At 51.2% G+C, this 119,680-nt stretch overlaps 1 protein-coding gene and 1 pseudogene across 6 annotated transcripts; one reads left to right on the top strand and one right to left on the bottom strand.

Moving 5' to 3' along the window:
• Positions 1 to 8,337: 8,337 nt before the first annotated feature.
• Positions 8,338 to 114,723, bottom strand: Ttc7a (tetratricopeptide repeat domain 7A). 6 transcript variants are annotated; one of them, XM_075955596.1, is made up of 21 exons: positions 114,191 to 114,723; positions 106,058 to 106,221; positions 102,993 to 103,161; positions 101,527 to 101,584; positions 89,785 to 89,915; positions 88,045 to 88,160; positions 72,003 to 72,081; positions 71,258 to 71,415; positions 70,665 to 70,728; positions 64,276 to 64,413; positions 63,715 to 63,798; positions 59,293 to 59,397; positions 53,530 to 53,647; positions 52,269 to 52,326; positions 50,945 to 51,017; positions 46,082 to 46,242; positions 33,448 to 33,564; positions 30,245 to 30,339; positions 28,987 to 29,124; positions 21,883 to 22,085; positions 8,338 to 10,270 (listed from the first exon to the last, which is right to left on the bottom strand). In XM_075955596.1, exons 3-21 carry the CDS (start codon positions 103,077 to 103,079, stop codon positions 10,049 to 10,051), a joined length of 2,205 nt encoding a protein of 734 aa, XP_075811711.1. In that variant the 5' UTR covers positions 103,080 to 103,161; positions 106,058 to 106,221; positions 114,191 to 114,723; the 3' UTR covers positions 8,338 to 10,048. The 6 variants fall into 6 exon arrangements, with proteins under 6 accessions (XP_075811711.1, XP_075811712.1, XP_075811710.1 ...); XM_075955597.1 differs by having other exon boundaries at positions 28,987 to 29,121; XM_075955598.1 differs by having other exon boundaries at positions 9,543 to 10,270; positions 28,987 to 29,121; positions 101,527 to 101,634; positions 102,987 to 103,161; positions 114,191 to 114,515.
• LOC142839550 (TNF receptor-associated factor 3 pseudogene) lies at positions 72,963 to 74,207 on the top strand (annotated as a pseudogene).
• Positions 114,724 to 119,680: the final 4,957 nt, after the last annotated feature.

Raw genomic sequence — 119,680 nt, 5'->3', positions numbered from 1 at the left:
TGCACGGTAGTACAAAGTTTGTGTGCTGTGTTTAGTACACAGTTTAATCATCAGTATAAACCAAGCCATTGGCCTGTCTGTTGGGACTGTGCAAGTATGGTACTTCTGGGACTGTCCTCTCAGGCACCGTCGTCACTGTCTGCCTGTTGACACGGATGTTCCCTCAGGAGGAGGGGCCTGATCATGGGTCCCCTGAGTATTCACCATGCCACCCGGCCACTTATGTGCAATTCTGTCCTAGTCAGACATGGCCTTAGTGGGGAGTGTCAAGGGGTGTAGATGGGAGAGACTAGGCAGGGAGTCGTTATCTACACAGCCACGCGGGTGCTAGCAGCCACACTGATTGCAGACCCTCCAGTGTGGCTGCCTTAAGGCCACCCATGTTTTTTTTTCTGTCTGTGAATCCTCATCCACTACGGTAAGCAAGCCTAATAAACTGGTTGGTTTCCCAGAGTGAACTTTAGAATTTTACCTTAGTTTGTCATCGGAACCTTAGGAGGGGTGGGGTAGATATTATTTGTATCTTCCTCAGGAAGGAATTTTAGTCATAGATACATTATAGCTATTGTACAGAGAAAATGCCTCATAGTGGATGGCTATGTTACTGGTTTAATTATCGTAATATGGATTTACCCCCTTCTCTTGCCTTGTATCATTTTCTGTATGTTAAACCTGTGTGTGCACGTGTGTATGTGCGTACATGCATGTGCACATGCATGTGTGTGCATGTATGTCTGTATGTTGTGTGTGCGTGTGTGTATGTGGGTGTGTGCATGCATGTGTGTATGTGTTATGCATATATGTGTATATGTGTGCATGCATGTGTGTGTGTGTTGGGAGTCACACACAGGACCTTGTGTATGATAAGCATGGGGATTATTACCAAGCCTCAGCCCAGCTCATTTATCGTTAGTTTAGAGTGTAAGCCTTTTACCTATTAAAAAAACAAGCAAGTTCACAGTAAAACAGTATATTATGGGATAGGGAGATGGCTCTAAGTAGGTTCCAGTGCTGGAACCCACATAAAAGCTGAGCATGACCAAATACATAGAACCCTAGCGTTGGGGTAGGGGGGCAAGATGCAGCAGGAAGATCCCAGAATTCACTGACTGGTCAGTCTAGCTGAAATGGCAACCTCCAGACTCAGTGAGAAACACGGTCTCAAAAAATACTATGGAGAACGATAGAGGAAGACACTCAAAGTTCTCTCCCATGCAGGCATGGGCCTGTGTGTCCATGCACACCAGTGTACACACACGCACAACTATCACACACATACACAAACACCCCAGTATACTATGTTGTACCCATAGCAACTCAGGCATCTCGTGTTCACTCTTGATTGCATCATTTTCATGTACTTGATTTAATCTTATGTTTTGTTCATTACGGCTTTAGAAGCATAAGCTATTCCAACATCATAGGTGTTGCGTATATATGCATATATATCATATCATATTACATATGATATCTAGGTTTCCTTTTGCATACAGTAGCAAAATCAATCAGTGAGTGTGCATGATCCCATTAAGTGCCCATGACTATGTTTCTGATTCCAAGGCAATGAAAATCTTGAGTATCTACTATGTGCTGGGTGCTGTGCCCAGGTTGAGGGGCTTGGGACAGAGGTGAAGGGTCATGGGATTGAACTTGGCAGGGCAGTAAGGGAAACCAGGCCTGAGAGGGAGTCTAGGAGCTATGCTGAGCAGCTCCAGAGAATCCCTGGGTTCAGAGGCTTCAAGAATGTCCTCATGTGAGTGACAGCTCTCATGCAAAGACCAACTCTAGTCTTTGAAAGATGCCAGACCACTGCCCGTGCCCAGAGGAGGACTATGACCTGCCACATGTGTGCAGTGGAGGCAGAAGGCAGCAGAACCAAGCCCCAACACATGCAGACGGGGAGCCTGGCCAGTGCCCCAGAGACCCAGGAGATGAACAGGGAGAAAAGAGGAAGCTGATCGGGCCAAGGACCACCATCTGGGCAACGTTTGCTGAGGGAAGCAGCAAGGGAAGCGTGGCTCTGCAAAAGTGACGGGGGAGGGGCACGGGAGGGAGCACAGCCGTGGGTGGGCAGAATGGCAGAAAGTCCTTTCCTAGGTCCAGGAGGATCACCAGATTGGCCCTACGGAGGACAGCAGGACTCAGATCCTACTGCTGGGTGGCTCTGTTAGGTTTTGGTGGGAGCGTGCTTTATGTTTCTGTGGTTGTAATAAAATGCACCTTGAAAAGCAACTTAAGGAAGAAGGGCTCATAGTTCAAGTACAGTTTAACTCAGTGAATGAAGTCAAGGTGGCAGCTTGTAGTCACATCCACAGTCAAGAGCAGTGTTGTGGTTTGAAGGGAAAGGGCCACATAGGCCCATACGGATGGCACTATTAGGGTATGTGGCATTGTTGGGGTAGATGTGGCCTTTTTGGAGGAAGTATGTCAGTGGGGGCGGGTTTTGAGGTCTCAGATACTCAAGCCAGGCCCAGTGTCACTTTCTCTTCCTGCTGCCTGAGGATCTGGATGTAGAACTCGGCTGTTCCCCCAGCACCCTGTTTGCCTGCAATCTGCCATGCTTCCTGCCTTGACAATAAATGGATTAATCCTATTAACTGTAAGTCAGCCCCAGTGAAATGTTTTCCTTTATAAAGTTGCCATGGTCATGGTGTCTCTTCACAGCAATAAAACCCTAAGACAAGCAGAGACAATGAGGTAATCTATGCTTATTTGGTGGGGGAAAATGGTCTGTATTCTGTCAACTATATTTTAAATAAATGCTAATTGGCCCATAGCCAGGCAGAAAGTATAGACAGGACAACCAGACAGAAAGTAGATGCGGGTCAATGAGAATAGAAGCATTCTGGGAAGAAGGAAGCCCATTCTGCAGTCCTGTCCCAGCCACAGAAGAAACAAGATGTGACTGCCCCACCAAATAAGGTACCAAGCCACATGGCCAACACAGCTAAGAATAATGGGCTAATATACGTTGTAAGAGTTAATAAGAAGCCTGAGCTAATGGGCCAATCAGTTTATAGTTAATGTAAACCTCTGTGTGATTTCTTTGGGACTTAACGATTGCGGGGACCAGGCAGGACAGAAACCCCCGACAACACTTGTTCATGCTCAACTTGCTCCCACCATTTGTGCAACCCAGGTCCTAATCAACACAGGTCTGTCTTCATCAATTAACACAAGATAATCCTCCACAGGCACGCTCGGAGATTAATTTCTCAGGTGATTCTAGGTTTTTTTTCAAGTTGAAAACACCAGCCATCACACTGGATAATGTCTTAGTCACTGTTCTATTGCTGTGAAGAGACACCATGATCAAGGCAGTTTTTAAAAGAAAGCATTTAATTGGGGGCTTGCTTATAGTTTCAGAGGCTCGGTCCATTCGGTCCATGGTAGGGAGCACAGTGCCAGCTTGTAACTGTTTGCTTGATTCAGGAAATAACTGGGCCAGCTTAAAGATAAACAATTATATTTTTAATTGTTATAAAGGGAAACTCATGCCACAAGAATGGGAAGTCTGAGTTCCGCTGTGTCCCGCGGTAATCACCCAGAGAGCGCGCGCACCTAGTCTATCCCAGTTTTCTTCCTGGGCTCCAGGTAGCCATGCCTTAACTAGGTTCCACTTCTTAAAGGTGATTGGTTAACAGAGCTTCCCCCACTCCCCGCATTATTCAAGGGTTTTAATAGTATACCGAGAACAACTTGGTTGAGCATAAAAATAAAGGATCTGTCATTGTCAGATGGTCCAAGTGTCCCAGAGTCTTATTGATGAAGATCATGGTGTTGACGGTGCTGAGGGGGGTCCTGGTGTTGACGGTGCTGATGGATTTTTTGTTTGGCACAGGCCTGTAGTCTCATCCACTCAGGAGGCTGAGACAGGATATTTACAAGTTCAAGACTAGCCTGGGAAAGTTAAGACCTTGTAACAGAATAAAATATAAGAGGGGCTGAGGGTAGTCCAGTGGTAGAGCACCTGTCTAGCATGTGCAAAGTCCTAGATTGATTTTTTAGTTTAATTTTTTTATTAAAAAATTTTTAATTTAATTTTAATTTTTTAAAAGGTACAAGCCCTGTATTCTTAGTACTGTCACAAACTAAGTAATAGTAGGTAAGACATAATGATCTCTTTCTTGGGGACAGAGCCTCCCAATACTCCCCACAAGTTTGTGGACTACCAAAGAGGTGATTAGCAATTGATTAGAAACAGACACATGTAACATGAGGATCTGTTTGTTGGGGTTTCTGTTCTGCCCTATTTCCACAGCCAATAAGATCCCAAAGAAATTACAGAGGTGGCCATAATTTATAAACTGATTGACCCATTAGCTCAAGCTTCTTATTAACTCTTGTAACTTGTATTAACCCATTATTCTTATTTATGTTAGCCATATGGCTCAGTACCTTTTTCAGCGGGACAGGTCACATTCTGCTTCTTTGGTGTCTGGACAGGACTATGGAGAAAGTTTCCTTCTTCCCAGAATTCTCCTGTTCTCATTGTCCCGCCTCTACTTCCTATCTGGTTATCCCGCCTATACTTCCTGACTGGCTCCTGGCCAATCAGCATTTATTTAAAATGTAATTGACAGAATACAGAATTGTCCCCACCAGACACGCAGGAACTTTCCAGGCTCATGTGTCACTGTAAGGATTCTGAGAAGTCGGTTCAGTTGCTGGAATTGGAGAGGCACAGGAATGAAATGGAGCCTGAGCTCCTGCCTTCCTGGTGCCGTTGAGAGCACAAGACCTGCCTATCTCCAGACCCAAGAGTTCCCCCTTGTAGATATCCATCTGCTCCTCACTCTGCTCCTGTCCCCCAGGTCTTCTCTTCTGTCCTCTCTGCCATGACTTCTGCTGCTCTTTAGCTTCTTCTTCCACCAGGAGCAGCATCCCTCTGTGTCCTCTGGTTATATGAAAGTCAGACCTGCTGCCTCCTCTCGTGATGGTAATGGCCAGAGGAGGTAGAGAGGGAGAGACTAGAGAGAGCAGCTAAAGGGGTTCTGGGATCCTGGCCACCAGAAGTACTACTGTAAAGAACACTAGTGCGAAGTGGGAGGATGGACAGAGGACCAGCTGGGAGTGTTAGGTCAAAGGTAAGACAGCAAACTTGGGTTTGAAAGGCACCCCAAAGTGTAGAAGACTACAAGGGCATGGTTTCTATGCATACTTACCTCGAAGGGTTCAAAATCAAATAGTGGTTTAGAAGATACTGAGTGACAGCTCCCCAAAGTCTAAAGACATATTTGAAAGTGGGAAGAGTCATGATGGAGAACAAGGGGATGATGACAATCTGTACCTGGATTGGTTCCCTGTGTGTGTGTATGCCCAGTCCGTCTGCCAGCCTGTGGACCAGCATATGGACCCACACCGGTCCATCCAGTCAACTGGACATCAGGGTTCTGGAGTTCCACAGCCCGACACACAGTTCCCATACCTCCAGCTGCCTGGCATCTTCTGAACCCCATCAGTGTTTGGGGAGTCCACACTCCTTGAGTGACATTTGCTTAAGGAACTACTGCCCTGGCTTCAGAGGGGCTAGGTGATGAGTGGTATGGAGCTCTGTCTTGTCCCCTTCTTGCCAGACATCCTGGTGACACTGGAAGTGGTAGTGGGGAGGGCGCTTCCAGGTGCACAAGGTCCCTGGACTGATGTGACCTTCTCAGGACACTGTCAGAGAAGACTCCTATGGTGCCAGCGTCCAGGAGCCCATTTCCCTTCTACTGTGGCAGTGAGAAACTTCTTGTCTCTGTTCCCAGAGCCCTTGAGCTCTTTGTGTCTTTAGAGATGGCAGATGACAGAGTACAGACCCTGGATTCTCAGGCAAGGGTGGATAAGACATGATAATCTCTTTCTTTGGGACAGAGCCTCACTCCTACCAAGGCTGTGAACTACCAAGGGGGTGATTAGCAGTTGACTGTGAGTCCAGTGTCATGTAAGTGGCCAAGTGCTGGGCATGGATGTGTATTACGGTCGTCATCACCGCCTTCATCCCAAGAGAGGACCTAGGAGGAGAGGCACCCACCAGTGCTCCACAGGTAATGAGGACAAAGACGCAGCTGGGTGTGTTCTCTGTGTGCCCCTCCAGAGGGATCCTTGCTGTACCCATTAAACAGAAGGCCTTGCATAGGAAGGACTTAGCTGGTGGAACATCTCAGAAGGGAATAGAATTTTAATTACATAAGCTGCTATATTTTGTGTCCTGGGGGTTGTGTCACAATTGACTGGATCAGGGCAATACACACCCCCTAGTGAAGCCAGTCTATAGGATGCCAAGTGACCCGTACAACAAATGACCAAATGGATTTTCTTGCTCAAGAACAGACTGCTCTGTGGCTTGGTGCTGTAGGAGCAAGGCAGGAGACAGTAGGACTAAGGGCCAGTGTGGTGGTGTCCAGCCCAGAGTCCTCAAAAATGTTTTTTATATAATCATAATCCACAAAGCAGGTGCTATTCCTTTGCTATTTTGCAGATGAGAAAGCAGGTACAGAGAGGTTAAGCATCTTGCTCAAGGCCACCCACCCAGTGGAGGACAAAGAGAGGTTCCAACTCAGTTGGTAACTACGGTGTCACTGTCCTGTCTCTGTCAGGATAGGATGGAGGCCATGGCTGCGTTAGTCCCAGGTCTCTTGTTTCCAAGTGCTTGACCTACGGCTCCTTGGAGCAACTGTTGCCTGGCGCATTACCTTCAGGGAACCCATTGTCTTTACAACCAAAAGCACTTGGTGACAGTTCCAGAGGATCTCTGGCAGGGCACAGCGGAGACTTTCCAGGCATCTCCCTAGACCCCTAGGCTCAGCACTGTGGGGTGGGCAAGTGGGAGGCTTGTTTAGTGGGAGGATTCCCAAGGCCAAGAGACATTTGCATGGTGATGATATTTGAGTCCCGGGTCAGGGTACGGTACAACAATGAACACTTTGGTACCCAAAAAAAGAGTTGGAGTGATGGTAGCTGAAATTCCATTCATATTCGTGTCTACAGATTGGCACTGTTAATTCAGACACCCACATGTGTGTCGGGGGGGGTATGCCTTAGAAAGTGGTGGGTGGGCTTGAGGCCCAGAGCGAAGCAGTGCAAGGCACGTCTCAAGCCTTGTCCTCAGACTTAGGCAGACTTATGTCCCCTTCTGCAGGCACAATGGGCTTGCATACAAAACTGACGTTCTCCAGTGAGGGCTGTCAGCACAGGGTCTGTGCACTGAATGGGGTAGGGCGGGGGTGTCAGGAAATGCCCAGATTCTGTGAGTCTCCACTGCCTGACCCTCCAACATTTCCTGAGTTCCAGGTCAGCAGGGCAACACTTTCTCAAACGGAAGGCTGAGCCTCCGCTCTTCCCTCTAGCCTTTCTCCAGACTGGCAGACACCACCACTGTGTCTATGGCAGCCCTTAGGGCCGAACATTGAAGGCTCAGGCATGTAACAAGTGACATGAAATCCACTGTCAGTCACTAGAGTGTGTGTGCTGCCCAAGGAAGAGCTACGGAAGGTGGTCCGTGGTCTGCAGAGCTGGCCACAGCCCTGCATACCTGCAATCCTAGCACCTGGGAGAGACAAGGGGATCCAGAGTTCAAGGTCATCTTGGCTATATCCTGACTTCAGGCCAGCATAGGCTACATGAGATCCTGCCTCTGAAGGAAAGTTGGGGGAGGGCTGGGGATGTCGTTCAGTGGTAGCGGTCACATGCATGCTTGCCACGCTTAAGGGCCTGGGTTCAATGTGCAACCCCACTACTGAATGGGGGAAATCTCAGAAACAGTTGGGCTCCCCCAAAAGCCCTTCTTCTCTAGGCTACCAATGCCATGTTACAAGGTCACGGTAGAGGTAGGGAGGGAGGGTAACTGCAGTGAGAGCCTGGGACAGCAGAGGGCACTGGGAAAGTCACATAATGGCTGTCCTTGAAGTATGGGGTGGCGGGGTGCAGTGTTGGGGGTGTCTGCCACTCTAGGGTGCAGGAGGCAATCCCTCGGGGTCATGATAACGCAGAGCCTCCCTGAGAACTCACATCATTCTTTGAACAATTTTGGTGCACGTTTTGTAGTAGATTAACTTGTACTTTTATAATTATATAATGGCTGAGGTATAATTACTTCAGATGCATTATTGTGAGCTTCTCAGCCACAGGTCCATCTGGATGTGGCCCAATCACCCCCAATCCTAGAGGTTCACAGCTCACCCGGCAAGGCTCTCCTATTGGAGATCCAGACCTTGGAGGCTGGCCTTCTTTTTCTCTGCCTCACCTCTCCTCCACCACCTTCCCAGGTTCCAAGTGCAGCCTTCAGAGCCTCTCCTCTGATGCCACCCTCCTCTCCACTATACTGCATGCCAGAAGAATGAACACACTGCTCCAGACAGTCCAGTTTCCCCTTCAAGGGTCATTTATTCAGTTTCCAAGGTTACTGGGCCCTGTCCCCCATGGCCTCCAAAGAGGGAATACTTAAGTCAGGATGCATTTGGTGTCTTTCCCACTGCTAAGACTAACCATCTCTTCAAGATATACCAATAGTATCTGCTTAGTTTTTACTCTTTTTCTAACAGAATTCCATAAAAATATACATGTTTAGCATATATATCTATCCATATTTATATACACACATACACATAGAGACCTTCAACCAAGAGACCAAGTACCGAATATCTTCCCTCTGGCCTGGGGCTGTGACCAGGGGATACCAGCTCCCTGGGGACAAGAGGGGACATGCAGTGCTAAGGCAGTAAAGGATAGAGCCAGGCTCCAATGGTCTGCTCCATCCAGGAAGCTGTGCTGGCCATGGTAAACCAGGCAGCTCTCAACACCCTACGTTCTCAAGCGAGAGCAAGGTGAAACTGAGGGAGACCCAGCCAGAGTGCAGGGGAGAGGGGGACTCTCTGCCACGCCATGGCAAAGTTCCGGAGGCAAAGTGGCCGGCTGACAAGTCAGCGAGGGACATCTGCCCGGCCCCTGGCCCTGTCCCGATCCTCCTCCATCCACCCAAGCACGGCCTCTGTGGGGCTCTGGAAAAGGGGAGCTTAAAGACCAAGCTGGGGTATGGGCCACTCAACAAAGCCCAGCATGAAAACTGGGCTGGGAATGAGGATGTGTATTGGGGGGAATCCTAGAAACTGTCACTTCCATGTCCCTCACCCCAGAGGGACCTGCACTGCAGGGAAAGCCTTGAAGAAATGTGCACTCAAGGCGCTAGAAATGGCTAGGTCAGAACCCTGCTTTGTATTTCAAGGCCTACCCTAGAGGCCATTGGTATAAGGCCCATGGAGCCTGCTGGCTGGGGCATGTTTCCAGGGAGATGGGAGTGGTGAAAATGGAAGCCTTTGGGAGGCCTGGCCTGATATGAGCCCCAAAGGCACTTGGTGGCACACAGAAAGTACCCGTAGCTCTCAGGAAACCTCCCCACAGAGGCAACACTGGGCATCAACGGTGCTAATTCAGTCTCACAGGAACCCAGGAGCCCACTTTCCTCCCTGTATCTGGGACCTCAAGCTGTGGCTGTCCTGGGCAAGGCCCAAGAACAATCTCCAAGCTTGCACTGCCCTGGGATTGGATGGGGGAAGTGTGTCCAAGGTTCTCGGCATGCCACAGCTCTGGAAAGTCAGATTTAAGCCAGTTTGTCTCCCAAGGTACCAAGAAAGGCCAGGAAAAGCCTGGCTCAGCCAGAGGGCAGCTGGCAGATTCATCTCTATGGGAAACCAACTCAAGATCAAAACCAGGAAATCCGGGGAGGGGGTATCGGGGATCTGACGGTGGGGCTTGGGTCCAAACACACCTTTTATCTAAAGGTCCCGTCCCCCCGCCCCGCCCCGTGCTCAGCAACACCACAATGTTGGCCTCCAGGGAGCAATGCATTTGCTTTGGATGCAAATCTTGTCCACCCAGCTTCAGATGGCATCTCAGGCCTAGTTGGCCCTGCAGTGGGGGGGGGGAGGTGGAGAACTGGCATCGGAGCCTGTGGAAGCGTTCACTAATCATCTATTCCCTGAGGCCCACACCTGAGTGCAGCCGTCCTTCCCTGCCCCCTGCCTATGTCTGCTGTGCGCACTGGACGGCCGGCAGCCTCTGCAGAGGCTCACAGCTCTCTGGGGATGATGGAGAAGGGGAGCACGGGGTTGCTGGCCTCCAGCTCCAGGGCAGTGAGAAAGCAATCGACGGCAGCCTCATTCTGGCCCTGGTCCTGCAGCACCTCACCCAGGCCCTGCCAGGCTTCGTGGCAGGTGCTCTGTCTCTCCACAGCATCCCGCAGCACCTTCTGAGCCAGGCTCTTGTGGCCCAGTTGACTCAGCATCAGACCCTAGAAATGAAGCAAAGGGCAGGGTTAACAAGACCTGGACAGAGGGAGCCTAGCAACCAGAGAGGGCAGCAGCCACTTGCTCCTGGCCACCAGCCAGAGAGGCCCTAGGTCTGGCTTGGCCACAGACAAATGACCATGTCCTTTATTCATGCAAAACCTCTCTGTCCCTGACCAAACCCTGCTTTAGCCCTGGAGGAATTAGGTTCCTTCAAGAGACAGGCCTGCAAGTCTAGACCTGATTTTGAGTGGCTCCATGTGGGAGATTCTGGGCCCTCAGTTCACTCTTCAACAAATGGGGAAGAAAGTTAACGAAAAATATCCCAGCACGGCTATTTCGGATGACGCAGCTCAAATGAGTCAGTGGAGGCAAAGCTGTCCAAGAAATGCGGCCAGGAGCATGCCTCCTGCAGCAGGGAGCTGCCCCTCACCCCAGAAGCACCAAGAGCGAAGGCACATCTAGTTTGTGACAAGGAGGGGAAGCTTCTCTGCTTGCATCAGAGCCAAGCACCCAGCAGAGCCCACGCTGGCAGCTGAGGGTCACGGGAGGGAGAGGGTTTAGGGACAGCAGCTGCTGAGGGGATGGATGAGTTAGAAGAGGCTCAGGGATGTAGAACCTGGAAGTCCAGGTCAGGAGGCGGGAAGCGCGGCCTTGCAGTTTAGCTCAACCGACTATTACCAGAACTAGGGGAAGTGCCAGAAATTGTCGCAAAGTGGGGGGGAGGGGGAGAAGTGAAACTGGCAGCCTTGAACACTCTCCCCCCACCCCCAAACACACACTGGGTACAAGGGACAGGGTGGAGGGGCATGAGGAAGGCTCAGGTCCCAGAAAGGCTATTCACTGATATCTGGCCAGGCTCTGAAGGCATCCCAAGATACCCAGAAGTAGGAGTGGAGGTAAATCTCCAGCTCTGACTTCCTGGGTAGGCAAGGGACCAGGGTGAGTGTGGGGAGCTGACTCTGTGCTTGAAGCCCCCTCTCTGCAGCCCGCCCACTGACGGCCATGTACATTTTTAGCTGGATTATTTTCCTCCTCCCTAAGCTCCAGAGAGTTAGGCCTTTGGTTGCTATGGAGATGCACCAGGAAAGATGTACATGGCTGACTTCATAAAGTCCTAAGAGAGCTTGGAACATGACCAATTAGGCAAGAAAGATGGTACTCAGGAAAACTGGGAAAAGGCTAGAGGTGCCGGCTGGAGGTCCTGGGGCCAGAAAGCAGGGAGGCAGAACTGACTTCCAGCATGGCACCTTCCTTTGACCCTAGCATAGACACGCCCAAGGAAGGACTTAGCAACCTCAAGCTGTAAAGAGCAGGTGGGGGCAGGGCGTAGCCTCCAAGGACTCTGCAACTAACCAGATACACACAGCTTGCTGACTCAGGGTTGCCAGAACCAGGGCAGTGCCTGGCTGGCCAGCAGTGCTCCAGGCCACACTGTTCCGTCCACAGGGCCCGGCCCGGGGCAGGACCTTGAGTAGCTCACGATGGAACAGGGCCCATAGGGTGGAGGAGGAAGGTTCTAGCAGATGGCTGCCAGACACCAAAATGGGAGGCCTGATGAGGCCTGTGAATGCTGACCACAGAGGCCGGAGGTGGCCAGCAGGGCCTACCAGAGAGGGCACTCTGAGCTTGCTTGATGGCACTCTTTTGCACAGCATGTTTTACTGGCAAGAAGAGTTCCATCGCAGAGGAGTTTGAAGCCCCCTGAATTTCTAGCTGAGCCTGGTGGTACAAGCCTGTCATCCCAGCCAACTTGGAGGCCGAGGCAGGAGCATAACAAGTTCAAAGCCTGCCTGGGCAGCAGAGTTCTAGGCTACCCTGGGGAACTTAGTGAGACCATATCAAAACAGAGGGAGCTGGGGGTGTAGCTCAGTGGTGTAGCACTTGCCCAGTGTGTGAGAGGCCTTATATTCAATCCCAGGACAACAGAGAGGAAAAGAACAAAAAACAAAAGCATGTTGGGAGGTGGCAGCGCACGCCTTTAATCCCAGCACTCAGGTGGCAGAGGCAGGCGGATCTCTGTGAGTTCGAGGCCAGCCTGGTCTACAAGAGCTAGTTCCAGGACAGGAACCAAAAGCTACAGAGAAACCCTGTCCTAAAAAACAAAACAACAACAACAACAAAAAAAACCCAAACCCAAACCCCAAACCAAACCAAAACAAAGGAAAGGTATGGGTGTATGGGAAGGAGCCAGAGTGTCTGCTGGCTGAACGTGAGTCTCAGAAGAGGTCAGAGGCCAGGGCTCAGCAGCCAGAAAGCCTGGCTGGGTTGAATCCCAGCTCTGCCATTGATGTCCTGTGACCCCCAGCAAGCATTCATCAACCTTCTCCTTATCTGTGAACTGGGGGATGGGACAGTCCTTCCTCACAGGGCCCTTGAGAATTCTGGAAGGAGGGATTTGGAGAAGGCACAGCCAGCTTCTCTGGAGGGGTACCGTGGGTGTGGGGCAGGGAAAGGCCAGCACTGCCCATGTCTTTAGAGGCGGGGAGACGCCAGGATCCTCTCTGTGAGGAAGGGCTGCGCAGTGGATCTGGCTCCTGCCCTCCTGCCCCAACATGCTGACCTTAGAACCTGAAAGAAGACACCAGGCCAGGCTGGGGTCAGGCGAAGGCTGGAGGCCCAAGGCCTGTAACAGAATCTGTGGCCACCTGCCCCTGACACCAGCAGCACTTGTGTTTGGTAGCAACTCAGCACTGTTTGCCGCCTGACAACTGGGTGGGACCCAACCACAGGAAGATGCAAGGTCTCACCTGCTGTCCCCAGCCTGGCTCTGTCCCCAGGGTCCATCAGCACCCTCCCGGCACTTTACTGGCTGTGAGAACAGGTCTCCAGGGAGATGGTGGGAACACAGAGCTGGTGTCTCAGTTCCGTCCCATCCACACACGTCCCCAGTGGAGTTGTGTGTCATCCCCTCCGCCCCCGCCTGTCCTTCATCTGCTGAGAGCCATCTAGTCCTGTAAGGAGGCCCTTAGCTTCTGACCCTTCACTGTGGTGCCATGACTGGGATTTGGTAGCCATGTACAAGTTATCTGTGACCATGGGATACTACAGTTGCAAGGCACACTTAGGCTAGAAACAGCCACCACTGGTGAGGGACAGGCCTAGGCTCAGTCTCCAGAAATCCCTGTCTCTAGTCCCTCTTTCCCCAGCTCTCAGGGTGGGTACCTCTGCTCTCATCCACATTTCAGGTCTCTGCTATCCTAGGAAGCCTTTCCTGAGATTAGCAAGCCTTAAGAGACACCACCTGTAATGGTAAAAATAAAACACTGCAGGTCCCTGAGTGGCGACAGTGGGCAGAGGGCACAAGACTGACGGAAAGGCACACCATGCAGAGTGAAGCCGGATTATTTATTTAGTGGGTTATGGAGGGGAAAGGGAAGGCGGGGGGGGGGGTAGAAGGGGAGAAGAGGAGAGAGAGAGAGAGAGGGGGCGGGGGAGGAGAGAAGTGGGGAGAAGGGAGTAAGGCAGAAGCTGCCTTTTGGGAGAGAGACGGAAGGGAAGGGGCTCAGACTGCAAGCAAAAGGTCAAGACCTCCCCACCCCAGCTTTTATCTTTCCTACCTTCTACTTTTCCTATCTTTCTAAATCCCTGGCACTTCCTCCTCCGGGCCCTGCCACTGAAGAATGACCTGCTGCATCTGGTCACTGGTGTACTTCAGAAATAGTTCTGATGATATCTTTGCTGTAAGTCTCCCATCTGCCTACGCGGCTAAATTGCAGTCTCCCGTCCCTATTTAAATTGTTCAAAGTTTAATGTGGCACCTCTCGAAGAGGCAGCTTCTGCCTCGCTCCCTTCTCCCCGCTTCCCTCTTCTCTCTCTCTCTCTCTCTCTCTCTCTCTCTCTCCCCCTCTCTCTGTTCTTTCCCCTTCCCCCTTCTTCCTTTTCCCTTCCCTTCCATAACCCACCAAATAAACACTCACTTCCTCTGCCCACCCATCTCAGTCTCTCACCCACCAGGCAGCTTCCTGCCTGGGATCCAGCTGCCTTCGTGGCCCACTGTGGTCTCGGGACCCGCTGCCCGCCACCACTCGGGAACCTGCGGCATGGTCTCATGGCCCACTGCCCACTGCTGCCACTCAGGGACCTGCAGCGTTTCTGCTGCTGCACCCCGCAGGGAACCTGCAGCATTTTACTTAAACCATAACACCACCTCCATACCACGTTAGGTCACTGTGGGACTCTTGTGTGCCTCTCCTGGCCTGTACTCTAGGGTGAGAGGAAGCGACATTTTCCTGCCAGCCTTTCTGCTCTAAGCGGGATAGCAGCTCAACAGAAGCCAGGTAGGAGGGACCTGGACACAGAGCCAGAGACACCTGGCTCAACCTTAAGGGCATCCTGAGGGACCTGTGCCTTGCTGAGGTCTGCTCAAGAGAGTCTGGAGACTGAGAGTCTAAGGGCATTTCCCTGTTAGGAGCCATGCTTTCTGTTGAGCTACAGATTAGAATTGAGGCTACAGTTTGGTGTAGAGAGTATCTTACTAGCCTTTCTAAGCTCTGTCACTTAACACTGTCTCATCCCCATTGATCCAGTGCCCTACCATGAGGTCTCCTAAAGTAGGGGCACAGCAGGAAGACCAGGCAGGGTTGGGCATGGCTCTATCATTTCTTAGGGAGCCTACCCTGGGAAGCAGTACTTAGTTCTAGGCCAGCTGTGGGACAAGCAAACTGTTCCTCCCCACCCATGCCCTAAAGTATTTATAGAAGCTATTTTGGGAATTTTCTTTCTGAGCTCCAGGCACATTCTTGGAATTCTGTAACAGCCTTTCCAGCTGGGAAGCTGGGAATCAGCTGGGAGGCTGCTGGAGACAGCAGCTCCCCGGTGGCCCTGTGTGAAGACGCTTCAGCAAGGAGGAGCCATTGCACTGGAAGGCGCCTCTTCAGGAGACTTGGGGAGGCTGCCTGCTTCCAGGTCAGTCCTGGCTCCAGGTTTGATCAGGGGTGTCACCTTCAGCCTGCCCAACCAGACTGGGGACACGCCCTTCTGTCCCACACCCCTTCCAGAACTAGAGTCCTAGGCCAGTTCCACTTCCCTGTTGGAAGCAAAGGACACAACTCTTCCCAGGTCCACCTTGTGTCCAAGTGATATACTAACCCCATGTCTCTTGAAGAGGCCCTTGCTGAGAAAGTGCCCAGATCCACTGGGAGCCCAGCCTAGGAGGGGTCTTCTAGGGTAGCTGGTGGCTGCTGCCCTTGTGTTGCCAAGCCCATGCCCATTCCTTTCTCTTTGTGGGTCTCTGGGGTGCAGTGTCCTAGTCTAGAGACCCAGCTGGCCTCTCTGACTGAATGGGGCTGTCTTCAGAGAAGCCTCTAGGCTAAGAGGCCAAAAGCACTGGACTGCCCAGAGGCAGGTCATATCTTGTGACTCTGGCTTACAGCAAACCAGGAAATGGAAGCCTTTGCCAGGCTCACCTCTGGTCAAGACTGGCCTTGACTCATTTCGAAGTCCCCAGGGGTAGAGTAGGAGGCTGCGTTTTCAGTGGAGTGAGAAATAGCCATTTGAGGACAGGGTGGCTTATTGGACAAGGGGGTTAATTAGCGGTTACCCTCTGTCGTAACCCCAGACAGTCTTTCCCATTCCTTTGTTGATAAAACGGATTCTGGAGCTAAATCGAGTCAACTGTGCCCAACTGTCATCATGATCTGAACCTGTGCCCAGCCAGGCAAGCTGGGCAGGAGGGGTGGGGGTGGAGGAGATTCTAAACCCTGGCCTGTCTGATGCTGGGGAGGTAGCACCTTGGACTAGCACCTCGCCCTCCGCTTCTGCTTGCTACAAGGAGCATGCCTCCAGGGAGACGTGGAGAGGAACTTCCAATGAAATCACCTCATCTGGGGATCAAACGGCCAAGACGGTCCTACTGAATGAACTTGTCTGCCAGACAGAAGCTTCAATCGATGGTTCCCCAAGCGCAGCCTCCACAGCCCCCCACCCCACCCCCATTCTCCCCAAAGACAAAATTTCTGGTCTTCCCATTTCCTCAGTTGCCTGTACTCCTCAAGCCATCCACTACCGCTCCCCTGAAGAGCCATTAGCACCCCGCTTTGGCCCCTGTGACCCAGGACACATGCAACCGAGGCAGATGGGTCTGGGGGCCCTGAGGTCTGGCAGATGGGTCTGGGGGCCCTGAGGTCTGGCAGATGGGTCTGGGGGCCCTGAGGTCTGTGTCATGTGTCATTGCTCTGTCCAACTTTAGGGGACCTTTACAAATGGCAGGGCACCAAGATTGACTTCTCAGCCTCTCAGCCACTCTTCCTCTGTAATGTCAACAGATGCTGAACCAGCCTGGCAGGGTGACAGCCCAGAGCGCAGGGCCAGGAGAACCAGCAGAGAGCCTCGCCAAAGCCTGCCACCACGGCACCTCTTCAACTACCTCAGATCAGCCAAGGTAAGAGACTGCAAGGCAAGGTCACAATCCCCACCTTCCCCCGGCTTGGGGCCTCTTGGGAGGCATCCACTCCACTCCTCTCCTTAGCTAAGGTCTGCATGGCCTTGCATTCTGTTCATTCGGCCCCATTCACAGGGTACGTGGGACCTGTGTCCTGAACACCTGTGCCTCGGCCACCTCTCTCTGAGGTACTTGGTGAGGAGCAGATTTGGTGCAACATGCCTCTGAGCTTGGCTCAACTGAGAGCAGCTGGACATGGCCCAGGAACTCCACTTCAGAGTGAGAAAGACCTTACGTGATGACTTATGCTCATTCTAACAGCAGCCTATATACTAGGCAGAGCCATCCCCATTTCACAGACAGGAACATTGAACCTCTGGAGAGGCAGGAACCTTGGCCAAGGTTAAACAGTGAGCAAGGCAAGGTGAACCTCAAGTGCAGGTCAGGTGGGCTTGAAAGCCACATTCAAAACTGGAGCCAGCTGCTGTACTGGGATCTTAGCTAACCAGCGCTAGAAGCAGTTCCAAAGGGAATTCTGACCTCTGTCTCGGCCTTCCTCTTCCTCCTTCCCTCCTCAGCTCCCAACTGATCATCAGTTTCCCCTGAAACTACAAGGCAATTTGCACCGAAGACCCTTACCCCACACTGATATGATGAAGTCCAACAGAAGCAAAGGCAGGACTAGCTCAGGCTGCTACCACTGTGGGACCCCATGCTGTCTGCACAGCTTCCAGCTCCTCTGAGCCCTAAAACATGCTTTGAAGTCACAAGGGCCAAAATTATATTCCCTTTGATATAAGAAAGAAAAAAGAAAAGCCTAGCAACATAATACCTAAGTTTTCTCATAACTTATGGTTGGACAAGGCTGGCCATCTCTGGTTTATCACTCTGAGAATCTGGTACCACCCCCCTCCAGGACTGGGAGAGCTTGGTGGGGATGCTCTACAGGCTTTTACAACCAGAGTCCACCTCTCTGGCCTCAGAACCCTGTTCTCAGTGCGACAGGGCGGGGGAAAATGTGCAAAGACGTCTCTGGGGCCACAGCCACTCCCGAGCCTGTCACGCGGCTGATACACACTGAGGAGTAGATCAATGAAGGAGAATAGTTTACGTCACTGTGCCATCAAGGAGGAGAGAGGTGGCCACACTGCTATCTCCCTGCCTTCCCAGGGCAGATGGAAGAAAACATCTGCATCCCTGGGCATTAGACTATGAGCCAAAGCTGGTACGGAAGGGTTTCCCACTATGACTGTGGTGCCCAAGGAGGAAAGGTTCTGGGAGAACCTGCAGCTAGTCCCCAATAAGAGAGCAAGAATCTGTGTCTCTGAAGTCCGTCCCTGGGAGAGCAAAGCAGGAGCTACCCACAACACCTTGCGTGCCCCCTCAGGGCTGAGTGCCTTGAGTTGTCTCCAGAGCAGAGAAGCACCTTACAATCCAAGGCAAGCCAAGGGTGGAGGGAGTGGGCCCACCTGTGGCCAGAGCTTGAGTCTTTAGTGGAGCTGAGACTGCAGAACGGACTAACATATGCCGCTTTGGCGAGGAGGCTATTCTGAGCTAATAGCAGCTGAAAAGAAGCAGACACAGGAGAAAGGTATTTACAAAGTCCCCTTCACCGCTACAGAGGGACAAAGGTTGGTTACAGAACTCAACATCAGGTCCACCATTAGCGTCCCATCTGGCCTCCCCAAACCTGCTGTCCCCAGAGTGTCAAGGTCCTACTCCTTTGCCTTGGCACCTCTCTAAGACTGTGGGTTTTCTGCTGAAGACTGTCTAGGAGAGCGTTCCAGACAACCTCGGAGACTGTCACTTCCCCCAGCCCCCAATCATTTACTACTGTCTGCTTCTTCTGTTCCTTTGACTTCTGTATGGTGGGGTGGGGAGTGAATGCGGCAACTCAGAAAGACGGAGGAAAATGATGTTCTCCTTCATTGTATTGGGAAATGGAGTCAAACGTCAACCTCAGCCTCAGGAACTATCGATGACCCTCCCTGTTAAGGTGTCAACGTAGGAACACCCTCCTGAGAGGGCTCTCACTGGCTTGGTCGGACCATTAGCCACTGTCTAGGCTCCTGTATCCCACTTTGTTGGAAGTGTCCAGTGCTACCGAGGAGTTCTGTGAGAGAGATGAAGGGTAAGAGCTTGGGGTTCCTTCCTGCCCTCTCTGAAGACCAACCCTCCTTCTCCGTGGACACTGACAAAGACTCTGCTTCTGTACTCATACTACATGGGGCACACAACGTCAACTACAGCCTTCCGCCAACACACGGAGTGCAAGTACTCTAGCCGAGGAGGGTTTCGGGTGGTGGAGGAAGGTGGAGACTGCCTGGCAGACACTCCTACTACCTGTGACAGCCTCTAGGACTAGACGGATCAGGGATCCTCTTGCTCTGGATTCTGCTGTGGGCACAGTACAGCGTTATGTCCCTGTCATTCCTCTCCCCCACCACCTCAGACGTAGAACTGCCAAGGAGGCAATGCCTTCATGCGAGCTCCCCCATCGCATCTTGGGAGGAAGACGGCAGACAGGGCAGCAAAACACCTGTCCCTGTCTTAGACACCTTCGCAGGTGTCTTCCCTTCTCCTGGTGTTTGCCAGCCCTGCCCTATGATGTGGGTTCAAACCTGGCCCCTAAACAGTACCCTAGGAATATCCCCACCCTCCTCTTTCCACACTCTGGGCAAGGGGGACTTCCCCATGACTTCAGAAGAATTTTCCAGCCCAGGCTTGTATGTGGCTGAAATCCCACGGGAAAGGATAGCTCTCCTGCTTGCACCCACGATAGGCAGTGTTTCTGTAAAGGCTCAGTGGTGTTGTACAGCTACAATGTCTTCCCTAGGAACCTGCCTTGGCAGTGACTTCATGGTGGGGGACCAATACCCTTCTTTGTACTTGTCTTTGGATAATTCTCTAAGGATGCATCTATCCCAGAATACACAAAACAATGTCTCTCTCATTCTCTGAAGATGGTTTTACAATCAATTCTTGGTCGAAATATCAAACTGGCCTAACCCACTAGAAATACTTTCCACTGTGTTATATCATATTTTAAAGATCCCAGGCTCCACTGATGTTTCAAAGCAGAGCTATGCTGTGATTGATTACCAATGTCTGTCAGTGAAGGGGCCTGGAGAATAGTGGTCTGTATGCTGTCTAAACCTCCTTTCCTATTTCACTGCAGACTTTCATGTGCATGATCTCATTTGATTAGAAGAACACTATAGTCTAGGGACCATTATTATCCATTTACAAAAGGGGGCATCGGGGACATGGAAGTTAAGTCTCCTTAAGTCCCCCAAGTAAACCAAGGCCAGACCCAGGATGAGAGCCCTGATGTCCCGAGTCTCGGGTCAGCACAAGGAAGACATTTAGATGAGGGGAACACTCGAATCAACATGCTAAAAGCATTCACACGTCTTTAGGAAAATATGCTTAGTAAATCTTCTCCAGGCTTGCAATTTGCTATTCTTTATGCATATGTGTGGGATGCTGGCAGGAACAAAGCCTGTGGAAAGGGGATGGGCTGCCCACGCAGGAGCCGACTGCCCCTCTGCTTGCTGGAAACTGAGGGTGGGCAGGCCTGGCTCCGACTTGCTCCAATTTCATTAAATCAGCAAGGCACCCCAGGAAGAGAAAAGGGACCATTTCAGTAACATCTGCAGGGAGCTACTCTGGACAGCTATTCAGTTACCATGGAAACCCATGGTTGGCAACTGCTTCAGTTTCAAGAAAATAGCTACAAACAATAATAAGCATAAATGAAAAATGGTACGCTGTTACTTCCAAATTGTTCTTGTTATTGGATTTTGCTGGGCTTGAGGGTTGAGACTGCAGGCTCATATCCGTGAATCATGCCAGCCCGGTCTTCCTCAGTAATCAGGTTTTCTGGACATGACCCCTAGTGAGGCATTAACCAGCTAAGCTGATGTCTGAAACGCAGGAGAAGGGGGATGTGCCTTGTAAAAACACCAAATGCCAGCTGGGCTGTCCACAGGATGGGAGGAAGCTATGAGAAGAGACAGGGCTGTGTGATGTGGCCTGCGATTTCTTTATCTGGGGCTCAAAATTCAAACAACCCAAGAGGAAAGCTGACAACAGGAGCGAGGGCTGAGCAGGGGATGTTTGCTTGGTTCTGTTTTCAAGGGCTACTGGGTAGAAATAATAGAAGATGCTTTGGTCTCTCAAGTGATTTCTTTAGTATACGCCTAAACTCTTTAAACCCAATTTGAAACCCAACCCTTCTGGCTTCTTGTCGGGGCTGCGTCCCCTTCTGGCAGTGGGAACCCTCTGACCACAGGAAACTATTCCCATCCTTGTGATCTCCCTGTGCCGGAAGTCAGGGGCACTGCAAGAACCATCCTCAAGGTGAGAGGGCAACCAACTGGAACCCAGACCTCAACAGGACCTAGATAACCATGGGCTCCGAAATGGTCCTTCCAAGACCACTCGTGCCTCTGCAGGTGGGCTTGCTTCCTGCTACTCCATCTGTCCTGATTTCCGTTCTCCAGAAGCAGCTACAGAAAGCAAGGGGAAGGTCATCTTTGGAGTCTAATTCTACAGGGTAAGAATCACAATGATGCTTCCCAGGCCGTAGAATCGTCACTGTATGGATAAGCAAAATCAAGGTTCAGAGACAGTGACTACCCATGATCACCTAAGGTAAAAGGTAGCTAAGACAGGCTACCAAACCTCCCTACCCGCGGGTGTTGTAGGTGTGCCACTGTGCCCTTGGTACCCGGGTCCGGAATCCACGTTCTAGAACTGGCGTCTGATGACCCAGGGCCATTTGCAGTATACACTCATGCTAGAACTGACGTGGCTCACCCTTGAGCACCCTAAGGAGACAGAGCTCCTATGGAATGGAAGAGGCAGCTCAAAGGTTGGGGAGAGTCTGAGGACCCTCATACAAGGCATTTGGGGAAATGTCTAGAGTCTGGGTTAGCTCCCAGGGTCAGGTTCTAACAAGTGTCCATGGAATCTTTGGATGTAGATCACATAGAGAATTACACAACAACATGGAAGCCACAAAAAATGCCAACCACAACCCTTCTAGATTTTTTTTCATCAATGTAGACTCTGATAGGAGGGAAATAGCTCACACCTATAAGACATATAAGATGCCTCTCACAGCAGAGCTGGCAGGAAGTCACTTTCTAGAGACGCCCAGTGGCAGCGGCGGTAGCAGCAAGGTGCTAGTCTGAAGGGTGAAGCGACGGGCAAGGAGGGAGGGTGACTCACCAGGCTGCACATGATGCACACGCCGTCCGGGTTCACTGTGAGCGCCTCCTTGTACAGCTGCTTTGCCTCTTCCAAGTTGCCCTTCACCTCAGCCAGCCGGCCCCGCATGTAGAGCACCGAGTGAGAGGTGGGGAAGAGGCCAGCAGCCTCCTGGATGCAGAAACCTGCTTCCTTGAGGTGTCTCTGCTCCATGAACAGCTCAGCTGTGAAAACAGAAGCCGAGGGAAGTGTGAGTGGGGGTTTAGTCAAAGGGAGCGGCCCCAGCCCACATCCCTGAGCCCAGAAAGCTGAGGCTGAGCCAAGGAGTCACGACCCAGGGCTGCCTTGCTGTGAAGTGCTCTAAGTGTCCACTCTGTCTGTCACCATGCGGGGTACAAACTGCCTCAGCCAAGGCCACAGAAACCCTAGAGAAAGTACTTTCACCATCCCACTTTAGAAACCCAGAACCACAGAGAGAGCATAAGGGATGGAGTTCATGTCAGGCTGCCTGACTTTAGACCCAGCACTGGGGAACAGTGTGGCCCAGGGTTAAATGCGTGCTTGCTTGCACGTCTTTGACACAGGTCTCAGTCTGTCCTCGCTTTTGTTCATTGCTTCTCTGGGCAGAGGGCAGGATGGGAAGAGACCTGGTGACAATCCTGGAGGCCTCTCAGTCTCGAAGCAGAGTAACTGAGGGCGTATACTGGGCCCTGGCGTGCTCAGGATGAGGTGGGAGCGTGCTTGGAGCCCAGGAGAACCAAATGCTGTGGAGGACGGGGACAGAGCGATCGGGGGGCCTCTGCTGAGGACACGAAGCTCACGTCAAGTGGCACAGGGGCAAGGCTACCTCCTGGTCTGAAGGAGGCAGACTGGGGCTTGCCAAGCCCCAACCTCACAAGCTATTCTGTCTCATTAACCCTCACAGGCAGGCTCAGAGGGAGGCGTGCGTCATTAGGGTTTTCACCATAAACAGCGAAGCTGAGGTGAGGAGGGCCTTGCTCCAGTTCCTCACAGAGGAAGGACAATTGCAGAACCGGCTTCCCCTCCCCCCACAGCCTCTCTCTCTCTCTCTCTCTCTCTCTCTCTCTCTCTCTCACACACACACACACACACACACACACACACACACGCACACACACGGCCAGCAGTCAGCATCAGATCTTCATGAAGGGCTAGGGGAAGAGGTGCGGTTTCTCCTGTCTCCAGGCAGACCACAGAATTGTGCATTCAGCCCCGCACCGCACAGGCGTTCGCCCACTCCAGACGCTTTTAGACACGCTGCTTGCTGGCCCACTTTGTCTTCTTTCCAAGCGGCCCCCAGGGCTCGGCTGCCCCCTCCCGGAGCCGGTGCCCATGCGGAAGTCACAGAAGGATGGCAACACAGATGGGGAGCGCGGGAGGCCAGCAGAGTCTGCCTTGCGGCTCTGCCAAGAGCTTTTCCTAGCACAGGCTGAATGCTGAGGTTACACCAGTTCAGAGCATGTCTGGGGGTAGGGACGGAACTCCCAGGAAGAGGTGGACAGACCTGGCTCTGTCAGGAAGACAGCCTAATGAACTGCAGTATACAGTGGGAGGGGTTCTCAGGCAGGAAGGCTACCTCAAGTTCATTGTATAATCCAATCAGCTTGCCTCATCTCAAAATATTACAGAGAGCATTTGGAGCACTTTATTTTTTTCCCCAATGATGGTAAGGAGCTGTGATAATCTGAGAAAGAAAAATCAGAGGAAACAAACTCTCATGCTGTGGTTAGAGGGACGGGTAGACATTCAAGGCCCCTATCCTCAGAGGGAGTGGCGAGCCAGGATCGGGCGGGGCTGGTCAGTGGACAGGGATCTGGCCGTCTCCCTATCATTCCCCTTTTCTACTCTCCTATTGAGCCGCTACCGGGGCCTTGGCACAGGCTCTATTTATAATGGAGTATATAATGCACAGCTCTATCAAACACAGACTACATGTCCAGTCCACCCATAAGGAAGAAAACAGGGGAGTGGCAGTGGCAACTGAGTCCAGGACAGTGAAATGACAGGGACAGGCTGGGCCAGGTCAGTGCCACAGGGGTGTGGTCAGGAAGCTTTTTCTAGAGGAGTTCACATTTGAGCAGGTAGAGAGAAGGGAGGACTGTGTTAGAAGCCCCAGGGTACAGTGGAAACGGGTGCGGTATAAGGCTTGGTGCGGGTGGATGCCTACGTCACACACACACCAGCAGCTGTGGGTGAGTTCTCCGGGAGGCGCTCTGAGAATCTAGGGTCAGACTCTTCATGCCCACATCTCGCTCAGCAGCCAGCCAGGCTGGGCCCACTTGGCTCTGTCGTGTCTCATTAAGCTGTTTACAACTTGCTGCTCTGCCTCCAAGTGCCCAGGAGACCGTCCCTGGTCCTCGCCTTGGGTACTCCTCAGTGTGTTCACATCAACAGATTTCAATTAGTGCTGGGGGCCCTGGGGCTTTCTGAGGCCCTGGGCCCTGCCGAAAAGCCATATACCAAGGACCCCTCCCTGAGAAGTGGGCTCCTCTGCCCTCTGATGGGTCTCTTTGGCACTCAGGCAGGTCTCCTGAGGGCTCTGGCCACAAGGCCTCACACAGGTTCTGGGGGCTTCAGTGTACCTAGCATGTCTTCATAACCTCCGTGTCCCTGGGCAGGTGCTCCTAGCTACTGCTTGCTGTTTTACCAAACATGGTGCTCTTAGCCAGTCAGCCGGCCAGCCGGCCAGCCAGCCAACCACGACTGCAGCAGGAGCCTGGTGGCATGGTGCCCACCACTGCCCGGATCCTCTACCTCAGACGGCTGTCAGGCCTGCCACGCCCACACCCATGTGCTCCCCTGGCCAGGGCTGGGTTAGCACTCAGTGCTTAGCCTTATCTATGGCAGTGCGCAAGCCTTTGTTCCTGCCTGTCAAAGTACATTCCGCCCCCAGCTCCTTTTCTCTCTTCCTCCCTTCTTTTCCCTCCCTGCCACCGGCTCAGGCTCAGCCTCCTCTTCAGTCTTGGCTCTTGGTTCCCTCACTACCCTCCTCTGGGTACAAGTGGAAAACAGCTGCTCCCTGGAGCTTTGCAAGTCCCTCTTATTGTTCTCAGAGGCAGCCTGGCTTAACCCTGCACCCAGAGCTGGTTCAAGTAGCCCCGCCACTCCTGCCAAAATGAGGGCTCTAGGCCCCAGGCTGGGGGCTCATTTCACTCTCTAAGGCCTTTCCCGTACTCTTGTGCAACAGGGAGGGTCTTGTCCTCAGGCTGGCCCTATGCTGGGAAGCAGGGGACCCTTCCGGGACCTCAGGGCCTTTTCAGGTGAGAACCTGTCAAGACCTCCTCCGAAAATGGAGGGAGCTGTGCATGGCCTGGGACAAGAGCGAAATAGATAAGGCTCTAAAACAGTGCTTCTTGAGCCGGGCGGTGGTGGCGCACGCCTTTAATCCCAGCACTCAGGAGGCAGAGGCAGGCGGATCTCTGTGAGTTCGAGACCAGCCTGGTCTACAGAGCTAGTTCCAGGACAGGCTCCAAAGCCACAGAAAAACCCTGTCTGGAAAAACCAAAAAATAAATAAATAAAATAAAACAGTGCTTCTTAACCTGTGGGCCATGACCCCCGTGGGTCCAACGGCCCTTTCATGTGTCAGATATTTATATTACAATTCATAACAGCAGCAAAATCACAGCTATGAGGTAGCAATGAAATAATTTTATGGTTTGGGTCACTGCAGCAGGAGGAGCTGTAGTAAAGGATGTAGGTAGCATCAGGAAGGTGAGAACCACTGGTCTAAAAGGAATCTCCCCTGCCTGGCCTTGACCTCCAACGGTGAGGACATATTCATCCATCTCAAAGAAGGTAAGCATGGCTCCCCATGAAGCAGGAGGTGTGGACACTCAGGACAGAACAAAGGACTGTGGGAATGGGGCAGAGAAAAATCAGAGGGTCACAGAGGATCCCAAAGAAGAACACGCCCCCTCCCAGCACTGAGCCCCCCCAGCACTGAGCCCCAGGCAGCACAGGTGTGACAGTCAGGGCCCAGGACCCCACTGTTCTGAATGTGGGAAGGAGGGGAGAATAAATGTTAGAGGAGCCCTCCACAGCACCAAAGCAGGAGGAGCAAGAAGGGTAGGAGCCAGGCAAAGAGTCAAGGAAGACAGGAAATGAATGAGGAGCAAAGATGGATAAGGGGAGGGAAGGTTGAAGCCAGGCAGCTTTTGCGGCCCTTTTTCTACCCCATGCTCTCAGCCTGGCTCTGCCCTGAAGGTCAGGGTCCCTCCTAAGAGCTGATGTAACTATAGTGAACATCAACTCTCTCTCTCTCTCTCTCTCTCTCTCTCTCTCTCTCACACACACACACACACACACACACACACACACACCCGCAGTGGCTTACACGTGCAGGATGAGGTCCTTAAAGCTCTCAGATAATATGACTTACTGGGGTTTGGAGGCTAGGTCAGCTTCCTACAAATGCAGAGAGCCTAGAGCTGTCTGGGAGTCCTTGGATCTTCAGGGCAGGGGAAGTCCCTGTGTGTGTCCTTACCCTTCTCTCTGGTACACTGTAAGCTGACAGAGATGCTCTCAGTAGTGAGTGTGTGTGTGTGTGTGTGTGTGTGTGTGTGTGTGTTGCTCTTACGGAAAGGACCTCTGCACACTGAAGATTCTGGAACACACAAGGGTCTGGCAGCAGCTTTCTCATTCTAACAGACCCATAGCCCAGGAAGCAGGACCCCTACTGCTAGCCTCAGTGCAAACCCTCCTGGAATCTGGGGAGCCTGAGGGAGTGGAAGAAGAAAGGAAGTGTGGGAGAGAAAGGGCGTGACGTTCCCAGTCAGTTTTCACAGTGGACCTGATTTGACAGATTCGGCTGCAGTTTATCCCAAACCAAACTTAGCTCATTCAGAAGTGATGGAGAATCCCCCCCCCACACACAATATAGTATCTGTGAGCATTAGTGTGTGGAGGGTGGGAGTGGAGGGGAGAGTATGTATGGGGGGTGCTGACCACAATACGCTTAGCCTGGGCCAGGTGGGGCAGTGTGGGGACCTGGTCCTGGCAGCTTCCTCCAGCAGGTATTCAGGACATGCTGGTGAAGATGGCAGCCCAGGGTCAGAGGGTACAAGTGGGTCCTGACATGATGAGGTGCCGAGGACACATTCTCTCACTCCCATTGAAGCTGTACGGCTGTCTATTTCCTGCTTCCGGAAGAACGGATCTCATGATTCATAGCGAGGCTTGGGGACATGCGGAATAATGTCAGAGTCCTTTGCAGTTAGGGACAGTCAAATAACGGAGCCCCGGCCAGTGACTCATAGGGTGAAGGGATACATGGAGATTCTACGGTGTGTCCTTATGAGAAGAGGGAGGGGACTTTTCCTCCATGTTTATCTCTTGCCTCAGAATGTGAGTGTGGCGAGGAGCCGCTGTGAACCGCAGGGATGTGAGCAGTGCCCTAGAGAAGGCAGAGTGTCACTCAAGGTTGCCCTTTCTGTATTGTTGAAGCAGGCTTCTCCCTTGCAGAAGGCACCAGAGTTTTGGATCTGTGACCACACCCGCTCAATCCGCTGTGACTATGCTTTCTTCTGTGTCCAGAGGCTGCTCTCAGACGTCTCTGTGCAGTGACATCAGGATAATGTCCAGAGCAGAAAGGCTGACCCGTGACTCACTGAAGGGCATGTGTCCGTAGTGACACACCACGTTTTGCTCCAGGTTCCGACAGGCCTTTCACCTTTCCCTTTTCTTGGAGTTAACAGGCAATACACCTGGAAACCCAAGGTGGCTTCAGATGCACCCAAGTGCAAATCCCAAACACACCAGGAAAACAAAAGGCCTAGAGAGCTACCGTCAGAGGGCCATGTGGCAGTCCGTGGAGCTCCCATGACCATGCTGACCCGGCAGCAAGGGCTCTGTTCCACCTCTCAGAGGCTGGGATGGCTTCACTGTTAATCGCACCTCTCCCTCCCTCGACATTCCCTTTCCGAGTGCCGCCCAACCCAGAGCAACCCTGAGATGCGAAGTGGGGCAGTATTTGCATTACATTACAGTCACAATGCTGTTCTGTCTAGGCTTTCTATGAATCCAGGTCCATTCTTCTTCTCTCCAGATTCAGAGTCCAGGACCAGAGTGGGGACAGGCTGCACACTGATGTGTCCACATGTGGAAAGCATGCCACGGGTAGCACTGGGTCCTCATCAGTGAGCATTCTGACTGACTGCCATCACCACCTATCCAGGGAACTGCCTATTGCTTCCTCTTGCTTTCTCCTCCATCCCCCTCCTTGGGGACGATTAGCCCACTCCTGTGAGAACAGGAAGGAGGATAAGATGAACCCAGAGAAAACAGGGCCTGGGGGCCCAGTCTTCGGCAGTTTGGGAGCCTGGTAGGCTTAGGTCTCCTCTCATCTTCTTGTACTGTGTGGGAGACATATTAGTCTCCTATTCGGCCTTATTCTTTTCCCTGTAACCCTTCACACCACGGTCAGGTTAAGTTGCCAAACACCCTACAATGTGCCACTCCTTGGCATTTCTGGGCCAAACACACACTCGGTAGGTGCCTCACAGCCACACCGTGAACCGGAAGGAGGCTACCGAAGCCATGTCCTAGCTGCCGAGCGCCCATGATGTGCCGTGCTGACTGCTCTAACTTGTGAGTCATTTCAGACCAGGGCTAGCCGGTTGTCAGCCGGCACAGGATCTGATCTGGGTGACCTGAGCCAGGGCTTCCGGAATCCTATCCCTCTAGCACTCATTTGCCTGTGGGAACAGTGCTGGCCGGAGCCCGAGAGGTATGTCACCTGGACAGCAGTCTCCGTGCATTAGCCCTCTCCTGACCTCAAACCTCGCCTATCAGGGGGCTTCACCCCACTGGGCAAAGAAGAAAATCCACAGCCAGCCAGACAAGAGACAAGCAGAAACCTCAGAGGAGGAACATTCTTCTCCTGGGGCCCTAGACAAGATGCTAGGATCTGAATTCTGAGTGCAAACATTCTCTGAGGTTAGGAGGGGGAGGCTAAAGCGGGGAGGGAGGAAAGAAAGTGAGTTGGGAAACAGAACTATAGAACTAAGAGTCTAACTTCATAAGCCTCCTCGGAAATCTCATTCTCCCCATCATCCTCAAGGACAAGGCCAGGTCTCTGGGCATCGGTGGCTCAGGGGACACTCACCGGCCTGGAGCCAGATCTGTTCCAGTGTGGTCCATAGCTGCATGGGGCCCTGCTTCAGGACTGAGGTTGTTATGGTCAGCTCCGACATGGCCTCCTCCAGCCTCGAGGCTGCAATAGATGATGCCCTCCGAGAGCCTGCTGAACAAGAGGGCAAGGGCTGAACGGAACTCAGGATAGGACAGCTGCCACACACCAGCTCACAGACCCTAGGGAGGGTCTTCTTCTGCCTGTTCCTCTCCCCAGGGAGCAGCGTGCATCTGAAGAGGTAATTTGGCAAAAATCCCACTGAGAATTTATCCCGGGGAAAACAATCCTAAGTGTCCGCAAAGATGCTCACTTGACTCCTGCCTTTAATATGGAACACAGAAACCCCCACATGTTCAACAACAGGGAATGGGTAAAGCAAGTGAAAGTGTAATCACGCAAGGCTCTGAAGACACACAACCAACACGCCGGTATGGCACAGTTATGTAAGGGCCTTCACGTTCTCCAGGTGAGTGGAGACCACTTGTCACAACACAGTCACCCTGAAACAACTAACTGTAGGCGTGCCTCAAAAGAGTTCCAGAGATTTTCCAAGTAGATGGCAGGTAAGAGGAGGGATGATTTTTCTCTTCTTTGGTGATCTTGACTTCCTGTCTTTGAAGTACACACTTTTCGCATATGTTAAGACCCTATCCATCTGAAGCTGGGAAGCCAAAGATCCTTGGGCACTGGCTCGCGGCTAACCTAGGCCCTCAGAGAACCTTTCTTGCTGTGGCCGTAGGTGGTGCAGGCCCTGCTCGGGATTTATAAGCTGTTGACATTTGAAATTCCCATGCAGGTGAAACAAGAGCATGTTCTCTTCCTCAGAGGCAATAAAGGCTCCAATAAACCCAGGAGGCCTCAAAACAAACCACAGATGACTGGTTTACGAGACAAGAGCATGGGAAGCCCTGATAACTGGACGTGATTCTCTTTAATTATAAGGACCCCCACCCCCACACCATGCCCTTCCTTGGGGACAGTGGGTCCCCAAGCAGCCAGGCACTGTGGTGGTGTTTCTGGCGTCAAGCCCTGGGCTTGCTTAGTGAGATCTACTCCATCTGTCTTAACAACAAAGCCTAGCTTAACTCACATCCAAGGATCTGTCCCATTCTCCCAATTCACTCTGCTGAGGAGGCACGGGCTTTCTTCTGTTGCCCACGATGGGTGGCCACCACCCATCTTTGGGCCAATTGCCAGCCCCACCCAGAGCCAAGATCAACCCCGACCTTACCGGATTCTGCATCATGCGCATCTGGCAGGGTCAGGTGAATGCCGTTCTGCTTTTTCACTGTGAGGCCCTCAAAGCTGCCATCCCTTTCCAGGCCTCTGGAAGGCAAAGGAGGGCAGAATTCCATGACGCAGACGACCGGCACCCCCAGGTCCAGCAGGGAGCAAGAGGGAACCCCATCTCAGCAGACTCTGAGGCCAAAAGTTCAAGCTCAAGAAATAGAGCAAAGCCAGAATGGTAGGGAATGACAGAGACAAGCAGGACAGACAGACCAGCATGGGTCCAGGACACACAGGTCGACGTGTACACACCACAGTGTCCATGCCCTCTTTTAAGGTGAGGCCTCTACCCCTGGGCACAGGGACTGCTTGCTGGCTTCTGTCTGAGGACGGCCTGGGTGAAAGTCCAGGAGCCACCCGCTGCAATGGAATCCTCAGACTGCCCAGTAGCCCCAGAGGAGCTCCGACTGGCAGGCAAACAAACCTGGTGGTCTCATTTTGGTTTCCATCCATTTCTCTAAGCTCCTGCACCTCCCACCCCATAGGGGGGGCTTTCATTTTCTCAGGGTGGGAGGTGTGGGGAGCCAGTGAGGTAACTTTGCTCAGAAAGGTAGCTGCTGTTGCATTCTTGGTCAGGCCCCCCCCACCCCCACCCATGGCCAAGGAAGCCAATGGCACTTGGCATGGGTTGAGGAAACTTCAGGAAAGCCACTACAGAAAAGGTTCCAGAAGGTGTCTTCCCGCTGGAGGTACACTAAGATGCTGCCTCCAAAGATGATGGAGCCACAGTCCAGGGGATCTTTGTTGTCCTACCTCGGGTTCACACTGGTCCTGACATGGTTTGTAGATGCTCAGCCATCTTAAATAGGCTTCGGAGGAAACCATCTCTCCAACATAGCAGATCAGGGATGGTTCCTTTCCTTTGCCACTGTGGTGGTTTGAATAAGACTGGCTCCCATAGGCTCTTATATTTGAATGCTAGTAGCCGGGGAGGGGCATTATTTGAAAGAATTAGGATTAGGAGGTGAGGCCTTCTTGGAGGAAATGTGTCACTGAGGGAGGGCTCTGAGGTTTCAAGCCCAGTCAGTCAGTCTGTCTCCTGCAAGCACTAGCTCTCTCTCCCTCTCTCCCTGAAGGTCAAGATGCAGCTCTCAGCTACTGCTTCCGCACCATGCCTGCTTGCCTGCCTGCCTGCCTGCCTGCCAGTATGCCTCCTGCTCTAATGAAAATGGACAAAGCCCCTGAAACTGTAAACCAGCCCCCAACAAATGGTTTCTTTTTCAAAGTTGCCTTGGGTATGGTGTCCCTTCACAGCAACAGAACAGTGACCAAGACTTTCTTTTCCTAATTCTGGAAGCACCTGAGTGGGGAGATCAATGAGCCAGGGACGTGAGGCCAAAATGATGTCCTGCTCCTCCTCGCCTGACTTTTCTCATGGTCCTTTTCTTCTGTAACGCGCAGAATGTGTGGCTCACAAGCTAAGAACGGACACCTGGACAGGAGCCTCGTTTAGAGCTCAATTCCATAAGTGCTCATCATACTTCTTCTCTTCTCCCACAAGCGATCCTCTCCTAAGGCATCGAAACACTGCATTCTGGGGCACTCTGCTGCACAGTTTAAGGCTAACATGGCACGTGTTACTTCAAGTACCCTATACCAGGGGGCTGGAGAGATTGGCTTAGCAGTTAAGAGCATTGCCTGCTCTTCCAAAGGTCCTGAGTTCAGTTCCCAGCAACCACATGGTGGCTCACAACCATCTGTAATGAGGTCTGGTGCCCTCTTCTGGCCTGCAGGCATACAAGCGGACAGAATATTGTATACATAATAAATAAATAAATAAATAATTTTTTTTTAAAAAAAAAGAAGTACTCTATACCAGATAGGGAGATGTGCCAAGCTAAGCAAGCCATCAAGACTATTACAGATAGGGCTGAGCGGCTGCTGAGAGGCAGTAGCTTCACGAAGGAGGGACTGGGGGTGATGAGAACATCGGGCCAGCAGCATGGTGTGTGCAGAACACAGGGGTGCTGGGTGGGAGTGGTGTAGGCTGGCAAGGTCCATGGGTGTGTAGATCAGACCCTCGCACTGCGCATTTTGGTCTTGGTTTATGATTGCCCAAAATTAGATTTTCCAAGCACTGGCTTCTGGTTTATGGCTCTAGGTATCATAGAAACCCTCCTCCCTGTCTCCTGGGGCAGCCAGGAAGGGACTGGATCCAGATTTGTCCTGCTATATGTTGGAGTGAGAGTTGTGGCAGCTTCCTGAGGAGGTGCTCTGCACTGTGAGCTCCACCAGCCTCCCGGGACAGAATGGAGTATGTGCCCCTAGGAGAACACCTGGCATCTGCACAGCCTGCTTTCTGAGTCAAAGCTACCAGTCTCTGGGTCCTTGTCTAGACTGGCCACTTGGATGTGCAGCCTACCCGCCAGCCAGATAAGGAGCAGCCAGCTCCAGGGCCACTCCTCTGCGAACTGAGTCAGGCTTTGCTGTTCCAGCAAAGGCATTTGAATGCAAATCCACCTATACCGGAGAACAGTGCATGGGCTTACGGTGCTCATCGCCAGGGAGGAAGGTTTCTACTCCTTACGTGAAAAATCCATCACCCACAGCTCTCTGGAAGTTTCTACCCATTCGTTCTGCCCTGCTCCAGAATCTCCCAGGCCTGGGAGCTTGCAAAGGTAGGGCTGTCTGAGGTTTTTTAACTCCATGCTATTTCCCTGGTCCTCCTCTGACTTCACGAGGAGAATGGAGGACTTCTAGGTCCCAGAGTCCTGTGCACATGCTCCATGGTCTGGAACTCAGGGTTTGCCTCCCAGTACTGTCATCTGACAGGTAAGTGGCAAATTAGACAAAGGCTCTGAATCTCAGCCTCGGACAACACAGAAGACATAAGTGGCTGATATGTCACATAAAGCAAGAAGCCCAGGACCTGACTCAGGGGCTCAATGATGGCTTTTCTACTTTCTCACCACCCTGAGCTCTATCTTCTAACCAGGGCTTTGTGTGTGGTACAGAGGATTGTCAAGGGATTAAAACTGAGCCATGAATATAAAAATCCCTGAACACTGAGTTTGACATCTCCACCCAAACCAACAACCATGTTTTGTAGGTACCGTGGCCTTCCAGACAACTGTTAGCCTGGCAGCCACCACCTGCCAACCCTGCCCTCTAACCTGGAGCAACCCAAGGGGCAATGACAGCACTTACCCCAGCTGAGAGAAGTTGTAGAGGGTCTGCCACAGCCTCAGCATTTGCCTGCAGGTCACGAGGGCTTCCTCCGGCCCTTTCAGAACCTGCTCCAGCTTCACCTTGGTGAACATCAGGCTATGGGGAAGGAGAGGCACAGTCAGCAGGCCCTGGTGAGGCTTGCCTCCAACGATGGGGCTGACGGAGGGGGTGGTGACCCCATTGCTCACTTCTCCAGCCCACAGCAGGCATAACCTCTGTCCCACCCATCAGACATTTTCTCCATGCCTCCATTTCTTCCCATCTTTACAGCATTTGCCGGTGCCCCCCCTGGTCACCCTAGCACCTGCCCTTGATCAGACACTATCATCTCTCAAATCTGTGACTCCCAGCCCCAGCCTGGTGTGTTCTGCCCCTTTACAAGCTGAGCTAAGCAACACCTTGAGTCCTACCAACACATGGCTAGGATTTCTACTTCTGTGCCCAACGAGGCAGAGGATGGACCCTCAATAAGAGCCACACTTAGAAAGCAGGCTTTTAGCTTGGGTGTTTTGCCTTGCATGTGTGTCTGGGTCACACTCCTGCAGTCAGAAAGCAACTTTGCATCACTACCCCGAGCACATCAGAGAAGGTCGAAGCATTCAACCCAGATCATTAGCACAGTTGCTCACTAAGGACAAGGAAGGGCCGGAAGCTCTGCTGTGTCAAGTGCTAGCCCTTTCTTGTTAGGGAGGTCCGCCTGCGCCGGAAGCATGGCCAGGCAGCATGGGAAGTATTGCAGTGTGTTGGTATTCTGAGATCAGTACACTGGCAATACTATTATACAGCAGCTACCAGGGCAGCCTTTGCAGAATGGCTGAGTCGCTGAGACCAGTACAAGACTGCGGCCTAGTTCCCAGAGTGGTCAGCAAGCAGTGAGGCCACCTCTGCTGAGAATCACATGACCATAGACTTGGTCACCCATGTGGCTACACCTGCCTGCTCCAGGAAAGGTGAGCTGTGTTGGGAACCCCACTTGAGGTGTCTGAGCCGCGACCTGATCCAAGGATGGCGAGCCTTACTCTTCTCTGCACAGAGACCTGGGTCTCCACATCTCCCCCCAGCCCCAGCTTTTCACCTCTTTTTAGACTGTGACTGGAGATGGTGGAATTCACCCTCCTGTGCATTTCAGAAGAGGGCTCTGGGCTCACATTTGTTCCCACTTTCCCTCGAAAATGCCTTTTGTGCTGCTGCATACAGCAGCTGCCCTCTCCCTACCCGCGCTCACCTCTCCAGTTTCTTTTCTTTCCTTTCTTTTCTTCTTTCTTTTCCTTCCTTCCTTCCCTCCTTCCTTCCTTCCTTCCTTCCTTCCTTCCTTCCTTCCTTCCTTCCTTCCTTCCTTCCTTCCTTCCTTCCCCCAGCTTGTCCCTGCCTCTTTGATATAACCACCAGTATATTTTAAACTTGCTCCAATTCATGACTTTCTCTGCTTTGTAAAACTCTAAAACCTTTTAAAATGGCTTCCATGTTGGAACATGGAATTTGGGGTAACCTAATGTGTTCCTGAAACCATGGTCACTCAGAATGGTTTCAGAATAAACTAGCTCTTGACCCCTTTAATATGAGAACTATGGTTTTCATGTCAATACTGTTTTGTGAGGTGTTAGGGATTTACCCCGAGCCTCTTTTTTTTGTGTGTGTGTGGTTTTTCGAGACAGGGTTTCTCTGTAGCTTTGGTGCCTGTCCCGGAACTAGCTCTTGTAGACCAGGCTGGCCTCGAACTCCCAGAGATCCGCCTGCCTCTGCCTCCCGAGTGCTGGGATTTAAAGGCGTAAGCCACCACCGCCCGGCCTACCCTGAGCCTCTTGCATGTTATAAAAATCTCCTACCAGTCTTTTGTTTGGTTTGTTTCTTGAGAGAGGGTCTTACTATGAAGTCCTGGCACACCTGGGATTCTCGATGTGGACTAGGTTGGTCTTGAAGTTGTGGGTGAACCACTTGCCTCTGGGATTACAGGCATGGACCACCATGTCCAGCTCAACCTAGACTTCAAACCCCACTTTCCCCAAATCTTCTGCAACCTTTCTCGACCCATCTTCTGCTTATGAGGTCCTGAGGGCCCCAAACTAGGCAGAACACAGGGCCCAGCTGGGGGGGGGGGGAGCTGCAGGGAGAATGGGTGCTGTCCCATCTGTCCTTCACAGATCCCCACAGAGCACAGTATGCCAATATTTGGAGGTGCCTCTGCTTTCAGGAATACGAAACAGAAGAGACAATTGCTGCCTTAAGGTAACAATTACAGTGCTATAAATGTCAAATTGCCCAGAGAATCAAATGTTGTGTTTTTGGATCTGACTCCAATGCAAGGAAAGGAACGTGGAAGGGGGCTCTTGCTGGAAGAACGAGTGTGGGAGAGTGACGGAAACTGTGCTGGGCCGGAAGACAACAGCTCTTAGAGCAAGGGTGTTGTTGGGAAGGGGCGGGGGTCAGTCTAAGCCAACCTTCGCTTAGGGAGCCAAAACAGCAGCGTTCTAGGGCTGGTCAGCCCCCAGCTTTCTGGGGCTCTCCATAGACAGCCCTCTAGCCCACTGCTGTTAAGGAGTCACACCAAAGCCCCAGAGTCAGAGCCAGAGGTACCATGTGCCTGGGATAGCGAAAGCTGAGCTGGATGAATAGCCTCCACAACACAGGCTGTGTCCTCCTGGTGGCTGACATTCCACTCGCCTGAGTAACCTGGAGTGGAATTTCTCAACCCAACCACATCCTCTCTGGGTTGAGCAAGAGCTCCAACGATCACCCTTGGGTGTGAGCCTAAGGCTGAGGGTCCCGACGAGGCTCCAGATCAGCTCCTGAGGAGACTTCCTGGGTGGGTAGTAGAACACTGCCGGAGGGAGGGATCTTACAACAGAACTTGTCCTGCCTGACGTCCACACCACCAGTTTGGCCTCCTGTGACCTTGGGCTGGTGACATCGGTGTCAGCAAATCCTTGACACTTTTTCCTGCTTTGTTCCACATTGTGGTCTCTGCTGGGGCTCACCCCTCCCCGTCACATCTGGCCAATTCCTACACAGATACCACCCTCCAACTCTTTCAGTATCTCGTGGGGCTGTGTCTTAGGATTTCTACTGCTGTGAACAGACACCATGACCACAGCAACTCTTATAAATGAAAACACTGCAATGAGGTGGCGGCTTACACACAGTTCAGGGGTTCAGTCCACTATTATCATGGAGCAATATGGTGGCTGGGAGTACGGTGGCATGCAGGCAGACATGGTACTGGGGAGTTCTACATCTTCATCCAAACTCAGACACTGGCGGAGTTCTACATCTTCATCCAAACTCAGACACTGGCTGGTATCTTGAGCATATATCAGACCGCAAAGCCTACTTCCACAGTGTCACACTTCCTCCAACAAGACCACACCCACTCCAATAAGGCCACACCTCCTAATAAGTGCCACGCCCTTTGGCGGCCATTTTCTTTCAAACCAACTGTAACGGGTGCTATGTGCACCCCTTTCCCGTATAAGGTTTCACAATGTCTGGAAGTGTGCACTGTTGGCCTGGTCTTGAACTCAGGGGGTCTACAAATTCAGGTCTGTAAAAAAACTTGGATCCAGTTCTCACTACGACATTTGTATCTAGCCCAGGAAATGCACTGATTCTTTCCCTACCCAGCTATTAAGACAGAGCCCTTGGCAAACCACTGTGACTGGCTGGAGTTTTTATGGCCATGAGTTCATCAGAATCCTGTGTCATATAGATGAGTCTAAAATGGCTTTGCGTAAGTAACTATAAGACTTTAGTAAAAAGTTCCAAGGCCCAGGACCTCTTGCAAGAAGTCCCTGTGGGACTGTGTGTCCAGCTGGCACCTAATATCATGTTGTGTCTCTATTGCTCAAAAGTTTAATAATGAAGATAAGTTCGCGTAAAGTATTTTTTACCGGCTATTCCAGGAACAAGTGTGCGGCCAGTCCTGGCGTAGGTGGGAAAGTCACCATTTATCTTTGTGTCCCCTCAGTTTGTGCCCCACCTGCTCAAGAGGTTCCGTCAGTTTGCTAATGTCCCTCAGCAGCAGTGTGCCTTGCTTCCCCTGTTCCCGGGTGGGTACTTAGCATGTAGTGTGTGCCTAGCACGGGAGTCTGGTCACTTGAGTCCTTATAGCTGCAGTGGGGGGGGGGGACACGCGACACTAGGCAGGCAACACACTGGTCAATTCCATTCCAGCCTGCTCACAAACAGGGTCTGACCTCATAGGACAGGCTCTGAGGAGGAGTCACATGTTCTAGGTGTGCTATGTGGGTTCTAGGTGTGGTGTGCGGGTGTCTGGCTCTTTCTGACTGGGGCTGGGGGTGGAGGGTCATCCTCTCTGGGGCCAAAGGTAAAAATGTCTAACTGAAACATGTCTCTAAGACTGGAATATCACAATCTACTGGGTACCCTGACCAAAGCTATTCCAGGGGAAGGATGGTCAACTTCGACATTATTGTTCTTAAACTGCACCATGAATCCGGGCTTGGGAGACAGAAACTTGAACCAAAGTCTCACCTCTGCTGAGCGTGTCACAAGTTCCACATCTGTAAACCAGGAGGGAAATCACCTCCTCACATATTCCCCGTGAGGCTGAGCCCTGATGAGCTTGGAGCAACAGCTGAGAAACCCCAGGGAGGCACCCAGCTGACCGCAGCTCAGCTGCCCTGATGCTCAGGGCAGGCTCCTGCTTTGAGGCGGAAATCCTACGTGGTTCAGAAGACATTTCTAGGCCAGCTGCCTCTGAAGGCTCTGCAAAGTGCCTGAGCTCCCTGGCATGTTCAGTAAGGTCTGTAGTGTCTGCGATAAACGGGAACAATCCTTGGTTGCAATAACTCTCTTGCAATGTCTGCTCCCAGCAGAGAGCTGGGGTGCAGACAGAAGCCCACTGTCCAGCTCAGATCTCATGAGCATGTCCCAGGCCCCCTCATGCACATCTTAATTCTTCACCTCATGTACTGCGATGAGGTAAGGGAGTCACCCTGGCTGGCCCTGGCTCACTTCCTGCCAAATGGGACCCAGGGATACTTCATCCTTTCCAGCTCATTTTGTGTGCCCCAGCCTCTCCAAAACAGCCTATGTAGCCGCAAAGCAGAGATGGCAAGACCGAGGCTGTCCAGTGCCTGCACACGGTTCTCCTTGAGAACTGTTAGCTGTCGTCCTCGGACCTGTCTTCTTGCCAGGCCTGGGTTTATCTAGGCTGGGGTCAAGCAAGCTCTTATCTTCCAGTGCTTTTCCTTTAAACTCAACATACAAACCTAGGTCAAAGCACAGAAGAATGTAGTCTGGAAGGATTCCTCAAGGCCTAGAAGACATGGACGTCCCCAGGGCCCGGAGCAATTTGAAGGAAGCGAGGCTTCAAGGAAGCTTCCAGAACATTCCATTCTCACTGGTCCCACTGGTTTCCGCTATGCTCCTGAGGTCTTGGGAGGCTTTTCTTGCTCTCCCGGGCTCCTTGAAGGGTGGCAGCAGGTGTGGCAAGTGTAAGGAAGGGAACATTATCTCTTTAAAGGACAGTAATTAGTAATTCTAGCTGGGCCTGCTGCGCTGTTTTAATGAAGAGTTCTATTTTTACAGAAAACATATAATTGAGTGAAAAAGCAGGCTATTCTCTGAGTGAGGTGGCCCGCACTCTGTAGAGTCTGACTCCTCAGGCCCCACGTGAAGGGTTTTCCCTGATTTCCCCAGCTCAGACACAGAACGCTGAGCCGACTGATGGACGACTCGAGCATCTCTGCTTCTAGCCATGGAGCCTGAGGTAAGACACCAGGATTCGGCGCCTCATCCATGTCCCTGTGTGTAAAGTAGAAACAGCAACAGTTTCTATCACTCTTAGGGTTGCTGGGAGGGGAACAGGAACAGTGGAGCCGGGCGGTGGTGGGGCACACCTTTAATCCCAGCACTTGGGAGGCAGAGGCAGGTGAATCTCAATGAGTTTGAGGCCATTCTGGTCTACAAAGTGAGTTCTAGGAGATCCAGGACTGTTACACAGAGAAATCAACAAACAAACCAAAAAAAGATGGTGCTGTCCCACGGGTTTCTAGCATGTCATGGTATCTAGCTATTGCTGGAATATGGAGTAGATTCTAGACCCTACACTGGCCCTCACAGCTAATTAATCTTGATTGATGTATTATCTAATCTTTCCATCAACTTCTTCATATAAGAGTTATAAAGTCAAATCCTGGTGGGTGTGGTGGTACACGCCTGTAGTCCATGCACTTAGGAGGTAGAGGCAGGATGATCAGTAGACAAGGCTAGTCTAGGCTACGTGAGAGCTCATTTTACTAAAACACCACCAAACAGAAAGTCAAACCAAAATAGTTAAGCAGGACCAGGGCTGTGAGATGCCCAAATCCTCCATATGTCCTCCCCTTCTCTTCCTTCTGCCCCACGAGTTCCCTGTCCTGCCAGTCTGAGGGTCTCTTGAGGTATATGAGTGCCTTGCACCCATTGTCCACCCTCCACTGGGGTAGCAGACAGAGGAGAGGCCACAGTCTCTGCCACAGAGAAGCTCTCAAACCCAAATAAAGCAAGGGGAAAAGTCAGCATCCAGTCTTCAGTGGGGGTAGTTTTGCTCCAAGAACAGGGAGTCTCTGGGGACCAGCAAACTTGAATGCCCGAGAAGTCAGAAGGGTAACCAGGAGAGCCGAAACGCAGGAATAAAGGTGCTGGAGTAGGCACAGAGGCCCCTGTCTCATTCAGGATGATAGGGTGGGCACAAGGATGGAGGAGCTATATTCCCTACCCACAGCACTAGGCCATCCTCTTGGTCCTCAGTCAGCCTGTAATTACCCGGCTCATTGAGACCTGGTCTGGGATGCCAGGTCAGACTAAGCCATGCAGGGCTCACTGGATCCTCTGAACCCACTGCTCTGGGAAAGTCACGAGGGCAAGGACTGATCACACATGCTCACGTTCTTGGAGGGTGTGATTTTTATAGGGACTGTAGCAGAAGTGGCCTCCCTGAAAGGAGGCGGGGCCATCCCTAGTCCTAGTTTTATTACTCCCCCCCCCCCAGATGAATCGTTAACACTCAAGGGATCCTCTCTAGTAATTCTTAACCCCAAAGCTAGTGATTTTTCTCCTGGTGTGGAGGGTTATTGTGACCCCTGTTCCCTAACCCTTGAAGGCCCATGGTGATCCTCCGCTTCTTAATGAATTTAATTCTGAAGCTTTAAAAAGGAGTGGCCCCAAAGTCCCAGCTTCCTGGAGTAGCTCCTGTCCTTCAAAGGCCCCTGCTCCACCTGTGAGGAACCTCAGCCTGCAGATCTGGCACACCGCGCCCTGTACTGGCTATTCCCATCTGTGTGCAGTGCCAACTGCTGCCTGACCCTACCAGTCCAATGTCCCCACCTCGACTTCCTTCTGCCACAGGCCACCTCCAGACAAATTCCTAATAATCTTGCCAGACATGAACATAATAATCTCGCCAGACATGAACATAAAAGCACACAACACAGGGCCTTGCCATTTCAGGGAGACTGTCCGAGAAGCTCTTAGACAGGACAAGGGTAGGTTCCGGGCTGATAGAGCCTTGGTTCCTATCTATCATCTTTGTCCAGGGAGTTAACCCTCAAAGACCTGATGACTTCCCATTAAAGAGACAGGCCAGCCCTGCTCTTGCGGGCAGGGTCCTCTCAAATCGCATAGAGTAGGACCACAGAGGTGCTCATGGGATGGAGGAGGGGAAACGCTGAGCCAAGGAGGGGCTGACCTTTGAGAAGGATCTTACAGTGCCAGTGATTATGCCTGGCTTAGCACTTCCTCGGCCACATAGCCAGCGAGTCCTGGCCGCTGTCCCCACGCGCTGTGGCAGCCAAGCATGTTTAATGAACCCAGCAAAGTGATAAACTATGTTTGTGCTAATACCTTTGATTCCAACCCCCCTCCATGAGTGCTGGTATTTTAAGCATCCTTTTGATGTGCCACGAGCCCTTAACAAGAACAATCAAATAAACACACTGGGTTTAAGGCAGAAATGCTAACAGGAGTCCCAGGACTCTGGATCCCTTTGACTTGGTGGACTGTACCTCCAGAAATATGTCACATGTAACTTGAAAAATAGGTGAAGGGGGCCAGGTAGCTCAGAGAAATGCCCTGGAGGGTCAACTTTAGCCTCGACTGGATCTACCCACAGTCTGGCTCCAGCGGATACCTAGTTATTTCATCTCAAACATTTTCCAAAACAGCCCTGGTTTCCTGGGGCAGATGGCTGTAGTGATGCATTTGTTTATCTGGGGCGAGAAGAAGCTTGTGGAGAGGGCTATGTTGTTCCTACCCTGGCAAGTGCCTTTGGGACGCCAGCACACCTTCCCTAGGGGCTGGGCCAGCAGGGGCTCTCAGGAATGCCTACTCTGAGATAAGAGGTAGGTAGGCAGCCCTGCCCACTGTGGAACAGGGAAGAGAACACATTTACTCCTGTGTCACCTTAGGTATGCCCAGGGCCCTCAAAGTCAGCCTGGCAGGCTGCCAGGGCTGGGCAAGGGAAATGACTGACAGCCCGGTTATTGGAATGCTCCCATCATTAGCCTAGGAGCTTTGTTTGGTTTCTATGGTGACCTTTACTACAAGAGCCTGACTAAAGCTGAAGGAATGTGTTACCTAAAACCATCGCCCCAAAGTGCTCATGGCTTCAAGGAAGTATACTCATCAGCGATCTATTCTCTCCACCCCATATTCCTGTCCCTCCTGGTCAGGCTTCCCAGCTGCCTCTTTCATGAGAAGGAAGGACCCGCAAAGACAACTCTAGGCCTGCTTCAAATTCTCACATTCCCCACAGGAAGCCTGTGGCCCGCCTGGCCTTGGGCCCCCTGGCCAGCTGGCACATGTGTTTCGGGCTTAGTTGGAAGCCTGTGGGATTTCAGGAAACTGCTGGGGGTATCTGGTTCCCACCATACCAGGTTCACGCTGTCCCTGACGAGGCATCGTGTCTGCCTCATCACGTTTCTGCCTTTTTGAACCTGAGCTGCACTAACCAAAGGTCCTCTCCAGTCTGCTTCCTAATCTCTGAGTCAGAAGGGTTCTCAGAAGCTGGACTCCACGAGATTGGGTTCTGCTCTGCATGCCTAGATGGTGCCTGGTGTCCATGGGGAAATAGTAATCTCTCTACAATGAGATCCACAAAAGCTTGGTTCTGCTCTGCAAGCCTAGACGGTGCCTGGTGCCCATGGAGGAGCGGTGGCCTCTCCATAAAGCTTTTGACCTGCTCCCCCGAGCTGTGTCACTACTTAACCCAGCCGCATCCCCTTCCTTCAGTCCCAGGTGTCAATGAGACTGTGGCATTCCCTCCACACTCTGACCTTAGACATAGTTGTCCATCAGCCTTCTTTAGCCTGTGTCTCATGGTACACTTCAGAAGCAGAAGAGGCAGGGCAGATGTTCATTTTAAGGAGGCACAAGTTGATGTGGTTGGCATGGGTAAGAGTCAGAAGTTACTTACAAGGGCAAGTCACCTGACTGGCTCTCACACTAGGATAAAACTCATTAAGATGGGGGTTCACTCGCCTGTCAGCTTCCTCCTTTGCTTAGGCTGCTCCCAGGCGGTGCCGAAGCAGGTACCCCTACACAGGACCTGCTGGCTTTCCTCCCTGGGGGACAGTTCTTGAATCCCCTGCACTGGTAACTTTGCAGAAGGGAAAAGCCTTTAGAAGGCGTGGCCACCAGGATAATGGCTGCGCAGTGCTTGGCGGGAGACAACCTATACCATGGTCCTCTAAGTATCCCTGGAGAATAGACTTTGCTAAGAACAATGAGGTCAGGCCAAGGGGGGTCGGTCTGGGTTGTTTTGCTGAGTGGTATTTACTGGACTGGTTGTCTAACTGCTAGCAACAGCTGGAGCCACACATGGCTTGTTCCCAGCTCAGGGAGCAGCTGGAGAAGCAGGGGCACACAGTCAGTCGATGAGCAATGGTATTTGTCAGTGATCCCTGGCCCGTAATGGACTCAGTGACATTTCCTGCTAATCCATGGGTTTTTGTACTCCAAGGTTTCATCTGTGGGGAATAGTATTGACTTATTTGCAAAGGGATAGGGTCTCTCAATAGAGCCAGGAATATATATGTGTATAATTTCTTCTCCTTTAAGAAAAATTTATTTTTTCTCACACTCTGATGGCCTGAATCCCACAAATTCCTGTTCTGGTTAGTTTTGTAGCCTTCTAGGGCCAGATCAGATCACAGCGGAGCTCCTAAGTCTGAGAACTGATGGACTCATGATAAAGAATGACTTTACCTCATCTGACCCTCCCCCGAGCAGAGCAGGCTGAGTGGGGGATGTCTCTTCGGGGTAGAATACACTTATTTCCTGCCACTCTGCAGAACACTCTGTAGCGACAAGGACCAAGAATGTGCAGGATCTCACACCCTAGAGCTCCTGCTATCCCTCAGTGCAGCATGATGTCTCTGGAGATGAGCAGATCCCATGGCATACGCTGCCCCCTGAAGGCTCTGCCTGCAGAAGCAGACACACCATTTTTCTAGGCAGCTCCACACCAACATGAGGGAGGGAGTAGAAGGAAACACCAGGGAGCAGGCACGGTTAGGCTGCACAGCAGCAAACGGCGCGGTCTATATCCCATCCCCACCACCTCTGCGGCCCATCTAAGAACCTGCTGAAAACTATCTCCTTACCTGCAAGTAGAGAAAGTTCTCATTCATGGATACCCATGGGGGCTCCTCTTGAAGGGGTGGGGTAGATGTGGTGTGAGCTTGAATTGGCACCAAGCTCAAAGCCAAAACCTCTCTATCTTATTGTAAGGACTCTCAGGGGAATAGGGAACACCTAGGTGAGGTGAAAGGAAGGTAGAGAGGGCACAGCTGGGTAGAGCAGTGGGGCTCACTCACACCTCAAGGGAGCCAGGGGGGCTGCCCGAGCAGCCCCAGAGTAGGAAGATGGGAAGGAAGCCACTGGGTGGAAGCATCTTACTGGAGTGGCTCAGGGAACCAAAGGAATGGATCCCATTATACCCTAGTACACTTCCCACTGCTTGGGGTTCTGTCAGACTTTCAGCCAAGGTGCTAGCCTTCCACAGCACGCCAGGGAAGTGCACAGGGCTAGAAGGACATGTGAGGCCATGAAGAGATGCTGAGGAGCAAAATGGGAGACCCAGGAGCAGAAGGGCATTGCCCTGCTCCTCTCTGCTTCACATTATGGTTTCCATGGAAGATCTCATGGACTTGGGGCTAAAACATTTAGCACTGTGGCCCTCCTGGTACCTTGTCTCTTCAATACTCAGCCCTGGCAGTGGGCAGGACGTTCCTTCTCTCCTTACCCAAGGGCTCTAAGCTTTTCTCTTTGAGAATTTCTTTTTCTACTTCATGCCAACTGCTAGAGTAAATACACATGTGTGCACAGGCACATACCGATACATGTGCAGGCATGTAGAAAACACACATGCCAGCAGCAGAGAGTCAGGACCTGCTGGGCAGGTAAGGATGGAGCTTGGAAAAAGCAAGATACCACTGCAAAAAGTAGAGGCCTTTTTTTTTTCTGGACTTTTACTATATATAAAAATCATAAGACTGGGAAGCTGACTGAGTGGGTGAAGGCACTCGCTGCCAAGCCTAAAGATCCGACTGAGTTCTGTCCCCAGGACTCAAAAGATAGGAGAGAACTGATAACCTCAAGTTATCCTCAGACCTCCGCACATGCCCCATTGCATACCCTCTGTGCACCATTGCATGTGTGTACCATCCCATATAAATGTAATTTTTTAAATCTAAAGATAAAATAAAACATTGCCACCGGTACTGCTGCATTATACTTGGGATTCCTGTTGTCCACACCCGATTAATTTGTGTTTTATAAATTCCTGGATGGTGCGTCTTATAAAATGAATAATTATTTCTCCAAGGCTGGAGCAAGGTTCAAAACTGTATTCTTCAATACAAGGATGGACTTGTCCAAGTGGACACACACTTTAGTTATACCTGGCTATGAACAGCTGGGACCCACTGGGGCAGGATAACGGGGTATGCGTGAGGAGGATCAGATAGGATCAGGAATTGGGCTGGGATAGTTTAGACTGCAGACAGCAGTCTTGGCAAGGAGAAACAGGAAAAGGCTCAGAGGTCATCAAAACATGACCTCCCCCTCGATCCCGGCATAGCCACAATGGCATTTGCCTTGATTAGCCCTGATGTGCCTTTGTGATCTGAGGGGAAGGAGATCTAATCCTGCTCCCCCTGCTGCTGCCCTCCCACTGCAGTGTGAACCCTGCTCTAAGAGGCACGGCAAGTGATTGGTGTGATAAACATGAAGGGTCAGGACCACCTTGGAGGAAGATCACTGTTTCCCCAGCTTCCAGGAAAGGATGCAGTTGGGCAGGTTCCTCTGTTCTTTAGCCAGCGTTAGAATTTCATCCTCGGCCGGCTGTGTCAGGATCATGATCATGTCACATGCCTTCCTTACCAAGTGGCCTACCTGAGGGCAGGAGCACTCTGGGCTCCCTGGTCCCCACCAAGGCCCCTCTGTGCATACCGCCACAGCCCTTGCCATTCCTACACGACCTTGTCCCTCTACCCGGGAAGTGTCTAAGCAACGGACACTTATTCCCTGTGTACTGACTGCAATGTGACAAGCTGAGGTGTGCACAGGCGACTATGCACAGCCCTTCACCCAGCAGTGAACCCAGGAGACTCACTTGAAGTTCTCGGGGTACTCGGTGACGGCCATATTGATGACATCCAGGGCGTGCTGGTAGTGCTTCTGGGCAGAGAAGAGCAGCGCTAGCAAGTGGAGGGCATTGGCATCATCCCTGCTCACCGTCAGGGCCTCCTGGAGATGCTCCATGGCGCTGGAGATCTGCCAGGAGAGAACGCCAGTTTAGGGACCTTACCCCAGGACTCAGATTCCAGCCACGGCTCAGCTCAGCCCAAGTGTGCCTGGAGCAGCGGAAGCAAGGGCATTAATAAAACATTTCCTGTCAGACAGCCTGGCAAGGGATTTGGGGAGACGAAGGTAAGCATTTTGAATGGGAGGAGTTGGAAGCCTCAGGCAAAGGCTGCCTGTCACATGTGGAAGGCCCTTCTCAGAGTTTTGCTGACAGGGGTCAGAGTCCCACTCAAGAAAGGTATGGGAAAGGGAGTGCTCTAGGAAGGTGGGGACCGAAGGCAGGAAGGCAGCAGGGATGAATGGCAGAAAGGAAGGAGTGTCCTCAGAAAGAGCAGTGTGGGGCTTAGCTAGAACGGAGGCTTGGTTTTTGTATTGGGTGTTTTTCAACTCAATAATTATTGAGAGTAGTTCTATAGGAAGATTAGATAGGAAGATGAGGCCAGCTCACACAGGGCCAAGAAAGCCACTGAGAAGCCACAGGTGGTTCTAGAGTGAAGCAAAGCCTTCCCCTCAGGTGCAGCAGACCGCTGCCACATAGAGCCCTGGAGTTCACAGCTCAGGTTTGCCTCCCTTCCTGGTGCTGAGTGGAGGAGGGCAGGTCCCCACTGCTCTGGGAGTCCTGCAGACTGGCAAGGAAGACAACACACCTCTGGCCCTGCTATCTTGCCAAACCCTTGCTCCTAGCAGGACCTGGGAAAACTCTGATGGTCTCTTCTGTTGAAAAAGGTGGGTGGGGGGAAGCACGGTTCAGGGGAGAACAAGAGATCACCCTGGATGCGTCTCTCTCTGTCCTGTTCTCCTCCAGTGCCTCCACACGCCCTTGGCTCGGCCACACAGGCCAGTAAGCACAACGGACTCTCCTCACATGGCCTAGGGACGCTTGGCAGAGTCTGGGAAGTTTCCACAAGTGTTTAAGAGTGAAAGAAACTCTGGTTGTCACTAATGGGAACACACTCCTTCAAAGGAGGTTGGGCTGTGCTAGTATGTGCAGCGACTCCTTAGCTGTCCAGCGTGACCTGCTAGGTGGCCCTGCATCGCCTCCACTACCTCCTCCTCCTCCAGCAAAGGCATGCAAGATGGTCTCTTGTTCCCAGCCCACCTGCCACTTGCTATCTAAATCTAAAGAGCATGCTCTTTGGAGGACTATTTGGGTGTTAGAAAAAGCAATACCTTATTTGTGAATTTGAAAGACCCGGGTCTCTTGTCCCTGGGAGCTCTTGCCTTTCGGAATTCTATGTCCTACACGTTAGGCATATGGCTTACCTTAGATGGATTAAACTGGTAGGGTATGTACAATTGGACATGCTCGGACACCTTCTAACCCTTTGTCTGCTCAAGCATCTCCAGCCTGAGAGGCTGGCATTTCAGCACTGGTTGGCATAGGCTAAGCCCACACAGCCTGCTGATGCTACACTAGGTGAGTGAGGGGCTCAGTATAGGCTGGTGGTTCTCAACCTTCCTAATGCTGTGACCCTTTAATACAGTTCCTCACGTTGTGGTGATACCCCCCACCATAAAATTATTTTTGTTACTACTTCATAACTGTAAGTTTGATATTGTTATGAATCATAACATAAAATATCTGATATGCAGGATAGCTAATATGTGACCCACAGGTTGAGAACTACTGATGTAGGCCAATTCTTAAGCTGCAGATTTAGAGTGCAGTACGGTAATGTCCAGCCCATAATCTCCATCCTCAGGACTTCTGGCATTCATTCCAACTTGGCTCAGTGGCTCAGAATGCATGAGGCTTCTTCTCCCTGCAGCCTAGTAAATGGCACTGTCATCGCAAGGCTCTGCTTCTGTCGAAATGCCCACCCATTCCCCTGCCTTCCCCTTAGCTACCTACCCATTGTGTGTGTGGAGGCTGTGACCAGAGGAAGGACTGGGAGAGACACAGCACCAGGCAGGAGGGAGGGGGGTGAGGATGGCCTGTTTGGACAACACACTAGCTATGAGCTCAGCAAGGCCGGGCTCTACTGTTACTCTTGTCATGCGTGCCACAGTGTGGTAAACACCTTCCAGAACACTGATGGAGAAACACCCCCTCCTACCCACATCCTCACAGAGTCAAAAGCTTTGACTCCTGAGAAGGATGGAATGTATGGACCTCAGCTCCTCCACTGCTCTGCTGGTACCCAGGGCAAGGTAGCAACACCTCTCTGGCCTGCTTTTCCTTTGTAATAGGATGCGGCCAGGCTCCCGTGGAAGCTCCAAGGCTTAGGTTTGAGATGGCTCGGTGCATTTCCCAAAGCCTGTGTTCCCAGTGAGTCCTCAGGAGACCCCACAACGACAGAACTGTAGGATTCCTCCCCCCAGTCCGAGGGCATGTGCTTGAGGCGGCTGTATCCATTCTGGCCACTCTGGCCACACCAGGGTCCTCTGGTCTGTCCAGGGACGAACCCAGGGTGTCTCACTTGCCAATCTGCGCTCTGTCACTGACCTGTGCAGGCCTTTGTCTTTCTCCTTAGCAGACCTAAGACCCCAGCCTCTCACGTTCCCTTTGGGGCTTTGCACTCTCAGTGTGCCAGGCCTGTCACAGTGTCCCCTTCTAGCCACTAAGTGCATAGGTCAAGGAGAGCATGAAGCACCAGCTAGGGGCTACCACTGAGTGGATGTGACTCTCCGAAGCTGGCCCTGCCCAGTGACTCACCAGAACAGACCCCACTACCCTGGGAGGGGTGTCCAAACACCCCAATATCATAGCTCAGAGCAGCCAGCCATGCTCTAGGCAGAAAGACCCAGAAGGAAGGTCACAGAGACCCAAACAGGTCTAGCTTAAGAGTCTATTCAAGGTCCTCAGCCCTCTGGAACTTTCTAGACATCATGTCCCCAAGGAAACTGAGTGCCAGACTCCATTGATCTCACAAGCATTGTTTTCAGAAGATGGGTGCTATTTATCAAAGACGGATGAATAACTGAAGAGATTAAAAAATGCATCACCGAAGGCTTATCATCAACGTGACTGGCAAGGGAAGCACCGGGCTCCTTTACAGAGAGCTAAAAATAGAGTGGTCTCAGGTTAACTTTCCGTCTGTTCCTAGAGGCTGAGTGATTTTCCAAGAGGAGCGGCACACAGAGAGCAGGCCTATCGCTAGGATAGCAGCCCCGGGCCAGGGCCCAGGGGTCAGGATCGCAGCCCCGGGCCAGGGCCCAGGGGTCAGGATCGCAGCTATGGGCCAGGGCCCAGGGGTCAGGATCGCAGCTATGGGCCAGGGCCCAGGGGTCAGGATCGCAGCTATTGGCCAGGGCCTAGGGGTCAGGATAGCAGCCCCGTGCCAGGGCCCAGGGGTCAGGATCGCGGCGGCTATAAGGCCGAGGTGGCAGAGTGATGAATGAGTCACGGGGAGGAGGTGGTGTGAGGGAAACAAACAGAGGAGCAGGAAGCAGGAGGAAGGACAGCGGGACCACTGGATAGAAAACAGCTGAGACGGAGGTGGTGGAGACGGAGGACCTGGACTGGCAAATCAGGCTGCACAGGCACCGCTAAGAATCCCGGTGTGAGGCAAGAAGGAGCTTCCAGTAGTGGGGCTACCACTCAGTGAGAAGTCAAGAGGCCGGAGTCCCACTACTCCTGGGTCAGAGGAAACAGCTAGCGTGGCTGCTCTAAGGTCAGGTGTGATAATGGGACCAGCCTCCTGGCAGGGGTCCAGGTTACCCAAGGTCCTATCTCCAAATGGGCCAGAGCCTCTTTGCTGGGGCAGAGTGAACTTCTGGCCACAGTGTGAAATGAGGTCATGTTGACCCTGCAAGGGAAATGAACAGGACTGCCTCACTTGTCCATGTATGAACGTGGACTTCCTTTTTCTCGGTTGCTTAGTTTCTTGAGACAGTGTCCTGTTGTGTACCCCAAACTGACTCACTCTGTAGCCTAGGCCGACCTCAAACTCAAGAATTCTGCCTTAGCCTCCTATGTGTATCAGGACTGCAGGAGCGCGCCACCACGGGTCTGGCTGTACACAGCGCCTACGAGGCTTCTCCCAGCCAGTGGTTTTGAGCTTAACACGTTTCCCAGTGGCAGGAGAGGAAAGCTGTCCTGGGGCCTCAGGCCACCTATAGTCCCCCAGCGTCAGCATGTGCTGGGTCAAGGCCACCAAAGACGCCCAGGGTGCTAGCCTGAGGGATGCAGGATGCATGGGATCAGAGGAGATTCTGAAAGGCATGATTTAGGGCAGTTATAATAGCTGGGATCCCCTGTCCCTACCTCATGGGTCACTATCAGGAAAAGGTGGCTCTACCTGGAGAGATATAAGTGGTCATGGTGGTGATGGTCTTGGTAGGGCAAGGATGGCTACCCCACTGAACCCCCCCAAGATCAGGAGCCAGCAGTGGTGTCTTTGGGGTCACACAGAAACCCATCCAGAAATAGCTCCCCATGCCAATCACACTTTCCCCAAGTTGAGGGTAGGGGGCAGGACACGAGCAAATGATGCTGTGGTCACTTACCCATGTCTCAGGAAACTGCAATATTCTAAGGAAAGTCAGGACATTGAATAGCCCTTCCTGTGTGCCCATCACCAGTGGGCTGAGGTAACCACATTAACCAAATCCTCACTAGACTCCTCACACAGATGCTCACATGAAAGACAAGGGCACCAAGAGACAGTCGGTCCCACAGGGGAGATCAGAAGCCCCACAGATCTGAGGGTTAGGAACCGTGACAACACACCTGTCGGACGAGGGCAAGCTGCAGGGAGACATAGAAGATAATCTGGGGGTCATCGGGTGCCAGTTCCTGGGCTCTGCAGGGGAGAGGAGCCAAGAGTCAGTTACTGTCAGTTGAGCAGCCTGCCAACCTTGTGCTGGGGGCTGGGGGCAAACAGCCCTTCTCAGATGGCGGCTGATGGCTCAGTCAGGTCCACAGGCAGCTCACGGCACAGAACAGTGGCTCAAGGAGGGCTGGGACAAACTGAGGTAGGGTATCTCCAAGGTGACAGACCTCAGATGAAGGGTAGGACGGGGACGGGGAAAGACAGCGTCACATCTGTGACTGACACCCTGGCTGTTTCTCTGTGGACAGCAGTTACCCTGACTGTGTCTCTCTCAAAGCACACTCACACTGCCCCGAGAAGGAGGCAGGGCCTCTCAACTGCCAGTCTGAGCAAGGAGTCCCGGGCGCGCAGCACTGGTGGAGAGGTGGGCAAGACTGAAGGCCGGAATAGCTTGCTTTTTTGGTTGGGGAACAGCCTGACCCAGAGGGAAGCTGGTGTGTCACACACTCCAGTGGTACAAGGAGTCCTAGCCAGGTCCTCCCTAGTAACATCCCTCTGTCACTTCAATGTGGGGGATGGGGCTTAGTGGGTCAGGCCAGGGGAGGGAGGCTCAGAGGGGCTGGGTCTGAGCAAGGCACTGGCTCCCCCCCCCCCCCCCCGCCCTCCCGACTCCAGGAAATCTCTGAAGTTGTGGGTGGGAAGTTCCTGCAGCTCTGGTGTGGTCAGGCTAGAGGGCACCGACATCACTCTGGAGGCCCTGCTATCTGAAGGATACCACGTAGCAGCGGCTCTCAACCTTCCTGATGCTGCAACCCTTCACTACAGCTCCTCATGTTGTGCTGACCCCAACCATAAAATGATTTCATTGCTACTTCATAACTGTAATTGATGCTGTTATGAATTGTAATGTAAATATCTGATTCGTAAGATACCTTGTATGTGACTCCCAAAGGGGTCATGACCCACAAGCCTGAGAACCACTGATGTACAGGCTGCATTTCCTGTTTTCTGTCCAGTATCAGAACACCAGCAGAAGCGTGGGAGTCCCAGGAACAAGGGTTGGGCCTGGCAGCAGGGGCCCCCAGTGCCCAGCGCTGAGGGCAAGGTTACCCAAAACAACAACCTACTCCTGCCTGCTGGGTGGCCATCTGGCATTATGATTTCCTTATCCATGAGAGGGAAGACAGAGACATCCATTTCAGAGAGTGGGACTTCATTGTGGGACCCTCCACTTTATCGCCCTGCATGCGAAGAAGCAAAAGATTATAGGCGTCTCCTCACCGCTCAAGTGTCTGCAGCGCCTTGCGGTGCAATTCATCTTGCTTGGACTTCAGGGTGGCTGCAGGAGACACAATGGATTGTGTGTGGGTCACAGAAGAAGTGCATCTCTCCAGTCCATCCCCAGGGCACAGGAACTTAGCCAGAAGGAGCCAACCAGGGTCCTGTTTACAACCCTCAAGGTCCAGTACCTGGGTTCAAGGCACTGAAGACCGCTGTGAGAGCAATAGCAGACTATAACTAAGGGACTGGTGGCCACTTCCTGAGCCCAAGCAAGGATGATGGTGCCTGAAGTCCCATGACCTTGGGTCTGAGAGGTAGAAGGGCATTCAGTACTGGACTGTCCTATATGGCTTCAAGGGTTCCTTGAACCTACACATAGGGGCGGGCACTAGGGGGCATGGGTGAAGTCTGGGTGGGGGTCATTGCTCCCTCCCTCCCAGACTTCAAGGACACAAAAGCAGGTGTCTCTCTAGTCAATGAGGAGGCACTGGGCTGAACTGGGAAGGCTAGGAACAGAACACCAGGCCTGAGGCGGGAAGGGTGAGAATCTTATGAAACTCCTGTAGGTACTTGATACTGTGACATTCTCGAGGAGGGATTTCAAGGACCCCAGAGGGCTGCTGCAGAGCTGAGGGTAAAGGCAGGTCTGTGAGAAGTGGAAGGAAGCCATGGTGGGGTGGAGGGCTGATGACACTGCAGATAAGAGTACCAGGATATCACAGAGGGCAGTGAGGACTGGGCAGGGCCTACATGGGTCAGTGAGGAGGAATGGCACATTGGTGGGTGTCTGAGTGAGAGTGGAAACTCTTGGAACTGAGGGAGGGGTGTGTGTGTGTGTGTTTGTGTATGGGGGGGGTGTGATAGCGGGGGTGTGTGTTAGGGTGTGTGTGTGTGGTGGTGTGTGTGAGTGTGGTAGGGTGTGTGTGTATGTGTGTGTATGCGTGTGTGTGAGTGTGGTAGGGTGTGTGGGTATGGTAGGTGTGTGTGTATATGCGTGTGGGGGGTAGGGTGTATGTTTGTGTGGTAGGATGTGTGTGTGTATATGTCGTAGAGTGTGTGTATATGTGTGTGTATGTGCGTGGGGGGTAGGGTGTGGGTCTATGTGTGTCTATGTGTGTGTTAGGGTGTATTGGTGGGGTATACACATGCATATATCCCAGAGGAGGGCTGTTATCTGTGGGGAGTACCAAGGGCTCACTAGTAGAATGAGACACCTTGGAAACATCCCACCCTCAGGCAGATTCTCTGGCCTGACACTCACCGTCAGTGGCCTGCAGACTGTAGGTGAGACCCAGGGCCAAGTAGCCTTTAGGCAGGAACTCTCCTGCTTCCTCTCCAAGGCCGATCACCACCGTGGCAAAGTGTTCTGCCTCTTCTAGCTGCAAAAAGGAAAGGTAGTGGTCACTGGGGTGGGCTTGGCGGTCCTGAGCAGGAAAGGGAGGATAGTAACCAACCTGGGGCAGTGTCAGCCCCAAGTATAAACAGAACAGTTCCCAACACTGGAACTGTAGGTAACGTGACTTATCCAGGCCCTACAACTATTGAGGAGGAAGTATCTCCCTGTATGTAGGAGCCAGTGTTCAAGGTCGCAGGTGCCAGCTCTTCCGGACAAACAGACAGACAGACTCCCTGCCTGGGAGAGCCAGCTCCCACAGCCTTCTGTGCTGAGAGCATGAACTCCAAACAGGCCACGTGTGGCTCCTCTTCACGTGGTCCCTGCAAGCAGGGCCTGCTCAGCAGACAGAGGGGAGCCACGGCTGGCTGGGCCTTGTTGAACATGGCCAACCCTGCAGAGTAGGCAGGCTGCCACACAGGCTAGTCTGGAGCTCACTCCCTCCCTTCCTGAGCAGGAGCCAGTGAGCTTGAACATTCAGGGGAAAAAGGCCCTGGGCTGTTTTTGTCCTGGGAGCAGGGGGACTGTTCCAGTTGGAAAAGGTCCAACTGGCATGGGCCATGTGAACACACATCCTCACACACAACACGGGACACAGGGAGAAGGCACATGAGGGGGAATTTATGGATACTTTGCGGCACACATAACAGTGAGGCTGGCTGGGGTGTAGGGCTGGGGCTAAGGCTGTGTCCATTCTCATGTGTCTCCACCAACTCTTTCCCACGTGTCCCTAACCTGCTATGTAATGCATAGCAATATGTCTATGTTTTATCCAGAATATTGACTCCCAGGGCCGCTTCCTTCAACATCTCCCTCCCACTCACACACCACTTCCGACAGACAATGGATGGGCAGGCAGACAGACAGACAGACAGACAGACAGACAGACTACAACTATGCCCCAAGCTCAGGTATCCCATCCAGCTAGAGAATCACAAAAGCAATCCAGTGGAGGCCAGAGCACACTCTGGCTGGCTTCCAGCCACGCCCAACCCTACTGATATCCTGACTTAAGCTGGTTTGCCCAGGAGGAGTTGGGTAGCTCTGACTGTTGGCCACAGCTGTGGAGAGTGTGCAGGTAAAATCTTTCTCCCTGAAGTGTGGCGGGATTGCCTGAGACAGAGGCCATGGAGAAATGAATGGGCCGAGTCCCCAGTTTGGACCCAGCTATGAGGAGCCAGGTGAAAATAAAAAAAGAAAAAGAAAAGAAAAGAAAAAGAAAAAAAGAAAAGAAACCCCTCCAAACCTGAAGGAGTAGAGCAACACTGTGGTGCAAAGAACAGGACTCCTGAATGTACCATGTTCCCTACAGGGCCAACACTATTTTGAGTTCTGTTGCCCCCCCCCCCACAAAGCAGCCCTTCTGCATGTGGATTCACTGCAGTAATTATAAAGGAAAAATAGTATTAATTCCAAGTAAGTTAATGTACAATACAATAATTACACATGGTATTAATAGACACGGGCGCTTTAGCTAGCAAATGGGGAGGGTGCTGTCATGGCAAAAATGAAAACCAAAGAAAAACAAAACCTTTTACTAGGCACACTGTCCCTCTTCGTCGAAAGCAGGTGTGCCACACGGAGAGCCTTAGAATTCGGCTCTGAAGGGCTAGGACCCAGCCAGGCTCCGAACCAGCCCGACCCCCAGGTCAGTTCTCGTCACAGAGACAGAGCACCGTGGGGGTGACAGCAAAGATGAGCACCTTGCTTGGACTCCATTCCTTTGAGGTTATCTTGTGGGCCTCAGTTCCCTCTTCTGTAAAATGGGGACAGCAGTGTCACCCTCAGAGGGCGGCTGGGAGATGAAGACCAGCGATTACATGTAATATACACACATGCCACAATTACTGCACATATATGTGTATATAGGTATATATTAATCACGCATCATCACGCTGGAAAATCTGCAAGTGGCATCAACGGAATCCAAAGGAGATGCTAGTCCTGCCTGCCTTTTGTCTGTGGGCCTGGCTGTTCTTAGAAAAGTGTGATTGCACCGGACAGGCAGGCGCCGGCCAGAACTGCCAGTCAGCTGCTCAGGTTCATGTCACCAACCAGATCTGAGGTTGAGGGTACACCTCAACCACCCCTCACTCACCCCTTGCATAGGTGATACTACATCAGAATATTTTCCACTCTATTATCTTATGATATATTCCCTTTTTTTTCTTCCTACGTGTTCTATTCTACAACCTTTGATCCACAATCTGAAAATGCTGTTTTAATCTGACTGTTCTCAGCCGCCCAACACTATTTCTACCAAGTTCCCTTGCCAGCTTTTCCTGCTGGGGACGTCAGGTCCTCCTGGAGGCTGTTGTCTCTGCCACCAGCTCAGACTGTGGCATGAGGTCCTCTTTCTTACCAAATACACCTAGATGAGGAGTTCCCAGTGTCTCCTCCCTCACCCCACTATGGTACTGTCTTGAAATGCCCTCACTCAGAGCATCCAGGTGAGCTTGCCTTGGCCACCTAGGGAAGGTCCTCCCTCCCTGCCCCTGTTTCTGAACAGCCTGAGGCCTGACAACCACATCATAGCACCACGGCAGGTTAGGAGGCATGGGGAGTTTGTGTGATATCCCCACCTCCACGGTCAGCCATTCAGCCAGCAGTACATCTGTGACCCTTGCCCTCAGGCTGGCTGAGGGCTTCATGGCTGCCCTCTGCACTTTCTTGGTTTTCTCCTCCCTGACGCTTGGGAAGCGCACTACACTAGTAGTACAGGGAACTTTCCTTCGTAAGTAAGAAAACACTCTGTGCCTTCCCAAGTCCCTTGGTATCCGAGGCTTTCCTAATTTGGTCCCTGCACAGCAGACTCAGCTGAGTTGGCACACTTGCTGGGGCTCGGGGCCGCCTGCCATCGCGGAATGAGGGACAGCCTCGTTCACCTGCACTCAGCAAAGAGGGTGCCACCTCTGGCCCTCCATCCACTCTCTTCCCAATGACTGGAGAGAGCCCTCTATTCAGAGACTGCAGGATTCTGCTGACAGACCTCCAGTTCTCCTGAGCCCCTTCCTGTGGGCCTGGAACTACTTTGTGGAAATGTGCTTTTTCCCTCCTTTTCTTCAAGGAGTAACAGGTACTTTCTAACTTCTGTAAGCTGGTGGCGAGAGAGCTGGCGTTCTTCCTTGCTTTGTGAGCAATCCATCTTCCTGGATTTGGAAGAATGAAAGCAAAAGCACCCTTCCTAAGTGCTCACTACTGTGAAGGTACTGAGAAGAATAACGGCATCCATTTGTCATATAGCTGCAAAGGGCCATGCAGACACACACCATTTCCTAAGGCTCACCCCCTTTTAGGGAACATGCCAGCTCCCAGATTATAGATGAGGAAACTGAGGCACAAGGAGAGTGAATCACTCCCTCAAAGTCACACAAGCTAGTGAGTAAGGTAGACCACAGGACTTGAACCCTATCTGTTCTCCAAGCTGATGCTCTTTCCAGTACCATGCTGCCCCGTTGGGTGATATGAAGCCCGAGACACACAATACAAGTCTCTGCAAGATGAGTTCACCTACGTCTGATTTCCCCTTTTCACACCAGCTGTCTGTGTGGCATACAATATACAAGCATGCCCTGCCCTCTGTGACTCCTGAAGGGGTTCCAACTTTCTAAAATAAATCAGTTTCAAATAACTGTGTTTGGAGGGATCCAAGAAAATACCTACATTGTCTTTTCTATCTGCTCCCCAGATTTGCCTTGTGGCTAGAGTGCAAGGCAAAGGAAGTGAGGAAGCACTTAATCGGAAACAAAGCCCACACCAGGCAAGGTCACAGTGAAGGACAGAGTTCCTGGAGGGCAGGGGCACTCACCAGCATTGCCCACTGGCCTCAGGAAAAGACAGAGCTATGCCTTGGAGAAGCACAGAGGGTCATACCACAGTTCAATCCACATCCAGGGTGAGTACAAACCAGACTTTATGAGCTCCAAGAATGGGTCTGGGAAGATGGCTCAGCAGTTAAGAGCACTGGCTGCGCTTCTAGAGGGTCTTGGTTAGATTCCCAGAGCCTACAAGGTGGCTCAAACCTTCTGTAACTCCAATCCCAGAGGATCTGATCCCCTCTTCTGACTTTTGTGGGCATTACACACACATGGTGCACAGACACACATGCAGGGGAAAACATTTAGTCACTTAAAATAAAAACAAAGGAAAACTAATTTTAGGAAAAGAGGAGGGGGTCCAGGGGAGGCATCTAAGTCTCCAGCAGCTCGCCCTCATCCCCGTTTACCTGCAGAGCCTTGTTCCCACCTGCGTCTGACTCCCCATCAAAGTTTGACCAGGTCAATACTCAGACTATTCTCAGCCCCGGGTACCAGCCCGCCTCTCTCCCCTCTTCTGATGACAAGTCTGCATGTTTAAGCTTCCTTTTGGGCTTTTCTATTTATGTTGTCATTGATTACTTTGCTCCTAACTCATCTGATTTCAATTTGGACTGATTTGATCCTAATTTTATTACCATGTAATCTGAATGCACATAATCACTGTAATTATGCTACAGAGGGAAACAGCTCCTCCATGGTGGGAAGATCTAAATTTAGGGCTTCCTGGCAAGGGCACCAGTGGCTGGGTGGACTCTCAGCTCCTTGGAGCTGGCAGCTTGGGGGAGCACATATGCCCTCCCCAGCCCTGCTTCCAGAGACATGGGGTATTTTAGGCTTCAGCTAAGGGATAAGCCCAAGGCTTCCTCTCAGAAGTCTTGGAATAAGAAGGAGTCTGATCTGGGGATTGGGTAAGCGCCCTCTGCACCTTTAGCTCCCAGCACTCTTTGCTGCAGAGGTTTGGCTTGGTACTCTACAGGCTGCAGCTGCATGCCACCTACAACAGAGTGGGTGCTTGCTGTGGATCCAGAATGCAGAGGAAGGAATGGGGGCTACTTTGCCTGTTGGAGAGGATATGTGGGGTACAAGATGACAAGTGAGAGGGACAAGGAACTCGTTCTGTGTCACTCAGAACATAGGAGGAGGACTCTCCCTTTCATCGGGAAGCTGATCTGGATAGTTACCAGTAGAGATAATATTACAGCAGTACTCCCTAGGAGCCAGTGCCCTGGGTCTGAGCTCACCAGAGACCTGGGGCTCAGGGCTCAGGGCTCGTTTTTCTCACCGTTTCAAGCTACTGGTCTTCCGAAGGCACCTTCATGAGCCCCTAGTAAAGACTATCAGCTCAGAAGTTACCAGTTGAGGTGCAGTCCCCTAAAAGCCGCCTCGGTAGAGTGTGGGGAGCAGACGGCAGGACCGGGGAAAGAAGCCTCAGGGTGCAACAGAACAAAGAAGGGACTGCAAGGAGGCCATCTTTGTTTGTCTCAGGTTAGGGCTGAGTTTGACCCCTCCCCTTCTCTATTAACTATGACGTCATCTGAAGTCCCTTTTCTAATAGGCTGGTCTAGGTAACGGAGGTCTTGCCTACCACCCCGACCACTTTCCATTTGTTGGACTCTCTGGAGACCCCATTTCCAAGGGCCATGCTGTCAAGATCAAGGTTGGTGGGTCCTCAGAAACTCTCCTCCTGGTCCTACACGAAGGTGGCACCCTTTCTTCTATTGCAAACATTCCCCACCTTATCCCCCTTGCTGGGGTCCTCCCCAGGAGGTTTTGAATCTGGGCCCTGCTTGCTCTACCCCCACAGCTCACTCACCCAGTGCAGGGACCCAATGCAGACCTTGGCAGCCATCAGGGGCACTGTGGGGTTCGAGGGCTGCAGCTTCATGCATTCCCGGAGCAGCGACACGGCGTAGGCTGACTGCGGAAGCAAGAGCAGGGAACACCATCACTTGACCACCCTAGGTGCCCATGCCCTCATGGGCAGTTCTCCCAGCAGACCTTTCCTTCTGAGAACCAGGAGGAGAACCCAGTGGGAGGAGTCCAGGTCACAGTCTCTGCAGGCAAGTCCTTCTCTGAGTTTCGTTTCCCTCCTTTGGAGAATAGAGGCCATGAACCTCACCCTCTGGAGATGTGACAAGCGCTAACATTAATACTGAACAGAGCCTTTCCAAAAAGAATTCAGATCAGAACCAGAAAGATTTGAGAACTAGACAGGGGCTCCCTAAACCTGTACTCAGAGGGGAAAGCTGGTGACAGGACTGGACAGGTGTATAAAGGCTGGGAAGAAGGCGAGGAGGTGGGAGGGCCAGAGAGAACCTTCAGACAAAAGCCCACGGGGCTTCAGGACTCAACCAGAATTTGCTGAGGACAGGTGGGGAAAGGCCAGAAGGGAAGGGCATCCAGGGCCAGACAGGTGAGCCATCTATACCAAGAGGAATGCCAGCTAATACCCCAGATCTTATAAACGTCCCAGGCAGTCTTTCCTAAGTCAGGGGCTGCCAAGAGAACCTGCAGGCTGAACCTAGCCCACTGTTTGTTTCTGTGAATAAGGTCTACTTGGAACTCACGCCTGTTTATATGCTATCTGTGCCTGCTGCAAGATACCACACTGGTGGAAAGGCTGAGAGAGACCGGCTATTAATAGTCAGAACTGACTGCCCGACCCTGCGGAAAGTCTGCTAACTTCTCTATGAGAGCGTTGGGTTTTCACAGCATCCCCACCAGATGGGCAGCTTTACAGCCGAGAAAAGAGAGAGGCTGGCAGGCAGACAGTTTGTTCAAAGTCACATAGCCCGAGAATGACCAGGCAAGGGTCTGAACACAGCCTGGACCTAACTCTTCACCACCACCCTGTGTGGCCTCCATGGTGATGACCTTGGCCAGAGGAAGCTGGTTTCCTGGAGAGAGGTAGGGGGTGTTTGTGCGTGTGTGCTTGTGTGAGCATGTGCGTGTGTGAATGGGTAGTCTGGAACCTTCTGCTTTCTGAACCCAACACTTTCTGAGGGAACCCCAGCATTCACTGTCCTGGCACGTAAGGTGATCCTCAGGTGTGTGTCACAGGTCAATCACCAAGTCCTGGGTCCTACTGTGAGCTGAGCTCCTCCCTTTAACTTAGCCTCCTCCTTCCCTAGCAACTCTGGGGGTGCCACTAAGGAACAGAGGGTGCTGGCAGGCTCCTCTGCCTGCAGAAAGATATGATTGGAATGTATGCATCCCCCGCCTCCAGCTCACCTCTCCGTTTCCCACCATCTATGGAAGAACGTTCTTCCACCCAGTCTCACAGTCTCCGTGGGCTCTCATGGAGCTATGGCTTGCACACATTCTGAGTGTGTTCTCCAAGAATCCGTATGTCGGAACTTGAACCTGAGTGGTTATCCCTGAGAAGTGATGGTGTCTAGTGGAACCTGGTTAGGCCATTGTGTGCACTAAAAGGACTGGCCATCTTTCTCATCAGTTCTTACAGGGGTTGGTATAAAGTGAGCATGACTCGCTCTTCTCCGCCTGGCTCTGTGTCTTGCTCTACAGTGTCTCCCACTTGCACACACTCCTGCCACGTCACCCACCTTGAGGTCTTCACCAGAACCAAGCCAGTGTGGGTACCCTGTCCTTGAGCTGCAAAACTATGAGGCCAATAAGCTTCTTAGCATTATAAATTCTTCTACCTCGGCTGCTTTATTAAACGTAACAGAAAATAGACCAATGAGGTTAATGAAGGTATCTTCATTCAGGGCCTGTACTGGCCTCAGTACTGGGCTGGGGTGATAGAGTCAGATGAGAAGGTAGATGAGACCCTTAAGGAGGTCACAGAAAGCAGGGAAACAGGAGGGACAGATGCCCAAATCCCTATCATTCTAACAGTAAGAGAGGACAGGACAAGCACAAGAAAGGGCCAGAAAATGACAGGCCCACAGCGAGCACCCAGCTTCGTGAGAGCTGCCAGGCCCCACCTCCTCCTCAGAGTCCCTCTCCTGGAAATGCCACACTGTGTCCCTTACCACTGTCCCTCCACCCGCACACCCCAGGAAGCCTCAGGCTTCTCCTCAGCTTTCCTTAGGCTGCTGACCTTTGCATCCCGGATTCTCTAGTCCTGACCCTCCATAGTCCACCCACTCCTTCCCACCCCACCCCTTCCCACCCCACCCCCATGCAGACCAAAAAACACTGCTATTTAAGGAGCCGTCTGAGGACCCAGCAGTAGGAGCAGCCGGCTTCTTTTTTTCCCCCTGTCATGCTGGTTACCTAGCAACACAGCCACTGCAACTGCCGCATGGAGACTGAGAGAGGGAACGACCTAAATCACGCTACAGAACTGTGGTTCCTGTGGGGTGAAACACCAGGCATATTTCTATCTCCCCAACCGCACCTTCTGGAAGGTACAGAACCTGGATTCCCATTTTGGGGCTCAGCAAAGGCAAGCTCTGGTCACTCCTCTGAAGTCTGCCAGGGCAGTCAGGCAAATGGTTTTGGCATGCAGGATTCCCAGGGGGCAGTTGGAGAATGCCTTCCTTACACAACAATCTCACAGTGCACCAAGTGCATGGATGGGTGGAGCCTCACATATATGGAACTCACTGACCACTCCAGCGCCCTATGCCTACCTTGTGGGAGCACGAAGGGACCAGAGTAGGGAATGACTTCCCAAAGGCCAGATGCCAAGCTGCCTAAACCACTTAGGGTCCAGCTTCTCCATAAGGAGGTGGAAGACTCCTCAAGTCCCAGACAATCATGATGCCTTTTCCTGAGGCTGGAGCCTCCAGGAACTCCCTCAAAATTCAAGCTAACTTCCATGGATAGTTTTGTTTTTGGTTTTATTTGTTTGTTTTTGATTTTTAAAGGGGGTAGCTTTAAAATAAAACCCACAGAACAGTGTGCATTGCTCTAGGCCTTTCTTCTTCTCCTCTGCTATTCTAAGGCTAATGGTGTTTCCTGTTTGGGGGAGGCAGGAAGAAGTTGCTTAATGCTGCTGTGTGTGGAGGATCCGCCTAAGTTCCAGCCACACCTTCCCAGCCTCCCGTCAGTAACCTAGTTAGTCACCTAGGTATTAACAGGCTGCTGCCTTCAAGTCCTACACACCTACTCCCCTTGGTTCACGCTGCCCCCTCTGCCTGGAGTTCTGCTCTTCTCCTGCCTGGTGCTCGGGAGTGCCTCTAATCCTGCTGGGCCAGCCCTGTCTATATTCTCAATTCTCCTTAAAATCTGATAGCACTCGCTGGGCAGAGCCAGTAGGTCATGCTGTGACTTCAAGGTGCTCTGGGAGGTGGCCCACGTGATAACCAGCAAAGGATGCTCAAGGAGACTCCCCACTGGTTCTGCTGTGCTCCCAGCCTGCCCTGGCAGTCTGACTGCGGCACCTGGTTCTCCCCCCTCCCCCTCCCCGCCAGGCCCTGGCCTGTCTCACTGCAGAGACCCAGGGCTGCCTGGCACTCCTTCATCTGTGGAGGCGGCACTGGCACACTAGAAGGGCCCTCCTCAGAGACGGCTGTGGGGCTAGAAATGGAATATGGCACAGATGGGCCAGGGGACGAGGGATTCCCTCAGCCCCATGCAAGGGCCCTGGGTATTTACAGCTCTTGGAACCATCTGCAAGCTCATGGCACCTTATTTCCTGCATTCATAGCATCCTCAGCCCCATCTCCCTCGGCCCCCAGCTCCGGAAAGGTTTTCCTTTCGTGTCGCTGCTTAAAATAGAGGCTTACATAAGTGTAGTTCTGATCTGAGAGAAAATCAGGGGTGCTGGAGCAGGGGCCCGGCAGATGGAGGGCGAATGCCTACCTTGGTGCCGTGTGCTCTGGGCAGTGCTGGCCTTTTCTGCTGTTCCCACCCAGGTACTGCTAACCACCACACAGTCTCCCCTACAGGTTCCCGTGTGTGTCGTTGCTACTCCACTCCACCGCATATCTCTCCTTCCACCTCACAGGCAGGGCTCTCTGGGGCAGGAACAGCTTTCCTCTCTCCCAGAGCCACACCAGATGGGCTACGATGACCTCGTGGTGGACCGTAAGAAGAGAGAAGCATCTAAACTCATACCTGCATGCGGGCAAACTGGTCATCACTAGCACGCATTACTTAGGGCCTTCCCCATCCATGCTCATAGACAGTCATAGCAATACCGGGTCAGTTCCCAGTCAACACAAATCTCTCCAACATCTAGCTCTGAGAAGCCCCTGGGAGGGACCAGAGGTTTCTCAGAACCCATAGAAGGCGTAACCCCCACCCCCACAGCCCTGGGCCTTACCTTCCCACAAGCTACCATGGAGAGGGCCACTTGGTACCAAAGGTGAAATTCTCCAAATGCATACTTCATGGCTCGCTCTAGGCACTGAGGAGGAAGAAGTGGTCAGCACTGGCCCCCTCCTTGACAGGGTAACCATTCCCCTCACTGCCTTCAGAGAGCTGCAGGAAACACAGGGGTGATCCAGTCCCTGCCACGGCATGCTGAGTTGTACCTAGTCCTCTCTTCCCACCTCATAACGCAGGAATGATTTCAGAGGGCCATTTTGATAGGCAAATGAAACCAGATTTGTGAAAATGTTTTGAAAGAACACAACCCAACAAAAATAACAAGTAGTGTTGATTATCATGGGTAGTGGTAGGGCTCTCCACTTTTTGCGTGTATCAACTCATCTATTCTTCCTAACCTCACGGAGGTGAGGTCTCTAATAACTCCCATTCCACAGATAATGGATCTGTGACTGAGGCTAGGGGGACATGCCATGGTCACTAGCCAAAGCCAGTAAAAGGCAGGCCAGCCTGAGCAGAGAGTGGGAAGTGAGGAAGGCTGGGCAGCTGACCCTACCTCAGAAAGCATGGCGTACTGGCCCCGCCTGCCCAGGGTGATGCTCAGGAGGTCATAGATGGCTGAAGCATTCTGCAAGCTCACTCTCCGGTCCTCCTCCTGCTCTGGTGCCCGACTCAGTACCACGTCCCGAGTAGCCTGCGGGTGGAATGCAGGTGAGGACCTAGCATCACGGGGCCCATATTGCAAAGCCACTCACTGTCCCATTTCACTGCTCTTACAAGCCAAGTAACTGACCACACTCTCAGAAATGCCCTCTCCTAACCCCACAAAGCTCTCTCCAAAGACAGAAAACCCACGGTCCAGGTGTGTGTGCGGGGTGTCATCCTAAGGCTCAGGGTCCTGAAGTTGCAAGGACAGTGCCATGGCCTCCTGCCTTTCATCTGAATGTGACACCTGCTGACACTCAGAACCCCCCACCCCACTTCACTTCAAACATACATCATCAATGCTCTCTCTCATTAACACTCAGTCTTCCTTCTTCCAAAACCTAAGAGTCACTACTCAGTGACCAGCAGAGCACCAAGCGGTGGTGGCACATGCCTTTAATCCCAGCACTCTGGGAGGCAGAGGCAGGCGGATCTCTGTGAATTTGAGGCCAGCCTGGTCTACAGAGTGAGTTCCAGGACAGCCAGGGCTACACAGAGAAACCCTGTCTCAAAAAAAAAAAACAAAGATAGATAGATAGATAGATAGATAGATAGATAGATAGATAGATAGATAGATAGAGCTACACAAAGAAACCCTCAAAAACCCAAAAAGAAAAACATAAATAAATAAATAAATAGCTGCCAAGCAGGAACATCTACAAAGCAGGGGTCTGAAATGACTCTCATACATTCTCGGGACTGTGCTTGGCAAAGCTGGGCTCTGGCCCCACATGCTTGCTGATGACCCCAGCATGCTCCTCTCTGACCCCTCTCCTTCTGCCAAAGGAGTCCTAGTCTAGCATCCTCCCTCCCTGAGACTGCTCTGCTCCCAACTGGCTGTCAGCCAAGGACTGGCCTGCTAGATAGAAAAAAAGGAGCTATTGGCCCTGAAACCTACATATACTACCAACTCCAAGGTCCCATCCTGCTCACCAGTGCTCCTCACTGCCTCCTGCACAGAGCCCCACCCTCCCTCCTGTAGGGAAGGCGCAGGAGCTACCCTGGGCCAGAGGGTGAGGAGACACAAGCCCCATTGCTTGTAGGCTCTGGGCTAAAATGGGCTCCTTTAGAGGCTCCTATTAGCTAACAGGTCTGCTAGCCCCAAAGAACAATCCACTTAGGGGCATCTGAGGCAGGGAGACAAAGTGGGGGCAATGGATCTGGACAGCTGCCTCTTCAGCCACGATTGTGATAGGTGTTCCTCCTCCTCAAGAAACACAGATGGCCAAGGAGGGGATGCCTGGGCTAGAATGCCAGGAACGGCAGGAAATCCTCACAAAGATCAATGCTAGAGCCAACCTGATAAACGGAGCCAGGAACTGCAAGCAGCGAAGGCAGGGAAAGCGCCAAGAAATCCCTCTCCCTCCCAGAGAGTTCCACCCACACAGCCACGTGGGAACACAGCCACGCTCCGTCCCTCACACTATACCTCCCCACTCCTCCACCTCCAGCAGCAGCTCTTGGCTCCAGGCACCCAATGGGGACCGTGGGTGAGTAGGCTTCTCCAGGCAGCAGAGGGAAAGGAAGGAGGGGACAAGACCGGAGATGCAGAAGGGGGCTACGGGACGCATCTGTGCATTCCTACGACTTTTGGTAGGAGGAAGAAATCAGGATGGAAGGGATAGACCAGGTATTCTGTAGGGGTGGCTTCTCTTGAGGTAGAGGGAGCCTTGCTGGACACATTCCGAGGACTGAGAAACCTTCCCTGCACAGAAGCCATGTTGGGAGAGGGATAGTGAGAACGAACCATCACCGCTTCCCTCAGGGTTACACTTAAACTCCTTTCTCTGGCTGCCTCCTACCTGACTCTTCAGCAGCCACCCAGCATGCCCTGCTGTTTCCCATCTTCAAGGCTCGCCTGAGTTTGGTCACTTTGCAGTTCTCCATATCAGCCTGCTGGCAACTCCCAACTCAGAGGGCTGTAGCCAACCTACCCCTCTGCTTCACGGGCATAACCTGGGCCCCAGCAGTCCTGGCTGGCTCATCACCCCTTGTAGCGGGGCATGCCATTTCTAGACTGAGCTCCTTGAACCCAGAGCTTCATAAATCCACCATTGTGGAATGAGCAATACCCCAGGAAGACGGCTCTGGGCTGGCACAAAAACCCCTTCTTTGTCTACCCTAGACCTTGCCCTCCAAGAGGACAGGCCTCTGGGTGTGTCTGGTGGAAAGGAGGGGTGGATTTTCAGAACTGAGTGTCATTAGAGCAAATGAAACCTAAGACGGGGCAAGTCCTCCACATGACCTGGCCACTTAAGAGCGTGCTCTTACGGGTCCTTGGTGCTTTTGTACGAGGGGCGAACATGGTTCCCACTGGACAGCCTGAAGTAGATGTCTGCCCAGCTTTTGGCATGGCTTTGTGGGCAGGGTTACAAGAAAAAAAAAAGTTGGGCTAGTGTTGGTTGCTGGGCAGTGCCTGTGTATGTAACCATGGTAATGGGTTAGGGTGGGGAAACTGGAGCAGAAAAAAAAAAAGGAAGTCTTAGGGCTGGCTAGTTAGCCACAAAAGAGCATGGATTCGTGTGTGGCTCAGGAGCCAGAACAAACCTCAGAGGCAGGGGGCACCACCACTAGGTTTACCAGCTCTCCCCAGAGGCGCCCCAGCCTTCCCATCCCTCTTCCCTGGGCTCACACAGGCCCACAGGCTTCCCAGGGAGCCCGTCCACTCAGTCCTAACCACACTCTTTCCTTTTCCTGTGCGCACCGACGGCCTCAGACGCCCGCTTTCATCAGACAACCCCAGACCAGTGCAGTGTGGTGAACGCACTTGTTAGAGTAAATACAAGCCCCTGAGCTGGCTCTAGGCTCTCCCCACTGCCCCCAACTGTCCCCTGTGCTGTTCGTGGGATAAAGGTGAGTATTCTCCCTGGGTTTTCTCCCTACCCATCCTGCCTACTTTGGGCACTGCTTTGGGCTGTCCTGTGAGAGCGAACCATGCTCCCCTCTGTACCAAAGCCCTAAGGACCCACAGGAGTGCACCCTCACTGCTGTGACCTTGACCTTGCCCTTGGTTCCCACTGTGGGATGATCTGCCCTCAGAAGCCAGATAGGACTCCCAGGGGCTTTCCTACTCCTCCCCTTTGTCCCTCTGGTGCCTCTCCCAGAAGAACCTGATTCAGACTAGATCTTTCGGATTGTCAAGAGACTAGCCACACTCTCTCAGGACTCACCACTGCTCTTTGGACAAATGTCCTCCCTGAGACAAAAATGGGAATCCTCCTTTCCTTCAGCAGGCACAACCCTTGCTGAGGCACCCTCCCTAGGTGCATGACCTTCTCGGAAAGAGAATTCTCACACCATCAACTTATCTGGCCCATGAACCCTAAGGGCAGCGAAAGAAGTATAACCTTCCGAGGGGGGGGGGCTCTGAGTCTCCAGAGATGGACATCCAGAGCCAGTCCAGACTTGAGGCTTTCCTGAGCACCAGGTCAATTATCCTGGCAGTACCCAATCTCTGCCAGATGTGGCGCAGCTGGCATCTCTGCAGAGCCCCATCCTCCACTTAATCCTGGACCTAGATAGAGTCCCCGTCTAAGTGGGGGAAATGGAACACTTTCTAAGTGGCATCTGATTGTCCTCGTGCCCTCCTGCCCGGTCTCATCCTACTTTACGGAAGACCAAGGAAGGCGGAGGAAGACTAGGGGAGACTGGGGGAAACTGGGGGAGACTGTGGGAGGAGGCCAACACAGCTTTCTTCAGAGGGCAGAGACCCCACTGAAATCTGGACATCCTGGTGTCACCCTGGCTGCTTCCCTGGTTTCAGATTTCTCTCGGAACGTGCCTAGTCGTCTTGATCAATACTATCAGAGGCCTTGGGCTGGCTTTGCTGAAGAAGGAACCAAAGCAAAATGTGGACAGGGTCTCCCTGGTGAAGTCTTGGGTGCTGTCTCTTTGCAAGGAACAGGTTCCTGAAGGAAGATGCCCAGAGCCCTGCTCAGAGGTTTCACAGAGACAGCAGCCTCTCATCAAGCAAGCGAACCCGCCCCAAAAGTCACACCAGAAAGAAGGACCTAGGAAGCATCTGTGCCCAGTGATGCTCCCCTTCCCCGGAGGACACTGTCCTGGGCAGCTCCTGCTGGTTTCCCTGCTGGCAGACATGATTACCACCAGCTCTTGAGTTCACAGAGCCAAGAGCTTCCGTGCTCTGTGACAGGCTTCATCTACCCAGCGACACAGTCTTCCTATCACGGGTACTGAACCACCAGCTCTGAGCTGGCAGCCTTCTGCAGAGCAAGGCCTTGCATCACAGCAAAGCTGGTGCCAAAAGCTAGGACGCCGTGTGTCTCATCCGCCAGTCCCAAATGGAACCATGCCTAGGAAGCCCTTTTCTTTAAAATAGCAGACTAATGCCCTCAATCTCTCAACTAGATTAAAGCCTACACGTTTTCAAAGGCAACTGAGTCGGAATCAAAGCCTTTCCCGCCCCCAGGACAAAAACAAGCACTGAACAACCCAACGAGATAGCTTTGTATTTATTTTCTTATTTAATTCACCCAAACTCCTTCCGCAGAGGCCTTGGTAACTCCATCTTACAGATGAGCAAACAGGTTCACAGAGAGAGACTTTCGCTCAGCTATGAGTAACAAATACAAGAACCATGCTGCCAGGTGCCTGGTACCGAGTATAGTGCAGAACTAGTTTCTTAAGGTGCAGGGTCCCAGTCCCAAAGACACCCCCAACCTCCCACACAGGTTCCCTATCTAGTACCTTCCTGAGGCCACACCAACAATGAATTCTTTCCCGGCTAAACAGAAAAAGGATCGGATTTTGCTGGCTTCCCTGCACTACGTGGGAGTGCACTGGAGATAAGGGCTTCAGGCTGTTTCGTTGTTTTATGTATGGTGTTGAACATGTGGTCCAGCACAGTTCAGCTGCTCTGTAAGGAACAGTGTTGAGAATGGTCCAGCTCAGGACATCTCGCTTTCTTAACCTATACTTCTCAGATGCATCGTCTAAGAAACCCGGTTCTCAGCTGGCAGTCCCAGCTCGGCAGCACCGATGGACTCCAGAGTTGAAGAACTTGGATCCAGTTGTGTGGATCCAGCTGTGTGGACATACCTGCTTACCCCTGGCTTCTGTAATCCACATTTTTGAGCTTCCCTTGGTGCAAGAGGTCCATCCTTCATCTCACACCTCTACCGCCAGCGGACCATGCCATGCCCTCCTTCCCTTGGTGCAAGAGGTCCATCCTTCATCTCACACCTCTACCGCCAGCGGACCATGCCATGCCCTCCTTCGAGGAGCCTCCAAAGTACTCTGAAGACACGGCCTAACGCTGTGGTCACCACGGGCATGTACGCATGCACACTATCACATATGCATTGCCCAGGGTATGGGAGATGGGTCCCCATGGCCTTATTTTTCCGTAGTAAGCAAACAGGGATGACAGGGATAGCCCGGACACTGGGATCATCATTCACTACTACTTTACCACCCCTGACCAAAATGTGAACTCCACGAGGTCAGGGGCCTGTCTGCATTCTGCTTATTGCTACATCTCTGGCTTCTAGAATAGGCCCAGGCCCAGGACAGATAATCAAGAGTTGTTGCAAGAACATGAATTCTATCCAAACTTACTTCTGAGTTACCATCATCATATGAGGAGGAAACTGAGGCTCAGAATGTCTGAATGCTTTGTGCCCGACCCTCAGCTAATCAGCAGAGCCCTGGAGCCCCAATTCAGGTCTTGTGCCTCAAAAATGCATACTCCTTCCTTTCCTTGTCTGTTTTTATATCAGTCACAGCACCTAGCTGCTCAGTGCACACTGCTGCCTAGTGATAATCAAGTTTTGTAACCCAGAAAAGAATTTCACATACACTCAGTCTCTACCTACTTGGGACAGACATTGGGTCTCTCATCATAGCCCAGCATAGCTAGCATGGCCAAACCCAAGTGCGCCAGACTTGCAAATGTGTGTGTGTATCTGTGTATGTGTATGTGTGAGTGTGTGTGTGTGTGTGTGAGAGAGAGAGAGACAGAGAGACAGAGAGACAGAGAGAATGAGAGAGAGAGAGACAGAGAGAGAGAGAGACAGAGAGACAGAGAGAATGAGAGAGAGAGAGAGAGAGAGACAGAGACAGAGAGAGAGAGAGAGAGAGAGAGACAGAGGCAGGCAGGGCCAAGAAGCTTGCACCTTCCTGGGAGGCAGAGCTTGACTAGGCCATGGGTAGCCTGCATCTACCTATGCCAACACTCTCCACAAACCCGGTTCCCTGGGGTCAGTGGTGCCTGGGGCTTACCATGGACTCACTGATAAGCAGCAGCAAGAGCGCCTCCTCTATGTTGTCTTTGGGGCAGTAGAGGCTGGAAAACACAACAGCATTCCTGGTTGCAGCCCAGCCCACATCAACAGTACCTCTGCCTCCCCCCTCCCCAAGCAGCCCTTGTGCCCCAAGTCAACATCGACCTGGTAAGTTGACCCTTCTCCTGCATAATTCACAGGCACTGAATACCTAGAACAGCTCTTAACTAGCCCCAGAGTTCTGAACCTGAAAGGCTGCTACCATCCTGCAGAAGAAATGGCCCATTCACCCACAGCCTGAGGTGAGGCATGGGGAGAAGCCGCTGGTGACTACAGACTCCACCTTCAACTGGCACCTCAAAGGGGTGTGTCAGGAAGACAGGCAATCTCTGAACGTGTGGCTTTGGGGAGCCATGAAGCATTCTCCCCCAACCCCATCAGAGACCATCTTTTCTTAGCCTCTAAAATGTCTGTCTGGCATTGGGGCAGGGCTGGGAAAGCAGGGTACCGTGAAGAGACACCAGAAGGTATCAGAACCTGTATTCATGGCAAAGCCAGAGCGGGACACCAGGGCAGGCGGCAGGCACTCACTTGTCTCCTTCATAGAGGTGAGGTTTCCGAAGGGTCTGGGTGATGAAAGAATTCTCCTCCTTGCTCATGAACTCAGGCAGAGGGTGGGACAAGGGGCTCCAGTAACATTCCTCACTCAAGGAATGCAGCAGGACCCCTGCCAGGTGCTTGGCTGCCACCTGGCAAAGAGGGAGAGACTCAGGCTGGGGTAAAACGTCTGCAGCTTGCCTATGCAGCCCTGGTTCCCAACTAGATCTGCCCACTGCATGATGAGCTGCGCCTCTGGGGGCCTCACATTCCATTCCCAAGTCCCTAGGTCCTCGGTCCCTCCGGCACAGTAGCTACCACCTCTCCCACGGATGACATAGCTCTACCCCATCTGATTTTGGAAGAACAAAGGTACAAAGGCCTGAGTTGGGGCACGAGAGGAGAGTCAATGACATCTATTAAGATCATGAAGAAACGAGCCATACCACATATTAGGATAGTTTTGCTCATGCAAGGGATGGCAGTAGATTTCAACTCTATTCTAATGCTAGGAGTCATCTTCAGTGCCCTGATGAAGAAGATGAGATGAACAGGGTGCTTCCCAGGCTTGGTGGGAAAGCATTCTGGGATGGATTAACAATGTCTGCTGAGAGCAGAGGAAGGTGAGCATAGGCATGCATGCGACATCTCTAGGTCAGGGGCCTCTTGCTAGGGCTTGTGTTGTCTCCCACCCTAAGTGGCCTTTGCGTAAGCCAGCCCCAGCCAATAGTCACATTACCACTTTGAAGTTTTGCGTTGCTTTGGTCTCCACAGTCCTCAGAATCTCCCGGAGCTCCCTCATGCCTTTCACGATGTTCCTGGAAGAGGACAGCCAAAGTGGGACCATTGCTCACCGAGCTCCACAGATCCCCTCCTAAGCCAGCACCTGCCGGGTGGTCTGTATGGTGCGGGTATGCTTTGGATACCTTCAGTCAGTGGAATGAAAGCCAGAACTGTGACTCCAGGACACTCCAGACCCAGGGCTGACTGTGCTGCAGCTGACAGCCAGGAAGCCCACTGCTGCCCACCCCCAACTCCTCAGCCCCCAGGGGCTTGGTAGTCTGGGAACTACAATAGGACAGTATTGTGCAGGTCAAGTCCCTTGCCTCCAAGGAAGCTCAGGAAGCTACAAGCTTCCAGGGTTACAAATGCAGGCCTTTCTCTGTAAGCCTGAGAATGCAGACAAAGACACCTGGAGTAAGGTCAATCGGGACTTTCCCTGACCAGCCCAGGTCGCAGAAGAAACCGCCATATAGAAGGCAGGGAACCTCAGCCTCCAGATCCCTCGGTCCTGTGTCAGGGAAGCAATCTCACCTCTGTGGCCTACAGTCTCCCCTAGTGTCTCCAGATTCCCTGTGGGCATGCTCCTTTCTCCAGTGTCCCTACTAGCCCATGGCCATCATTATTCTTTATGTAATATTTCTGCTTCTATCTCCTTGTCACTTACTAGCTATCTCGCTTTAATAAAAAAATACTTGAAATCACAGGTTTGTTGTGCTAGTAGGTTTTTGTTTTTGTGGATTTTTTTTTGCAAAATATAGTAAGTGCCAAAGTATTTTTAAGCACAGAAGTAATTTTTACAAGCTCGTGTGTGTACTACTTAATTCCACTGCACTTATCACTAAAAGTTCTCAGCCTACACGCAAGGAAATGATGACTCAGAACAGAGCTCTTCAGAGTACAGTCAGTTCCTGGACCAATGGCAACACTATCCCAAGAACTTGCTAGAAATGAAAGTTCAGAGATACGGGAGCATGTGGGAAAGGCCTGTAAACACCGAGAGGCCACACGCGATCACAGCAAGAGTCAAGTCCCCATGATCACACTGCAGAAGCCCGAAGACACTGACTGTCCCTGTGTGGTGGTGTCCTGCCCTCCTAAGTGCAGCGTCCAGACTCTTCTGAGAAGCGAATTGAGTGCCCACTTACTTGTCAGAGCGTCTACGCCCCCAGCACCTGTAGTTTTAAGCGCTATGGCTGCGTTTTTTTCAGGGTACAAACCAGCGGATCAAGGCCCAGGAGGCCAGCTCCACAGTGCAGCATATGAAGCTGCTGGAAGCAGTGGAGCAGCTCCCTGGAGAAGAAGCTTTCCTTGCGGCAGAAGGAAAGCGTTGAAAAAAAACAAGAGCATACAAAGTTTGCACAATCAGATATGTAGCTTTGAAACTGAAATTGAGAGACAAAAGGAGATGCTTCGAAACAATGAATCCAAAATCCTTCATTTGCAGCAAGGAAAAGACAGCCAAGCAGAGAATCTGAGAGAACTCAAGGAGATCCGCCCCTTCCGGCAGAAGTGGGAGGAAGCAGACAGAGTGAAGAGCAGTGTGGAGACCCCCAGAACCGTGTGACTGAGCTGGAAAGTGGGCACAAGAGTGCAGGGTAGGCGGCTCGCAACACAGGCTTACAGGGATCTCAGCTGAGCCGGCAGGAACAGATGCTGATATGGACCTGCGGTTCCAGGTCCTCGAGACCACCAGCTACAACGGTGTGCTGATCTGGAAGATCCATGACTACAAGTGCCGGAAGCAGGAGGCTGTCACGGGGAAGACCCCGTCCTTCTACAGCCAGCCTTTCTACACAGGCTATTTTGGCTGTAAGATGTGTGCCAGGGTCTACCTGAACGGGGACGGAATAGGGAAAGGGACACGTTTGTCTCTGCTCTTTGTCATTATGCGTAGAGAATATGATGCTTTGTCGGCACGGCCATTCAAGCAGAAAGTGACATTCCTGCTGATGGACCAGGGGTCCTCCCGATGTCATCTGGGAGATGCATTCAAGCCTGATCCCAAGAGCAGCAGCTTCAAGAAACCCACTGGAGAGATGACTATTGCCTCTGGCTGACCACTCTTTGTCGTCCAAACTGTTCTAGAGAATGGGACGTATATTAAAATGATAAAATTCTTATTAAAGTCATACTGGATACTTGGGATCTGCCTGACCCCTGACAAGTAACTGGGGAGGTGGATTCAGCAGGAGGTAACTCTGAGGTCCTCGCCCTCAGAAAGGACCGTGTGGAACAGGGTAAGCACCCGGAGGAGGAGGATGCGTGGCTGGCAGGAGAAGCCACACGTGAAAACAGACCCCAATGGATTTCCTAATAGACTAGCCATACTCACTCTGAAGAATTATTTATCCTTCAAGAGATAAATATTGCTGTCAGAGAAGGTTGTCATTTTTAAAGATCTAGTTAATTAAGGTGGAAACATATATGCTAAAAAGAAACATGGTTCTTCTTCCTTAACTTGAACACCAGAAAAGAAAACACACGTGGAGGTAGCAGGACGTGTCAGCATGTTAATTTAAAAGGAGAACTTTTGAAATAATAATACAATTCTGATATATTCTTCAAAATAAAAAAAATGAAAGTTCAGAGTTTGGAGAGAGGGCTCAGTGGTAAGAACATTTGCTCTTGCAGAGGACCCAGGTTTGGTTCCCAGCACCCACAGGTGACTCACAACCATCCATAACTCCAGTTCCAAGGTATCTGAATCGCCTCTTATGACCTCCATAGGTTAACAGAGTAGATATACATGCAGGCAAAACACTCATAACATAAAAATAAATGAATCTAAAGAAATTAGGAAGAAATAAAGGAAGGAAGGAAGGAAGGAAGGAAGGAAGGAAGGAAGGAAGGCAAGTCCTATGCCATTACACCCCACCCTACCCCACAAGGAAACTCAGGAACCATTGCCAAAGAGAAGACAGAAAGATAGTAGGAGCCAGAGGTCAGGGAGGACCAGGACGAAGCAGTATTTTCTAGATATGACAGGACCTCACACTCATGATATCACAGTGGCAGTGGTTGCCGGCAGATCAAACCAGTCAACATTCTATTGTGGATGGGGAGGAGCCCATGAGCCCCACTTCTGAGGACTTACTGACAGCTGGTGATTCTGGAGAAGGGAGAGTCAGTTTTCTTTAAGGGTGTGGCTCCTGGTTTGGCCCACACCCAGGAGTATACATTCAATACAAATTGGACTCGGTGGATTGTAAAAGAAAGAAAAGGACATGGGGGGGGCAAGTTAGGGAGAAGGGTACCTAGGAGGAATTAGGGGGAGGAGAAGGTGAATAAGATCAAAATATATTGTATACAATCTATAATGGGAGACTCAGGTGGGAATCTGACTTTGGTCAAACCAGAGAAGTCAGGTTTCAGAAGGGCATGGAAATGCCACACTCCTGGGAATATGGGGTGGCCTCTGTATGTCTTCCTGGCTCTAGGAGTACTCGTTTCTCTATAGAGCTTTTGGGAAAGTGCTAAGTATGCCCAAATAGTCCAACACATGCAGTGGAGGGCCGTTATGAATACTTCTCTTTTCTGCTAGCTGGCATTCTGAAGGCTATGCTCCTGACATTGTAACTCTCTCTCTCTTCTGCTAGGGGGCATTCTGAAGGCTATGCTCCTGACATTGTAACTTTCTCTCTCTTCTGCTAGGGGGCATTCTGAAGGCTATGCTCCTGACATTGTAACTTTCTCTCTTCTGCTAGGGGGCATTCTGAAGGCTATGCTCCTGACATTGTACCTTTCTCTCTTCTGCTAGCTGGCATTCTGAAGGCTATGCTCCTGACATTGTACCTTTCTCTCTCTTCTGCTAGGGGGCATTCTGAAGGCTATGCTCCTGACATTGTAACTTTCTCTCTCTTCTGCTAGGGGGCATTCTGAAGGCTATGCTCCTGACATTGTACCTTTCTCTCTCTTCTGCTAGGGGGCATTCTGAAGGCTATGCTCCTGACATTGTAACTTTCTCTCTCTTCTGCTAGGGGGCATTCTGAAGGCTATGCTCCTGACATTGTACCTTTCTCTCTCTTCTGCTAGGGGGCATTCTGAAGGCTATGCTCCTGACATTGTAACTTTCTCTCTCTTCTGCTAGGGGGCATTCTGAAGGCTATGCTCCTGACATTTGTAACTTTCTCTCTCTTCTGCTAGGGGGCATTCTGAAGGCTATGCTCCTGACATTGTAACTTTCTCTCTCTTCTGCTAGCTGGCATTCTGAAGGCTATGCTCCTGACATTGTACCTTTCTCTCTTCTGCTAGGAGGCATTCTGAAGGCTATGCTCCTGACATTGTAACTTTCTCTCTTCTGCTAGCTGGCATTCTGAAGGCTATGCTCCTGACATTGTACCTTTCTCTCTTCTGCTAGGAGGCATTCTGAAGGCTATGCTCCTGACATTGTAACTTTCTCTCTCTTCTGCTAGGGGGCATTCTGAAGGCTATGCTCCTGACATTGTACCTTTCTCTCTTCTGCTAGGGGGCATTCTGAAGGCTATGCTCCTGACATTGTAACTTTCTCTCTCTTCTGCTAGGGGGCATTCTGAAGGCTATGCTCCTGACATTGTACCTTTCTCTCTTCTGCTAGCTGGCATTCTGAAGGCTATGCTCCTGACATTGTAACTTTCTCTCTTCTGCTAGCTGGCATTCTGAAGGCTATGCTCCTGACATTGTAACTTTCTCTCTCTTCTGCTAGGGGGCATTCTGAAGGCTATGCTCCTGACATTGTAACTTTCTCTCTTCTGCTAGGGGGCATTCTGAAGGCTATGCTCCTGACATTGTACCTTTCTCTCTTCTGCTAGCTGGCATTCTGAAGGCTATGCTCCTGACATTGTAACTTTCTCTCTTCTGCTAGGAGGCATTCTGAAGGCTATGCTCCTGACATTGTAACTTTCTTTACTCGGATGCTCAAGAGCAACAATAACCATTAGTAGAAAGCAGAAGTGCTTCAGGGACAGGGCATAGTTTCACAGTCGTCTCCCATCAGCCCCCAGCAAGAACAGTTTCCCCAGGAGCCAGACCACGCCCATCACAAAAGGAGGATGAAGACAGATGGGGGCTCCCAGGAAGAGGAGATAACCATCCTGACTGTAGAGTCCACAGGCTCAGGCAGGCTGGTCCCCGGGACCCAGAGGAGGCAGGCCACTCCTGGGGCCAGTGGGTGATTTTCCACTCTATGGGCAGCCTGCCAGCCTCTTCTCCGGCAGTCTGGCCCAGACTATGACTGGGAGGCTGGAGCCAAGAGAGCCTGATGCCTCTTCTTCCTCTGCCACAGGAGGGACTGCCACCTCGGTCACTGCCAAAGTCTTCACATTCCTAGAGCAGCAGAGACGTCGCTCCTGGATGCTGCGGAGGGGACACCGATGTGCCGCACTGACCACTCCGGCACACATTTAAGGAACTAGTACCGCATTCTAATGCAATCTTATATTCCAAAGCTTTTTGTTTGTTTGTTTTTTAAATAATTTTCAGATCTATAAGGGATCTGGGCACATGAACAGGCTCCCGGGAATTCTTTCGCAGAGTAAATCATCATCCTTAGGTGTGTTTTGAGTCAATCTCAATTTTTATTGACTGTCTTTAAAGAAACAATCCACACAAGAGGTTCCAGTGGCCACGGCCACACAGGGAGAGTTGGAATCCTAGCCTAGGTTGCCTGGCTCTGCTGTGAGTGCCGAGAATGGCCCCTACCTCAGCTTGCCCCTCCAAGAAAGGCCTAGGTGGAGGTTCTCAAATGGCCCAGATGGCCACAGCCTGAGCCATCCTAGCCCAACCTGCAGCTGCCCGCGCCAGGTGGAGCTGGGGCTTTCCCCAGCTCTCTCTGGTTGCCCCGTGAGGAACCAGCTTGAAAGATCTCTTTGTTCTGATCTTTCCCGCTGACCTTTCTGAGCCAAGCTGCTCACTTTTAACAATATCCAAACAGAGTCTCAAACAAACCTTGGCCAGAGACAGGCTGCACAGGGAGGAGCCAGGAAGCCATTTGTTCTACCTAAAGTCAAGTCCAATTGGCCGAGCGGCGGGGTGGAGGGCTCCAGGTGGAGGTGGACCCTGCAGCCAGGAAGCCCCGCAGCCCCCGCAGCCACACCGAGGAAGCCCCGCAGCCCCCGCAGCCACACTGGCGCACGTTCCCAGAGCCTGTGACTGCGTTCAGTCTTCACAATTCTTCACAAGACTGCATCACGCCAGTCTAAGCAGAACACGTAATGTACGCAATGCCCTTACGAGATGACCACTGGGACAGGTGGAGCTGGCGCACGCCTTTCATCCCAGCACTCAGGAGGCAGAGGCAGATGGATCTTTTGAGTTCGAGGCCAGCCTGGTCTACAGAGCGAGTTCCAGGACAGCCAGGACTACACAGAGAAACCCTGTCTCAAATTATTATTTAAAAAGAGAAATGAGGGCTGGAGAGATGGCTCAGTGGTTAAGAGCACTGCATGCTCTTCCAAAGGTCCTGAGTTCAATTCCCGGCAACCACATGGTGGCTCACAACCATCTGTAATGAGGTCTGGTGCCCTCTTCTGGCCTGCAGACATACACACAGACAGAATATTGAATACATAACAAATAAATAAATAAATATTAAAAAAAAAAAAGAGAAATGACCGTTGCGGGATAGGCTGTAACTCAGAGCACTTGCCAAGCGTAAAGGTAATCCATCCCAATACCATCAAATATAACTAATATAAATAAAATATTCCACTCTAACCCTCTCTGATGGGAAACTAAGGCCTGAAAGGTACTTGTCTTTCTGGGCATTACCTGCGCAAGGCCATAGGCTGACACAGCACTTTCAGCTCCGAGACCCCGCGACCACCTCTACCCTCCCACTTTCCTCTCCTGGCCATCTGAGCTCCAGAACTCCTGGGACTCAGGTCACTGTGTCACCACAAAGTGCCTTCTGCATGCTAAGTACGTGGTCAGCGACCCCGTTTGCAACTGGCAGCCAGTGAGTCACTGTGGCATAGATGAGGAGAGGCTGAGCGAGTGCACAGCTCACCCGTGGCCTTGCATACAGGCATCTGTGGGCTGCTAACACAACCGCTCCTGACTTTGTAGAAACTCATCGCAAGGGTTTTGTACACAGTAGGTGCTTAAGTACAAGGGCGTTGATTTGAAATAAAATGATAAATTAGATAGAACTGACTGAGAGGAGAGTGGTGCCCACAGTCCTAATGGAAGTCCCCATCTGAGGGCTGGCACTGTACACGAGAGATTTCTAGTCAAGAACCCAGAGGAGCATTGCAAAATGGTAGACCCCAGTCAGGGAGGACAAGGCCAGGTAAAGTTCAGCAGTTACACAAGCTGTTCATTTTCACCACAGACCCAAACCATCTGCCGCAAAGTCAAAATTTCTACCTTCAGAGTCAGGCCGAGCATGGAAAACAGGGATGTTGGATGGGGAGTTCACCCAGGCAGTGAGTTTTCTTCTCGTGTGAGTGGGCACAAGGACGAATAAGAGCTGTGCCTGCAGAGAAGCCTGCCCCCCAGAGCAAAGCACAACACAGAATACTGGGGTGTTGAACCTTTTAGACCCCTGAACTCCACTGATAACAGCGCTGCCCCCTTCTGCCAGGCCCTGCAGATACACGCACGCATGTGGCTGCCAAGAACCAGACAGCATTGCCATCAGCAATCTAAAGTGACACTTTGCTCTCAGATCAGCCCCTGGCAGACAAAGTAGGGCAATTTGGGGGGAAGGGATTGACTGATTGACTACAGGACTTTAAAGGAGCCACCTAGCCAGGAGTGGGCGGGAGGTGGCTCCCTTGGAACACACTCCTTTCTCTCTTGGTTGGAATGCAGTGTAAAGTAGATGTTGCTTTAGTAATCACAACAATGTACTATAAAGAATAAGTAAAAAGCACACAGCCCACTTGGCTCAAACTCACCCCAACCCTGAGCAGAGAATGGGCTCTGCCAGCTCTAGGGAGAAGGATGGGAACACCAAACCAAAGAGAAACAGCCCTTTGCCCACGCTGCATGCAGGAGCAGAGTCGGCTCCAGCTCCCGTTCTTGGCAGGTGCCTGGGACCCTCAGAACCACTGTGGTCGGAGCACTGATGGGGGCACCAGCTCTCTTGGTTCACATTGCGTTACCTCTCCCTTGCCTCACTCCTGAAGCTGCTTCTCGGAGACCCAAGCTCCTTCCAGAGCCTCCATAGGCAGAATTCCGGGTCCAGCATTCATTCTCCTGGAGGCCCAGCTGCCACAGAACTGCTTGGGGCCAGGATCCAACTGGAATCCACGCCTGCCCTCTAGTGGCTGAGTTGGGGAAGTGACGGCGCCCAGGCTTCCTGGCCCCTATCCTGTTCACAGGGCCTTTTTACATTAACTTAGGTAGGAACAATATCACCACAGCACAAAGGTCAGGAGTCACCAGGAGGAATTAGCTGCTAAATAAACAGGGCAAGGCCTCTGGAAAAAGGGAATGTCACTCAGGCCCATGAGTAACCGGGCACCAGTCTCAGACTTAGCCAGCATGAAAGAGGCCTAGGTTTCTGGAAGCTCAAAATAAGAGGGAAACTGGAGATCCAGTGAATGTCACCCACTGTGTGAGTGGACAAGACCAGTCTCAGGAACAATATCAAATCTTTGGCTTGGCAGGGGTAGCTTTTGCTGAGGTAGGTGTTTTGTGGGGACCAGGAGGCACTGCTCAGTCTGGCCCCACCCCTTTCTCAGCAGAGGCCCCTCTTCCAGGACTGAGCCACTCCTGCAGGCCACCCCATCCCAGGCAGCAGCCCACCTCCTGCCCTCTTGGGCCCTGCCTGGACCTGTCCACAGGTCCATCCACAGCTGCTGGGGCGCATTTGTCTACACTGTGAAGATGCATCTTTGCCAAGGCCACTTCTGATTCCTTTAGTAAGGAATTGAATGGCCAATAGCGAGGTAGGAAGAGGTTGGTTAGGCGGGACTTCTGGGGACAGAGAGGACACTGGGAAGAAGAAAGGCAGAGTCGCCAGCCAGACACAGGAAGGATACAGGACGTGCAAGAGGGAAGAGAGATAATGCCACATGGTAGAACACAGATTAATATAATGTGGGTTAATTTATGCTATGAGAGCTAGTTGAGACAAGCTTTTATAATTAGTAATAAGTCTCCATGTTTATTCTTTGGGAGCTGGCGGGACACAGGAAGGCTCCTTACATACCGCGGATACAGGGCTCTTTGGGAATGAGCTGCCTGGGCTGGTCTCGGGGCTGTCTAGGCCCTTACAAGTGTTCTCCCCCTGATCTGGACCCCTCCTGCACACCGGCAAGGATGGCTCTTACCTTCCAGACCCCACAAACTCAGATGTGCAGGGCTGTGATTTAACCAGCTGCAAATGCAATTCAGCCAGCCCTCCACCCTAGAACCTTCTGAACTCCCTCCTACCCCAGCATTCACCATTGCCTGGGAACGTATTTTTGGTTGTCATTCCTGGTGGAGATGCTTCTGGCATCTAAAGGGTAAAAGGCCAGAGATAGAGATGCTGATAAAACCTACCGTGGCCCAGACTGTCCCCCAAATTAACACAAAAAAACTGAGGCAGAAAAATTATGGGTTAGGAGACTAATATATTTAAGAACAAAATTAGAACCGGTGTTTCCCCAACCTTTGTACTTTAGCCAAAGGACAATGACAACATGTAATTACAAAGGTCACTGATGCAGACCTACTGTGGGCAGGCTATGCTGGGCTGGGATTAGGTAGTGAGCAAAGCCATAGGTGGAGGGGTCGTATGGACGCCCCTGATGTGCCTGTTTCCAAGGCTTGGCCACCAGACAAGTTTCTTCCCTCTTCGTTTGGAAGATGGTGACTGTATCTGTTCTTCCCTCAGAGGCCTACACAGAAGGGCGACCCCCTTCTGCCTTTCATGCGGTGAGCAAACATAAGCTAGTAGTAGGAGAAAGGGTTCCGAGGAATAACCTGTCACCAGGTGAGCCCAGAGCACTGCGACCCTGCTTTAAATCTGTCTGTAAATTCGGGGGCCGTGTCTGGCCTGCGTGAGGCACAGGGAACCGACAGGGGACGGAGTAACTGCCATGTGTCCTGGGGACTTCTGCCCACACTCGGAGACTTTAAACATTTGGGCTGTTTGCTTGGCAAGAAGTGATGATTAATTTCCATTCCGCTTGATGTGCTGTGGCCAGGGTGGAGCCAGTGTCTCGGCTTCTGGGGCTGAAATGTGCCCTTGGGGGAGTGATGAAGAGATGGGAGCCAAGTCAGCCTGAACAGAAAAACATCTGAACTGACTTGCCCTTTTCCTGAGATCGTAGGCAAGTTAATGCCTCTACCTGCTGGAGGACCTCACATGCCCAGGCTCTCACTCACGATCTTCCTGCCTGAGTGTGCAGCCTGCAGGAGGGAGCAACAGGCAGCTTGGGTGCGGTGGAGGAGGGAGGACCCGCAGTCAGAGCCATCCTCTGATCACGTGACAGAGGGCAGAAGGAACCAAGTGAGTGTACTGAAGATCCGCTCATGGCCCTGATTACCAGATCAGGGTGCAATCCTCCACACAGTATCCAGAGGGCAGAATGCCTTCCTGCACCCCAAACCTTGGAAAGGGACTGGGGCTGAAGGACAGGCAGACCTGTCCTACAGTCTTGGTGGGTGGGGTTGAGCCAGTGACTCAGGAGTGAAGTAGGACTGTGTGACCTTCTTCAGAAGACACGTGGTCCAGTCTGGCACCCACCAGACGCTCGAAAAACCAAATACTCTCTCTTTCCCTCCTGGCTCTCCTTGACACTTTGACCTCTCTACGCCTGCAGAAGATGGGGGTGGGGTGGATAGAGAGAGGGCGTCAAGGTGTGTGTGGGGAGGGCGTAAACAGCAGTGTCTCCCACAGATAAAGCCTGTTCCTTCCCTCTCACTGAGCCCTCACAGTCCCTGGACGGCAGAGGACGAAGAGAAGAGGGAGTAGAGACAGAGTAAAGGAAACCTCAGTGGATTCCCAGTCCACTCACTCGTGACTTTCTCTAACGCCCACTGACTTTTCACAGCAGGTGCCCAGCATCAGCCAAGCGTGCACAGGCTCTGGGAAACCACCGCTAAGCTGCAGGCTTTGGAGGGCTGGGCAAGGTCACAGTCAGAGGACTTCTGCTAGGAGCAGCGCTGGGCTGTGGCTGCAGCTGGGTTGGTAAGAGTACTCACTCGGCATGCGTAAACCGTAGGTTCAATCCCAGCATCACAGAAACTGGCTGTGTGGCACACACCTATTAAGACCGACACTCAGGATGCAGAGATGGAAAGATTGGAAGTTCAAGATCAGTCTCGGCTGCATAGAGTTCAAAAGGAAGGCAGGCTCCAAATGTCAATCAGACAGATCCATGTGTCAGTCAGAGAGATCCATGAGCTGATAGCTCCAGCCAAGACAAAGTTACTTTTATTCTCTGCCTCTGTTTCCCATGAGAAGTAGAGATACTAACTACGATCTCAGAGAGCTGTTGGAAGGACTTAACTATACAAACAAAGTATTTAACTAGTATCTGACTAGTTAATCGCAACACTAAGGAAGCAGAGGCAGGTGGATCTCTGAGTTCGAAGCCAGCCTGGTCTACAGAGTGAGTTCCAGGATAACCAGGGCTATACAAAGAAACCCTGTCTTGAAAAACAACAACAAAAACTTGTCTCGTGGAAATTCAGCATGTAGTTTAAGTAGCACAAATTATTAGAAGGATTATTTACTAAATGAATGGTTGGAAAGAGAATATTGAAATTAGACCTGTCCCTGTCCTACAAGTTTTATTCCACAAGACCTCCATATATAAGAACATCCTCTTTCACTGTGTCCTGAGGCTCCCGGAGACTCCTAAGCTCTACTTAGGGGTCAATAAATTGTCTACAAATATAGACGGTAAATATAAGCCAGGCGTAGTGGCACATGCCTTTAATCCCAGCACTCAGGAGGCAGAGGCTACATCTCTGTGAGTTCGAGGCCAGCCTGGTCTACAGAGGGAGTTCCAGGGCAGTCAGGACTGTACAATGAGACTCTGTCTTGAAACACCACTACTACCACCACCTCTACCCCTCAAAATGATAAACACAGGGTGTGTGCAGAGAGACGATTCACAAATGAATGAATGAGTGTGGCTGTTCTGATGACAGCTTTATTTACAGAAACGGGCAATGCCCTTCTGCTGTGCAGGCTCACACGGGGCTTCATAAAGGGCTGACAGCCTTAAAACAAATGACTCTGACCTTTCCCGCAAAGCTCCAAGGCAGGGGTCTTAAGGTGTCATCATCTTTTCTCACCCTTGAGGACTTCTACCTAGCAACTAGAGATGCTCCTGAGTGGAGGGGTGTCAGAAGGCCTCTCAGACACAGCAAGGCCAGGAAAATGGCAGACCCAAGCCACGGTCTCTAGGCAGTGAAAACAGGAACCAGATTGTGTCTCTGAAACCGATGACTGTCAACTCAAAAAGCACCAAAACATAAAAACAGATGTGGCGGTGGGTGGGGACAGCTGGGCTCCTCAGTGCCTCTGTGTACTCTGGGTCCCCCCTCCATAGCCACAGGTGGTCTAGGAAGTCCAGGGCTGTGGGCAGCCCCACCCTGAGTAGTAACCGTCTGGGCATTTAACCACATCTGTGTTTAAATGGGGACACCATACTGCCTGGCCTTGTACTCATGAGACTAAAATAAGAAAAATTAAAAGTGTCAAATTTATACCTAGGCTAGCAGCTTATTCAACCATGAACTGAATGAAAAAAAAATACTAAAACCAGCTGACAATGTTCCTGGTTTTGATGGTCCAAGAAGTCGTGACACCAGCAGTCTGGGTTTGTAGGTTTAATACCCACAATGCTATGAGGCAGGCATGGTCCTCCTTGCTATTTCACAAGCAAGGAAAACAGGTTTGGAGAAGGGACACATTCATGGCCTCACAAGCACTGGCTGCAGCAAGGGCGGTCAATTTTTATGAAGGCCATTACACAGCCATGATTGGTCAAGGCTGGTGATCAGCTTATACGGAGGCCACTACACAGCCATGATTGGTCAACGCTGGTGGTCAGCTCAACCCCTGCCCTGGATAATCACCAGGGATATCTTGAGGTCTGCTGGGTGTGTTTTCTAACAAACACACATGAGTGGAATAATGCTCCAGTACACTGTGAAGATGTGTTGTTCTCACTGTTAATGAAAAGCTGATCGGCCAATGGCTAAGCAGGATTTGGGGGACAGAGAGAATGTTAGGAAAAAGAAAGGACAGAGTCAGGGAGTCACGAGAGTTGTGAGCCAGACCAGGAAGAGGCAACATGGGACGTTCATAGATGAGGTAAACAAGCCTCAGGGCAGCACACAGATGATAGGAATGGGTTCATTTAAGTTGTAAGAGCAGGCTGGAGACAAGCCTAAGCTCTCAGTCGAGCATTATAATTAATAATGAGTTTCTGTGTGGTTATTTAGGGAGCAGCTGGTGGGATAGAAAAGTCCACCTACATATACCTACATATCGATTTATCTCCCCCCTTCTAAAACCAACAAGATGCTAACGTACATGCTGCTGGGGATGTGAGCCTCTCGTGTTCCTGGCCCCCTTTCACTCCCAGGAAGTTGCCTACAGTGGGAGTGGAGGGGAATATGGCTGAGCTTACTGCTCCTGAAGTCAACCCAGGGCTAGGTGGGCACAGACACACAACGACCCATGGCCTGCGGCTAGGAACAGCAGGCTTTCGCTAGGCCCTAGATAGAGACTCAGAAACTAGGAATGGCCAATCTTTAGGAAAGGGTTCTGGCCACATCAGCTTAGGAAACAATGAGTTGAAAGACATAGACTTTTGAGACAGAGACTAAACCTCTCAGAAGAGGCAAAGGCTGTAAAGTTCTCTAGACCTCATTTGATCTCGAGCCCTTGTTTGTAGGTATCACTTTGTGTATGGGTGCTCCAAGTGCCCTGGGCCTCCAGCACAGCAGGGGGCCAGTGTTCCTAACAAGGGTGTTCCCGCTCAACCAAATGTCCCTGCACAGAGCTGCGCTTTCCGGAGAGGGATGACTCTGAACTCCGTCCTCAGTGCCTGGAACAAAAGTGGAGTTCTTCCCCAGATTTTGGAGCTTGGCTCTGTGAAGCCGCTCCTAGGAGGTAGAAGAAGCTGAGATGCATATAGGTAAGCATGTGGCCTGGGCCTTGGGGAGACCTATGCCCCCGACGCTTGGTGATAGGGATACCGCAAGAATTCCTGAACAGAATATAGGGTACCGAGGTAGAAACAGTTTACCTCTGTACATTCCTCATGTCTGGCAGGGTACCAGGGTTTGAAGTATAGTCCTAAGGGCGCTATCCTTGGGAGAGAATCCACACTCTGCTGCCAGAGTCTGTGTGACCACGGGCAAGTCCCCAAACTCTCCAAACCTATTTTCCTTGCTTGTGAAATAGCGAGAAGGACCATGCCTGCCTCAAGGCATTGTGGGTATCAACCGTAAGTGAGCACCTATCAGGATGCTGGTGTCACAACAGAACATCCCAAAGCACCAGGTCTAGGGAGTTTTCAGGAAGCAGGACATACGGGGGGGGCGGTGATTCGTTGAGATGGCATGGAGCCTCCGGGCCCTGCTACTGCATCTCCTCCTCTGGATCACTGTGTGAGAAGCAGGTAATCTAGGAAATGAACCATTCCTACGTCTGTGGACTGATCTAGCAAATCACTGAACCTGAAAACAGGTCATAGAAGCTGTAGTTTGCAGCTAAGTGAGACAAAAGTTTTGGGTGGCCTGGCACCTGCTTTGTGAGTAGATTGATAGATAGTCTTACGGCTCTGAGCCTATTGGTTAATGTCAAGATTGAACTAAATTGTAAGGGACACCCCCTTACAGAGCTCGCCCAGAGTGGGGGAAACCCCACCTTTTATCATAGATGTAGTCTGTGTAGAGCACGAGAGTAGAGAAAAAGTGGTGCTTGGTTTTCTAACTAAACAGATGCCGTGTGCAGGAACTGATCTGCTCAAACGCACATTAAATAATAAGAACAAAGCGACACTTTCTAGAATGTGTCATACCAAAAATGACACAAGGACTTTAGAGTCCCTGTGAGAAGGAAGTCATGTGACCATGATCTGACCCTTGGCCACCTTGAAAGAGAGGTAATATCTTTGTAATATCTACTGGCTGGCTGTGAGAATGAGGGAGAGGAGGGGAGACACAAGACATGCCTTCTCTTCCCTGGAAACAGGCTGCACGCAGTACACAAGTCCCGTCGGTGACATCATCCAGCCCCAATCCACAGTGTCCAGAGGAGACTGTAATGATGCCAAGAAGCTGAGCAAGCCCCAAATCTCTGCTGCAGGGGCAGCCAGGAACCCCTACCTCCACCTGCACGGAAGCCTGCAGGCTCATCTCTGAGTCATGCTTGTCTGTAGGGTGCCCTCCTGATTCTACAGCTCCCTTAAAAGGATCACCCACCACACACCAGAAGCCACCACTCTCAGCCTGGCACAGAACACCAGCCACCCCCTCATTATTCACAGAAACAGATGACGAAGACTAACATTTTGGGCCACAAGGCAATGCACAGGAATACAAGCTTCCTGCTCCCTCTTTGAGGATGGCTCCTCAAAAGAATGTTTTCACCCTCCCCGCCCTTCACGCCTTTATGATCCATTGAAAACTTAAGTGAGCAAGAACCAGGCTAAGAAAAATGAAATGACTTTGCCTATAACTTCACAGTGACCACCACCCTGTGGGTGCTGGCTGGTGAGCCCCTGCCCCCAGCACCAGCTTCCAGGTTTGGGGCTCGCATTGGTTCCTTTGAAGAGAACCACTTCTGGTTCTCCACAAATGTCTGTCTGGGCTCCTCCTGTTCATGCCCAGGTTTTACTGCTTCAATTGTTCCTACGACATGGCATGGCCTTCTGAACACTCCATCCAACATGAGCATGACCCAAGCAAGTTAGCTCTAAGTAATTCTCTAGAAGAGTGAACATACATGCACACACACGTGCACACATGCACAGGAAAACATCCGGAACCGAGTAAGGCAGGTGTGGAAAGCCCAGGCCCAGAGAGAAGCATCCAGGGCTTCCTAGACCAACAGCACCTACCCTTTCTTCAGGTTCTTCACATATGCACTCTGGAGGGCAGCTTCCAAGAAGTAAGTGAGTTCATAGTCAGCTGAGGGGCTGCCTTTTAGGTGCCGAGATGCGCTGTTGTTTGAAGTCTGAGGAGGAAGAGTAAAGGTACGGTGTCATCGAGGAGTTCAGAGGAGGCTTGCCAGGACATCAGGGGAAAAGCGCATGATGTCTATGAAAATGAGAAGTGGAAGGAGCTCCTGACATAGCTGTCCATCAGCGATCCCAGTGACCTTTGTGAGGGTCAACTCAACCAAATCTCTGAGCAGCCTCTGCCAGAAAATGGGTACTGAGGCCTGACTGTAATCTCTCCTCTTTTCTTGATAGCCAACCAAGTCAAGAGACTCCAGGGCAGAGAGATTTGGCCCTCAGAGGACATCTGGTTGTTCCAATTTGGGGTGCGAGCTGCTAAAATCATATAATACTAGGGTGGCTCTCATAGCAAAGAAGATTCCAGACTCAAAAGTCAATAGCACCGGGGTCAAAAATCCCTTGATTAATGACATGATTGACCCAAGGTAGACTATTCTGGAAGGGCCAATTCTGAGAACTGGTGGCGGCTAACTCTGCCATTTACACAAAGATGTTTGGCTATCGTCTGGACTATTATGGGTCTCTGTTCCCATCCACCCCTTCCTTCATGCACCAATTCTAACTCACTTTGCTAAAGAACCTTCTATCTGCCGGGTGATGGTGCTGCATGCCTTTAACCCCAGCACTCAGGAGGCAGAGGCAGGCAGCTTTCTGAGTTCAAGGCCAGCCTGGTTCACTGAGAGAGTTCCAGCACAGTCAGGGCTACACAGAGAAATCCTGTCTCGAAGGTGGGGTGAGGGGGAGCCTTCTCTCTCACATTGACTAAATGTCCACAAAACATAATTTCTACTTGCGTACCACAAAGCTACACACAAAAGTCAGAGATTAGGCCCTGGCATCCCTGCCAATGCTGCTCACTGACTGCATGAACTTTTCTCTAATCCTGACTCTTCGTCTATAAAGTGGGAATAATAGCAGCACCTATTGTATCCCCTGTCCCTGGGGGTTAAGTGACAGGATGCATGTAAAGCCCTCAGAGCACGGCATGACAGGAGAGTAGTTCCTCAACACAGGGCGGAGCTGAGATCCCCCACGAGGCGCACTGGGGATTGATGCCCTGTGCAGTTAAGACAGGCCCGCCATGGGAAGGCGGGAACTGTGGCGCTGAGAACTCGCTCAGATCCGGCTCATGCCTCTGTCCACCTCTGAAAAGTTTGGAGAATGGGCACCACAGCCCATCTTCCCTGGACTTCAGCAAAGCTCTCCTGAGGTGCCAGGAAGCAGGGAAGGATGACAAAGGGCAAGAGTCAGCACGGCCCTGTGCTGTCCAGGAGCTCCTGACATAGCCAGGGTTTGATCTCTCTAAACTTCATTTACTACAGGACTGCCTGTGGCGCCTCTGCCCCAGGGCTGCTGTGAGGAGTGATCAAGTGGAATACATAAACAGGCTGTCACATCTGGCCGGCACACAGAGCTCACCGTGGGGTTCTCGCGTTGACACGGACCCACTTGTTTATTAAAAGTCTCCCCTGTGGCAGAGTCCCTAACAGAACCAGGGCACCATGATGAATTCTCCAACCAAAGGAGTGGCATGTCGGGAGCGTAGGTGCCTTCTTCTAGTACCCAGTTTGTGGTCAATAGAGAGCAGCTGCTTGTATAGCACCCCTATTCCCAGCTCACCTTCTCCAACTCCTGCAGGAACACCTGAGCCACCCAGGAGGCCCTCTCAAAACAGGCAACCACTTCCTCCTCCCGCTCTGTCAGGCGGATGTGGGAGGCGATGGAGTTGGGCAAGCGTTCCAAGGAGAGGCCTGCAGAGAAACAGAAAGCCTCAGACCTGCCCTGCTTAGGCCTGGACTCCAGGTCTTTCACGGGCACAGGGTAGGTACATCTGAGGGGATGCATGACATGGGGCAGCCAGTGGAAGGCTGAGGTCCACGGAGGGTAGGGGAAGCTGGAGCAACAGTGGTGTTAGCAGCAGCTGGGAGCAAGCAATGAGCCAAGAAAGGGCACTGGGGCCCTGTATCATCACGAGCCACCATCTTGGTCCTACCGTGCCGCCCCTGCCCAGTGCACAAGTCCAGCAGAAGATCAGTCCCGAGGAGCTCACCGCTCACCTGCAGGCAGTTATCCGTGTTGACATGCTATCTGCTTGCAGCGGATACCTGCGGCTCTGGCCCTGTCTTTCAGCAGCGACAACCCGTTTTTCCTCTGACCACCAACTAGGGGTAGCAACATGGCTCCATGTGGGCCAATAGGAACCAGTCTCCCAATTGCTACTCATCTCACTGGCACTGTTAAATGGGTGCTAGTGGCTAACCTGGGAAAGGCTAGAGAAAAATCTGCCTTCAAAAACGTCTTGGGCTAAAGAAACTGGCTCTTCAATTAGAAGCATTTGTTGCTCTTCCAAAAAGCTGTATGGCATCTCACAATGTTCTGTAACTCCAGTTCCAGGGGAGCCAATGCCCATTTCTTACCTCAGTGAGCATCAGGCACGCACGCACACAGCACATAGACATACATGCAGGCAAAACATTCATACACATAAAATAAATAAATCTTTTAAAAAAACCTGTTTTATATCTAGCCATACTGGGTGACACATGCTTATAATCTTAGTACTCAGGCAGTACTTAGCACTGTGGCAGGAGAATCACGAGTCTGAGGACTACCTGAGACAATTTACTAAGACCTCGTCTCAAGAAAACAAAAAACAAAACCAACCAAACAAAACAGTGTCCACACAACGTGAATATAAATGACACCACTCAACTGCATACATAATTAAATTTCATTGTCATGTCATTTTCTTTGCCGCAGCTAAAATGCCTTTAAAATTAGTTAAGCATATAGCTCCAAGGGTCAAAGAAAAGTTAATAAACCAATCCGCAAAAGACAAAGAAGGAAAAGCATTCTTAGACTGTTGGGGGTTCGGGAGAGAGAACGACGCCCACATAGAATAAGGACCAGACATATCAGAAAAGTGCAGATTCCAAAACAGTGTTGGGACGGCCAGGACGCCACCTTCTCTGAAGCTCCACCGCCTAGAAAAGTCCATGTGCGAGCCAACATCCATCCCCCCACATACGCTCTTTTTTCCTTTCTTTGCTTTGTCAAAGTCGCTTTACTGAACCATGTCTGCTGCCTGCAGCTAACACAGACCTAACTAGAGAATGCCGCCCCCGGGACTTGGGTTTCTCAATGGGCAGAACCAGTGTGTTTCTCCTCTCTGTGCCTCACGTTACCTTGTGTGTAACAGGTACCCAAGACAACTTAGTCATGGGAAGGATTAAGTACCCAGTCCTCTAAGCCTCCACCCACTTCTCTAAGCTGCATCTCTCCAGTGGGTGGCCACAGTAGCCTACTACCTGCGGTCTCGCTTCACTCTAACCCAAACTGCTTCCAAGGGGACCTTTCCAAAGTCCCCAGGGGTTCTTCCTGCTACAGAGGAGGTCTAAACTAGGGCTGCTTCACCGGATGTCCGCCATGAGCTATCCAGATCACCTTTCCAACATCTTATCTTACTCTACCTGCTTCTTCCACCCCAACTCCCAACTGCGGGCAATGCTTCCCACCTGGATTTCACCACCCCACCAAGTCCATGAAGCTACTGATCATCCTCTGACCTACCGAATGCCACCTCCTCTATGAGGTTCCTCCAGACAAACCAACTATTCTCTCCTCTCGGTCGTGGCTTATACTTCTCATGCCTCACTGTTTCTTACACTCATTCTTCATATGATCTCCCAAATAGACGGTAGTAGGCTCTTCCTAGCACCAGTTTAATGGTGTTCACCTGTCCTCCACCTGACACACAGTAGGACCAGACAAGCACAGGCTGTCTGGGTGGGAAAAGAAGCCAATCGTGGCCCACAAAGTACAAAGTGCTCTGCAAATACAAGGAAAGAAATTAGCATTGTTTTTCTTGGCTACAATATCAGCACATACAGATTCAAGTGACCTCGCTCCCTTGCCAGGCTGGGGTGTGACCACGTCCAAAGGCCAGGAACCTCAGCCTGGGGGAAGGTAGGCACAGAATGTGAAGGCCATTGCTCAACACAAAGACCCAATCACCCAGGCCACGAGTGTCAACATGGTGTCTGCCAAGTGACTCACTATGGAGAGCAGAAAGATCTTCACTGCAGGACCAGGGAGGAGGAACAGAAAAAGGAGGCAGGAGGCAGCAGGCTCCATGACCTCTCCTACAGCTGGCCCAGACCTCCTTCCCAGGTGTGCTGCGTGCCACCATACAAGAACAAATTGTTCAAGAAGGCCAGCCCAGAAGACTAAGTGCAGGTGACAGGAGCCGGCCAACACGATGAGGCACAGAGTGGATCTGCTCCAAGGCAGCAGCCGTATGGCACCAGAAGATGGGCTATAGTGGACTTCCTTCCGCACACTTCCTGCTCAGGCTGCTGAAGTCTCCCATGATCTGGCTGCTGCAAAGGTGAATTGAGGACACTGGTATAGGGCCTCCACCTTCCTCCCTGTGCTACAATGGTCCCCACTGCCTACCTCCCCATCCCCCACCCCAACCCCCAGGGCAAAGCTTACCACCATGCTTTTCCAAGATACTAAGCCCACTGTTTCTAGTAAGCGCAAAGCAAAACTACCTCCTCCTCGAGACCCCCTGTAAATGTTTTCAGTATTGATGGGCAAGGTGATAATGTCATCCACAACTCTGAGCACATCCGTGAAAAGGATTTTCTGGACTGGGTAAATGGAGGTAGAAAGACCCACCCCAAATGTTGGCAAGACATTTGGGGTGGGTCTTCTAATGGGCTGTGGTTACAGAACAGCCTGGGAGTGTAATGTGACCAGCAATGCCTTCCTTCCCTTGACATCACGGATTTCTGCTCAGACCTTAAGCTGGAATAGGTTCTTCCTAACTTGAGTTGCTGTTGTCAAGGCTCTGTCTCAGCACTGAGGGAAGTCGCTAACACCCTCTCCCTCTGACTCAGCAGAGAATGTTAGCTGCATTTCCGCTTTGTGTTTCTTTTTTTCTGGGTGGCTCTGGGGATGGAACCCAGACAGGCACGCTCTAGGCAAGAGCACTACCAATGCTGGACATTACCAGCCCTGTATCTCCTGCTCATATACTTTTATTCTGGGTGGTCACCGAGCTATTCCTGATGAGCAAAGCCAGGCAGGCTCAGTTAGTGCCTGGCAGGGAGAGGTTCAGCCCTCCATTACAACAAACAAACAAACAAACAAACAGCTCTTGATGAACCCACTCACAAACTGTGGCAGAACCCTGAGGCTTTGCCAGCCAGCCTAATCTATTTGGTGAGTTCCAGACTGTCCCCCACCTGGCACTATTTGGTGAGTTCCAGACTGTCCCCCACCTGGCACTATTTGGTGAGTTTGGGACCCTGTCTCAAAAGACGCTAACTGGCCTCGAGGAAAAAGACCCAAGATTGTCCTCTGGCATGCACATGTATCTGCAGAACACATATGTGTAGTCATGAAATACACACGTGCACACAAACACAGACACACATGGATATACGCAAACACACACAGAATAACGTCTTATAAGTTATAATATTCAAATGAAGCAAGCCATCCAAAAGTACACACTATATGATTTTACTTATATGACAGTCACCATATTAGCGAAAGAGAACCAAGGGTCACCTGGGAGATGGTGGCGAGGGTCAGCTGGGAAGGGTGCTGGGAAACCTTCTAGGGTAGAGGAACTGTTCTACTTACAGCATGTTGGCTATGCGGGTATTCAGACTAGTTCAAATCATCAAATTATACACTTACAATCTATATGAGCTCACAAATAGGAAATTTTGTTTGAAAATAAGGAGATGATGTCCTTTTTAAAAAGAAATATAAGGTAGAAGTTAAGCAGATGTGCTCATTGAGGTGATTGATCTTCTACAGGATACCTTTCTTTCTTTTTATTTATTTGTATTTTATGTGTATGTGAGTTTTGCCTGTGTGTGTGTGTGTGTTTGTACATCATGTGTGTGCCTGGTATCCAGGGACACCAGAAGAGGGTGTTGAATCCCTTGGAACTGGAGTTACAGATGGTTGAGAACCACCATGTGGTTGCTGGGAATTGAACCTGGGTCCTCTGGATGAGGAGTCAGTGCACTTCCACTGAGCCATCTCCCTCCAGCTCCTGTAAGATAACTTTCAACATGCTTAAGACCAATAAGGTTCCCAGAGCCAGAAATCCTGGGATCTAACGACTAAGAAGGCCTACTTCCCGTCCACCGTGTTTGGAAACTCACATCAACCCTAAGAGTTCCCTCCTCCCGATGAGTCCTTCTACACAACAGCACAGCACCAGGTCCAGGGGGAGACAAGCAGCTCTTGAGCCCACCCCAAAGGTTCCTGGTGGCTGTGAACCAACCCTGTGGTCTAGGCAGGAAGCCAGCAGTTCCCTGGCTCTGCTTCCTGTGCCCCCTGGCCGATGGGGACTTTCTGTGAAAACAACATCAGCAAGCCAAGGAGGGCCCCTTTCAAAGGAACTCATGAGCTCCACATTTTCCAGGTCCAGCCCTGGCCTTAGCACCAGGCTGGTTGCAACGCCTTCAGTCTGAGATGAATCATTATATCCCTGTAGCAGGCCTTCCAAAAAGCCCCACCCTTGGAGCCTCGAAGCCTTGGGCCCTGGATACAGAAGTGGAGTCCAGAGCAAAGGAGGCTTCCTTTGCTAAGAAACTTCCTCTCCAAAAAGGTAACATTCTCTATTCACCCACTCTGCCGGTGAAAGGGCACCACAGCATGTACAGAGGACGTTTGATCTTGGGTTTACCAAGCATGGGCACCCTAAGTGGCTGGGGAGAAGAAAAGAAACCCGATTTATTCTTTAATCTGAAGGTCAGGTGGGCAATGGTTGTCACAGATCATACTCAAAAGTGGGCAACTTCTGGGCAGTGGTGGCGCACACCTTTATTCCCAATCCTTTGGGAGGTAGAGGGAAGTGGATCTCTGTGAATTTGAGGCCAGCCTGATCTACAAGGTGAGTTCTGGGGCAGCAAGAGCTGATACACAGAGAAACCCTGTCTTGAAAAAACAAAAATAAACAAACAAACAAAAAAAGTGGGCAACGGTGGGACTAGGAAATGGAAGTAAATAGTATGGGGCACCTTGCTAGCAAGTGGTATTACCAACTCCAGGATCCTGGACAAACTCAAAAGAACTGAGATCTGGGTCTGGAAAAAAAAATTTATATATCCAGATTCACAGTTCTATTATTTATGACAGCCCCAACAGGGAAATACTCCAAGTTTCCATCGACAGATGATTGTACAATTTTATCAGCTGGACACAAAATGATAAATATACCCGGGTGGTGGCGGTGCACACCTTTAGTCCATGCACTTGGAAGGCAAAGGCAGGTAGATCTGTTAGCTCAAAGCCAGTCTGCTCTACCAAGCGAATTCCAGGGCTACACGCAGAGAAACAAGCAAACAATCAAGATAAATACTATGCAATTCTAATAAAGTGAACTCAAATTCATAGAATACAAAAATAAAAGGCTGATCACCAGAGGTGGGAGTGTGAGGGGTGGAGGGGGAAAAGGAGGCTGATCCCCAGAGGTGGGAGTGTGGAGGGGGAAAAGGAGGAAGTATTGTGAGTGGTACATAGTTTCAGTTTTACAAGAAAGAGTTCTGGAGACAATTACACAGCGCCATGTGAAAATGCATGCTTTGTGTTTTCATTGTTTTTTTTTTTTTTGAGACAGGGTCTCTGTATTTCAAACTCTGTCTTGCTATGCAGCTGAGAATGGCCTCAAACCCTTGATCCCCTTGCCTCTCCCACCTAAATGCTGGCATTACAAAAGTATACCACCATGCTCAGCTCTTGGGATTGTTATGATATATATGAACCTATGTATCTCTAATATTGGGGATTAAACCCACATATATGTGTGTATGTATGTGTACAATATGTGTGTATACACATGTGTTTTAACACAATTTTTACATTGTCTTTTGATCTCAGGTATCCCAGGCTAGCCTAAAGGATAACCATAAACTTCTGGTCCTTCTGGGTCTACCTTCGAAGTGCTGAGAATACAAGGATGTGCCACCAGCCTAGTCTTATGTGGTGCTGGGAAACAAACCCAAGCTTTTGTATATGCCAAGCAGGTAACCATTCTACCAACATCCCCAGCCCTAACATTATTTTTTAAAAGATTTATTTATTTTTATTTTTTGTATATGTTTTGCCTGCATGTAGTAAGTGCATGCCTGGTGCCTATGGAAACCAGAAGAGGGCATCCGATCCCCTGAGACCAGAGCTCCAGGTGGTGGTGAGTCACCGTGTGCGTGCTCAGAACAGACTCAAGGTCCTCTGCAAGAACAGCAAACGCTCTCAACCACTGAGCCATCTCTCTGGCTTCTCATAAAATGGTTTTAAAATAATTTTCAGACTGGGTCTCTGTGTTGCCTAAATTGGCAAATCCCCTGCCTCAGCCTCCCCCAGCAGCTGGGATTGCAGGTAAACATCATTGCACCTTGCAAAATATTAGCTTTTAACAGTAGATGTCAATGCATAGCTTATGGACTTATAATGAAATGAGACTGGAAGGATATGTCTCAAAATATTTAAGGAGACCAAGGTCCTAGTTTATTTAAACAGAAACAGGGGCTTACTGATAAAGACCAGCTCACAGAAAAACCATGCTAAGTAAACAAATAGAATATTATAAAGTGCTTTGCTATGATGCTCACAATGTCCTCCTAGTAAACACAATTTTCTCCAGGCCCACAGGTCAGAGATCTAACTCAGGGAGAACAGATTCATTCCAAGACCTTTAGATATAAGTGCCAGAATCGAGACCGGATGCTGGTCCTCTGGCTTTAACTCTCCGCCTAGCTCAGATTCTCGCGTCTTCTTTGCTCTTGGCATCCACCAAGGCTCTCCAAAGCCCAGGCTCTTCTCTCATCTGTCACTGGAGCATCTGATGGCTGAGTTACAGCTGTCTACCCTGCTGGTAGGGTAGACACAAGTGTGCAAGCTGCTTTCTCAAATACACGCCCTAAGCCCTAACTACACCCACACCCCCAACTACTTCCAAGGTAAGGCTTCGTGGACAGAGGAGAGGGGCTCTAGGCTGCGTGTGACAAGCGCCCCACAGGCTTGTGTGTTTGAACACTTTCCAAAAGCAGGTGGTGCCATCAGAAGGTGTGGAACCTTTACCAAAGGAGGTCTAGGTGCCAGACACAAATCACTAGGGCTGGGCCTTGGGGATTCTAGCCTAGTCAACTCTAGCCCAGCTCTCTCAGCTCCAGTGTGACAAGAAAGCTCTGTGCCATGGACCAAGCTGTTCTGCCACATTCTCCCTTCCGTGACAGAGGACAAGGCACACATCTCCTTTAGGTTGCTTCTGTGGGGCTACCAGGACACAACACAGGAAAACCACATGCTTTCTGCCTCCCCAGCCCAAGACCGCCTTCCTGTGGGGCCATCTTGCCTTAACTGCCACAGCAGCAGAAGATAAATCTCTACCGTTTGTGGTCTTCTCACCCAGCTGGCATTCGGTGTAAGCTTGGTGAACTGGCAGTGAACACACCCAACCTTGTCCTGAGATGCCTCCTCTCTAGTTGGAAGACAGCCTCTCATTCTGAGGCCCACAACCTGGGGCCCAGGTAGCAGCATACGGGGTGCATCCCTTCCTCACAAGCCAGACAGCCTACACCTTGGGAAAGGAGCCAAAGCCAACACCTAATTCCTGCCATACCAGGGCAAAATACAGCCAAACAAAAACCTGTTATGCTACCATAGCCTGGCCCAGGAGCGGCTGGTGCTCTTTTATTTTTAAAAAAGTTGAATAAGCCATTAAAAAACAACAGAATACTTTAGGATTGCCCTGGCAGGAAGTGAATAGAAACCACCTTCCCACACCTAACACCCCGAGGAGGAAAAGGCTTAGGCAGCAGAGCTGCTCGATTTCCCTCTCCCAGAGTTAACTAGATGTGAACAAAGGTCACATTTCTTCAGAGCTCACAGGCTGGTCTTCCCAAAGCTGGGCAGGAAAGATGAAACCAGCTTGGCTGAAACAGAGGGCAGCTCTGGTCCTGAAGGGCCCCTACCCCCTACCCCAATTCCATCAAGGATGGAGCCACAATGGTTCCAAATTAAGAAGCAATAACTAGGTCTGGAAGGCTCCAGGGGATGCCTGGAGACGCAGGGTCTCTGTGTCATCAGCACACTGAATGTACCAGAGAAATGGACGGCACAGGCATGAGGAGAAGGAAGCTGCACACAATGGCCCTCTGAATTAGATGTTGTAGTCTGGTGCCAACTACTTCAGGCTCAAGATGTTGAGAACAGGTCTTAAAGCAACTTGGAGTTGGTCCAAACCTCAGGGTTTAGACCCACAGAAAAGAGGACAGCTTGTTACTCTGGGCCCACAGAGGTCCTAGACCCAGACCTTTGGAGGGCGAAGAGGCTATGGAACACTTCATAGTGCTGCAACCCAGGGTTAAAACTCTAGGACACCAACCATGATACCTGACCCCTCTGCCAGCTCTCAGTTCCCAATGCCCTCTCAGTGGGGCACCTGACCCCACCCAGAAGTCTCATCTCTCCTATACTCATCCACTCCTATATTTCCTATACTCCTATACAGGGTGTGATCCTCCCCACTTCCCTGGGCTTTATTCTTCTGCTAAGCCAGCAATGGTTTGCTCCAGGCTCAGGTCACTTTCCAAGCTGACTGGAAAAGGTTCTCCAATCAGGTAGGGCCCATCACTTCCCTCTCTCACAGTGGCTCAAGTGTACTGGTACCCCTTGAGTATATGGGATGAGGCCAAAGCTGGAGTCAGAGAGCTGGGCTCACATCCTGCCCCTGCTGCTCAGGGTGTGACCTGGCAGGAGTCACAGCTCCCTGGGCTCCAGGGCTCTTCCCTCAATGCCTTTTAACTACTTTGGTACCAGCACTCTGCTCTCCCTCTGAAAAGCCATTCCTATCAAGCAGGCCATAAGATCAGATAATGTCACCCCTGGACCATGCCAGCATTATTGCTGTGGCTCATCATAATGGTTCACCAAATGCCAGCTTGGCTGAGCCAAGGAATGGAGGAGCTGTAAGGATGTTGCCAACTCTCAGCCGAAAAACTGGAACTCCAGATACACAGCCTCAGCTCCGGAATTGAAAAGCAGCCCCTTACCTGCAGGTGAGAGCTCGAAGCCACGGGGCCCCTAGTCCCACCTACAGCTTAGCTGTTTAACTGAAGGCTGAAGGCCGAGGGAAGTCCCAAGGCCTGCACACCCCCTCAGGGTCTGAAAGAGATCCAAGCACTTTGAGAAACATAGTCTGTGGCTCAGGTTCCTCATCCACAGATCCTACGCCAATTGTCAAAGGCAATGACCAAGAGTTCTAGGGAGTCCCAAAGTCAGAGACAAGGCCTCCACCAGTAGAGACCATAAGGCCATCTGAAGTATGCCCCTCAGCAGCAGCCCGTTCTTCACAAACCATCCCCTTAAATGTCCAGAAGGCTGAGAGTCAGGCCAGAGCCCTCACCCTCCTGGAATGCCACCAAACAAGAGGATCACTTGGCCCGTCCTTATTGTTTCTGAATGAAACAATACCTGAGATGGACAATACCCCCTTTTACCCTTAGAGAAGTTGAATGGTCATGTATTTCCCATCCTATAGACACATACATATTACACATGATGCCCTTTGAAAAACAGAATCCTTAGACTATAGGCAGCCCTCTCTCAAGGTACCCAGTGAGGTTTAAGGTCAGCCCCTCTGCCTCCCTAGAAACAAGAGCCCCAGTCCGATAAAGAAGTGTACCTTATGTCCTAGATGCTCTGAGGGTCACACTGCCAAGTCCCTCTGCTCTGAAGAGGAACACGGTGAGTTGGGTATGCTTTCACGTCTTTGGGGAGGGGTTAGAGAGATCAGAAGCCTGTCCTGAACCCCAGAAGAACAGCTGCTCATACTTGATCTCATCAGGTCTGTCAGGCTGGTGAGTTCAGGCTCCCCTCTAACACAGCAGCTCTATGCTCTCCCTCCAGTCCACGTGTGCACTGGGTAGCCTAGCACCAAATGGAACCCCCACAAAAGGGTTATAGAGCTGTCATCCTGGGCTCGGCAAATAGCCCAGTGATAAAGGACTTCCTGCACAAACATAAAGACCAAAGTTTGGGGCTGGAGAGATGGCTCAGAGGTTAAGAGCACTGACTGCTCTTCCAGAGGTCCTGAGTTCAATTCCCAGCAACCACATGGTGGCTCACAGCCATCTATAATAAGATCTGGTGTCCGCTTCTGGTATGCAGGCATACATGGAAGGAATGTTGTATACATAACAAATGAATAAATATACATATGTTGTATACATAATAAATAAATAAATTTTTTAAAAAACACCAAAGTTTGAATCTCCAGAACCCACAGAAATGTTGAGTTGGCACATTAGCCTGCCTGCAATCCCCAACTCAGACGGTGGGGACAGGACCCTCAGGGCAAGCTCTGAGAGACCCTACCTCCATGAATAGGGCAGAAGAACAATTGGGGATGATTCCCAACACCAACTCCAGAGCCCCACATACATGCATACACACACACACAAACATACATCCACACATACATGCATGCAACACACACAAACATGAGTAGACTAAAATGGAAAAGGAAAAAGGAAGTTATAGTATGACAGCCAGAAGTTCTGGAACTGGGTGGGTCAGGCTGGCTCATTCAGAGGCCACCCAGAATGAGAAAGAGGCTGGCAGGCCTCTGGGGTACAGAGGGTGCTAGTCCCAACAGACGCTAACTCAGGTACTGGGTAAATGGCTTTCCTTCCTCAGTTTCCTTATCTATAACACAAGGATTTGGTCTAACTCTTTTCTGCCTAGACTTCTGAGGACTACATCAGAGGTTGTCTATGAGGTCTGGCTGTCTAGGTTCAAATCCTGTGCTGTGAGCTCTGGCAGGAGCCACCAGCTCCAGCCTCAGCTACTCAACTAGAACATGGGAGGAAGAAAGCACAGACCCAGGGTTCTGCAGACCCAGGTGAGGTCATACCTGACTTGGAGTGAGGATGCAATGGCTATTAGTACAATTCTCAGTGAGTTCAGGGCTCTTGCTGTCACTACTCAAATGAAGTCAGTCCAACCACCAGCACTTCCCATTGCCTTGTGCGCCCTCTGGGTGAAGAGACCCCCCCCAGATCCCACAGATTCGGTGAAGCTATAGCAGACACACACTGATGGCCTTGTGCATGGTCTCGAGCACACACAGGCTCAGGCAAACCCCAACATGCCAAGCAGCAGGTGTGGTCACTGCAACAGGACAAGCAGAGAGGAGTCAGGGGGGACAAGCAGAGAGGAGTCAGGGGGGACAAGCAGAGAGGAGTCAGGCAAGGGGTAGGGGTGGACACATGCAGTCGCTGAGGGATGGGGGAGCCTGCAACTGAGCAGCCCACACGAGCAATGCCGGATCCTTACCTCCCTGGCAGGACCTCTGACCACCAGGACTGTGTTCCCCCAAGAAGCTGGAGGCATGCTGGAGAGAGGAGAGAGCAGGACACAGAGAGCAATGTGTACTGAGCAAGGCTGATAGGAGGAAAGACTGAGAAGGAGACCCAAGAGAGGACGTTCAGTTCAGGACTTCCACAGCTGAGGTGCTTCCCAAGTAACCCCCGAGACCTGAGCACCAAAAACTGACCACTTCCCAAGACTGGCCAGTGCCCCAGGCACAGAGGGAGGTGAGCAAGCAGAAGGCGAAGACCCTTACAGTCTGCGCCGTACCATGTGGGCACTTGCCCTCCAGCCCGCCTGCCCAGGGACACCAACGTGGTAGGCTTCCTAGGATGATGGAAAGGACTCGGGGACCTCAGGGCCCCTCCAGCCAGAGTCCAGGTCATCTCCACGGTTACAGTTGCTCCTGTGAGGACCCACAGCCCACCGAGAAGTGTGTCTGTGTTGGAACAGGGAGGGAACGCACGTTTTCCAATGCCAGCATCGCAGACAGGAGGCTCTGGTCCTCACTCCATCTGGGTAACTTTGGGCAAGGTACTTTTCTTCTCTAGGCCTCAGTTTCCCCCATGCAGAAAGAGGGTAACACATACTCGACTAGTGCCAGGTTCCAAATCCCATTAGGAATACAGGTGGCTTATCTAGACTTTTCTCTGAGGGTTGATTTTACTGGAATAGAGCAATGTCCAAACGTCTCAGAATTTCAACAAGTCTGGGAGGAGGGGATTTCACTGCCACTGAGGCTAACAGCAGGCACAGAGTGGGCTGTGTGTGTGCTCTCTGTGTGTGAGTGCGTGTGTGTGCACATGTGCTCTGTGTGTGTGTGTATGCGGAGATCAACACAGCTAGGAACCAGTCCCCTTCATGAAATTCCTCTCACTGATCCTGTGTCCCTGAGTTTCTTCTTGAGTGTTCTTTGCCCTGGAAGGGTTGAGAGCTCCTCCAGGACAGGAAGTCTTTATCCCTGGATCTTGGCAGCCCCTCTCTGCTCACAACAGGGGCCCCCACACCTGGGGAGTGACAGATCCCAGCAGTGTCAGTCACTAGAGCAGGCCTGACAAGAGCTAGCATGCCCTTTAAGGTTTTCTTGACCTAGTTATATAACTCAGCTGGTCATGAGAACACTGGGAGGGCTGCTATCGCAACCTCCCTTTGCAAATAAGTCAGCAGAAGCCGAGAAGGGTGAAGAGGCAGTTTGCCCAAGGGCATCCAGTTTGGTAACACACAGTTGTCAACAAAGCCCAGGTGAGAACCTGAGTCCACAGCCTTGAGATCCAGGCTGTCCTGAAAGGGAGTGTGTAACCAGGGCCTGGCTTAACATCTGGCTGGACATGAGCTTGCAGGTCCACCCTCATCACACCATCCACTGCCCTGTGCTGCTGCCTGCTCTAGACACCTGGGCGGTGGGGGAGGTCCAAACAGCTGTGCACAACTACCTTTGATGACAAATGCCTCTGACAACAACCGCATCTGATACAGGGGCTTGTTCTCCACGGATATGTCATCAATCCCGGCCCGCGCATACATGCTGATGGCGTCCCGGTATGAGCCCTCCACGTAATGCAGCTTGCCCAGGATCAGCATGGCCTCACACATGTACTGTGGCTGCAAGTACAAAGACATGTTAGCAGGTCCCTGCTCCACCATGCCCATCCTCCTGGGTACCTAGGATGAAGATACTCCTCCCCTATTGAGCCATAAACCATGAACTGCCTAAGACCCTTTCCTTGCTCCTCCGGTGTCTTCCGTGATGCCTGTGGCCCCCCTTGCCTCCACAGCTGAGTCCACTGCCTGCACTGTGGCTCTTAATGCAATGCTTATGACATATAGCTTCATATGTGTGCGTTTGTGTCCTGACTTCAAGCTGCTGCAGAACTGGGCCCTGTCTCCTCTCTCTTGAAGCCCCCACAAGGCTCTGATCTAGTTTGGTTCCTCAGGAATTCAATACTTATTCTGAATACTCAAGGGAAGGGAATGAGCCAAATTAAATGTGTGCATGCAGGTATGCTTGTGTGTGTGTGTGTGTGTGTGTGTGTGTGTGTGTGTGTGTGTGTGTGTGTGAGGTGGAATTAGAGAAATTAGGTGAAAGCTTTAGAAAGAGCCCACGAGGACCCTGAAGTTGGCACCTACACCCCTGCAGCAGAACTTTTAGAAGGGGGACCAGGCACATTAGCAGCATGGGACAGAGGACCAGAGGTGAAGTGAAGGCCGGCTGGGTCACCATCCTCATCTTAGCAATAGCAGGGTTAAGTGAAGAACCTGGGAGGCCCAAAATACCTACTCCAAACCTGCTCTCTGCAGTGCTGCTTACATGCAAGTCTCCACCACTCTGAGGACCCTTAAGACCTCCTTAGGGACTCAGCTGGTCTGCTCGGCCCTGGCCAAGCACCCTAGCAGAGGATGTGCTCACTGTCACTTCAGCTAGTACTGCTGAGGAGAGAGGCTGAGCTGGTCTGGTTGGGCCATAGTCCGGAGCTCTAAACTCTAGCCTTAGATGTGAGTCTACTTTACTCTGAAGATTTTCACCTCCTAACAGCGCTCGCACTGGGCGGTGGTGGTGTACGCCTTTAGGCCCAGCACTTGGGAGGCAGAGGCAGGTGAATCTCTATGAGTTCAAGGCCATCCTGGTCTACAAAGCAAGTTCCAGGACAGGCTCCAAAGATACAGAGAAACCCCTGTCTCCAGGGGAAAAAAAAAAGAGCCTAGCACCTTGTGCCTTGTGCCTAACTGGCCTTTTCAACCAGGCTCTGGCCATTGCCCTTGGCACAAGGGCACTCTGGAGATGAAGTTCTGGTTCCAACCCCTAACCTCTCCCGCTGGCATGAGGGTGATTTCCCAGTCTACAAGTCTTGATCCGAAGGTGAGCCTCCACCAGTCTCACCATCATCCTCCCTTGGAGAGACCAGGAACGAGACATGGTATGAAGCAAAGCCAAGCCCCATGGAAGCCAACTGCTCCATCTCCACTCGTCTCTCTGGTTTTGGAGAATCCCATTCCTTCATTATCTTCGCCTAACTCAAAACCTTTCCCATGCTTGTCCACATTGTCATCTACTCCCTCGGCCCCACCTCCCCCTAGAGAGGCCCCCAGCTCCCAGGAAGTTCCCTTCTGTTAAGTTCCCACAATGCCTCGCACCACCCTGAGGAGCCCTGCCCTATCTCCTCTTCTCTCTGACCACTTTTTTTTAAAAAGCCATTTGTTAGTTTCCCCAAGAGGCCACCCATTTCCCCAGTCAGGGTCACAACAGGCGACACATCCCCAGAGGGATCCAGTCCACATCGCTTCTGAGCTGTGTTGGCGTCTTTGCTCTTCCATGTGGTGGTCTCAAGTTATAGGTTCAGTTCTCTCTACTCAGCCCAATCTACCTTGTGAGTGAAGGAGAGATAATGACACCCGTTCCCCGCTTCCCATCCTAGGAAGCCAAGGACATTCACAGGACATAGTCTAGAACACAGCTCTGAACTGCCCCCTGAGAGAAGAGCAAGATAAATACAGGCCATGAGCAGTGATTACAATCACACACAGGGCAGCAAGACTCAGAAGGACACATCCCGGGAATGATGAGTGGGTGTGGCGGCTGGTGGACCCCTGTGAACTAATGACAGTTTACAACACAGCATCCACTAAGCTGGGGATGGGGGAAACACAGTGAATGATCCCTAAAATGAAATGTTTGCTATTTTAAAAGCTGCTCCTGGGGCCAAGAAGTATATCCATCCCGACCTTCATTGCCAGGGCGTCTCTCTCTCTCTCTCTGACAGAGAGCAAAGGTAAACTACTGCTACATTGTGATTTTTTTTCCTAATGTCTTTGCTTAGCAATATTAAAAGTCAGCTACCCCAACTCCGAATTTGAAGTGTTCTTGGTCTGTCAGCCTAATCAGTCAGAAACCCAGGTGCTGGCCAAGTGGAAAGCTGCCTATAAGACATCCTCGGCTTAAGATAAAGATTCCTGTGCTAAATAGGTCTTTAGTCCCCTGTCCTGTCTCTGCCTCATGTCCCTGTACCCTCGCAAAAAGCCCAATAGGAAAGAATGGATGAGAAAGCATTTCACTCTGAGACTGAAGCCTTGTAGATGTCTTCCTCCAATCAGTCTCCTGGCCATTGTATCTATTCTATTCTTTGGGAGTCAGCCCCAGAGCTTGAGATGTCATAGCAGCAGGAGCCATATTTGCTAAGCAACCACCTTTCCCAGGTCACAGAAGTGGGGTTAATGGCATTCCACTGTAAAGAGTACCTGGGAAGCCTTGATGAAATGCTGCAGTTCCTGAGCCCAGGGGGTAGCAGAAGTTAGCATGGTAGCTAATGTTCACTCATCTCCACAGAAGTGGGCTAGCTGGGACTTCAAGGACCGCCCAGATTGTAAGGTCGAGATGACAGGAGGTACCTCAGAACTGCCTGCCCCTTGTCTTCTCCATCAGAGGACTCCACCCGAGCACACCTGCTGCCTAGATACCCCAGCCCCACCCTGACCTTTGGAGCAAGATAGCCAGGAGACTCACCGGCAGCCTCCCATTGTTCAGGACGCTGCTCAGATGATCTTTGGCTTCGGTTAGCCTGGGCTCATTCTTCTCCAGCAAAGGGATGGAGTCTTTTATTTTGTTGTGGTTATCCTTCAAACACTGCTCCAGAAGGGCCTCTGCTAGCAACAGCTTCCCAAAGTCATCTGGAAAACAGGACAAGGATCCTTGAACACGCACCATAGACATCCTGGGCCCCTAACTGCTCCTACCCAGCACATGAAAGGCTCAGGTCTGTAAAATGAAAGATGCATTTCCCACGAACCTACATAATCTTTGAGGCCTGCGGGGAGTTCTAAGCCAGTCTGGGTGACAGAGCAAGAATCAATCTAAAGAAAAAAGCACCCGGCTAAACCATGGGAGAGGGAACTTAACAACACATTTCACTCTCCTAGTTTCTGGAGTCGAGTACAGTTGGTTAGTGTGGCATGGGATGACCTAGCAGCCAGAGCAAAGAGTGAACATTTGATTAAAAGTGAGACCCCAGCCCTCTAACACCCCTATATCCAAGGAGTCAGGGATGAATGATTGGAAGCCTCACCCCAGCCCCTGGCCTGGGAGTTGTGTTGGTCCAACTCCAACTCCCAACCTGCCAAGCCCTGGCCCCTCCCCCGGGGAGGTCAGGACCACTCCAACAGGCTTTTTAGGCTCAAGTGGGGCGGGGGTGGGCGTGGGTTTTGGGTTTTGGGTTTCCTCTCCCTGCCATGCTGTCTTGGTCCACCCGAGAGGACCACATTTATTAAACACGGGCATTTTAATTCGGTCTAATCTGGTTTGACTGGAGTTCTTTGCATTGGCAGAGCAGCTTTTCTTAAGATTAGACCAAACCGCGACTGCGGCTTGCACAGTTTCTTGTGCAGCAGGGCAGGTCACTGAACATGTCCAGCTCTTTCCAAGAGTTCTCTCGCACAGGCGCTCACCTGCACACCTCATAACCTGGCAAGTAGCTTTAGACTACTTGATTGTGCTTCCCCTTACCACCACAAAATTCCAATCTTGTCCTGGCCACATTCCTGCTGCATGTGACAGAGGGACACACACACACACACACACACACACACTCACACACACTCACACACACACACACACTCACATACACACACTCTCACATACACACACTCACGCTCACACAGGGGAGCCAGAAGTCTCGTGTGCAAAGCTTCAAGTCCAACAGCCTGGAGGGGCTGTGCTCACAGCCTGCCCGTCACCCAGGATGAGAAACCACTCTATGGAAGTGCATAACAAATGCCTGTCTGGTGAATCAGACCCCAGCTCTCAGGAGAGGAAGCCAACAGACACACAGCTACAGCTGTCACCCTACTCTGTCCTGAGAATAACGGCCTTTGCTCAGTCACCCTCTCTGAAAGACAGAGCACCCTGACCCAAATCTCAGCCACACAGTCCCATGAGGCTTTTGCCCCAGGGAGGCTTCATCAGACCCTTTGCTACCAACCTCGAGATTTTAGAAATTAACATTTTGAGGACTTGCCTATAAAAGTACCCCCTTTCAAACTACCATCCATTGCTAAGGGAGCATAAATTGAAGAACCTTCTAGAAGGGGCAACTTGGCAACATCCTACAGATGTTTGCATATGTAAAACAACCTACTCCTAATTCCTCATTCAGTAGCACTTACACTAGCAAGTGGAGTGTATGTCCATCAATGGGTGGCTAATTAAAATTCTCTACATCTATAAAAGGGATGCCTTTCATCTACAAAAAAAAAAAAAAGACCCAGGATGCTTTGCATGTACAACTGTGGAAGAAACTTAAACTGATAACAAAGCAGAGTGAGGAAGAGGCAGGCAGATCTCTGAGTTTGAGGTCACCCTTGTCTACACAGCTAATTCAAGACCAGCCAGAGTTACATGGTGAGCCCCTGGTGTTGAAGAAACAAGCAGAGTGAGCAGATCATGGGAGTGACGCCAGCATTAGCTCTCTGCAAGTTTCAGGCTTGCCTAGCGCGTACCAAGCCAGCTAGAAAAAAAAAGAAGGAAGGAAAAAAACAGTGCACACAATAGTGCCCGGCAGTCATAAGCCACTGTATATTCTCCATGCAAGTGATAGAAACACATGCGCGCGCGCGCATACACACACACACACACACACACACACACACACACCCGCCAGAAAACCTTGGGAACAGGCTGGAGACGCAGTGGGCTTTCCACTCTTGGGCACCTTTGGTTTGAACTAAGTGAATACACCACCTACTCAAAAATAAAATTTAAATCAACCCAGGGCTGGAAGGCGTCCTTCATTTTCAAATCTCAGCCCCAGAGAGTGGCGGACATCTAGCAAGGATGCAGGTTGCTCAGGGCTCTGCCCTTCTGTGTAAAACCCACAGCAGGGTTCCAAGCTAGCTCTGGGGAATTGTGTCCCTTGGCAGGCTCCTTCTGTGAGAGGGTCCCGCCCCTCAGGAACCTCTCCACCCTGTGACGTTTAACTCCCCACCTCGCCACAGTGCCAGCCCCTTCTGCAGCTCACCTAGTCCTTCCAGAGTTCCTGACCCTCATCTTGACACCTTTCCTGCCAAAAGTAACTTGCTTCGCTCCCGGAAGGCACCCCTTTCCACAAATGAGCGCGCCCTCAGAAGCTGTGCCGCCCAGGGTGGTGGCACCAGCACAGGTCTCAGCTTGTGACAACCCCACCACCATCACGTGGGCAAAAACTTGAGTGCACGTGCAGAAACCAGCCAAAGCACTGTTGAATTGACTAAATCCAATGATTAAAAAAAAAATCAGAAAGGGTGAAAAACTAAAAATTTTTTTCTACCATTTTTTGTAGGGCCTGGGTCTTCTGAGTTTTTTTTGGGGGGGGGGAATCCTAGCAGATAAAAACCAAAAACTCTCCCCTCTAAAAAGTGTTTGACGAGCACTGCCCTAAACTCTGAAGGAAGAGGACTGTGAAGGAACGCTAATGTTCCTACGAATGGGCCTACGAAGTGACAGTCATTTTATCATGGGTTTTTGTTCTCATTGTAACCAACAACACAACACAGGCAAATACGAATGCCTCTCCTGCACCTCAGAGCAGAGATCTAATAAAAAGAAACAAAAACAAACAAACATTTACTTCATGTGGGTGAGGGGTAGTAGTCACAGGCTGGGGTGCCCACTGGCCATGTCTGGCTTGCGGAGGTCCGAGGACAGCCTGTAAGGAGTCCACTGAGTTTCGCTTTTCACCAGTGGGTACAGGACAGAAACTAGCCTTCACAGCAGGCACCTTGAGCCCCTGAGCTACCTTGCCAGGCTGATAGGTGAAACATAAAGAATAACCTGCAATCTTAGATGATTAAGCCAGGAGCTAACAGTAAATCCCACAGCAGGGGTGAGCGGCTCTCACTTTCCTCCGGGGGTAGTCAGCATTGTTTTTGTGTGTGGTACTGAAGGAGCTTCTGCCAGAGCCCACCTCCAGGCCCTCTGGTTTCCCAGGGGGAGGCTTCCCTCCCTCCCAGTGCTCCCTCCCAGACTGTGGGTTTAGCAGACCCTCACTCAGCAGGTGTCAATCTTCGCTCACTTCCCCTTTCCTTAATCCCTCCCCTTCCTACGGTTCTTCACTGATAATTCCATGAAACTAAAGGGCACCTGGAAATCCCAAGTCCTCGATTTTCAGTTGTCAAGTAATAGTTTGGGTGAATAACCACACCACTGTCTTTCACAGGCAAAACCTGCTCCCGGTTCAGGCCTGGGGCAGAGAGGGTCCAGTTTCTCCTGTCAGGGCTGTGAAGTCTTCCTGACAGACCCATGGCACTCCCAACCCCACGCTTGCCCTTAGCAGAGGCAAGCAGGCCTCACTGAGTGGTCACCTCTCCTCCCGACCTGTTCTGAAAGCCTGCAGCAGCAACTCTCCTCTCAGGCCCCTGGATCTCTCAAGGGGCAGGTTCCAGCACTTCCCCCTGGAAGCTCCTGCCTCCTGCCTGGCCCTCACATTTGGCCCATTTGCAGCTAGGGAGTGTGAGTCAAGTCAGCCCCCTCTCTCCTCCAGGTCAGTCTGGGAAAGGAGTTTCTGTGGCTTCTATCCCAAAGATTCACAGTGACTGAGAGGCCTTTCAAGCCCGGCTTTGGGAGGGCAAGGTGAGAAAGAACACCTGCTCAGACATTAAACTGCAACTGTGTTTAAAACAACCTTCCCTCTTGAAGAAACAGATCATTCCGCTAAAAACCAGAACCAAAATGGGGGTTCTGAAAGACGATAATGGTATAGCAGTTATAGTTTTAATGGGTTCTTACTTCATAAATGCATACGGAATTAGTGAAGCGTGGGAGAGCAATGGGCTGAGGAAAAGAGTTGGTGAGGATCATCAAGATGGCTCAGCAAGTAAAGACGCTTGCTATGGAGCCAAGCAGGGGGTTTGATCCCCAGGACACGCATGGTGGGCGGAGAAAACTGACTCCTGCAAGCTGTCCATTGACACACACACACACACACACACACACACACACACACACGCACGTATACACACTCGCACACACGCGCACACACGCACACACACGCACACGCATGCACACACATGCTCACACACGCGCACACACACTCGCACCAAATTAAAAATTTTAAAGAGTGTTCATGAGTTCAAAACCACTGAAGCCAGTTGCTAATAGGTGAGCTTCCTTCTTTTTTCTAAATGTATTTTGTAAATGTCTCATAATAAAGTGTTAACAAAGTTAAAACACTGGATGACCTGATGACCCCCAAACCTAAACAGTGGAAGCAGAGAACTGGCTTCCTGCAAGCTGGTCTCTGCCTTCCACGTGAACGCTCTGGCTCACACACACCTGCCCCTCAAGTAAAATAAATAAAAGTAATGAAAAAAGTTATTGAAAAAAAATCAAATCAAAATACTGGACGGTTTTGTTTTCAGCGACCAGAGACCACATGGCCACAGGAGATAACCTGTAGTTTCCCTCTCTCTTGCTCACCGGATGTGAGTTTGAAGAACACACACAAAGGTAGTAACTACCTCCCCTTGGCAGGAGCAGGCGCCTCTGACAGGAAAAAGGCCTGAGGTTCTTCTGCTTGGGCATCTGCCCCTTCCCTCCTCACCTCCTGGTATCTAGGTTCTGAGGTCACTCTAGTCTCTACAGAAAGCTCTAACACAGCAGGACCCCAGTAAAAGGGGACCTTTGGGGTTCAGCCACCCCCCCTTAGTACCTTCTGCCCTCTTCCCCATTATGCCACCATCAGGTCACCAACTCAAAGAGTCTGGCAGTACAAGTGAGGTGGTTTTTTGTTTGTTTGTATGTTTGATTGGTGTTTGGTTTTCAAGACGGGGTTTCTCTGTAGCCCTAGCTGTCCTGGAACTACCTCTGTAGACCAGGCTAGCCTTGAATTCACAGAGGCCCACCTGCCTCTGCCCCCCCCCCCCCAGTGCTGGGATTAAAGGTGTGCACCACCACCACCTGGTTTGACAGGTGAAGTTTTAATACTCTTCTCGGATGCTGAGACTGCTCTATGGTTGCAGGGAAGTCAGCTTTGGTTCCCAGTACCCACATGAGGCTGCTCACAGTGCCCGTAACTCTAGCCCGAGGAGATTCAGCCTCTTCTCCAGGCCTCCGTGGGCACTTCCACTCATGTCCATACAGCTGCACGGACATATACACATATTAAAATACACAAAATTAAGAATAAAGATTGACTCCCCCCCCCTTTTTTTTGGCAGGGTCTCACTATGTAGCCCAGGCTGATCTGAAACTCATAGAGATTCTTCTGCCTCTGCCCTATTCCCATTGCTGAGATTAAAGATGTGTGCCATTACATTCACTAAATAAACAAATAAATAAAAATATGATCCTTTCTATGCTGTCCAGGAAATTAGCACCAACACTATTCTCCCCGCAAATAGGTTCCCATTCTCTTGAGTAACTATGGAATCCAAAGAAAGAGAAGGAAAACAGAGGTCAATCTAAAAATGTTCATGCCATTTGTTTTCCTTCCTCTTGCTGATGATGCACACATATGCGCGCATGTGTGTAGGTTGGGATGTGTATCCCACAGGGCTGAGGAGAGGCCACCTGTGTTTACTGGTCAGTCTCCCTGCTGATATCAGTCAGTTCTCACGTTAAAGACAACTCAGCTTCAGGCCCAACTCGACCACGAGTGAACACAAGCTCTACCAATGTGCTCACGATGTGACCTCTTCACCTTGGCGTCCCCACATCAAAGATGAGGAGAAAAACGCCTAACTTCCTCCGAGGGTTATTAGGAAGAATTAACTGCTGCTAAGCCTGTTTCCCAAAGGGGTTCTCTAACAGGTGGTCCGCTTAGCTTTGGGAAATGTGGTCCTTGGCCTTCACCTCACATTGGTGAGCACATTAGGATCCAAAAAGTCAAGCCAGGCGATGATGGCGCATGCCTTTAATCTCAGCACTCGGGAGGCAGAGACTGGCGGACCTCTGAGTTTGAGGCCAGCCTGGTCTATGAAAGCTAATTCCAGGACAGGCCCCGAAGCTACAGAGAAACCCTGCCCCGAAAAACCAAAAAAAAAAAAACAAAAACAAAAACGTCTTGGAAATTTATGTTGCTCCTGGTTCCCATTGGTGCAGGGCATCAAACCCAGCGACTCCACCACACAGCTCTATCGGTAGCTTTGGGGTTTTTTTTTTGTTTGTTTTGTTTTGTTTTTTGAGGAAGAATGTCACCAATACACACCCCTGAATGGTCTCAGACTAGAAACTGCCCTCGGCCTTTGCCTCCCTCCCCGGTGGTGGGACTACTGACGTGGCCAGCAGTCTTCCTGCTGTTTGATTTTAAAGTCCACCTTTGAATCCATTCTTCCCTTTCCCTCCCCAGCCTTTTCCTCCCGGGATACTGATTAGCCAAGGGCTGAGCCTCCCTGAAATCTCTAGAGAACAACGTAGCTTTAAAAGGAACTCCTCCTCAGGGTGGAAGAAGGCCCTGATTTCTGTCCCTGCTGAGCAAGCTCGGTGGAACCAACCTCTCTCAGATTCCCACACCTTCCTCAGGAACCAACACCTGTGGGCGTCCATTCTCACTCCCACCCTCACCAGCCCCACCAGAAGGGATTCCTGCAATTTTCCTGCTCAGCCTTGCTCAGACCTCTTGGCCTCTGGCGGATCCCTGCACGCAGCACTTTTCCTTGAACAAACACCTTGCCCTTCCCAGGAAGGCCTGCCGCTTCTCTGAAGCCCTTTGCCTTTCTTCGGAGCTCCACAAACTAACCCATTACTGCGCACCCATCCTGCCTCCTATCCACTCTGGGCGCTCTGCAAGGATGGGCATCTTGGAAGACAAAGCACAAATGGAAAGATGTACTCAGGATCTTGGGTTCAGATTTCACAGCCTGCTGCCTGAATGACGAAGTTATTTACCTGTAGAGTCTGGCAAACAGGAATAGTTATGAGGAGTGACGATTTGATTCAACTCCTGAGGACTTGTCTGATACACAGTAAGCAATGGCTTACTTATTCCTGCTATTATAGTCATCCCATCTCTCCCACAGAGGCGTCCTGGGCTGGGTGATTTTGGGAAACTCTTTATATCCAGACTTTATATCTGCTTCTTTCGGAAAAGGTAGATGTGTACACGCGGAGGGAGGAGGGCTCTGAGCAAGGCACCCAAAACAGGATCTGGGGCTGGAGGCTGGGTGGGGTTCTCCCTCCGCCCCATCAGGGTGCTTTCCCGCCCCAGCCCCAGAGCCCAGCCCAGCTAAACCAGCCCTACTGCTAAAGCCACTGCCGGGGCTGGATAGGGCCAGTGTTAGCCACTGCAGATGAAACTGAGGCTCGCCGGCCTCTTCTCCGACCTACCTAGGCACTCAACAAGCCTCGGTCGAAGTGGACAGAGCTCGATTCCCTACTTTATTTGAAGGGATAAGAGGAGGAACAAACTCAGCATGAGGGAGTTTAGGCAGTTTAGGGTGAGTCCCGTCCAATGAACTTCTCTGATACCTACAGAAACCTCCATTTTCACCGTAGGGTTACCTACACGACCTTAAAGGGCAGAAGCACAGCTTTTGGGATTTTCCTAACTGCCTCGGCTGCGGGAAGGTAGCGCCCAGAGCCGCTCGGGACGGTCGGTCGAGCAGCGCTTCCTGAAGGAGGCGGTGCTTTTCGCCCACTCGCCGTCGGCGAACCTGCCCTTCTTTCACTCACCGGTGTCTAGAGAGCTGAACCTGCCGCTCGGGCTGCTTCGCCGGTTGCTCCCGCCGCCGCCGGAAATGCCCAGTGTCTGCAGATGCCGGACCAGCTCGAACATGCGGTCCCAGTGGCCCTCAGCGCGGCAGCGCTCCACCTCGCTCTCCACCTTCAGGTGGGAGCCGTGTGCGCCCTTCGCAGCCATCTTCGTGCGGGAGCTGTCATGGGAGGTGCGGCGGAGGACTGGAGACCAGGCCGGGGGCGGCGTCCAGGCTGGGGCACACTCTCCGGCAGAGTCAACTGAAGTGCAGACGGCATCCGGGGTCCCGGTGGCAGCTGGGGCCCGGGTAGCAGCCGGTGGTCTGCAACAGCAGCAGCGGCCGCAGCAACAAACGCACCGCCCAGAGCCTCCGGACTGGGGCTGCGACTGCGCGACCCCAAAGAGTCCAGCAGCAGCCTCCGCCGCTGCTGCAGCAGCTCCTGCCGCTGCTGCCGCCGCCGCTGCTGCAGCTGCTGCCACAGCCCCCGCCCCAAGCCCGGGCGTCGCCAGCTGCGGAACCTCCCGGGGCCGCGGCTCCACCCCCGAGTGGGCGTGGCTATCCCCCGCCGGGTCGGGCGCGCGGGCGGCCAGCGAGGCCACAGCAGCCAGGCGCGCGCCGGGCGATTGCGGCCTGCCCTCCGCCGCGCCCCCGCCGCTGTCTGAGTGCTCACTTTAATGCTGCGGGGAGCCGGGGAGCCCGGGCGCCCGGGGGCGCCTCGCTCCCCGTTTCCTCCCCATCCCGTCGGGACTCTCGGCCTGGGGTCCTCCTCCCGGACCGCCCGGCTTTGTGTGGTGGCCCCGTCACCGCCACTGCCTCCGGCACGTCATAAATCCAAGGAGCGGCGGACAGGACTACCCCAACCCCAAGCTCCTGGGGATCGCGGCTCGATGCAACGCGCCGTGCCCGCGGGGCTGGGGACAAACTGGCCGGGCCAAGTGCCTAGGCTGTTCGGACGCCCCCAGCTTGGAGAAGGCTTGCGTTTGTTTTAACTGCGGGACTCCTCTTTCCACTGGACTCCTGACTCTAGGCGGCTGGGTTTAATCTGTTGCTCTGGGTTCTTAAACCAGCAGCTTTCTCACGTATTGCTACTTCATTTTGGTGTCTAGAGACTGATCAGAGCTGCGGGGAGCGCCCGACTCCGCTCAGCTTGATTCAAGGCAAGCGGTGCCCAGAAGTTCTTAGGACTCGGGGCGGGGCTTGGAGGGTGGAGCCAGGGCTAACAAGGCCTGATGGCTAGCTTCATCACCTCGCCCTCCTTGAGACTGGAGCTGCTAGTTTTGCATGGAAATTGAGGATGTCACTCAAACCACAGCCAACACCGAAAACCTCCAAAGCCCGTAGTTAAAATTAGTTGTGTGGCTCAGTCCGGAGATTTCCGAGGTTAAGAAAAACTTCTTAGTAAACTCCCAGAAGTTCGAAATTGATCGCTTCCTACCTCTCCGGAGTACTTCCCACTCCATGTTCTTCATTGTCGGGAAATTCACCACTTAAAGTTTCAGAACAGACTAAAGACTGGAAGGTTTTCGGGTTTATTGGAGCCCAGCCTCCCGACGTCCATCATCACAGGGCCCATCCCGACCCAAATCCCAGCTTCTCTGTGGATATCTTCCCTGGCATCTAAATGCAGCCCCTTCCTTCCTGGAAGGCAAGATTCCCCGCCCCTATGTGCAGCCCTGAGTACCTGTCCTAGAAAGCAGCTCTAGGTTTCACCGAGGAGGGAGGAGGCAGAGAGTGTGAAAGACTGACTTGGTTGGCCTGAGGACATAGTCAGTTTGCCCAGTCAGATTGTTCCTGGCAGTCACCCCTGGGGCAACAGTGAGCAGAAGGATTGACAGAATGGGGGGGTAGTATTAGAGAAACAAGGAACCCCCCTCTTTCCTTCCCACTCCTTTGTCAACCAGGGCAGCAAGTATTAGGGGACTGGATGTAGAAAGCATCATTGCTTGTCTCTCTTACCCTGTCTTTGGTTTGTGTGTCAGTATGGGGGAAGACACGGAGTTGATGCTTCAGAATTATTGCTCCTCCACGTGCCTGACCCTTTCTTGGCACTTCTCCAGCAGAGCCACTACCCTGATCTTCTAAAAGAACAAAGATCAGCTGGGATTGTATTAGTAATCTCTGCTGAGAACAAAGGCAAATAGCAAAGAGATGTTTGTTGGGTGTGGTGTGAGCACCTCTTATCATAGGCCAGGCCTAGGCTACAGTTCCAGGCCAGCCAGGATACAGTGCAAAAATCCTAAAAAGAAAAAAAAAGTGTCCAGACAGTGGTGGCAGCATATGCCTTTAATCCCAGCACTTGGGAGCCAGAGGCAGGTGGATCTCTGTGAGTTCAAAGCCAGCCTGGTCTACAAAGTGAGTTCCAGGACAGCCAAGAGCAGTTACACAGAGAAACCCTGTCTCAAAAGAAAAAAGAAAGAAAGGAAGAAATGAAGGAAAAAAAATAAAAAAGAAAGGAAGAAAAAGGAAGGAAGAAAGAAAATGAAGTACACGGAAGGAAGTAGGGTAGGGATTAATGTTTTGTTTGAGACAGGTCTTACTATGTTGCCCTGTCTGGCCTGGAACTCACTGTGTAGATCAAACTGGCCTTGAACTTACAGAAATTTGCATCCTGAGTGCTGAGAATAAAGATGTGTAACACCACAATGGGCAGAAGTGGGTATTTATTTTTGTGAGCAACAAAAAGACTATGGCATAAAGCTTAAAGCAGACCTGAAAGCCAATCTGAGTGTAAACTTAGTTGCTATCTCTAGACAAGGGAAAGGGTTTTGACCCTGAACTTCAAGAAAGGCTGTAACAGGATACTGATGGTACTTATGAAGGTAAGGATACTAATGAAGGTAAGGATACTGATAAAGGTAAGGATACTGATGAAGATAAGGATACTGATGGTACTGATGAAGGTAAGGGCCTCATATACTTGGACCTCGAAAGGTTTATGATACTTAGGTAGGCCCAGAAATGCACAGTATTGAGAGCTAATCCTAACTCACAGAAAGCCTATTCACACTTGGATCCACAGCAGAGAGGTTCCTACGGGCTTGGTTAAGTCAAATTAACAACATAGAGATTTCTGAAAAGTTGGGATCCAAAAATTACCTACAATGGTCAGTAGGAGCCAAGAACCCTCATCATTTTCTTTTCCCTAGTTCGTCTGGGAACATTTCCAGTGCCGGTTTTACCTCTCTGGAATAAATCTTGCCTTTCTTACAACTTAACAACCTGTGTATGGCATTCTGGGATCCTCTCTCAACTAAAGAAGTAAGAGGGATGAATCAGGTTTACAGCTCACCTTCTTGGTAGGGTGCAGGAAAAGGTCACCTACATACTGAATAAGAATAGATTCTGAGGGAAAATTGGCTCTTGGGCTCTTGGTTGGGCACTTAGGAAAAGGAGAGAGGTACCTCAGTGACTTCCAAGGCACAAAAACCATATACAGTGCTGATTTCTTCTAGAGAAGAAAAATAGAAGTGTAAAGGGTTTTGTTTGTTTGGTTTTGGTTTTGTACCTATGTCAATCATGAATTTGTAAGATTATCTTTTAATCTTGAGAGACAAGTTTTCTTCTGAAGTTTAAGGATAAAATGGGAACTTGAAACCCTCACTTGTGACTTGCCCCTCCCCACCCCCACTTTCAGTTTCCCAGTCCTAGGGCTCTTTCAAAATATCCTGCCTTGTTTGGGAAGTCTAGCTGTTTCCCACTCTCATTTCTGCAAGCCCTGGAAGAGTCTCTCTCTCTCTCTCTCTCTCTCTCTCTCTCTCTCTCTCTCTCTCTCTCTCTCTCTCTCAGCTAGTCACGCAGGCAGAACTTCTAGAATGAACACAGCTGCTTCTAGACCCACTGAGTGTTCTCTCATCAGGTTCCAAGGGCCTCTCCCGGAAGGCTCTTTTGGAAACTGCCAGAGCAACTTATCAGCAGACACGTGGCACCTCAGACCTTGCCCAAAGGACTGGTTCCCCAAAAGCTAATTGGCTGACTTGATTCCCACAACAAAGTACCAACCAGCAAGTGAATTAATTGGCATATATCTTGAAGATGTATTCTCAAAACAATTCTAAATTCACAATTAGCAATGGCTTTTAACTGAGAATGAAAACAAAATGTAACTGTACCCTTGAGATATTTCCCCCTCTCTTCTGGTGGAAGTTTATTTTTAAGAGGTAAGTGGGTTTGTGGTAACTGGCTGTCCAAGAGAAAGGAAAGGTTGGAAGGAAAAATAGACAGGGGATGGAGGCAAATATGGTGGAAGGAGAAAAAGAACAAAGGTTTGAGCTTTGATGTGGAGTGGCCTAAAAGCTGAGTTTATGCTGTTCATGTTTTTTTATTTCGCTTTGGTCAAGAAATCCATTCATGAATCATTTGGAACCTGATTCCTTCTGGGTGCTAATAAAAAGAAGGAGGAGAAGAGGAGAATGAAGCAGAAAGAAAGAGAAGAAGAGGAGGAGGAGAAGAAAGAAGACGACAACCAAAGATGACATTGATCCTGGGTGTTAGCATTTTTGTTTCCCTCTGTTCTAAAGCACCTCTCAGATGAATTTGGTTCATTTCACAAGTTTGTTGTAGTAGCCACTGTATTTGGGGGGGGGGAAGATCCTAAACTATTGTATCATAGAAGGTTGTTATTTAGAAAGTTAAGTGCACACATTTTCTTTTTTTAATATTTCTTTTTTTATTGATTTTATTGAGCTCTGGTCCCCTCCCTCCCTCTCCCCTCCCCTTTAACCTTCTCCCATGGTCCCCATACTCCTAATTTGCTCAGGAGATCATTTTCTACTTCCCATATAGGTTAGATCCATGTATGTCTCTCTCTTAGGGTCTTCATTGTTGTCTAGGTTCTCTGGGATTGTGATTTGTTGGCTTTATATTTTAAAACCATTTATGAGTGAGTACATGTGATAATTGTCTTTCTGGGTCTGGGTTACCTCACTCAATATGATGTTTTCTAGCTCCATCCATTTGCCTGCAAATTTCAAGATGTCATCATTTTTTTCTGCTATGTAGTACTCCATTGTGTAAATATACCACATTTTCCTTATCTTCAGGCAAGGGGCATTTAGGTTGTTTCCAGGTTCTGGCTATGACAAACAATGCTGCTATGAGCATAGTTGAGCACATGTCCTTATGGTATGCTTGGGCATCATTTGGTTATATACCCAAAAGTGGTATTGGTGGGTCTTAAGAAAGGTTGTTCCTAATTTTCTGAGAAATTGCCATACTGATATCAAAGGGATTGTACCAGCTGGCATTCCCACCAGCAATGGAGGAGTGTTCCCTTTACCCCACAACCTCTCCAGCATAAGTTGTCATCAGTGTTTTTGATCTTGGCCACTCTTACCAGTGTAAGATGGAATCTTAGAGTTGTTTTGATTTGCGTTTCTGTGATTGCTAAGGATTTTGAGCATTTCCTTAAGTGTCTTTCAGCCATTTATTTTATTTTATTTTATTTTATTTTATTTTTTTGGTTTTTCGA

This window comes from Microtus pennsylvanicus, chromosome 21 (assembly GCF_037038515.1).
Source record: "Microtus pennsylvanicus isolate mMicPen1 chromosome 21, mMicPen1.hap1, whole genome shotgun sequence".
NCBI classification, from domain to species: Eukaryota; Metazoa; Chordata; class Mammalia; order Rodentia; family Cricetidae; genus Microtus; species Microtus pennsylvanicus.
Note: the sequence above shows the minus strand (reverse complement) of the source record. Positions and strands in the feature narration are given on the sequence as shown.

What these genes read in the sequence shown, in the direction of transcription:
- Ttc7a (XM_075955598.1), bottom strand. Translation starts at nt 114,377, where the DNA reads ATGGCTGCGAAGGGCGCACACGGCTCCCACCTGAAGGTGGAGAGCGAG. An exon ending in CAGTCTGCAGGCCACTGACG is followed by an intron (nt 52,327 to 53,529) that starts GTGAGTGTCAGG and finishes TGTCTCCTGCAG; the next exon opens with CCACCCTGAAGTCCAAGCAA. An exon ending in GCGCTGCAGACACTTGAGCG is followed by an intron (nt 51,018 to 52,268) that starts GTGAGGAGACGC and finishes TCTCCCCTGCAG; the next exon opens with AGCCCAGGAACTGGCACCCG.